Source organism: Mesocricetus auratus, unplaced genomic scaffold, assembly GCF_017639785.1.
Source record: "Mesocricetus auratus isolate SY011 unplaced genomic scaffold, BCM_Maur_2.0 Super-Scaffold_100006, whole genome shotgun sequence".
Taxonomy (NCBI): Eukaryota; Metazoa; Chordata; class Mammalia; order Rodentia; family Cricetidae; genus Mesocricetus; species Mesocricetus auratus.
Genome location: NW_024429190.1, coordinates 4,728,237 through 4,872,415, shown reverse-complemented (window position 1 = coordinate 4,872,415; position 144,179 = coordinate 4,728,237). Strand labels below are relative to the sequence as shown.

Sequence of the window (144,179 nt, the reverse complement as noted above, 5' to 3'; positions counted from 1 at the left end):
TGTTATGGTGACTTGCTCAAGACCTGCACAAGACCGATCCAGGCATCATTCTAACACAGATGGGGAAAGAACTCATAAGTTGACAGAGGGGGATCATTTTTCTTTGAAGATGTGGCCACTGGCAGGTTGCCAAGCTCTGGTAGAGAGCACTGTACCCATGTGCATACAGGAAGCACTAATTGGACCCAGTGACTTATTTAAGAGAAGGCAAGGAATACAACGACATGAAATTGGGAAGGGAGGCATTGCAGGGTGAAGACCCAGGAGAAAGGGATGAGGGTATTCGGGTGGAAATAGCCAAGATACAATGCATCTGCCTATGAAATTGTTGATGAATAAATATTCTAAAAAAGAAGACATGCTAAATATAAACATAAATGTTAGAAGACATAAGAGATGATTATGGTTGTCTGTAAGTGAAGAAGTAGGAGATTATCTTAAATAGAAGTGGCTGACAATACTCTAGAATTCATAATACAACACACCTTTTAAGATCCATGTAGCCCAGAAAATTTCAAAACCACAAACAAAATAATCTAACTACAAACAAAAAGGTGGATTTCACAAACAAAAGCGAACTTAACAATCTAAACGTTTATGTAAATTCCACTGCCATCTGATTTTAAAACTCTAGAAACCCAAAGAGAGAGGAACAAACTAATTAAGGTGTTAGCAAAAAGATTATCAATTTAAATACAATCAATGTCTAATGAAACTCTAAAAAATAAGAACAAACATGAAATATTTCCTAAATAAAATGCTTCCACAACACTAATAAATTTATTTTTTTGCAAAATAAGAAAAATAAAGGGAGCTGGACAATAGTTAGATAGTATGTCAATAAATATGACAAGGTTCAGCAGTCCATTATCCTCATGCCGACAGCATGGCAGCGTGCAGGCAGATGTGGGGCTGGAGATGAGAGTGCTACATTTTGTAGGCAACACTGAGGTGTAACATGAAGTAATAAATGACCCAGAGATAGATATCGGGGTTCAAGCTAGGGAAGAGAAGAATGGAGAGTTTTTGTTCAAGAGATGCGAAGTTTCTGTCTTAGAAGATGACAATACTTCTGAATGTGGGTCATGATAGCTGCACAACTTTAATGTACTTAATGTCACTGAACTGTAACCCTAAAATGGTAGCAATAGTAGATTTTATGTTATGTGTATTTTCCCACATCTTTTAAACTGGAAAATGCCACGCGGCATCATCCATAGGATATTTGTGAAAGTAAAAGCTAAATAAGTCAGGTGGTGGTGGTGCACGCCTTTAATCCCAGCACTCAGGAGGCAGAGGCAGGCAGATCTCTGTGAGTTTGAGGCCAGGCTGGACCGACAGCCTCCAAAACAATACAGAGAAACCCTGTCTTGTAAACCCCCCCCAAAAAGCTAAATAAGTAAAAATAATTACTAGATATGTAAAACTAAACAAGAAGATAGAACCAAATAATAAATAAAAACATAAGTTCACGAAATAGCTTATTAACACAATGGATATGGACAAGAAAGCAACAAATTTATTTGAAATCCCATGAAATTAGAAACTTTAAATGAAAATTTTCATGCCAGAAATTGAAAATATACAGAGGAATCTTTTGAAAATGAAAATAAATTTAAACTAAATTTGCTTCAAAGACAATAAAAAGAGTAAGTACAACTTAATGATAGTACTCTACATGTAGTGGACCAATCTCTATAAAAATATAACAATGAAATGTTCAAGAGATGTTACCCCAAAAATTCAAACATTCATTCCATTAGCTGTACTACTATGTTAAAATTTTGCTTTCAAAAGAAAGTATCATGTGTGATAACTGTTCTTTAATAATCACTTCTTTAAAAGATATTTCTGAACTTACCAAATTTTTGGAGCAGAGAAAATAATGAAAACTACTCAACTCAGTTTATGAAGCCAACTTTCCCCAAACACATGACAAGACAAAAATGATGTACGGGTTGTGTACGCTAACCTCCAGGATGAAAACGTGGGAGATGGTAATTTCTTCAAGAGATAGATCCTAGAGGGAGGTCTCTAGATGCACCGAGAGTACACAGGACTGTGGTCTTTCTGTTGTGTCCTGATTTCAAGATGTGATCTCTTCCTCCCATACACACTCCTACCTCGTGGTCCCCGCACATGAATTCATTACCGAAGTCAAGCCATTGCTGGTGTCTCTCCTTTGAACTTCTAGAACTCTGAGCTAAATAAGCCAATTCCCTATGTCAATACTCAGTCTCGGGTACTTAATTCAATCAAGGCACACTTGGCTGAAACAGCCATGCTACTTGCTTTTATGATAATCACTTTTGGAAACCATAGTAAATTTAGAGAAATATTTCCAGTGCATTCTCGTCCTTCTTGTCACTGAATTGTTTATATTGTCATCATGACTATAATACGGTGAGAGACGGCCTTGGTGGAAGCCCCACAGAGGGTGAGGGACAAACCGTGGCATGCAGACAGAGTTTACATGGAAACTTTTGTTGGAGGAAAAGAAAGTGTGGGGGAAGGGAAGGGAAAGAGGGAGAGGGAGGGAGGGAGGGAGGGAGGGAGGGAGGGAGGGAGGGAGGGAGGGAGGGAGGGAGGGAGGGAGGGAGATAGGAAAAGGCACAGCTGGGAAGAGAGAGCCAGAGTGGTATTGCTTGCCATGTGCCCCAAAGGGCAGGGCCAAGGTGTGCCTGGATGTTAACAAGCATGATGCCCCACCAATCATAAGTTAGAATATGCTAAGCACAGGCCCATACATAAGACTATCAAACTGAAAATTAGTATGAGTGGATTATAATCAAGCAATCCTATTTAAATAGGATGGGATGTGCAGACACAAAAATACCCCTTTTAGCCAAGGGATCAGGTATTACTATGTGGTAGAATTTCTGTTCCATCTTTCTCTACATAAAAATTACTCAATATTTTCTTTATAAAGAAGATCAGCAATTTGAGAAATTTCTCACAATTTGGACTTCCTTTACACTTTAGCTAGCTTTCTGATGTTGCTACAACCACATATGTGACAAGAAACAACTTAAAGGCATGGCAGCAAAATTAAGAAGCATCTGGACAGCTTTTGCCCAGTCAGGAGGACTAGGCTAGCAAGCTTCAAGACCTATGCCCAGTGATTCCCAGCCTTCTGAAACAGTGACATTAGCTAGAGACAAGTTCTCAGACACATGAGTCTATGCGGGTGGGAGGGGCATTTCACACTCAAACCACATTTTGCTCCTGTCCCCAATAGTCTCATGAAAAATACCTTATAAGGAACCACTCAAGGAAGGGTGGTCTTGCTGTTTGAGGACATGCTGCCCATCATGGTAAAGATGACGCAGCATCAGGAGTGTGAGGTAGCTGCTCACCCTGCATCCACATCCAGGGAGCAGAGAATGAGCAGGAAGAGGAGACAGGCTATCAGAGCTCAACCCCCTTCCACAATGACTTACTTCCTCCACAACCTTCCAAATTAGCATCTCTTGCTGAAGACAGAGAATTCCACGTACAAATGCAGGAGCCTATGAGGACATTTCAAACAAAACCTCAGCACCTGGCAGCTTCTCCCGTCAATTTCTCTCCCTGTGGTTCTCCCATTACTGGCGATATTGACATCAGTTGGGTTTGTACTAGGCTTCTCTGCTGTCATATTATTAGTAGCATCAGTATTAAACAAGTCTTTTATGAGTAGCTACTTTGAAGTTATGTAAACATTCCAAGAGTGAGTAAAGTTATAATCTATTCATGAACTTTGAGATTCTTATTGTAAATATATAAATGCCTGGTTTTCTATGTCATTCAATTGATTATGGCTTATTATTGTCACCCATTTTGATGCTCAAGATCTTTTGTGTCACTAAATGTATCCGAACTTAGCAACTTCATTGCTTTCTAATTCAACAAATATTCCAAGCTCATGTCATGTTTTCTCTGACCAAGCCCCATAATTAACAATTGCTTCAAGGACCATCACTTCCTTTCCATGGAGAAGGATGCTCCAAATCTAAGAAGTGAAGTTTAGTGTGATCTTGGACACTGAGACTTGATGTGTCTGCTCCTTCTTGGGGACAGAACTGGGATATATCTGTATATATAGTCATTTGCATGGCTAATATACATATGCACAGATAGCTCCAATTATAACCAGGTTTATTTACTTTGTTCTCTAGAAAGATTGCTAGCATTCTTCCTCAATAAGAAAAACTTGATTCCCATCATTTTTTCTATTTTCTTGATTAGTGTAAGCAATTTCTCATCATTCTGCCTACCTCCCCTTCTTCGGTACCTCCCTGGTTCCAACTAAGCTACCACACATCAAGCTGCAGGGCACAAAAGAAGATTTTATTATAAGATGAAAAGTGAGTCAAATAAAGGAACCCTACCTACCTAAGATTTCCTTCTTTCCCTAACCACAAACTCAACAAAGAGATCTGTCTACATTCGTTCTTCATGCAGGATCTCAGGGCATATGAAGCTTTGTGCAGAGGTTTTAGTTACTCTCCATGTCGACTCAACTAGCATGGAGACTGACAAAGGCTGGGTTTTTTCCTTTTATTTTATTCTGTATTTTTTGGATGCTTCTTATAAAGATAAAAAGGATTCTGAAGATTTGTTGCTACCTCAAACAGATACTCAACTTTATCACATAATTCTCCTTCACCTAGAGAAATGTTTCTCTTTAATCTGAAAATGTGGTAAATCAAAATCATAGTGGTTAATGTTCAGATGTTAAGCAAGACTTGCCTTCCCAGAGTGAATCAATTAAGCACGATGTCTTGTTCTTTGTGTTGGTGATGTATTTAGGTGATTAATAATTAAGAGTTTTACACCCTGATCATTTGGCTTTAAAATTTGTCGTTGACTTTGGCTGAGGATGCAGTTCCACTGTCTTTCCAGCCCTGATATTCTGCAATCCACATGATCTATTGATAAGGCTTTCCTCCCAGCTTTTCATTTGACTGATTAGACGCTTTTATTTCCAGCATCATTTCAGCTTGCTTTTTCTTCGGTATTTCTATCTCTTTTTTGAATTCTACTTTCAGATCCTGAGTTGACTCTGTATTTCATTCAGATGTTTGTGTTTTCTTGGACACATCCACGTGTTCTTTGAATGTGCTGGAATCATTTGTTTGAATTGTTAGCTCTTACGGTGTAGCTGGTGTGTACTGGAGGAGAGACACGCTGTCTCGTTTTCTCCTTTTACTTTTGCATTGGGACTTGTACATATGAAGTTCGTTTGTTTGTTGGTTAATTGTTTGTGTTTTTGTTTGTTTGTTTATAAAAGTCACCTTTTGTTTTTCAGTGCAAGTTGGTCCAGCTTTTTTCCCTCAGCGGGATGCCAGGATTTCTCCTACTCAATTGTCCTTTATATTAATTAGTTTGCACAAGAATAGGAGAAAACTGGTGTGTTTTTAGTAAGTCAGTCAAATTAAGCCTGTATTTGTGTGCAAATAGATTTCTGAGGTCCAGAACCCTAACCTCTCTTATAATTTGTCCTAATTTATTGGTTTTTGTTGGTCGAGTATTTTTCCACTTGACAAAAAACTGGAGTTTCCTACGAAGAATGAAACACAATTGAGGAAAGCACCTCATAAGATGGGCCTGTAAGGAAATTATGAGGAGCAAGTCATTAATCAGGGTTCTCCCGCTGCTTCAGTAACTGCTGGTGTTTTATCACAGCGATAGAAACACTAAGACACACTTGACCCTGCTATTGTATGTACTTTACCACTGGATTTGAGAGGTCTCGATTGCTCATCACTGAGAAAGTTCGAGGCCCCAAAGCCACATGGTACCTGGAGCTCCCCAGGCCTGTGTGCACCCAAACCGAGTCTCAACTCTGGTATGTAGGACTGCTCACCCTCTGGTGTTTGGTGCCTGAGGATCTGCAGGCCTGTGATCACCGGAACCTAAGCCACTGGTTACACCACATGGCCCCCAGAGCTGAGCAGGTCTGTGGATGTCTAAGCGCACAACTACCACTCCTATCCAGTATTCCCCCAAAGCCTGTCTCACCTGAGGCTATTATGATGAACATCATGTGACTGGTTTCTGAAAGAAATAGTTTCAAGATACAGTTTTTATTTTCATCCCAACCACTTTTATTTCTCCTTTTTATTTTGGATGTTTTTAGTTTGCTTTTATGTTTAGATTTAAATCTATCATTTTGTCATCTATTTCCCTTGGTTGCTCCATCTCTGTTCTTAACTCCCCTCCATTCTTCTTATTTTGTCCTAAATCAACTTTTAAAATATTCCATTTCTCTCATTACTTGATAATTAATAGCCTCCTAGTTTTCTCTTGTCTGTTACCTTACACATTACAACACTCTCCTTTGATTTTTTTTCACTGTTGTAGACTGAAGTCAGGGCTTCAGGAATATGAGGTAAGTATCTATCACAGAAGTCCTGTTACATTTTATTTTTGGAAAAGAGTCTCATGAAGCTGCCGAAGTTTACTTTAGCCTAAGTCAGTAGCCCAAGTTAGCCATGAACTTGTCATTCTCCTGCCTCACCTCTTGGATCTCTGGGATCACAGACCTTCCCTACCACATCTAGCTCTTTTCCTTATTATTATTTTGTCACTTAATAAGCATGTTGAACTTTGTGGCCTATTTTTGGTCCATTTAGGAAAGAAAGTGTTTTTAATTTTTAGATAATTGTATATTCATTTGGAATCATAAAAGCTAATAGAGATCATATATTGCACCTTCTTGTTTTTGCTTGTGGGATATCTTGCAAATTCATAGCAACAGAGTCATAACTGCGGTATGGACATTGATGTGATCCATTGGGCTGCCTAGTTTTATGTTAACCTGACACCACCTATAGTCATCAGTGAGGAGGGAGCCTCAATTGAGAAGATGGTTCCAAAAGATTGGACTGTAGGCAAGCCTGTAGGGCATTTTTGTAATTAATGATTGATGGGGCCCATTGTAGATGGCATCACCCCTGGTCAGACAGTCCTGGGTTCTATATAAAAAAAAAAGCAAACTGAGCAAGCCAGGGGAAGCAATCGTGTAAGCAGCACTCCTCTATGGCCTCTTCATCAGCTCCTACCTGCAGGTTCCTGCCCTGCTTGAGTTCCTGTCCTGACTTCCTTCAATGATGAACAGTGATGTGGAAGTGTGAGCCAAACAAACCCTTTCCTAAGTTGCTCTGGTCATGGTGTCTCATCATAGCAATAATAGTCTAAGACATCTATCAAGTTTATGTATATCCCCAGTTTTTGCTTCTATGTGTATATATGTGTCTTCTACTAATTTTAAGTTGTGTGAGTGTCTTCTTACACAACATAAGCAAGCTCTGTTGCAACCACAATGCACCATGTGAGCTTTGATATCTCTTTTTGCCCTGTACTGTTGAACAGCACAACCCCTTCCTAACGCCACATTGCCAGTCTCCTGTTGTTTAGCTTTTCATTCTATTTTCATGACATTTAGCTATGCTCCTTTGTATTATTTTCCTTGTTGTGACTCTAGGCATTACAACACACACAAGTGACTTATTGTACTGTCTGTAGCAAACCTATCATTTGAACATATTGGTATTTTAGTATTTACTGTCAGTATCCATGCTGTTAGCTCAACATAGCCCTTCCAAAGCCTAGTTAGTTTGGAAAACTTTTAACATATACTCACAGAACTTGTATTATTCAGACACCATTCCACAAATATTTCAACAGACCTGTTCATTTGAAAACTGAATAGTACTATTTTTAACCATTAAAAAATAAAATCTCCATCTTGAAACTCTATAATATAGTAAAGTTTAAAATTTTTCTGGGGCTATGTATATGTATGGTATATTATTTATTTTGTTGCCCATTCCTTCCATTGCTTCATATAACTGCAAAACTGAAATTAGTTTTCAACTAGTTTATGAATTATTTTTACTGTTCTAGACTATGGAAATGTATAGGTGCCATGAAGGTGACACATGAACCGTCACACCTACTTGTGCACCCAGAGAAGCCACAGTAGATGAATCCCAGGCCTTAGCACTCTCAATCACAACACTTTTTCTCTCTGAGACACAGTCTTTCATCATGCTTCTTTCTAGGCAGATCAAAATTCACATAAGAATTCAGGATAAAAATTGATTTCTCTCTCTCTACTATAATGATAATTACTTAGATGAGTTATTAAGTTATTTTACTTTTCTGTTTCAGAAGTAAAATTACCGTCTACATTCAATTCGAAGCCAATTTTAAATAAATTAAATTGAGTTTTCACCTCTAGTCTTGTAACACCTATTTGTTTTGGAGCCAGTGTGTCGCTATGTATCTCACACAATCCTCTAATGTGTACCCTCCTGCCTAGCATCCCAAGCGAGACTAGCATCACGCCCACTTTTGATTCTTATGGTTTTGGTTGTGAGCCTAGCCTTTAACGGCTGAGGTATCCCTCCAGGCCCCACTTTTGATTCTTGACTGGTTGCTTTTTAGTCATTTCTTGGTTAGCTGAAACAAACTTGCACCATCATTAACGGTTTGGGGGAATGACATCATCTTCTATGACTCTCCAGGAACTGTCCCTTCATCATCTGCTGATCCCCAGCAGATCACATTCTCAGTATGTTTTGCACTGAATGTTCATTTCTACTGTTTTTTCACATGCTCTGTTACAAGACATAGATGTGAAGTGCTGATAGCTATGTATTTGTGGGTAACCAGTTTATTCATATTTTCCCTTCAATGTTTGTTGTTACTATTGTCATAGTAATTTTAAAAAATGCTTCAAAGCAATATTGGTGTATTTCTTTAATTTTTAATTTTTCCTACATCTCAATGAACTCTTATATTTGATGTATTAATTCATTTCCTGTTATGACTATCAAATATTAGAGTCTGGACAGTCTTTGCAGAAAAGTTTGATTCACAGTTAAAAATGCTCAAAAGAGCTTCCGCTTGGCTCTAGACATCATATATCAGGAAGCATTCTCTCCAAAGGATCAGTTAATAAAGCATGAAGGGTTTTTAGCCACAGGATCTAAGAGCAATCAGCAAACTGCAGGGGAGAACAGGATGTATGCTAAAAAATAATTAATTTACTCACTCACTCTCTCTGTCTCTCTCTCTTTTTCTCTCTCTCTCTCCCCTCTCTCTCTCTCTCTCTCTCTGTGTGTGTGTGTGTATGTGTGTGTGTGTGTGTGTGTGTGTACACAGGCCACAACACATGTGGTTAGAGGACAGTTTGAAGAAATTGTTTTTTTTCTTCTACTATATGATTTCTGCATTGGAACTCAGGTCATCAGGTTCAGTGGCAGATGCCCTTACCTACGTTGCCAGCTCCCTGGCCTCAAAGTTTTCCTTTATGCACACTGAACTTTACATCACCTACACCTTCACTGTACCACAAAATGTTATTGGTAGGGTGACAAATTGGTCCATGAACCATAATCTGATCAGAGTTATATACATGATAGAGACAAAGATAGGAATAAACTACAAGCATTAAGCCCCGGTGACGACGGCATGGCATGGTTTCCGTTCTTTACACCCCCCCCCCAACCAGTTAAGGTGACATGAGTGTGGGCATCCCACAGAAGCTTAGAATGGAATGGGGAAAGCAGCCCCTTTATCAGGACTGAAAATGTACAAACCTGCAAATAAATCCCAGGTAGAAAGAATTCAAGATGGAATCTGACGTGCTAGAATTCCGTCAATAGAGGTACCTAGTCCACTTCTTTGTTTATGCCTCATAGAGCCCTCCAATTTAGCAGTACCAAAGCTAAGACTGGGGGAAATTAAATAACATACCAAGATACAAGAAGTACAAAATGACAAAAGCAGAGATATAGGAAATTCGTGTCTCTGTGCTCAATGTTTTCTCATGAAGTAAAACACTCTCTTAAACTCTTGGGGGAGGGTTTAGGCCCTGCCCTGGATGAAATGACAGACTATGGACAACCCCATGGAGGGCCTCACCCTCCCTGGGGAAATGAGGGGATATTGGGGGTGGTAGTGGGAGGGCACGGGAGGAGGGGAGGGAAACGGAGAGGGATCTGGAATTGACATGTGAAGCAACCTTGTTTCTAATTTAAATTTAAATTTAAAAATACATATATATAAAACACTCTCTTAATGGGCATGATGGCATTCTCTACTCCATAGCTGCTGACTTTGGAACTCTGTGTTAGCCATAGAAAGCACAATCACCTCTCAGGGAGGTCTGAGTCTTGAGTCTGGCACTTTCTACCAGGACATAAATATATAATACATGCTCAGATGCATGCAGAGAAGTGGCTGTTGTATTCATGGAGCTGAAGGTATGGGTGATTGTGAGCCCCCTGACATGGGTGCTAAAACCTGAGTTCCAGTCCTCAGTAAGAATAGCAAGTGCTCTTAACTATTAAGTCATCTCTCCAGTCCCTACAAGACCTTGTATCCATCATTAATTTTCCCTGAAAGGGAAGAGCAATCATGACACCATTATTTATTTTGCAAGTAAGGAAATGAAATTGAGGAAATTTGGGTAAGTACAAAACATTTTACCACTTGATGGTGGGGAGCTGGGAAGATGGCTTGGTAATTAAGATGCATGCTCTTCAGCCACGAGGACCAGAGTTCAGATTCTAGTATTTATGTCAGGTAGCTCATAGACACCTGTAACTTTAGCTCCAAGGCATCCAACTCTTTCTTCTGACCTCACACACTCTTGCATAGACACACACACATGCATATGCACACAGAGCTAAATAAAAGAAAATAAATCTTTTTAAAAATTGAATACAGGGCCTAGATGCTTTATCATTGAGCTACATCCCAGGCCCAATGTTTGGAATTTATGTTTTCTTAATTGGCCCTGGTCTTAACTTTTCCATTCTGAGAAATGGACATACAGCTGTGAATTAGTCACAGTGCTTTCTAACCCTGTGGAAGTTTGTTGACATGTGGTGCATGCTTGGATGCAGGTCTCTTACATACCACCTCGGTGTGGGAGAGATCTGTATCTGTGGGTGTTCAGATGACTAGAACACATTGTTCTGAGTGAAGACAACCTTCCACTGATTGGATTTTGATCCCTCCACACCCACACATACACAGTGACTCCTGTAGATAGTATTTATTCCTGGAACTAAATGGGAAGTTAGAGCCCTGTCTTCTAAACTGTCTGTCTTCTAAATCATAACAATATAGGGGGCAATTGCTTTTGATCCTTTAAGAAAAGAGTTGTCACATCACTTTCTTTGGTTTGGAATCTAATGAGCCTCAGAATGTTTGATCTTTTAGGTTAATATTAAGATAAACATCAGGGAAGCCATATGCTTCCTGGAATCTTCAAGTTTTCTGTACCCATTTATGTAGGAAATAATGTAATTGGATTTCATTGCTTGATTTCCAAACCTTCCTGACGTTAGTGGGGACAACAACTTTGGAGAAGGTGGTAACACAGAAGAAAAGTGACCCGAGTGGGTTTCTTGTGGTGGCAAGCAGAGAGAACCAGACGGAGGTGTTGATGAACAATGTCATCCTTCCTTCCTTCACAAGGCCTGCCCCTCAGCCACCCTCACCACCTGGATCCCAGCAGTAGTGGGCTGAAGGTACCTCGGGGGCTCAGCACCTCACTGGACCTGCTTTGGAGGTGGATAGCTGCATGAAGGCCCGCGCAGATCCTCCGCTCTGCCCTCGGATGCCATGTCAGAGCATGTGCACAGAAGCTCCGTGTCACAGGGGGACCCACAAGCCAGCATAAACTTCCTGGCACATCTTAAGCATTGGAATACCAATTCCTACCTCCTTTCTACCTGGGAAGCTTGTTCTGATGATGAAAGATAATATTGGTTATCTGTATTAGCAGAACACATGTTAAAGGACTGAGGAACTATCTATCAACAAGTTTCTGTCTGAGCAATGATGTGGAGCCTGTACCTCATGTTGGGACTGATGACTGGGAGAGGGGCAGGCAGATAAGGGAGGCTGTGGTTCTCTGTGGAAGAGATGTTCTGCTTGAAAACAGGTCCCTAGAACTTGTTGGGTGAAATTTGCTTTTCTGTCAGTTGACTGACATGTTCTTTGGATATTTCCAATAACGAGGATTATTCCTAGATGAAACTCAGTGAATCTAAAGCAAATTAGGGAGCCAGAGATAGGGTCCCTCACCTTGTCCTGGAGTCGGGGAGCCAGTGTGTCGATGCTGAATTACACTTTCATTTAGCAGCATCAAACTCACTCCGCACTGGACAAATTGAAACTGTGCTTAGCACATGGAGCAATCCCCAGCCAGGGTAGCTTTGAGTTAAACCACAAAGGGTCACTAAGTAGTTGCCACTCCCAGATGTCTCAGCATAGTAAGCCTGGTGGCTTTCAATCTGAAAATTGAGTAAGAAACGTAATTTTTTAAATATAAGTTAGAAACAAGCTTGTTTCCCATGTCAATCCCAGATCTCCCTCCCTTCCTCCCCTGCTCTCTCCACCAGTTCCCCCAGTCCCCCACCCAATCTACACTCCCATCCCCAGGGAGGTTGAGGCCCTCCATGGTGGATCTCCAGTGACTGTCATTTCATCCAGAGCAGGGCCTAGGCCTCCCCCAAGAGTCCCGGCTGAGAGAGCCTCCCATATTGTGGCATGAGGACTCAAAGTCTATTTGTACACCAGGGATAAATACTACCCAAGGACCCATAGATTACTTAGGCCTCCTCACTGACACCCGCATTTAGGGGGTCTGGGTCAGTCCCATGCTTTCCACACAGCCACTAATCTAGAGTCCAAGAGCTCCCTCTTGTTCAAGTCAACTGTTTCTGGGGGTTAAACCAGCCCAGTCTTAACTCCTTTGCTCATCATTTCTCCCTTTCTGACACTGGATTCCAGGAGTTCAGTTCAGTGTTTGTTTGTGGGTATTTGCCTCTGCTTTCATCAGTTGCTGGATGAAGGTTCTGTTTCCCAGACTCTCTGGCAGTGGGATTGTAGGCTGGCATTCTCCTGATTCATGTCTAAAAGCCATAAATGAGTGAGTACATACCATGTTTCTCTTTTTGTGACTAGGTTACCTCACGCAGGATGGTTTCTTCTAGAGCATTCCATTTGTCTGCAAATTTCAAGATTCCAATGTGTTTTTTTCCTGCTGAATAGTACCCCATTATGTAAATATATCACATTTTCTCTATCCATTCTTCAGTTGAGGGGCATCTAGGTTGCTTCCAGGTTCTGGCTATTACAAATAGTGTGGCTATGAACGTAATAGAACAGACTCTTGCTGTATGAATGTGCATCTTTTGGGTATATGCCTAAGAGTGGAATTGCTGGGTTTTGTGGTAGGCTGTTTCCAATTTTCCTGAGGAATCTCCATACTAATTTCCAAAGTGGCTGTATGAGTTGGCTTGAAGTGGAGGAGTGTTCCCCTTTCTCCACATCCTCTCCAGGGTAAAGTATAATTGGAGTTTTTGATTGTAGCCATTCTGACAGGATTGTAGCCATTCCCAGAGTCATTTTTTGTTTGCATTTCCCAGATGGCTAGGGATGTTGAGCACTTTCTTAAGTGTCTCTCAGCCATTTTAGACTCCTCTACTGAGAATTCTCTATTTAATTCTGTAACCCACTTTTTGATTGGATCCTTTGGTGTTTTGGAAACTTGCTTCTTGAGTTCTTTGTAAATTTTGGAGATCAGTCCTCTGTCAGAGGTGGGGTTAGTGAATATCTTTTCCCAATCTGTGGGTTGCATTTTTGTCATGCTGACTTTTTCCTTTGCCTTACAGAAGCTTCTCAGTTTCAGGAGGTCCCATTTATTAATGGTTAATTTTAGTGTCTGTGCTACTGGAGTTACATTCAGGAATCAGTGTCCTGTACCAATTTGTTCAAGGGTGCCTCCCACTTTCTCTTCTAAGTGTGGCTGGATTTATGTTGAGCTCTTTGATCCATTTGAATTTAAGTTTTGTGCATGGCAATAGACATGGATCTATCTGTAGCCTTCTACATGTCAGCCTCCAGTTATGCCAGCACCATTGTTGAAGAGACCTTCTTTTTCCATTGTATAATTTTAGCTTCTTTGTCAAAGATCAGATGTTCATACGTGTATGGGTTAATATCGGAATGTTCAATTAGATTCCATTGGTCTATCTGTCTATTTTTGTGCCAATACCGAGCTGTTTTCAGGACTATAGCTCTGTAATAGAGCTTGAAGTCAGGGATGGAGATGCCTCTGGGTGTTGCCTTGTTGAACAGTATTGTTTTGGATATCCTGGGTCTTTTGTTTTTCCATATGAAGTTGATTATTGCTCTTTCAAGGTCTGTGAAGAATTGTGCTGGTATTTTAATGGGGGTTGTGTTAAATCTATATATTGCTTTCGGTAAGATTGTCATTTTTACTATATTGATCCTACCTACCCAAGAGCATGGGATATCTCTCCATCTTCTGATGTCTTCTTTAATTTATTTCTTTAAAGACTCAAAGTTCTTGTGATACAGATCTTTCACTTGTTTGGTTAGTGTTACCCCAAGGTATTTAATGTTGTTTGTGGCTATTGTAAAGGGCAATGTTTCTCTGATTTCTTTTTCAGCCCTTTTTTCATCTGTATATAGTAGGACTACTAATTTTCCTGAGTTGATATTGTATGCTAACACTTTGCTGAAAGTATTTATCAGCTACAGGAGTTCCCTGTTAGAGTTTTTTTGGGTCACTTATGTAAGCAATCATATCATCTGCAAATAGTTAAAGTTTGACCTCTTCCTTCCCAATTTGTATCCCCTTGATCTCCTTTTGTTGTCTTATTGCTCTAGCTAGAACTTCCAGGACAATATTGAAGAGGTATAGACAGAGTGGACAGCCTTGTCTTGTTCCTCATTTTAGAGGAATCGTGTTGAGTTTCTGTCCATTTAGTTTGATGTTGGCTGTTGGTTTGCTGTACATAGCTTTTATGATGTTTAGGTATGTTCCTGTTATCCCAGATCTCTCCAAGGTGTTGGATTTTGTCAAAGGCTTTTTTCAGCATCCAGTGAGATGATCATGTGTTTTTTGTTTCTCAGCTTGTTTATATGGTGAATTACATTGATGGATTTTCATATGTTGAACCAACCCTGCATGCCTGGGATGAAGCCTACTTGATCAGGGAGGATGAGTTTTCTGATGTGTTATTGGATCTGATTTGCCAGTATTTTTTTGAGTATTTTTGCCTCAATGTTCATGAGGGATATTGGTCTGAAGGTCTCTTTCTTAGTTGTGTCTTTGTGTGGCTTGGATATCAAGGTTATTGAAGCCTTGTAGAGAAAGTTTGGCAAAGACCCTTCTGCTTCTATTGTGTGGTATACTTTGAGGAGAATTGGTATAAGCTGTTCTTTGAATTCCTGGTAGAATTCTGCACTGAGAACATCTGGCCCTGGGCTTTTTTTGGTTGGGAGACTTTTGATTACTGCTTCTATTTCCTTAGGGTTTACAGGTCTATTTAAATTGCTTATCTGTTCTTGATTTAATTTTGGCAAGTGATAGCTATCCTGAAAATTGTTCATTTCCTTTAAAATTTCAACTTTTGTGGAGTACAGGTTTTGAAAGTATGGCCTGATGATTCTCTGGATTTCCTCAGTGTCTGTTGTTATGTCCCTCTTTTCATTTCTGATTTTGTTAATTTGCGTGTTCACACTCTGTCGTTTGGTAAGTTTGGATAAAGGTTTATCTATCATGTTGTTTTTCTCAAAGAACCAACTCTTCGTTACAGTGACTTTTTGTATTGTTTTCCTAGTTTCTGCTTTATTGATTTCAGCCCTAAATTTGATTATTTCCTGGCATCTAATCCTCCTGGGTGAATTTGCTTCTTTGTATTTTAGAGCTTTCAATTGTGCTGTTAATTTTTTATTGTAACTATTCTCCAGTTTCTTCATGTGGGCACTCCAGCTTCCTCTAAGCACTGCTTTCAAAGTGTCCCATAAGTTTGGGTATGTTGTGTCCTCATTCTCATTGAATTCTAGGAAGTCTTTAATTTCTTTTTTTATTTCTTCTTTTACCATGGAATGGTGCAATTGTGCATTATTCATCTTCCATGACTTTGTAGAGTTTCTGCAATATGTGTTGTTGTTGAATTATAATTTTAACGCATGGTGGTCTAATAAGGTGCATGGAGTTATTCCAATTTTTTGTACCTGTTGAGATTTGATATGTTGCCAAGTATATGGTTGATTTTTGAGAAGGTTCCATTTGGCACTGAGAAGAAGGTATATTCTTTTTTATTTGGGTGGAATGTTCTATAGATGTCTGTTAATCCCAACTGGGTCATAACTTCTAGTTCCTTTTCTTCTGTGTTAAGTTTCTGTCTGGTAGTCCTGTGTAGTGGTGAGAGTCGGGTGTTGAAGTCTCCTACTATATGTTTGTGGGGTTTATATGTGATTTGAGTTTTAGTAATGTTTCTTTTATGAACGTAGGTGCCTTTGTATTTGGGGCATAGATGTTCAAAACTGAAACTTCATCTTGGCCGATTTCTCTTGTGATGAGTATGAAGTGCCCTCCTTCATCTCTTTTGATTATTTTATTTTAAAATCTAATTTGTTAGATACTAGGATTGCTACCCCTGCTTGTTTCTTGGGTCCATTTGATTGGAAAATCTTTTCCCAACCCTTAACTCTGAGGTAATATATGTCTTTGAGGCTGAGGTCTTGTATGCAGCAGAAAGATGGATTCTGTCTTGGAATCCATTCTGTTTGCCTGCGTCTCTTTATGGGCGAGTTAAGACTATTAATATTGAGGGACATTAATGACCATTGTTTACTCATTCTTGTTTGTTTTGGAATAGTTGATGGTGGTGGAATTATATGTGCATTCCCACCTCTTTTCTTTTGGCTGTTGGTAAGATGGATTATTTATTGCCTATGTTTTCTGGTTGTAGTTAACTCCCATGGGTTGGGGTTTTCCTTCCAGAACTTTCTGTAGGGCTGTGTTAGTAGATATGTGTTGTTTAAATCTGGTTTTGTCATGGAATATCTTGTTTTCTCCATCTACAGTGATTGAAAGCTTTACTGGGCATAGCAGTCTGGGCTGGCATCCGTGGTCTCTTAGTGTTGGTAGAATATCTATCCAGGTCCTTCTGACTTTCAGAGTTTCCATGGAGAAGTCAGGTGTATTTCTGATAGATTTGCCTTTGTATGTTACTTGTCCTTTTTCCTTTGCTGCTCTTAATATTCTTTCTTTATTCTGTATGTTTGGGGTTTTTACTATTATGTGGTGAGGGCATTTCCTTTTGTGGTCTACTCTATTTGGTGTTCTGTAGGCTTCTTGTACTTTCATTGGCATGTCTTTCTTTGAGTTGGGAAAGTTTTCTTCTATGATTTTTTGAGTATATTTTCTGCCCCTTTGAGGTGGATTTCTTCATCTTCTTCTATACCTATTATTCTTAGGTTTGGTCTTTTCATTGTGTCCCATATTTCCTGGATATTTTGTGCTAGGGATTTGTTGGACTTAAGATTTTCTTTGGTCGATGAATCTACTTCCCCTAGTGTATCTTCAACACCTGAGATTCTGTCTTCCATGCCTTGCATTCTGTTGGTTATGCTTGCATCTGTTTGCCCAGCTTTTCTATTCCCAGCCTTCCTTCAGACTGTGTTTTATTTATTGTCTCTATGTTGGGTAAAGCCTTCCAGCCAGCCTTGTTCCAACACCTCATCAGTCCCAAATAAACACACAGGAGGCCATATTAATTATGAAGTTGTTGGCCATTTCCTTGCTTTTTTACTGGCTATCTCTGACTTAAGTATTTACTCCATAATTGTTAATCTAAATATTTCTCTTATCGGAGAAAATGGTTTGGACTTCTTACCCCTATTGTGGCTACATAGTGGCTCCCTGTGTTTCTCCTCCCCAGAATCCTCCTCTACTCCTAGTCCTACCTATATTGCTTCCCTATTGGCCAACAGTGCTTTATTGACATATACACAGGACTTCCCCATCATCTCCTCTTTTCTGTCTAAACATAAAGGTCTTAACTTTAACATAGTCAAATTATATATAACAGAACAGCTATCAAGCAAGAAAACAGTTACAATATTTTGTATATCAACATTCAGCAAGATTTAAAGAAAATATCATCCATCCCATCCTTGTGAGTCCAAAGTTCTATATGTCGCTTATCTTTTATCATAACTAAGGAAATCTATAATTATAACTATCTGTCTTCAACGCCATCAAAGACCACAGAAGGATAATACATAAACACTAGAATTGACAGAGACATCTTGCTACCTGGACAGTCACCCGAAGTTCCTCTGTAATGTTGGGGCATCCATCTTCAGCCCATAGGCCACAGTGTGTCTGGAAGACTTCTCAGCAAAGCAGGAAATTTCAAGCTGTCCATCTGCATTGGCAGTATGTCATTCATTTTTCTGTGTCCTACAGAAAGTCTCGTAGACTCTTCCATGAATCAGGAACCCTGAAGGACTGTTTGAGTTCATCAGTCACTTTCCTGTGGGTCCTGCATGTCAGATTTATACAGCAACAGTCAAGCAGTCTAGGCAAGAGCAGTTTCTTGCCCAAATGGCTAATCTTGCCATGTTGAAAGCAAACTGCATAACGAGTTTCTTCGATGCCCATCTTCCTCTCAGACATAATTGGTGATGCCAGGAGCAGACATTTTTCATTCTCAAGAAAAACCCTAAACCATTTTAAATGCCATTTTCTGAATGTCTTTGAAAGGTTTGAAGACTATCTATCTTAAATATATCTCTGTATATCTTGAAAATCTAACTTACCTATCTATAAGTTCTGACTATTATAGGTAACTATCTATAGTCTGTATTTAATTATGCATTACATTTTAAAAGATCAGTATGAACACAATACTTAAACAAGAGGAGAAATATACATATCACAAAATTGACCTTGAATTTATATCAATAAATGAAAAACCATACCAAGTATTCATTTTCATACTGTTTGAACTGTTTCTTGTAATTTTTGCCTTGCCTTTTCCTCTATTTCGTGCATTTGTTGATTTTTTTGGCTTGTCTTTTCTTCCATTTCTTGCATTGTTTTGCATTTTTTGGATTGTTTTTTTCCTCCATTTCTTGCAATTCTTGAATTTTTTTGGATTGTTTTTTTCTCCATTTCTTGTATTTTTCGGTTTGTTTTTTCTTCCATGTCTTTAAGGGATTTTCTCATATCCTCTCTGAGGGCCTCTATCATTTTCATGAAGTTGTTTTTAAGATCTTTCTCATCTGCTTCCTCTGCAATAGGCTGTTCAGGTCTTGTGGGTGTAGATTCTCTAGTCTCTGGTGGTGTTATATTGGTTTTTCTGTTGGTGGGTGTGTTTGCATATTGTCTCCTTCCCATGATTTCTTCCTGTGGGTGCAGAAGGAGTCTCTTCCTCCCCTGATGGGTATGTGACCACGGTTCCTTTCCAGTAGGTGGGAGCAGGTCCCAAACCCTGATGGCTTTCCTCTTGCATGGATGGAGGCCGTCCTAGTATTAGGACCTTGGCAAACTCTGGGTAGGCTGGACCCTCACCTCGCCTGTCCGGTGGGTGGAGAATGGGACTTGGAAGCTGGCAGTCTCTAGGCAGGCTGAATCCCGTTGGGCTGAAGAAACATAATTTTATCATTGAATTCTGCATCATAATCTTCATCTTTATCATCTGTCCTTATTTTAAATACCTATGGTATCAGAAATCATCTCTAGTTTATCAACCTGATCTGTAGGACATGGAACATTACACAAATGGTATGGGACTTAGCTTCCAGCAAAGAGAAGGAGCAAAACCATGATACAATGTGGGGTCTGCTGAGGGTTAAATCCCTGTGGATCAGGAATGTTCCCAAGATGAACCCTTATCTCTCTTTCATATATACCCCTTTCTACATACCGACTTCAGTAAATACTTATCAAATGAGAGAAATCTCAAAATGTCAAATATGTATCAAATACATACCAGATATCAAACTGAAAAGGAAATACATGTAAGTCAAATTCTCGTGAGGTTCTTTGAGGATAAAATGCAATTGAGAAGAAATTATATACATAAAGCTAAGCAGTGCTGAGTAGCTGAAGTTTACTATGCAATGCAGAGCTATTTAATGCAGGAGAATGTGTAAAGAAATGACCACAGAGGAGTGGGCAAGCCTTTGGGGACCCAGAGACTGCAACCAGCCTCACAGGGAGGGCTGTAAAGAATGGAAGGTGTGGGGGAGGAACCTGACGCATCGCCCTGTGCTCGCTGCACACCTCACCTCACCTTTTCCAGTGGTGCTCTACTAGATAGGAGGGTGGTGCTGCCACTGTAAATAGCACAGTCAGAATCCGAATCAAAAATTGACTCCCCAAAGAATACGGTTCCATTCTCTGTGGGAATCCCGCCTACATGAAAACATGAAGATGGCATAAAATGAAGAGTGACTGACTGTTGTGAAGAATGGCCAACGTTCCAGATAAATTGCTTGGTGAAACGGAAGTTAACATGTCAGTTAGTATGGAGTGGTTTGCCCAGGAAAGTTTTCTGGAAGCACGGCCGGCCCAAGGGCCACTTCCAGGATCAGCTCTGCACTAGGAACTGCGCTCTGCACTTAGGAAGGAGAACTTTTAGGGGACATCACAGAGGAGTCGGCATTCTAGGAGAGTTGAATAGGCTCTCATGTAAGAGTTGGGTAAGGGAATGAGAGTCATTAGAGGACTCAGAGGAACAACGCTGAGGCCCCAGCTACCAGAGCTAGTCAAACAATATTCTATTATTCATTGATTCTTTTGTTCTCAGGTAGCTCTGAAGAAATATATCAAAGGAACTAGACCATAGTGGCATTTTGCCTTATTGGTGAACTTGTAGGGCAAGGTGCCACTACACTAGATAGCTAGGATCACATTTCTCCTACTATCTAAATCTAGGGGGAATGATGGACAACTAAGAATGAAATAACCTTAAAGTTGTAGTTGATCAACATAGTCCACAGGAAAGAAACCTGGATAATGGGGCCAGGAAGGTCAGGTGGGGTGGCTGGTGACAAACATGGGCTTAGTGGACAGGAATGAGGTATCCTCAGGGACGTTTGTTAGTGAATGAATGGCAAGTACTGGCCATTTTGGATGCAGGCCTGTGGGTGCAGGCAAAGCAAAATCCCAGGCCTGGAAGCACTGGTGTGCCGCAGAAGGAGGAGCTCCACAAGGGAGATGCTACAAAGAGGGGCCTATGAGACTACGGGAAGTAGAGCAATAACAAGAGAGCTTGTACAAATGACTTCTGCCAATGGACCTGGTCGGCCTTGAACCCGTGGAGTAAGGGAGATGTCCTGGTGAATCCAGATGTGACAGTCTCTAGGAATAACAGGAAGTGAGTAAGTGTGCACACGTGCACACACACAGGTGTGTAGATGGGTGTATGTGTGAGTGTGTATGTGTGTGTAGGTGGGGGGAGGTTTGAAGGCAAAGGGACACCAATGAGGCCCATGACTCATTCATGGCTTGAAACCTGCTTAAGAGCAAAACTTATTTCCTTTCTCTCAAACCTTGTGGAATTTCCACAGCTGGGATTGCTGACTGTGTCACAGAACTGATGTATGAAGCTGAGAAGGCTACTGCCAGTCTTGGGAAAGGCAGTTACACCCACTCTTGCAGTATTGAGTGGAAAGCTAGCAGAGGAGATCAAGGAGCCCAACTGCTGACATCTTTTATACCTAATGCCCGTAATTCTCCTAACTCCACAATCACTTACATCTGGCTCACAATTTAAAAACAAGGCACATTAATAATAAATTCAGTAACCATGAAATATAGAGGATGGGGAGGATGTGAGGGAAAAAAACACTTTGAGGATTTTTAGGTGCAGAGAAACATGGAGCTGTCTTAAGTCCTTTGGCTCTGAGCATGCTGGTCTAAGTCACTGCAGAGAAGGATCATCTCCAGATCACACTAGTCACATGACCTAGGAATAGTACTTCTGTGCCTTCTGAAGAGAAGTTTGCTTCCCTGTCAATGTGCTTCAGAATGATGCAAAGAAAACGTTATCTTTAACAACCCTGTTTTTTTTAAGTTGGTCAAAAATATAATAATTGTTTGACTTCGTGATGCTGAGGGTTGAACGTGGGGCCTTGCACGTGCTGAACAAGAGTCCTACCACTGAACTGCATCTCCAGCCTTATCTTTACCTATTATGTTAATGCAAACTCTCACTAAATTGTTCCAAGTGGCCGACCTCACTCTGTAGCCCTAGAAGATCCTGAGATTTCCCCTCCTCCCAACTCATCCTGCAGAGTCCCGGGCACTGTGATCCTTCTCTGCAGCCCTGACCATGTGGTTCTTTCTTCAACACTCCTGATGAGAAAAAAGAAAGAAAAACAGCCAGCCAAATCTGACTCTAACGTCTTGCTGGCAAGGCAAAGAAATGTGGACGTTTACTGTGACCTATTTGATCACTACAAATGTATTCATGTATCAAACATCACACAACACCCAAAAAGCATGAACAATTTTTCTATGTCATCAAAAAACTGAATAAAATAAACATTACAGGGTCTTTTAGGAGCAAAGAAGTGGGCTTGAACGTATACATTTAGTTCCTTGGATCATCTAAAAAAGATAGTCAGTCATTCCAGTCTCTGGTCTCGTAGGCAACCTGTACCTCAAGAGCAGGCAAATTTCATCCCGCTAAGCAGGATCTTGCCCCCAGAGAGAAAGATAGAGGACCTGAGGATAAAGAGGGCAGCACACCCGTTTGCACAGCCACCATGCAGCTAGACCTATGGCTAGCCACAGGCTTCCTGTGGGAAGACAAAGTGGGCAGCGGGGCCTACACGGCCTTGCAGGCTCCTTCAGCTTCTCCTAGCATGGGTGTCACTGGCCCTTCTTCCTGAAGTCTGCTGCCACCCACACATGCAGCTCCCTGGCAAGTTTTCATGACATTGCGCTCATCTTCCTAGACACAAATTTCACACTGGTTTCCTGGAGTTCCCATTTAGATAAGTGATTCTGACTAGGTGGGTATCACTTTGTGACTTGAAACCCGGAGCGTCCATTGCCCCCAAAGCCTCCACCTGCTTCCCCCTTCTCCCAGTAAGGTCTCACGGTGGCTTCTTCCTCAGACAATATCTGTTCTGCCCCCTCGGTTCTCATCATCCTGTCTTGCCCTATTTAAATCTTGTATCACAAGCTTTCCTTTAAAACACACACACACACACACACACACACACACACACACCATAGCCTGTTTCCATCATCTGGATCATCCACGACCTGAGCTGCAGCAGCCCTGACACATACATTTCCAGACCATTAGGAGTCAGAGGCTGCATTTACATAACACTAAAGTCACTGTCTGCGAAGTAAAGTGGACGAGTTCAGATCCCTCCCTCAGGAACTGGTCCGCCACACATTTCTATGGACTTCTGTACTTCTGGCCACGCGGACTGACGTCTACTACTAGTTTTGCTGTCGCTCATCTGCATAGGAGCAGCAGACTAGGCCAGACTGCAGAAGCCAAACTGCCAGAACCTGGGTGGAGAAGGTGGGGAGGTGAAGCCTGTCCTATCTCATCCCCCAGCATGCCTTGCAGCTACAGGAAGCCACCCACCAGTATTTCAGAAACCACAGACTCCTGCGGTTCTCAGAGCCCCTGTCCTGTGTCCCTAAAACATGCACACCATTTAATGTCTCATTAGTCACCTTCTTTTACATGACTCAACTGGAACCAGCAAAGAACACTGCTTACCCTGACCCAAGCTCGCTTGGCCTCATGTCTTCCCATTCAATCGTAAGCAACTGTTTCGATAGAAATGGCCAGGGGGTGTGTGCTAGAATTTTATGACCTATGATGTGCAGGAAATGACCTCCTCTTGTCATGGACAGAGGCCCTGGAAGACAAAGCCATACCAGCGTCTGTCCTCCGTTCCTAGTACCAAACAGGGTCTGGTCATTAGAGGGATTTGGGCCCTGCTTGTCAGTTTGAGGCCATAAAGGCCCTGGTTTCCCTCAGCCACCTAGCTGTACAACAATTGTAAGAAGAAGATTCCAGATCAGAGGCCGTCAGCTGGGCCCAAGGGCAGACCCCACAGCTGCCACCTTCAGAGCTGCCTGTGTCCCCCTGACTGACCACACCCAGGCTTTCAACTTGCAGACCTCGGAGGCTGGAGTCAGGTCGTGGCAGCTGCAATTCCAGAACCCTCCGCTTTCTCTGACTGTTAATCACCTTTCCCAAGGAGTCCCTACATACTTCCCAAGGTCTCTATGCTCACAGATTCTCTGTCGTGCTCCGCAGGTGGTGTAGATGAGAAAGTGAGGATCCAAACACTGTAGCTCATGGAGACCAGCTGTGTGGGGCTGGGTTGACAGACCCAAGCCACGGCACCTTTCCTCTAAGCATCTGCTAAGCCTGCCAGCATGCCAGGCTTCCTGGACCCACCCATGTGCCCAGCCTCTACCATGCCCTATGGTCACAGTCCTGCAATCGCTCTGTCCTAAATCTGGGCTTTGTCAGCAAAGCCATGTGGAGCAATGAAGCTTGCATTGAGCTCATACATGACTACCATTCCTGGCTGAGTCTTTCTCCCAGCACCCCACCCAGCAGCAAGGAGACCAGGACATGGAACAGGTGTGTGTGTGTGTGTGTGTGTGCACGCGCGCGCGTGTGTGTGTGTGTGTGTGTGTGTGTGTGTGTGTGTGTGTGTGTGTGTGTGTGTTATCTCCTATGAGCATTCCCCTAGCCAAGGATACAGCATTAAGTGACCGGTAAACATGCTGTGACAAGGGAAGAAGGAATCAAGAGACAGAGAGAGAGAGAGAGAGAAAGAGAGAGAGAGAGAGAGAGAGAGAGAGAGAGAGAGAGAGAGAGAGAGAGAGAGAGAGAGAGAGAGAGAAATGTGGTGCTTTGTGAAGGGCCCTGAAAGTTATGGAGACAACTTTGCTAGGCAGATGTGGCCAAGTAACCCATGAACCCCAGGATGTGACATTGTTGATGGAGCAATGGTTCCTATGCCTTGGTGCTCTGGTATGTTTGAAAATAGCTCTTCATATATGCAGAATACAGGGAGCAGATGTAAAACACATCTGCATGCAGCACCGAAACCTTACCTCCCACCTGTCACCTCCTTGGCATGTGTGGGCTTGCTAAATCTAGAGCCTTGACCAGCAAGTTGTTCAGGCTATCACATACTCAAAAGACAGGATTAAAAATATTGTTGAATATTTGAGTCACATTCTCAACGCCTGTAACTAAAATAAGTCCCGATTTTGCATCTGCGATTATTTATGCCTGGAAATAAGGAAGTGAAATTCCCACCTACTGGAAGGACAGTTAGCAGGGCCACTCAGCCAGGCAAGTGTGGCTTAGAGCGGTACAAACTGCATTGCACGTGCAGCAGAGACCCGGGAGCCCGAGCAGGCAGCTGCACAGCCCTACCACCCAGAGCAAGATAGGCTGTGACCGTCACTAGAAATGCGGGCACGGGCAGAGAGGCCGGTTTCAGGGGCGTGGTGATGTCGGAGGGGGTGATTCCTCAAGTAGGGCTGGCCTGTGTGACACGACGGCCCATGGTGGGCAGAGTTCCCTCGGCCTGTTAGGGTGCTGCCTTCTCCCCCATCAGAACCCGCCTGTACATCTCTGCGCTTAAGTGGGTCCCAAGTAACTGGATGTGTGTCTGCTCCTGGCATGCTTAGTTTCCGCTACAGGACATTGCTAGGGAGCATCCTTCTCTCTGAGAGTGTCTTCCACAAACCTCCTCTGAGCTGAGCTGAGCTGAGCTGAGCGTGCTGGTGTTAACTCTGCTGTTAACTAGAGTCGTGCCCCACAGGCTGATACCATTGTGGGCCCATGCTACCCTAACCATAGCAATGGGTGAGAGTGCAAGTTTCAAGGGAAATATTCTCCCTTCTCTGGAGGCAGAACACTAGCGCCTAAAGTACAGACAGAGGGGCTAAGCCTGTCTAAAGACCTGAGCCTTTATGGCCCCATCTTCTTCTGAATCTAGACCAGGTTGTGGACTGATCTACAAAGCCGAACAGCTTTTTGGGGACCCTGCCTTCTCTCTGAAATGACTGGGTCACCAGCTGCAAATGGGCCACTAGGATTCCCTGAACTGCTGACCACTGTAAATAAGGTTTGAAAAATAACTGCCATTTTACAAGGACTCGAAGACCTACTAGTTATTTTAAGAAGGAAGTTTAGGTCATTTTTTTAAAAACCAAATCCAAACTCTTTTAATTCAGTCTTTTCCCTGATATTTTTAAAAGAGTAAAGAGGCCAGAAATCAGCATTTTCACAAATCATTGCACTAATATCACTGTCTGCTTTGGGAACTACACAGCCAGTTGATGAATCTTGTAGGCTCCTTTCTCTCCTCTGTCAGTTTCTGCAGTAATTTACTCCTCACGTGACGGCCCTTGTAATATCTTATGGTAACTGTCAAGGCGCGTTCTTCTGTGGGAGCAAATGTTTCTCTGCTGTTTTAAATGCTTCTGTTTTTCCAGCGTTGGTTAATTTTGTTTGTGTCATTTAGAGCTTTGATTTTAGTCAGCATTATTAATAATTTACTCTTTAACTTAATGGGACTGCAGAGGGGCCGAGACAGGTCTGGTTCAAGCAGTGTGAGTCCCCTGTTATGGACAGCTATGGGGATCGTGTGTGTGTTGCCAAGTGCATTACAGAGTAATAAATGTATAACGAGATGGGCTGTCTGTGTGTGCTAAAAATGAACATAGAATTAAGTAAAGGAAGTATCACCACCGTTCAACCCCTGCTATTAAGAAGGCCAATCTGAAAACCATTGCAGGCTGCAGAATTGACTCCTAGGAGTATGTTAACGGCCCACATCCACACCTCTAAGCCTTGAATTATCTTAAATATGCTTGCTTCTAGAATAAATTCATCAGTAGAGGCCCTGAGCTGTTTTCTAACACCTATACCACCTTTACGTTTTGTTCACTTGGTAAGATATGGTCTAAACAGCACCATCTCTCGGTGTGAAGGGGTTAAACAGCAAAACCTCAGAGGTCTGCAGTTGCTGAGGGTGGGGGTGGACCAGGTCAGTGTGGGAGGAGAACCCTATTCACAATGCTGATCTGGTGAGAGCCCTGTTTGCCCTCACACTAAATCCAGTGGCACTAACACCTCCAGGAAGAAGGGAGAAAGTCATAGCCAAGTCTCAAGACAGCTGCCAGAATTTTCTAGAAAGGGTACACTGTGGGAAAAACAGTTCTCTTGAATTCAGCAGCCACCACAGTTATATGGGCAGAGGAGTGGTGTAAAATACAACTGCACATAGCAACAGGCACTGGAATTCCTTTTAGTTTGGTTGAAAAGTTTCACAAAAGGAGAATGCTCCTTGTGATGCAGGACAAGAGCCAGAGCATTTCAACAACACAGGAAACCATAGCAATCAAGACACTAGGGAAAATCCCACTCCCATGTCATCTCTTCAGCAGCATACTCTGTCGGCCATTACCGGGGCTCCAATAGATGGAGCAAAAGCCAGTGTCAGATACACCCTGCAGATTCACTAGCTGTTTTCATACGTGTCATCAAAAGAGTCCCTTTAGTTCTTGTCATCAGCACTAATGCAAATCGGGTAGACCACAGTAAGAGATGCAGCCTACGTGGACCACACATTCTGATTCTTGATGACAACTGTTCCAACTCATGTTTGCATCAAGCTTTTCTCTCCTCTTATAACAAGAATCAGGAGACCAGGAAAGCAGCATTCTCTACATAATTTCACCTAAGCATCACCATCTACACTGTACGGTATCTATGTAGATACACTGCAGGATTTCTTTTTTTTTTAATGTGGAAGGAAATAATGAGTGTTGGGTTAAGCATTTGCTATGTGGGTATACTTCTGTGATTTTCTTGTGTCCAATCCAACCCTTCCCCTTAATTGGGAACCAAACAGCTGTTACACCGAGTCTTCTCTTTTGTGTTCCTGACTGCTGTGGAATAGTTCCTGTGTGATGCCAGGTTATGTGGCATGCTTTGCGGTGCAGTGAATGGGACAATTCAGCGCTCTCTGGCAATCCTCTTGGCTGCAGAGCAGGGGTATTCGTGCAGTCACAAACTGTTGCACACTGAAAGAAGAGCAACCCGCCCAAAGCGCAGGGCCAGGGAGAGATGCTCCTGTAGGCTCCTCCCACCCACAGGCATCCCAGTGGCAGCCTCATAGTCTTCAGCTATGAGTCGGCGACCATTATGGAATGGGGACCAAGGCTTTGCTTATTCACCCAGCAAACATTTATTAAAGGTGTGCTGTGGAATAAACACGTGTGCACATGTGTGCACAGTTTTAGTAACCTGTCCTTGAAAACTTGAAAATGCACCACACAGGAAGTCCTAAAAGTCACATAAGGGAGTCCTAAAGCGGGTGTGGGAGGATCCAAATAGTTCCACCCTAAAGAACTGTGGCCTCCCCAAGAGACTTTCAAAAACTTACCTTTATTGTTAGACCAAGAAGGTCAAAGACACTGAAGTCAGAGAAAACACAAGAGTAGCTGTGCAGGATGAACATGTTAAGTTCCTAGAGAAGAGCTCGATGCTCACTTAAGAGTTTGACATAAGTCAGGTGTCATTCCAGTACCTTTACATGCCCGTTATACCATCACAATTCCATGCATGCTCTTAAAATGCCTTTCTAATTCTAGTTCATTTAGTGCTCTCAGCAATCATATGGAGAGATACTACCATTACTCCATTTTTCATACGAGAAAACTGAAAATCAGAAAAGCTTAAAAAATCTGTCTAGGATAGTACAGTGAGAGGAACATCCAGAATTCCAATCCAAACATGAGTCCACGTTCTTTAACCCCTGACCCTCTTCTCCTGGGAGCAGAAGCAGCAAGAGTCGGCCACTGGAACAAGCATTGGGAGGGCCTGCTTGGTAAGTACCTTTCCTATTGACAGTCAACTAGTGAGGCAGTGGTATTCCCTTCTTCTGGGCTGAGAAGGCAAAGGGGGACAGGCCTTGGAAGAAGAGAAAGTAAGTTTGCCATAGTTTAAAGTTCTGACTTCACAAATTACCAGCATTAGAGGCTTCGGTTTTACCCATCTACACAGAGGAAGTGTTTTGCAGAAGGTGTTTTAAAAAAAATAAGAGATGCTTAGTGGAGCCCATTCTATACGGAGAGAGACCATGGTCAGCCTAGACACAGGGATGTGGGGGTGGAGAGGTGCTTTGTCCTGCCTCAAGTAGATGATGGAACAGACTTAGTAGACTTACTATGGGAGGCCTTACCAACTCCATGGAGCAGATGGGAGGAGGGGAGAGTGGAGGGGATGGGAGGAAAGGAGGGAGGGGAACTGAAATTGGAATGTAAAAAATAAATTAATAAAAAATCAGAGATGCATAAATAGCTATCCATACTGTGTCTTCTTATAGTTGGAAAACAGAAAATAGTAACAGTTTGGATAGCCTGCGTCATGCCTTCATGGAGGCAGCAACATTCATCCTATGAGGACTCCAGGCACAGCCACAGCCACAAAGAAGATGTTGCCAGGTTCTGATGAAAAACAGGCACAGAGGCTGTCCTTGTGATGGGACGAGTGAGCTCCCAGAGTTCCTCCTGGCTTAAGTCTATGTTCCATCAGTTCAATTATCCTAATGACAGTCATCAAAAAACCAGCTAATCTGTACTTCATATACAGGAACTAATGTTCCCAAGACAAACTTTTTGCTTTGTTTATAGCATATGAAGCAAGAGATTGATAGATTAGATGCATCAAACTTGTATAAGTCACAAGTGCAAGTGTTCCCTCTATCCCTGCAACTTGCAGAAATAATGACTTTCCAGAAAGTAGCCCTGATGTTAGAGGCAAGTGTACATCTATCCGTTGATTGTCAGAGTGACATTTTCAGGAAGTGACTCTGAGGCCTTTGTGCATCTCCAGAATGTCTAAGCGGGACACAACTGTTTTAAACGGAAGGAAACCAATATCCACATATTGCTGTTGTCCAGATAGTGACAAGCTGTGGGGAATGTTAACAGATGACAGCTGTTGGTCATTGTGCATTTAAAAAATAGATTTAATAGTCCATACAGAGGAATATATAAGTGAAATGGCTGGGAGATGGGGGAAGAAAGGTAAGGCAAGAGGTGATGGTTTCTCTAATCTGATCTCACGACGGCTCAACTACTCTCTTCACACTTCATTTACTCACTCACTAAATTCATACAGCCCATGAATGGGCCCACAGGCTCTGGAACCCTGCCTATCAGGCTCCATATCTGCAAAGCCATACCGCTGGCAGACCTCCCTGGCTCTCTTTAGTGGTTGACCTGATTGATCTCATTAATTGGTAAGATCTATTTATTTCTTCTTTAATAAATACTTCTTAATTCAATTAATCTCCTTGTTTAAGTACGGACTAAATTTAGACACGGTGCTTCAGCTGCACAGGCATCATGAGGCAGGAGGATTCTTACAACAGCAAATTCGTTCTTTCCAGAACATTAGCCCAGGATTTTTTAATAACCCAGCAATCAGGTTTGCACGCCGCTACTACAATGGCCACATCACTGGCCCGATTTATTCTCTTACACAGATACCCACTTGAACTAATTCATGTGCCTAAATATATCAGCTTTAAATTGGGAATTTAGAAGTCATCTTGTCGGAAAGCAGTAAAGCAGGATACTCTAATTCCCGGCATGTCTAATAGAGATCTTATTCCTAAACTGTCATTAAAGCACTTGAATACTGTGCTCCTGGCTTCTGTGATCCATTGCATATTATATCTGTATTTAAATGGCGGCTTTAGCCATCTTTGCAATGACGTATTTTTTTAAATAGAGTGATCTCTAGTAAAAGAATTCATTTATGAGCTGTTTAAAGTTGAACAAATTATTTCCTTATTAGATGGTCAGCAAATTTAATAATCAACAAACATGCATTAAACATCACAAGAGTAATTGTAGTCATAGCCTGAGAGTCACTGGTGCCTTACCCTGACTGGATGGCAGAGAAAGATGGAGAAAGAATGTCAATCCACCCCTTCCTTTTCTTTGTCATCCCTCTGTATATTCAACTCCTCAGTCTTGTGTTTTGTAGTTGTCCTCATCATTAACTTGTGGACTTTATAAAGAAAAAGCAATATCATATCAAATTTGCATATAAGAGAATTTCATGTAAGGGGGAAAATGCATTAGGGTAAGGGATGACAAGTAAATTTAGCCAAGCTTCAGCATTTCAGAATATGAGTCAGCCTCACCATGCCCCTCTCCTCTCCCTTCTCGTCCTCAATCGTCCCTCTTGTGTTGTCTGCACAGGAAAGGGGGCTCCTCCCTTTTTCTTACACACATGGGGTTAGCTCCCTGCTTTCTGAGCCAGTTTTTGACAACACTGTTGAACTCAGATCTAATCCTTTCACAGAGCAAGCGAAAAACTGGGTGGAGCTTGCTTTTCATAAATAAGGACCCTTCCTTCCTTTAAAAGAAGCACTCATTAAGATGAACTTTAAAATTACTGAACATGAGGCTGCTCTGTATTGAGAAGCAATATTCTTTATCAATAAGGAAAAGATTTATTAAACATATTAGGAAGTTTTTAAAATATGCTTCAAGTTACAAATGTTTGAAATTGGAGACCTCACCTTGAAATTATATTTTCTTAAATATTGAGTAAACACAATAATATAAAACATTCACAAAACATAACTTCCAATCTTTCAAGAGCCATGAACTCACTTACTACCTTAGGAAAACTGCCAGTGTCCCTAACCTCATCCTTCCCATCCCCGCAAAGATTAGTCACTATCCTGGGCATGGGACCACTGGAGAAGTTATTGTTTCCCATTTTCCAGTAAGTAGCTGACAGTATATTTTGAAGGTGTTGTGTGTTTTGAAACCACAAGAAAGAAAAACATTTTCTGTTCTTTTGTAGTTTCATCCATTCAAGAATTGATTGGTGCATCCTTCTACACTGATAGGTAGCATATAGCTAAACCCCTTTACCGGCTATGTGGTGTCTTTGTAAGCACACATCACACTTCATAAAGATACTCACTTCCCCATGGACCTTCTGGTTTCTTAAAGCTTTTGTTATTACCAAGAGTGCTCCTGTGAATAGTCTTGAATATTCTAATTTTTACCAATCTGGTGATAGGATAATGTGGTTTTAATTTTGCATTTCCCTAGTCACTAAGATTGGGGATCTTTTCATATGTTTATAAGTCATTTTCCTCTTTTATAAGTCATATTCCTCTTTTATAGGTGGCTATTCAAGCTTTTTTGTTATTTTGCTATTTGCTTTATTATTACTTTAAACAATCTCACTTGCAGGCTTTATTTTCTTCTAAAACAAAAGTTTAGTAGTTCACAATTTTACCTTTAATGATTTGATTGTTGAAGAAATGATAAAGAGAGGGTTAATTTTCATTTCTTTCCTTATGTGCATAATAGATTAGTCTCCAATTATGACAAAGCGAATTTCTTTCCTGTCTCCTCAGTTACAATTCTAGCTCATTTATTAAGTAAATTTTCACATATTTGTGAGTTGTCTTGGGGCACCTTCTTTTCTATTCCAGTGACCAGTATTTTTGCTTAGCTATTCTTAACCCTTGGAGTTATTTCACAAATATAAAAATCATTTTGTCAATCTTTGTGAAGAGGTGAAGCTTTGTTAGGGATTAAGTTGCATTCCCAAAATCAGTTTTTTAACTTGGCGTCTTTAAACCAGCCCAGCCATCTATCCATGAACATAGTGCATCTTCCCATTGTGGTGGATGCTGGTAGGTTGGTTTATCTTTCTTTATTGGCCTCTGTGTATTTTTATGTTTCTCCACTGTGAAGTTTAAGGGTTTGGAAACATTGTATTTGTCTGACTGTTTTGGGCACGTTGTTCTCTCATAATCTCTTTTTACCTTAGTCTCCTTTATCAGTAAGGATGTGACTGCCCTTGCCTGTCTGTCTGCTCTTTTGGTCTCTGCTTAGTTGACATATATTTTCAGCTCTGTTCTTAATTTCTTGGAAATTGTTCATGCTTGAAATCCAGTTCATTCTTAATCGAGAAATGAATCTGTTGAAACTGATTTCAGGTCCTGATAAACTCTGATGGATTTCTAGCATCTGATCTGTGTTTTCTGTTTGTCCTTTGATTTTCTTTTCTTTCTTTTTTGTTATCCTTTTCTTGCCTCTTTTCGGATTCAGTTTTTCTTTGCTACTAAATTCAAAGCTATACATACATGTATACATACATGTATACACACATACCTTATTCCTATTATTTTACTGGCTTACATGTGTGCCATTAAGACACAAATCTAATAAATAGCCTGAGCTTTTATCTAGAGGACATTTCCTCTAATGTTGAGTGTATCCCAGAGCCCTACTCCTCAGCTTTGGATGGAGACAGCCACTCACCCCCAGAAGTCTATGAGACACAAGACGGCACACAGAGAAGCCTGCACGCTTGCCAGAAGAAAATGAAGAAGGTATATTCTGCTTGGACGTTACTGACCCTTACTAATCAATTCAATGGAGTCTCCGCACATGGCAACCAAGATCTGTGTCTGTCCTATATGCTAGGTTCTTAGACTAGAGTTCTGGTTAGAAGGATATTTTAAAGTTCTCTTCGGAGAGAGGAACTCTGAACACTCTAAGAGAGGAAGTGACTGAGGTCACCCAGGAGTCAGTTGGCAGAACCAGAAATAGACCCCAGGTCTCACTCTCAGTTCAGACAAAGCAGCATGTTCTGAGAGAGAGGAGGAGGGGAGGGCATACAGGAGAAATATTCCCCCAAAACATTGCTTTTCTCTTCCACTTAGATTCCTACTAAGTACACAATGACTTACAATGGTTTAGAAACTCAGACTGGCATAACCTGAAGCTGCCATTCTGGATACTGTGGCGGGGTCTTGTGATTCCCGATGCCCGGGCTGTACCACCCTGGGTTCTCCTTGCCCTGCACGCTGACTGTGGGACATGCTGTCTGGGAGATGTTTTCTTCCTCACTTTGGAAGTCTGCAATGGTCCTCCCCAGATGACATCAGAAGGTAGGGACCGTGTGAAGGTGTGATGCAGTCTCAAGACCACTTCTGGCGCTGCAGTGACAGGGCACAACGCACAACCCACTTTCCACTCAGCTTTGAAGTCCCCAAAGTTAAGGCCTCAAAATGCAGCAACAACAAAAGAAAAAACACAAACAAAAAACTAGAGAAAGTGTATATGCTGCCCTCCCCCCCCCCCCAACCCTAGGAAGAAATAATGTAACTTTCCTTGATTTTTCAACACTCACAGGTTTCTCCCCTGGTGAGGCTGCTGGAGGCCCCACATGCAGTCCCCCTAGAAGAGGTGAGCCCCCCCCATGTGAAGGAGACAAATGAGAACGGGCTAAATGCAGTTCTTTGTGATGGGCTTCTTTTCCCAGAAATAAGAGGTTATAGAGAAAACACAAATGGAGTCTAAATCTGGTAAGATTTGCAGAACCTCAAGGTTTCGCTGGGTCAGGGACAGGGTAAAAATAGTCTCTCAGGATGAATCCTGGCCAGGGAGACGGAGACAAACGAAGGACGGGGAAATGCGAGGCACATTTCACTTTTCCCTCCTTCAGGCATGATTGCTGCTTCTCTCTGAGTCGCTCACCTCCAGTAGCAGCACTGAGGAGCTCCCCGAAGTGGAGGGACCCCTGAGACTATGGAAGTGGTGCTTTTCAAAGGTGCAGTAGAAATAGATCCCACAAGTAGGCAATATGCCCATAGGGCTGGCCAGCCTGTGGGGTCCAGGGACCGACCCCTTCCAACTCCATACACACTTCATGAAGTACACGGCAGGGGCACCGAAGAACAAGGTCCCCTCACCTTCAGCGTGTTCCCACCAGTCCGTGAAAAGCAAATTCTACCTTCTTTCTGAAAATCTCCATCCCTGGCCCACAGGAAGTCAAGAACACGGATCAGTCGTAGAAAGACCGACTCGCTGAAAAGTTCTACATTATAGTTTCCTGAAAACCCACTTAAACTGCCTCGCGGAACTTTTGTTTTCTAGTAGGGAATGAGAGGCACCCCATGGTACCCAAGCTCAGGAAATGCCCAATGCCTTTTCAGACTTTCGAACCAAGGTCAAGAAAGTACATGTTCACTGGGCCAGGCACCCGGCTTCTCTTCCATGCCCATCCCCATATTTCCCCTCCCCCCACCCCACCCCCCACCCCCTACCCCCCACCCCCGCCCGCCCTCTGAGGAGGAGAAGGAGAAGGAAGAGAGATTGGGTACCACGATCTTCTCTTGTGCTCTTTTGTTAGGATTATGCCTCACTGGGTAGGAAAACTCTGAGTAAATCCTGACCTTCCATTGGTGTGCTCAACAAAGCCTACATCCTGTCAGGAAGCGAATGACTGCATTCATAGGTCACAAGTGGATCCCACTAGTTCCACACAGCAGCAACTGCGTGTTAGATCACTAGGGGGTCTGCAGCCCCCTTCACAGGTTTGCTACCAATAAACAGATGCACAGTGTGTGTTTTTGATCACAAGTTAAGGACAAGTCATCCAGGACCATCAGCCTCCCTCTCTCACCTGTAGGAAGGAAATCTGAAAGCCATGAAAGCTATCAGCTTTGTAAATATGAGATGCACAAGTACATTAATGCTGGGGGACAGGTGACAGGCAGAAAGCCAGGCTAAATGATGCCTAGATTTCAATATCTTAACCTTAATGAGTTTCAAAGAAGTCGCTGACTTCCTTTGCGCTTTCAATGCAATCCTTACATGATATCATCACCTGAGTGACAGAAATTCATGTCTGGTCTGTCTTCATCACTAAACTTTGGTGTTCTCGAGAGAAGGTGTCATAGCTCAGCATTTCATATGCACGCAACCTGGTCCCAGGCCTGGCATGTAATGATGGGCAATTGGCATTACGAAGATGGATAAATGATAGGAAGTAGGAAATATTTAGGAATGAACACTGAAAAGAATGAAGGAGGGAATGAACAGGAGAGAAGGAAGAAGGGAAGGAAACAGGGTCCACAGCAGAAGATATGTGCTCCCAGTCAGCAGTCCTGGTGTGGGACTGGGCTGCCACACTGGCCACTGATACAGGCAGCCTCCTAGACCAAACACAGCATCAACAGGAAGTTGTTGTCTGGCTTCATTCTAAGTCAAATGTACTAAGTATCCATGGTAGTTTCTGGCACCTTTGCTCCCTCCTGGGGGCCCCTTTATCAAGTAGCGGCCACCTCTGACATTGTTCACTGGCTCCTGTGGATGTATCGCACTGAGACGTGACTGTTTCGTCAGCATTAACACAGCAGTTCCTAATTTTTACAGGGACAAGAGAGGGGAGTTGACTGGCTTTGTCACAGATCGGTCCTGACAGTCCTCTGAAAGTAGTACATGGCTCTCCTTAGGAAAATGCACCTTCACTCTGCTGCTATGCAAAAACGCAGGCATTGATGAAAGTGGTTTCAGGCACTCACAGGCCTACATTGCTTATCAGAGACTACGAGTGCCTGCTCAATATCTTCATTGCATTTCTTAAGTTTCCATCCCTAACTGGAAAAGTGTCCAGCTTAGGGGATTTCCAGACACGAATAACCAGAGGAAGACAGTTGTGTGTCAGAATCAGACCTCCAAGTGTGGAAACCCTGCTGGTAAATTCAGTAGTTTGATAACGTGGGGGTCCCTCTCCTATCCTTAGACTGGCAGTGACCCTTTGCATGAAACTGGACACGGACACACACACTATGGGAGAGGAATGCAATAATCTTAACACCCCTAGGAAACACAGAAAAGTGTAGACACAAGTGAGTATCTTTCTCAGTCACCAGCGGAGGGAAGGCCACAGCACCGTAACAATGTATGCTGGGTAGTCTCTCAACCATCCTTGCATTCCCACAGCTGATTACCGGTTTCTTTCCCTTCCCCATCGCCCTCCCAACTCCACAGCAGTACTATGGGATACCCTTCAGAGAACCAACAGCTCTCAAACCCCTTCAGGTTTGGGATCAGTGGAAATCTCAGTACTTGGGGAGGCAGAGGCAAGAGGACCTCTGAGTTTGAGGCCAGCCTGGTCTATGGAGTGAGTTCCAGGACAGCCAAGGCTACATGGAGAAACCCTCTCTTGAAAAAACAAAACAACAACAAACAAACAAACACCACCTAGAGTAAAGTCGGTAAAGCAGACCTCTGCTCACATCTTTATGTTGGGGGTTAACTACATAAGAAGGCCTGCCCTGAATAGCCAGTAACATCCAAAAACTTGGGGCTGACTTGGAATAGAAAAGACTGCTCACACAGTCTGTCTTTGCTCCCTGGTTACATGAGGTCAGCTACTTTGCTCCTCAAGGCCCTCTCCACTATGATGATCTGAAAACAGGGGACAAAATGAATCACCCCTTCTTCTAAGCAGATCACCAGGTGTTTTGTCGCTGTGGTGAAAGGCTCACTGGCATGCAGCATGTTGAACAACAGGTAAAATACCGAAAGGGCTCATGAACTACTTAACCGAGATGGATCCTCAATCCACACGCAGCATCTGGCTCCTGAGAAAAGTGGGCAACAGGAGCTCGCCGTGAGGAGGGAATGTCCAGAGTTCACCTCATGTTAGGAGAGGAGGTGAACTGCTGGGTTTTTTCCCAACTTTTTAATAGCATTCAGTTTTTTAAAATGGTATTTGTGGCCCGGTTTGCTGCTGTTGTGGTTATTTTTTCTGAAGTAGCTGTAGTTCTCAGATCTCTATCCAAGGAGCTTTCTGAATTTATCAGTTACACTACTTACGCGTGATCAAGAAAGGCAGAGTCTACACCCCTGGAGCATCTTAGGTTAGGAGGAAGAGTCCACAGCAACCTCACCAAACTCCTACACACAGCCACTTTGGTTAGGGCTGCCCACCAGTTCTTTCAGAATAGATCCCCCAAAGACTGGATCCCTCAAAACGGTCATCACGTGAATGGAGAACTGATTCATCACACAGTTTTGGGATCACTCATCTGGGAGAGCACACAGTGTTAAGCCACATCCCAGACCACCTGTCACAGAAACGTGACGGGGGTCAGCCATTTGTTCCAATGAGCCTTGCATGTGTGCAAGAGACATGCTCAGATTACAAGAGTGCTTCCTAAGGTAGCACTTAAAGTACATGGCGGTACTTCACAGTCATCCAAGGAGGTATAATTTTCCAGCCAAGGTTTTCAGAGTTGTTAGGACACAGGGGTCATATGCCTAAGCGTTGATCCTCTGTGTATCAGCAGGTTCTCAACAACTTCCAACATCTGGTCTCTACTCTGCTAACACCCAATATATGCAGAGGCCAACTATCTGATCCTGACTGGGAATATATAAAGAAAATCTTCATCCTTTCTTCAACAGGAAGCCAGAAGAAGCCCTTCTTCCCTTAAAGAGCTTCTTGTCAGGTAATTTATTACAATAATAAAACGAGAAACTAATACCTTAGTGCAGGGGTCTGGTGTCCCCTAATGATAGGCAATGTTGAGTGTGTGAGCATCAGCCCTAGGCCTCATATCATGCATAGAGAGCATTTAATTTGACATATTGATTGAAAGTGCACCGTCACCTTTCCCTCTGTCCTTCCCACTTTATCCACCCTTTATGGGTGTTTGCTAAAGCTGGTGGGTAGGTGACCCATCTACATCCATGGGGTAGGCTTATCACAGACGCTTTCGGAAGTACAGTGATGTGTCTTTCCAAACATTGTCTGTGTTGTTTACAGCACTTTCCAAGAAAGACAGTCTTTCCATTTCTTTGTAAATTTAACCACTTACCAACATATGTGCATCTTCTTTTTTTTCTTTTGGTTTTTCGAGACAGGGTTTCTCTGTGGCTTTGGAGGCTGTCCTGGAACTATCTCTTGTAGACCAGGCTGGTCTCTAACTCACAAAGATGTGCCTGCCTCTGCCTCCTTCAGCAAATCCTACCATCTTGTGCTACCACAACCGGCAATACCCTTGAATTCATTTATCTCTTCTGTTCTAATAAAATTTTCTACAATCATTGTGTGGAATGAATCAATTGTAGTATAAGAGTTTCCAACATAACCTTGATCCAATTTGAACTGCTAAATTTTTATTTTTGAAGAAAATGAATTAAGTTATCTCAAGGCTATTTTGAATGTACATAACTTTATTGAGAGCATTTTTACTAGGTTGACTCCCAGTGTCCACATGACTGAGTAGAGGAACCCCTGGTAAGCCGCCTTTTCTAGGTATGTATGTGGGGCATTTGGAAGAGATTAGCACTTGAGTTCAAGATTCAAACTCTCTCACCAATGTGATGGGAGGGTCTGAAGAAAAAAAAAACAGAAGGAAGAACAAATTTGCTTGCTCTCTCTCTGCTTGAGTTGGGACATCCATCTTTCCTGCCATTAAGTTTTGGTACTCCAAATTGGGGGGGGGGCTTTGTGTTTGGACTGGAAACACTCTACCCACTTTCCTGGGCCTCCAAGTTGCTGAATGTAGACACAAGACTTCTTAGCCTCTATAATGTCCGGAGCCAATTATCCCATAGAAGATCTCTTGCCCTGTATACACACATTTCTTCTTGTTCTGTTTCTCCAAAAGCTTGAAGGGAATTGCGGAAAAATGATAACATAGTACAGTCACGAAACATAAGAAACATTATCAGGAGAATATAAATCACTCAGGAGCTTTTTTCCCCAATAGTAACATTTGTGTGTTAATGAACATACTTCAGATATAGTTATGAAGTATTGCTTTTATCTTCAAAATCTCTTGCATCTTCTATTTTCACTCAACTAATGGACATAATATATGATTATTTTTTAATCCTTATAATATTCAGTGTGTCACTGATGTGCTGATATACCATTATCCTATCTATGGTAAGCATTTAGGGTTTTTTTTCTGGAACTTTATTCTAATGAAAAATATTAAATATACATATAAAGGAATTTTCTTACACAATAACTTATCTCCTTGAGTATATTCCATCAAACAACAAGTACAATTTCTTGGACTTTCTACCCTGACATATACTGATGGCTAGTGCTTGACTGCCCACTAAAGTCTCCTGTAATTGCTGTCAGTAGAATCCAATCTCTACTTTAGTATGTGACAATCATAGCTCATGGTCTTTTTCATCTTTTAACCCTTACAAAAGTTAGATGTTTTCTTTGTATTCAGTTTTGTATTGTATTTCTTTTTAAACTATGTTGTTTCTTCATTTTTTGTTTATCTCTTTTTCATTAATTTCAAGAGGTTTTATACATTAGAGAATGTAGTATTCTTTCATATTTATTGCAATCTCAAAATAATATTTGTGTTAAATAATATTTTTCTTCACTTTATCTCAGAAAGCTTCTAATTGATACACAAAAGTAGAGATAATTATATAATAAGACCACATATAGAAATATCCTATCATCGAAAATTGCAAAGATTTTAACCACTGTTGCTGTAAACAAAGCTCACTTTACCAATAAATCCATCAGTATTCACTCAGAACTATATGACAACTACATACACACCCTTTCCCAACTTATCCACCAAGAAATGACCACCTATGCCTGTAAAGCCCTTTGCATAACATCTGCCCCTTCCAAATCTCTTACCACAGTCTTTCCTAGGGACTATCATCTGAGACTTCATTTGCATGTCATAGGCTCTTAGACACATTTCCACAAAATTCATTATCAAAACCCATTTTACAAAGTATTTTATTCCTTCATTTATCTGTTTTCCACAAACCATAGCACCAGATGATGGAAGGTTTTTGAACCTGAGGTGAGTCATGATTCTTACCTCCACTGCCTTTCCCCAGAGCTCTGCATTTCCAATTTAAATGATAGTGCACACTGAAATCACGAGCTCTTCCTGATAATTTTCCATGTTATGGGCATTTACATAGGCATTTGGGGAAGTTATGGGTTTTCCCCAAAGCATTTCCCACTTACCACAACAACCCGACTCACAGCCAACTTCAGGATTTCCCCCAGATCAATACACTTATTTTAGTGTCGTATTAGCTCATCTTCATTAAATCTCCCTTTGCCTATGCAGCGAGCAGCTTTCCCAGAACGCTGCATTCACCAGCTGTCTGTCTTCTTTTACTCAGGAGGACTTTCCCAGGAAAATCGTGCCTCTAACAAGACATGTCTAACTTCTCGGTGATGGCACTGCACAGACAAAGGTCAGATAGCTCTTTGTGTGTTTTATAAACTGTTCATGATAGGAGAATTTGTGACTTCTGGTTCACTCACACAGTACTGAGTTGCAACCCAATGGCCACATCGTCTGACAGAAACCTAGAGGGTAAAGATGTCGAAGGCATAGTGGAGCAGCTCAGCCCATATGGCCAGAGCATGAGCAGAGGCTAGTCACATCACAGCAGCCCAGGAAATAGGTGGAGGCTGGAACCAAGGCCCAGCTATAACCTTTAAAGGTCCATCCCAAATGAACTACTTTCATCATCCCATCCATATCCTACTTCATAAGGTGTTCATACCAAACCCTGGATAGCACCATCATCTGGGGAAGTAAGCATCCAAAACATGAACCTGGAGGGGGAGGACATTTCAGATTTTAAAACAACAGTGTTTATTTGTGATCAGTTCATAAATGATAGACTTAGTGATTGGGACTACGTGTTTTTGAGAGTACGATAGATTTTGGCCAATTGAACACAGCTTCCTCTTGGAGTTTGGAGCCTTCTGGGTGGAATGACTTAAAAAAACAAATAAAAACAGGAAGACAGGATGCATGAAGAGACGACATGGCAAATACTAGCAAGCTTTGCTCAGAGGCTGTTCTCAGTTCCATGCCATCTTCATTGAAATGCATTGCCTAGGTCAAAACTAACCCATGGAAATTCAGTTGAGAGAATTCATAGACAATATCTCTCATGGAGACACTACTGCTTAGTAAGGTGAACTGAATGACTTGCTCAAGGTTGAAGAAAAACTCACTACCAAAAACAGGTCTCCTGACTCTTCTGTCTACCAAGCCAGAACATCTATGGTTGGTAGCGTGCTGTAGCACCAAAGCTATCACCCAAGCATGGAAGGCCAATGTTGCCTCCTCAAGGCATCTTGTGTCATAGTAGACCCTAAAATCAACTCATCAGTGTTGACTACAATTGTTATGCTAATTCCCAAAGACTTCAACTATAAATGACTCAACACGAGGTCACATAAGCTGCAGCTCTGGACTCCTGCACCAGGGACATCAATCAAACATGGCCCTGTTGAAAGCTAACATCTGCTGAAATGAAAGGCACATATGAGCATAAGGATCAGGTGAGAATAGATTTTAAAGGAGAATAGACCCCTAACCCTGATGTCCTCACAAGGCCCTCAAACAAAGTGTCCGTCCCATCCTTTTATTGACCTGCCTCAGCCTGTAAGAACTTGATCTTTTGTCTCTGAAAAGACAACAGGATTGGGTCTTTAAGTGAAGAAATAAATAGTAAGTAGTTTTCCAGGGTTTCCACAGCTATGTCTCATATTTGACAATCTTACGCTCCCCGACTTGACAGTCTGCTTTCACTAATCCATATGCATATAAGGTGTATATTACCCCCATGTCTACGAGATTCTCACTTAGCCAACGACATCTGTCTTTGAACTGTCATGAAATGCTAGAATGATTCTTTTTCTTTTGTGGTGTCAATTCCTCTTTCTGTCATTATTAACCTTGTTAAATACCCTCTTCCCTCCCCTTCTGAAAGGCATGAACTGAGTGCTAAGTTTCAAACATACCCCCTTAACACATCCAGATGGTGGGGGGAAAGCATATCCAGCTATCTACTTAATCAAACATCTACTTTCCCTCCATCAACGGGGAGTAGGCCCCTTTGTACATTTAACAAATTCAAGCAATTTAGCAACTGGGTTAAAGTCTATGTAAAGTACTTCAACAACATGGGAAATGAAGACACTGGTCTTCTGTCTGAGAATTGGTTAATGGAAGGCATGAAGTCTCAAAACGCGCACAACAGTGGGTTCTTACAGTGCTGCCTAATGCACTGCTGGGAAAACCTTGAGAAGTTTCCCATCACGGGGGGAGGCGGGTTGACAGTTTTTGCCTTTGCTGTCAGTTCCACTGTGGGAGGCTCCTAAATTTATTATGCCTAGGAAAGGATTCTAGCACACTCGTATCTCACAAGAAGCAAAGAAGCAAGGCATACAATGCGTCCTTCAATGAAAACCGTTACCCCCTACTATGAGTATACAGAGGCCAATTTAGGCAAGCACATGGGCAGTGACCAAAAAGTTCTTGTCTGTCTACCTTGGTCAAAGGGAAGCTGAGCAAGAATTCAGTCCAATTTGCCTTTGTACCTTAGTCAGTTTAACTTGAAATACGTATATTCAAATTAAAGCACAGAATCATAACAGTGGAGTGGTAGCATTTCCAATTGACCTGAATCTCTCTACCCAATGTGATTTTTAATGAGTAAGCAAAACGTTCACTGTTACCTATTAAACAGCCATCTGTAAAGCAGTAGTTTGGAGTCAGTAAGAGGGAACTGTGTTTCTTATATTTAAACAAATCTGTCATCACTTGGGAGGCTCCTGAACCTCAGTTTCCTCATCCACAAAATAAGAATGGTAATGTGGTCCAACTTCCTGGGGAGGAGACTCCTGAGTGCTTTTTGCTGATTAGCTCAGAAGCCCTGCAAATATCAATCTCTGAGTGCTATGTAGGCTGCTGCACTCTACCTTAGGCGCCGGGAGCTTTCACTGACATCAACGGGAGCTCCAGGAATGGAGAAGAAATATGAAGCAGGAGAGATGGTCCAGAGCGTTTCCATGGCGATTATGAAGTACACTGCAGTGCTAGAGGGCGGCAGCTAAGTGTGTGATTATCGACCGCTGCATTTGGATTTGCTGTGAGAACTGCTGCATCAAATAGTCCACTCAAATGACATCAATCATTAGGTGCAACGTTGTCTTATGGGCTTAATGGCATTGGAATCTAAGGGGCCAAAAAAGCTGCCCTCTGAGGCGAGCAATGGGCTCTCCAAAGGCTGAAGCACTTGCAAAGTTGGAACTGCCTTTTGCTTTAGCTAACAGCAAATCGTCTAATAAAAAGGTAGTTTAAGCACCATGCAGGTTTTTGAGCATTATGGGACCAATAACCACGTCTGTCCTCCTCAGCTTAACCAATGGAGCCAAATCCCAGTTCTACCCCAAAGTTAGCCATTCAGTTTGCCACCTTTTCAGGGTCACAGAAGGTGCCCCCAACTGTAGTCAACTGTCTTGTGAATATTTGCATGCTCCTTATTTCAAATTGTGGCGAAATATGGCATATTCATTCTGTAAATCTATTTTCAATGCTGTCACCTACAAATTAAAACTATTCCTTCTCTTGGACTTCAGGGTCATTTGTTATAACTTACTGGAAACGCTGTGCCTGGCAGAAAGTGTTTATAAGATATAATCATAGAAAATAAGGGATATTCAAATGAGAAGTCAACCCTTTGGCTTAATTGCAAAACAGTGTGTAAGCACAAGGAAATTGTGAATTTGAGCTCTGAAGTGGAAATAAAGTCTCTACATCTGAGAAGCACATCATAGAAAATGAGCTCTTTTCTTCATTAGAACAGAGCATCTGCAAGGAATATGCTATTGTGAGTATTAATGGAGCACATTACACTGGGCCACAGAATACATGATATCTGTAAATAATTTTTAAATAATCAAGCTTAAACAAAGAAAACTTTACTCTTGGTCTTACTAAAGTATAACGTATTTTTATTCCTACAGAAATAAAAACGTATCAGTCTTTTTATGATACTTTGCTTATACAACCAAAACATTCATAGAGAAACTCATTATGATACCAAAGGTTGTACTTGAAAAATCATCTTTGTTTCCTCTTTTAAAAACAAATAGAAAATGAACAGAATAATGTAAGAACAGCATGAATAAAATTATCAATCTTTCTGTGGACCCAAAAAGGAAGGAAACTTGGAATGTTCTGTGCTGAATCCTTTCCCTCGAGGAGACTTAAACAAATCAAGAAGAAATATCACAATGTACCTCAACTTGACGACCAGAGAGGATGTGAGGAGCAAAGAGAAGGGAGCCCCTTCTTGCTGCAATATTAGGAAAACACAGAAACCATGCACAAACATGCACACTGCAAAACTAACATGGCCAGTCTGTCATGCTGTCATGGCATGCAAGCAAAATGTGTTTCCTAAGTTAGTAAAGTCTTATAAACTCTTCAAAATATGGCACTATTAAATGCAAACTTTTTCAGTGTCTGTTCAATGGTTAAGGCATTGAGGAAACCACACGCACAAGTGCTCAAGTGTGCACTCACACTCACACACACACACACAGTCTCTGCATTAAAGAAAACAAAGTAAATGTCAATTAAGACATAAGGAAATACCAAGTGTTGTGGAAAAGAACAGAGAGAATAGGGAAGGGTCGCCTGGGCTGTGCTGTCAGAGAGAGCTAGTGACATTCTCAGTGTGACAGTGGCAGCCAGGGAAGATGAGGCGGGAAAGGGACAAGCAGGCAGATATCTGTGCTAATGCTCTACAAGATAGGACAGCAAGTGCACATGCAGAGACCAGTCTGGAATACTGGAGCAGAGCTAACCCAGGCAAAGCGGCAGGGGGTGGAGACAAAGTAGGGAGCGGCTAGACATGAGAGGTCAGGGGACAGAAGCAAAGAGTGGGAAGTGTCTAGGGTCTCCTAGGCCTGGGCTGTGGTCAGGAGAGCTGGCTTTAACTTCTGTAAAGAAGCTATCCAACCTATTCTTACCAGACATCTCCGACCTCTGTGTGGAGCAAGACAGAGGTGAGCAGGCTGACTGCAGGGAGGATGGAAGACAAGGCTTCCGCCCACCCGGCAGAGCCAACAGGAGCTCCTGAGAGATTGGACTGCAATGAAAAGAGAATAACCGTCAACGACTAAGTAGTGCCTGGTTGCTATTCCCTGAAATGAAGAAGGCAAGGCTTGCAAAGGTTAGGGAGGATCCACCTGGGATACAGAGAACAAGGGACGCCAGTTAAAATGCCAGGGGAAGGCATTAAAGGAGACAGTGACGTATATTCCAGGCTAGATTTTAGAAGGAGGTCTGCAGCACAAGTGTAGCTATTTAGTACCTACAGTGCAAAGAAGACACTAAACTCTGAAGCGGAAGGGGCTTTCAAGTCCCTGATGACTAGAGACCACCGGTGCAAGGCTTCACCTGAGTAGTGCCATTATTTTGGGAAGGAGGCTAAGTTGCCAATGACATATGAGAAAAAAAACAGATGAACACAGAGTCCTGAAATATTTCACCTGCTGAAATAATCTGAAAACCTTGTATAAAATCGAGGTGGGGGACTTTAAAATACAGCAAGAAATAAGTAGCCTCTTGCTGCCTTCCAGGAAATCCACACTTGGCCTTGCCAGCAGATTTTTTTTTCAGTTTTCATCAGGAAAAGAGGGAGGGAGGGAGAGAGGAAAGGAGGAAAGGAAGGAAGGAAGGAAGGAAGGAAGGAAGGAAGGAAGGAAGGAAGGAAGAAAGTGTGTTTGCAACTTAGTCTAGGTTAGTCCCAATGGAGAGCCTGGGGACATCTTCCAGACAGTCTGTCTGCTAGAGTGACATCTTAAGAACCTTCAGAGGCTCCTGCAAGCAGGGGAAGTGTGAGGGCAGCGGAAGAGGCAACTGGAGAAAGCAGTGAGAGTAATCAGGAAGAACGCAGAGGAAGGGGCCTCCTGGATTGAAAGGTGACTGGAAAGAGAAGATGACCTTACGGTTGAGAAAACTGACAAGATTTGTATCCCAACCCAACCACTTAAAAACCGAATTCTGCAAAATACTAAAACCCATAGGCATGCTTAGAAGCCACTGCAGGATTACCACACGTCAACTCATCTAGATCCCAAAACATTTCTGAGCAAGGCATTATTGCTGTTGTTATGATGATTACGTTCCCCATTTTACAAAAATGATACGGAGGCATAGAGAAGCCTGCTGCCTGTAGGTCATGCGAATAGCTTTACTCAGGCTCATGTCCCTCAGCTGCTAGTCTCAACCACAGAGGAGTGACTGTCTTTTTCAATGTTAGGTAAAACTGGGACAGCAGAGCTGCACCTACTGTGGCTGTCAGGCCTGGGAACGCCCATCAGAGAGCAGAGTCAGGTTCAGGGAGGGTGTTACAGACCAGCGCTCATCTTTGTGCAGGTGTTGTTTTGTTTGTGTGTTTGGCGAGGGGACTGTGGAGAAGAAAGCACCCCCTTTTGCTCTGGACCCTCTTCTCTGCTCTCCTCCCTTCACCCGCCCATGAAGTTCGCCTGGCTCTAGCAACCACCGAGTTCCACTCTTCATGGTCTAAGAGGGTTTTTCAGGACATATTTTGGGATGAAATGAAATTATCTGACTGTCCTTCTCCTGAGCTAGATTCTGAACCCTGTGGAGAACAAGACCACACCTCATGCCTTATTGTGATGCCTAGTGTGTCAAACAGCACCTGAAATCATAGCTAAGCACTTTCTGAACAAGTAAGTCGTTACATGCTACCTGCATGTTTATATTTTCAAAAAAGGCATTCCAAACCTTTCTTGTCTAGCAAAGCTAACAGAGTTTGCCACACACTGGCTTCATTCTGGCTTTCTCTGGTAAGAGGACTATCTGTTTGTCTGCACTTACTCAAAACGTTTTCAGAATTTTTTTCAATGGTTTCTGACTTTAATTGTCAATCTAAGAAAATAATATTAATTTTAAAAATCAATTATTTTTGAACATCTGAGGACCAGATCTTACAAATCCAGAAATAAAAAAGTGATTTCTGAGGAAATGGAAAACGATTGTGAGCTGTGGCACGCCTTCATGAGATGTGGGTGGGAACGAGTCTGGGGTGTGAATATATTCAGAAGCAGAGCCAGGGAAGGGACAGAGGGGACCTTTTCCTGGTTGCCAAGGGAGCAGCTCACAGAGGGGTTTCTCCTGGGGCTCCTGGGGAGGCTTCCCAGTCAGCCATGGCCAGAGGGACCCTCACCTGTCACTCAGTCTGTTGTTCCCTCACATCAGCAGGAGGTGGGAGCCTGTGGTCTGTGAGTAAAGGGAAGGAAACCAGTACGGGAACCTGAAGCCAGGATCAAGGATGTCACCACCCTAGCAGTCACCACTGGTGTCCAAAGACACAGAAGCAGAAGCCAGAAGCTATGAAAACTGGGAAAGAGAGACTGAAGGATTGGTAGCTCTTACAATAGTTTGATACAACTCCAGGGCCCCGGCCCCCGGCTCTTGTGCCTTGTCGGGCAGACTTAGCAAAGTTCTCCTGAGCTAACTTTATAGGAAAATGATCAGCACGGAATTCTTCTCCCATTATTTGAAACATATGTGTGTTGTTTCCCCATGACTGGAGGAAAAGGAACATCCATTAGACAGCTGTTTAGCAGATTCTTTAACACTGAAGAAAACTATACTTGTATTAACAATGGCATGGGGGACATGGCAACACGTGCCTGTGGTCCTAACGCTTGGGAGGGAGGTGGAGGCAGGAGGATGAGGAGTTCAGTATCATCTTCTGTCACACAGTGAGTTTGAGGCCAGCCTGGGATACATATGGCCCTGTGTGGAAGGGAGGGAGGGAGGGAGGGAGGGGGAAGAAAAACAATTTTTAAAAGAAAAAAGAAGAGCTTGCCCTGTTTCATCCAGTCTCACCTAAGTACCAGCATTCCTGCAGATGGAGGTGGTGCACCGCAGAACCTGGAGTTGGGAGAGCTCAGGCTGGAAACTGACAACTTATTAGCTGAGCCACAGAATCCAGACAGCCCCCACTCTGCAGAATTCACTTTCCCTTAAAGTGTCTCCCAGCCCCTGTGAGAACAAAGGCCCCAGTGGAGTCCTCACAGTACTAAACTGGGAACACGGAGCCTCAGGTTAATTCCATGGGTGGTGTTGACTCTTTCAGCAAAACCCTCTCAAACCGTAGAACTGGCAATTCGGTGAATCTCCCCGAACCCATGAAGTGCTAACTCTCTAGCATTTTGAAAATGGCAAAACATGTTATTCATAAATAACATGACATACATAAAAGTATCTTTAGTTTTTTGTTATCTCTAAAGGTATCAGTGTTTTAAGTGACCTTTGATCTCCTGGTATGTGTCTAGAGACCCCAAGTTACAACCAGCTACTTCAGCTCCATCTGCTGATGGGGGAGGGGTGAACAGGAAGTAGATGCTAGCCTTACTGACAATGTGCCCCCACTACAGAGGGATATTGGTGGTTAACGGGTTGAATGCCAAATAGCAAAAGACACTTGCTGATACTTCTGCTCCTCAGGCATTATGGCAACATCTTCCATATAGATCCTTCTTAACTCTCAAATGATCCCTTGGAGAAGATTTTATCATTACCCCCAAGTTATAACAGGAAACGGACTTAGAGGATGTAAGACCCTAAGATAATGCAGGAAAGCCCACGGTATCTGGACTTGAAGGTTAGTGGCAGACACCTAGCCAGGATGATCACGTCTGAGTCCATTAAAGAGACATATCTGAAGCCTGAGCGTCCAAGAACTAGAGATGTCCAAGACCCCTTCCTTATCAACGATCTAACCTTCCCTTGCACCTTGCACTTTAGTTACAGTCTCAGTGAATCCTGACGGGACTCCTCGAGAGTTAACATGCTCCTAGACGTAAGGAAGACAGCCAGAGTTTGGAACACTTATAAAAGATCACACAGGAGAAGCAGGAGCTAGCAAAGGGACCCCAAGGCAGTTTCTGGCTTCCCAGGGTTTTTACCCGTCAGTTGACTGTACAATGGAACACTGGAACATCTGTAGAACAAACTGGATAGATGTTGCCTAAGGGGCCCAAGAAAACTTGGCCGTCTGTTGATGGGGCTTACAGAGAGTGGAAAGGACAGCAGGGGCAAAGCCTGACACTGAGGTGTATGGGTCTTGCGATGGCAGCCTCCTCAGCCAGATCACAGTCATCCTGGACAGCTGTGTCCCCAGCCACACTCAACTGTCCTGATGACACATCTTCTGCCTGTCGCTGTGGCTCACTCCTCTTGACACCCTGGAAGCCTGTGTCTTACCCCCTTTGAGGCCCACAATCTCTCTCCCAGCCATTGTAGCTCCCAAGGATGCTCCAGAGTTTTATTTTGGGCTTTACTGTGTGGCTTTGAAACGTGGTGAGGTAAGAGTTCCCGTCAGGGACACCGTTAAGTCTGCCGAATTCAAGCTTCTTTTCCCTCTGTGCTCAGGGTTAAGGATTGCCTGGCCCCCTTCGGGTGTGGCCCAGCTAATCAGAACGACGGCGGCGACGGGCTCCTTTGTAGAGTGTAAAGGGTGCGGTGTCAGAGGCTGCGGTCCTGTTTCTTCTACGCAGGCACTCCGTGGTGCCTGACACGCCAGGGAGAGGTGTGAGGCGCCCGAGGTGCAGGATTGCTTGGCTCCAACCTCCTCAGCCCGCGGACCCCTTCCCCGCTGGCTGGCGCGCGCACACAGGCCAGGATGGAAGGCGCCATCCTAACTTCTGCCGTGAGCAGGTGGGAGGGAAGAGACGCGAGAGGTATTCCATTGGTTGCCCGGGAAAACGAACTGCACCTTCCTCCCCTCGCTCCGCACAGGATCAACTTTTCCCACCCCCTAGGGTGGGCATTAGTGCCTTGGGGGTCTGACCCCGAACATGGGAGCCCAGGGGTCCAGGTCCCAGGGACTTGGCTCCGCACACGCAGCGGGTGCTCCTAGACACCGGAAAAAAAAAAGTGCCATACACTGTCCCCCTTCTACCCCTCGAGTCCCTCGACTGGGCGAGCGCGCGGCTGTCCCGCGCGTGCGGGGCGCTACGGCCGGGAGGCCCCTCCCCCTTCCCCGCGGGGTCCGCACTCGCCGCAACCCCCGCGGGTTGGGCGCGGGTGGGTCCCGCAGTGGCGCGGCCGAGCGGGGCTGACCCGCGGGCGAAGCGCCGGCCGGTGGCCGCATCCCGCGCGCGCGGGGCAGCGGCGCGATGCTGCGCTGGAATGAGGAAGCTTGGCCGCGAGGGGAGGGCCCGGGCGCGCTGCGCGCGGGGGTGGCGGCGGCGCGCCGAGCGGGCCCGGCGCGGGCGAGCGGGCTGCAGCCGCGGGCGGCGCCAGCAGGTACGGCCGGTGGCCGCCGCCGCCGCCGCCCGGCGACCCTCGGGCGGCCGCGCCGGAGCCCCGCGCGCGGGCTGCAAAGTTTGCGCGCGCGCGCGCGGCCCAGCAGACAGGTCGCGGAGTCGCGGTCTGCGGCGGGACCCGGGCGGGGGTCGCGGGGCCGGGGCGGCTGTCCTCCACCCGGCTCCTCGACCTCGCCGGCGTCACGAAACCGCGAGGTGTGACGCGCGGACGGGGTGGGCTCGGGGACGGTCGACAAGCGGAGCGGGAGGGAGAGTCGCGAGGGACACCCCCCAAAGTTTCCACCGTGCGTGCGGGGCGAGGGGCGCGCGCTCCGGGCGGCCGCAGGTGGCGGGCGCGGTGAGCCCCGGGCCAGGTGCGCTGCCCGCGGGCGGCGCTGTAGCGCGGGACGGCCGGGCGGCCCCGGGGCTCCGAGCCCCGGTCGGAGCCGCAGGGGGGTTGGGGGGCGGGGAGTGTGGCGAGAAATGGGGAACAATGCGAGTGAGCAACTTGAGGAAGTCATTGTGAAAGAAAGCTGGGAATTGCTCCGCGGCCAACTTAGCAGGGCACTCTAACAAGTGCCTGCCCTGCGCGGCCGCGCCCCGGCCGGCGACAGCCGCAGCCCGGCGCAGTGCAGCCCATCCCGGGACACTCGGCCGAGGCAGGCGGAGACCCAGCAGGTCCCGCGGGGGTGCAGGAGCCCCAGGCTCCCCGGCTGCTCTTCGCACGTGCCCCAGGATCAGTCTTGACCCCCAAAGCGCGGCGCACAAATCCACGTGAGTGTTTTCGAATTGAATTTCAGTAGGAAAACTTGGGGTACCTGGTGGATTTTCTTTTTTCTTTTTTTAATTAGAAGTAGGAAAGAAAGAGAAGTCACTCGAAATCCGTAGTGTCCGTGTCTATCTTTTCCTTTCTGAAGACTGTGAGAGCTTTAACCAAAGCCTCCCGCCTTTCTAGGCTGGGGCAGCAGGTGCGAGAGCAGGCCAGCCTGAGGCACTTCTGAGTAGCCTGCAGACCCCACGAAAAGCATGCCCAGCCCATGTGTAGGCTTATATGGACGGATCTAGCGAGATCACAGAAACAAGCTTTTCCGAAGTCGTGGATAAGAACTTTCCTTATTTTGGGTGCGAGACTATTTGCTTTACTGGTAAGAACCAGTCTGAGTTTGCTTTGTGCAAAACGGAAATGATCTGGTTATTGAAAACGTACTTTGCTCATCGTAGTGTATGAAACTAGGTCATGCAACTATAGCAGGGAGATCCTGTTATCAAACAGGCATCGGGACGCTTGCAGTTTATTTGAAATGTTTTTTTTTAATTGCCAAGCATCACTAGTAATTCCCAAGAAGTCTTATGAGTCTTTGATTTCCTTCAAATTTGGAAGCTCAGAATATGACATCTTGTGACCCAAAGAGCTACCAACACAGACGGTCTGAGGCCATAGCAGTTTCCATTTTCTCTTGGGCTAGAGCCCACCCAGAGTGAATTTTAGCGTGCGGTTTGCTCAAGTTACCCACGCATAATTTCTCTGCCTGCTGCAGACAACGTATTTTCATCTTTGAGCTGCCTTGTTTTAAACTTTCAGAACCAAAGTGGTGTTAGGGAAATAGGTCTTTACTGGTCCTACTTACCTGTAAAAGAAAATTTAAAACGTCAAAAATGCATAAAATGTATAATATTCATAGACACTGAAATGCCTTTAACGATTAGTTAGTTCCTTTGGATTATGAATGGAGAGGAGGTGACATCTGTAAGAGGATCCCAGAGCCTGCAGTAGTTTCTTTGTTTGACGATATTTGTTCCATGAGATTAATTGAACTCACTCAATTTTTTTCTATGAGATTTTTAAAGTAAGAATTTCAACATTATTCATATTATGTTAGCATGTGTCCAAATGGTTCCAGTGACAAATCAAATTATTTGGAATGTGACTCAAAATTTGAATGGGGACAAATATCTATAACAAAAGATTCATCTGCTTCCCCTGGATGGGCACCCTGTAATACACAGAACATGTTGAAGACACAAATGTGGGCACATCCATGTAAATGGCAGTGGAGTATTTTACAGACTATACAACATGTTTTTGTAAAAACATGTATAATTTCATATTTCCCTACAAACATACATCGTTGTTCCTTTTCATTGTAGAAAAAGAAAATGGGCTTCCCAGACTTACAACCCACTAGAGATGATGGCCAAAACATTTTAAGTCTAATGGCTTGGCTTTGCTGTTGAAAGTACTTGTTTGTTTAATTCATTGGTGTTTTAACTGGAAGGCCAAACCCCAAGTCCCCATCCCCCCCCCAAATTTAGGAGCATCGTTGCACTAATAGCACACCATGGTGGCCTCACAGGCAGACACGGGCTGCAGATGAAAGTGTGGGAGTGGGGTGTTTGGCTCTTTTGAGAAGTTTGTGTCCTAAAGAGAAAGCAAATTGTAGTTGTTCTTGAGGCGCTTCCATTGTTAAGGAAATGAAGACCACGGTGAATTTATCAGCCAAAAGGTATAATGCCCAGCAGGGCCGGTAGGCCCCTTGCATTTTCTGCTTCACTGGATACAGAGTATAAAAATGTTTCTTTGCTTTGAGGAAGTTTTTTTTCCTTTATTTGAATTTTTGTGTTTCATATGTAGTTAATATATATAACAGTACACTGTTCATGGGAATGTCAGAACTTCTGAAATTCAAGGGGGTTGTGAGCTTGCGCAGGTGTGTGTGTGTGTGTGTGTGTGTGTGTGTGTGTGTGTGATCAGGATTACTTACACTAATATATACAGGAAACAAATTACATGTGTACACCTGCTCACACAGGCACACATCACACACAGTCATATGGAGTGAGAGAGGCTGGAAAGTGTCAATAAAAGAAGTTTTAACACTAACGCACACCTAACATGAGGGATAAATTTCCTTCATCTTATTTATTTTTTGCTTTTTAATATAAAATAAAAATGGTTTCTTTATAATGGCAAATTTGGGCATAGATAATGTTAGTTTTATAATATTAGGGGATTTTAACTGGTTGCCAGAGTTTGCACATTCGTGGATTGCTACTGCACTTAGTGAAGATTCGTCAAGACTATCTCGAATAGCGGTTATGTCCTCTCTAGTATTTGACACTTCAAAACAATCTCTCTGTAAAATAAGTGGCACTTGCTGTGTTCTAAGTGAGTTCAACCTCAGAAGGCAAACCAGCCGTCTCGGAGTTCCTTGGGAACTCTTAGCTTCCTATGCCTGTTTTTACGACTGACAAATGTTTTGGGACATTGTGGTTCCTCCTTTTAGCCGAAGCGCATGCTCTGACTAGAAACCTATGAACAGGACTGTTCTCTTTTGTAGTTTTCTCACGGTGCTTCATTCCCTAGTTAACTGTGTGAGCATTGCATTTTACAGGGAAACACATGAAAATGTAAATGCAACAAGTGATCCCTCCTGGGGACATAGGGAGAGAAAGAGGGTTCCATTTCATATCTTGAAAGAGATCTTAGTTTCTGCTCAGAAAAGACACATTTGGCTTTCTGCTTTTGCTTTGTTTTTTTTAATCTAGGTTTTAGGATCCTTGACTGTCAGAGAATTAGCACTAAACATACACACACAAAATAGAGATGATGCGCTCTGGGGAAGTGGGGTTCTGTCAGAGTCTTGGGTCACCACCCCAAGTAAACAGCGATAAAGCTGTTTCCCTGTGGTGCTGATGTGAGGCTCACACTGGCATCCTTCTCTTAGCCTTTTCACATTCCCTCTAATTCAGTACGTGCCTGCGTATCTCAGGTCACTCCGTCCCATTGCTAGAATATATGCTCCTGGTCTTCGAATTTCAGTGCCATCCCTTTGGCTGCTGGATGATAATGTAGCAATTATTTCTAAGACATGTGTAAGCATTTCCGCATGTCGTACCACGTGTTACAAATGAACTACACGAGCCAACGGAATAGGATTTGCAAAAACTTTCTAAAGGGAGAAATGGATGTCTGCCCTGGTTTGGGGGTATCCTACTGGTTCCTCATGAAAAAGTCCCAAAGGGACACAGCTGGCAAAATCTAAAGGCAGCTGGCAAATTATTTGCGTTGGCGTTTTCCCATTTTCATGTTTGACTGTGATAAATAAGTGGATGCCAGTGTGACCTCAGCCAATGGGGATATAAACTGGTAATTTTTTTGTTGTTGTTTGTTTGTTTTTTTAATGTCAAAAAGCCCAAGTCTCAGCATGTAGGCCATTGGTCCTTCACAGGCCTGGGCCAACTGCTTTTCTCCTGTGGCCATGTCTTGGCAGGGGGAAGTCACAATTCCCGTTGACTAAAAGAACACCCCTTTCCATCCTGTCTGACAAATCAGACATCCGAATGATTTCTGAACTCACTTTGGTTAGGACAGGAAGCACAGGCTCCCTTCCTGTGTGAGCTTCCCTGAGAGAAAAAGAGCTCCCCTCCTCCTTTGCATACTTGGAGGCTGGTTCCACCTTTCTCTGAGCCCCAGTGGTGTGGAGGCAGCCTTGAGACCTTGGAGGAAGAGGAAGAGGGATCTGAGGCCCAGCCAGGGACCAGGGTCCTTCCCAGGTGGCTACTCAGAGAGCACTCAGACCAAGTCTGGATTAGTGGGAGAGAAAGGCAGCTCTTACTTGGCCTTGAGGAGGCCCAAGCTTGTTGGTGAGTGTCACATGGTCTGGGCTTCTCAGTGTGCTTGCTTGACTTGAACTAGCCAGTGTTCTTTCCATCTCCTGCTGGGGTTTTTGGTGAGCGGCCTTCATCCAGAGCTGCTCCCTGGCACCCCTGCCCTGTCTCGGCTGATGGAAAGCATCATTAGGCTCTGTCTGTGTGCTCTGCTCTGAAGGTGGCCCCATGCTCCACCTCCTGACGGCTTGTGGCATGGGGCCACGGCTTAATGAATTGCTTATAGTGGGCCCTAATTAGAGCAAAAGAGCTTTCTTCATATTTTCTCAATCAAGTGTGCAGTGATAGGTTCTTCTCCAGAAAGCAGCTCACCTCTGCAGCAAATCTGACACTTGCCGCCATCTTCAAAACAGAAGTTTAAGATGACTGGTGGAGAGTTAGGTGCAATGGACAGTAGAGTCCCTAGAGAAACCTGGCACTGTCTCAAGCTGTGATGCGTTTTCCTTTCTTTCCCAATTCTCTTCCCTTCTCAGTCTTCCTTTCTTTTCTGTTGTATGTGATATTTTGACTAAACGATTGAAACAGTTACCAAAGAGTGTTCTTCAAAGTAGATTGTGTGTGTGTGTGTGTGTGTGTTGAATTTTTGATATTACACACAGATTCTACACTTCATGTCATTTTCTGTTATGTGCAAACTGTGGCAAGATGAACAGTGTTGTTTGGAATAAACTTTTGTCAAAGCTAGGCCTTCAGTGGGTTTTGATCATTTTCTGCTGTATCACAGTTTTCACTGGTAAATTTGGACCAAATCGAATTCCATAAGATAGTTCCTTCAGTCTAATGGGAAAAATGTTTAATTTAGCAACTTAAAAAGACATGAAAATGAGGAGCTGACCTTTTAGAAGCTTACCTGAGGCGCTCTGAAATGTGCCCCAGGGCTTTTAATGCAAACTAGAGAAAGCCATCGACCCCCTGGCGTGAGCCCCACTTTCAGTGAGAAAAAGCTACCTTTCCCCCCTTGTTTGTGCTGAGTTTTGTGTAGAGTAGAAAATTAAAGTGAGATTCAGAGAGAACTATTGTAAAAACAGGTAAATTGTCTATCCTACATCATCAAATGAATTATTTCAGGTCCTTAAAGCAAAGGTTGTCTGTTACTTTTTAGAATAGGGGTTGGAAAGTTCTAGCTCTTTTCCACCATGAGGTTGTATATATGTGTAACTGAATTTGAAGGATTTTCACTTTAATTAAAAGCATATGGGATTTTTGTCAAAGTACTGAACTTTTCGGAAAAAGACTTAGAATGTTGAAAACTCATTGTTCCTGTCTGTCGGGAGACGGCAGAAGAGTCAGAGCAGGCATCAAAACCAAGCTTCCTAAGTTTGGCTTTTTCTACCGATTATAAATAGACACACCAATTTTTGTAACTGTACAAATGAGGAAGCTGTAAGGTTCCATAAGGTTCAGCTGATGACCCTCGTCTCCTGGGTTTGCTTGAGGACCCTGTAGGCTGAAGGTGAAGGGCTATAAAATCCATTCAGATAGCCTGGCTTGGGTGAACACATGTCACACACAAGTCTCCATCTTGCTCATGATAGGTGGTGTTCACGCGAATGTCCAGAGACTGCCCCGTGGTCTGGGTCGGGGTACACTGCTATTGAGGCATGTCATAGAGTGGAACAAATGTAGACATTCCTTAGGGTCTTACTAAAAAGCCAGTGCAGATAGTCAAGTGGTATTTTTTTTTCTGTCATTGTTCAGTTCATTGCCTGCAGTCGTTCCCAGATAACTGGTTTTCCCTCTGCTGACGTTGTCTTATTTATCCCACCAGAAGTTGGGTGAGCAAGGTAACCAAGCAACAAAAGTGACAAAGTTCTAAAGGCCTTAAAAGACTATGGTGTGACCTAGGAAACTCAGTTTTTGATCTAAATTACAATACTGTGAACAAAGCTTTGAGATAAGAACATGTATATTAATATTTTAATAGTTTTTATGAAAAAGCTATTTCACTTTAGGTGATGACAGTTGGTGGCTTTTGCAGGTGCTGTCAGTATAACTAACATGCACGCTAGTACTGTAGGGAAAATGGTCACAGAATCCATGTGACCTGCCTGAACCGGGGACAGCAAGCAGGGCATGACTGATTCGTCCTCCTCTTTGGAGCAAAGACTAGATGTTCCTTATGTCCGGGGTGTGCCAAAATGGCCCTTGTGTTCCAGAGACTGGGAGACCAGTATGTGTCACAGTGCCGTCAGGGGTGATTCTGACCTGGAGCATGAACCATGTCCCATCTTATTGAGATGGTAAGAAAAGGAAAGGCAGTGTATGCTGGTCCCTAGGAGGTATGTTTCAACACCATCAGTGAGTGAATCGAGTCAGGTACCTTCTCAGTTACATTTGCTAAGTCTACGTGTGAGGATTCCTGGACAATGGGATACTCCGGTGAAGATCTGAAGGGTTTGACATTTTGGGTCTAAATAAAATAAAACCTCATAAGCTGACCCAAGCCCTGTATAACGAAAATAGCGTAGCGTTGTATTAACACCAGCATCAGAGATGCATCTTTCTTAATGTTATGGATAGACAAGTGTTTTTCAACACCAGATACAGTTTTAAGGTTGGATAGTCAAGTGTCCACTTGATAGCATTTACTTGTGTATCTACACAATTTCACTGCCAAAAGTCACCATGAGATACTGTTGTAAGTTTGGACTTAATCTCTTTTAAAATAAACAAGCAGGAGCTTGGGAGAGCAGGGCCCTGCTGTCTATAACAATTACAAACTATCAGCACTTTGGGATTTATCTGTGTGAATCAGTCTTGTGGAAGCCGTTGCTGTATTTAAAAGATAGAAATCTCATTCGTGCTGCATTTCCCTTGTCTCTCTCTACTCCTGGCCACGAACAATGGTCTTCCACAGTAAGAGAGCCGAAGAAAATGCTTCTCAACTTATTCTCATTTCCCTTAAGTGATGAAGTGTGAAATGCCATTTATATTTGAGGAAGCTACTTACAAAGTGGCCAGTATTGATGATCCAAATCAAAAAGCATGTTAACTGTAGCTGCATGTCTCTCCTCAGTTGCTGGGAGTAAGTGGCCAACATGTAGGGCAGACAGGAAACCCAGCTTTGTCTTGTGAACATGAGCAGGGAGAGAGCAAAGGGAACACTTGACTGTCACGTCAGGACACTGTGGGCCTCCTGTCCAGTTCCATGGTCTGCATTTTGAAAGTAGTCTTTCTTGTGTAAGATCTACCATCTTTTCTCTTTCTTGCTCTGGCCTGGAGTTTCACCCTGTGGCCCAGGCAAGCCTGAAGCTAATAAACTCATATGTAGCCTGGGCGGTTCTCAAACTCATGTGCCTCTAAGTCCTGGGATTACATTTGTGAGCCACCATGCCTGGCTTCACCATTTTCTGTCTCATGCCACAGAACAGGTGCTCCACATGGGTTTATACTAGGAAGCACTCTTTCTTTATTTTCTGCTCCTCCCTCCCCAGTCCCTCCCTCCTTCACCCTTGTGTGAGTGTGTAGTGTGTGTGTGAATCTGTGTGTGTGAGTGTGTGTATGTGTGTGCGGTGTGTGTGAGTCTGTGTGTGTGAGTCTGTGTGAGTGTGAGTGTTGAGTGTGTGTGAGTGTTGAGTGTGTGGTGTGTGTGAGAGTATGGTGTGTGTGTGGTGTGAGTGTGTGAGTATATATGAATGTGTGTGAGTGTGTGTGAGTATATGTGAATGTGTGGTGTGTGTGCGTGTGTGGTGTATGTGTGGTGTCACCCATGTTCACATGTTCATATGTGTATGTGCACCTGACTCTCCAGGGCAGTCTGTCCCTGACTGGCTCTGTTGACCATCCATGTGGCCTCACAGACCCTTTCTCCCCACTTCCCAGCACTGGAATTACAGTTGCCATGCTAGGCTTTCTCTGTGGATTTCTGGGATTAAACTCGGGTCTCCTGGCTGGCAAGCACTTGAGGGACCGAGTAGTCTCCTTAGCCCCTTGCTGTATTTGTGAAGACTTCCTCGTTTCCCTTTGGCCCTCCATATCAGTTTCTGCCCACAGAGGGAAAAACGTGAGGCCCGGGCTGCACATCCGAGTGATTTGCCCTGAAGAAGAAGGTTCACAGAGCAAACTGCAGGAAACCTCTGCAGCTTTAGCAGAGTGTGGGAGGAGGGGCGTGGTGGACGCTAAATTGGATTCCTGTGCTCCTGTTTAAATCTTGTTTTTCATTGTGATTTGCACCAGCAAAAGCTCTGGGAAATAATCATGAAAATGTGTAGATTGGCAGCTAATTTTGGATAAAATGAAAAGAATCAGAGATGAAATAGGAGTATTCAGAAGTTTTTATGTTCTCCCAACCTGCTTTGTCAAATTGTTCCACAAACCTAGGTCTGTGACTAGATAGAAAGATTTGCATATTGCTGGCCTTTCTTTGGAAAAATACAGCATAATTCACGTTGATATGATAAATTTACAAAAAAAGTAAAAATCTTCAGTGTACAGACAAAAAGACATGTCTCTCACAAAATAAGGCGCTTTATTAGAGGTCTATGACCCAGGCATTTTTTTACACCCCATTTCTCCCTACACACACACACACACACACACACACACACACACACACACACACACTTAACTGCCTTCAGAGCAAGCACTGTTGAGTATTTAAGTAGCTAGTCACAAGTATCCCTGGGGCAGCTTCACCAGCAAGGAAAAAAATAACTACTGGGCACATGTGTGTAACTGCACAACCGGAATTTAATTGTGCTGCAGAAGCCCTGTGATGATGAATATGCCATCTTGGTTTCAGTCTATTGCAAAGAGCAAGTTGATATTCTGGGATCTTGGATCTTGTGTGTGTGTGTGTGTGTGTGTGTGTGTGTGTGTGTGTGTGTGTGTTTGTTTGTTACAGAGTTCTTATAGCAGGAATAGCAGAGGGTAAATGTTGTCAGTCACATGACTGTGACTTCAGAGCTCAGTCTGCTGTTGGGCAGGCTACTCTTGCTTTGTGACTCTGCTCTCAGCCTCAGTCTCCCCTTCTGTAAAATGGAGAGGATAACCAGGTCTCCCTAACAAGTAGGCATTGGATGTTAACTCTGTGCTGGACTCTGAGCCAGGCTGTGCAGTAAAATGCTGGGCAAAGCAGGGTCTCACAGTTTTCTTCTCAAGCATGTAATGAGCTGCATGGAAGGTACCTGTGCTTTCCCGTTTACTATCAACCAGATCCTCAAAGGTCCCTGTGGAATACCACTGCACAGAGAGAGTTTCAAGAAGAAAAAGACCACTTGCCTTGAAAACAAATACAAAAGTTGGTATATGGTGCTTTTAAATCTCAGGGACCTTTTTCAGAGTCTGAGGAAGTCCTACACAGGCCAGGTAACAGGCTTCCCTTTGCACACCACGTGGTTAGCAGTTCTCCGGTAGCCATACTGTTGGGCTAACTTAAAAAGACAGACATTTGTGGTTTCTGACTGGCATCTGGTTTTCCATTTTGATTTAATAAATCTAGGCTCACTCAGCTTGACAAAATTCTGTAAATGACACTAGGCTATGACGTCAGGCACCTGGGACAGAGATGGTTGCTAAAGGAAGATTGGGAACTTGTGTGCTCCTAGGCTCTAGTAAGCCCTCCTCTGGGCCTTGCAAGTTTAGAAATGGGCCAGCATTAACTAACACCTGGCCAGCCTGCTTACCTGGAGGCAGCAACTGCCCAGGGCTGTTGGATGATTCTCCCGGGAGCCAGCCAGGTTCCAGCCTGGTGGCAGTGGCCTCTGTGTGGCAAGAGGAAAGGCTCCTGGTTTCCCAGGGAGACTCCCATGGGCTGCAGAGACTCTGAGTCTGTGCTTCCTGGTCCCAGTGTACTCTGAAACCTGGCCCCTGCTCAACTGTCCTCCATGCCTCTTCTCCAGCACCAGTGACATGCTGACTCCTTCTGTCTGAACCAAGGAAATGAAACCTGTTTGTCCCTGTTTAATCAGAAGAGAAAAGAGACAGACAGGAAGGGAGCGGGACAGAGGGAAGGGAGAGGGAGACACAGAAATAGAGATGGGAAGAGAGCTAACTGCAGAAGACAGGAAATGCAAAGTGATCTGGAGGGATGGTAGCTTATACGGGAGGCCTCGCTGTCCTGAAGGGCCAGCCTTGGGCAGCCTCTGCCACACTGGCCTGCACTTATCTCTGCATCTGTTTCCCCTTGTGCAAGAGTCAGAACTGCTTGCCCCAAAGAAACAATGAGAGCATTCATGTTTAGAAGAACTGTGCAGGTGAGAGCTAGCTTACTGATACTGTGGCGTCTTCTCCATTGGGTTGGCTCTCACCAGATATTGCTTGCCTTTCCCATGCAAAGTGGACCATCACAACGTGCTTCTGTTACGTGCTTATTTCTTGACACCCCTGCCCACACAGGCCAAAGTTTAGGAAAATGTGCCATTAGTTTGCTTGATTAACTCCCTTTGGTGAATGAAAGGTTTTTTTCATTTTTTTGTTTTGTTTTATTTTTGTTTTTAGCTGAGACTATAGCACAACTGAGCTTAAGGTCTTTATTTTTAAGTTTTTAAGATGGATTCATTTTTGTGTGGGGGTGCATAGGAGGTCAGAGGACAGCCTGTAGGAGAGAGCTCTCTTCTTCCACCATGTGGCTCGGGTGGACAGGCTGGCAGCAGCATCCTTGTCTGTTGAGGTATCTCTGGCCCTTTAAATCCCTCTCAGATACTTGGCATTGCTTCCACATGAGAGAAGAGGTTCTAAGTTGTGTTTTGTAAGCAGTCCCTGGGTGACCAGCATAGTCCTCAGGGATGGGTTAGAGTCCTCCAGGACACTTGGAGATGTCCTTTGTAAACTGCCTTGAAAGGGGCCAAGTGTATTTTCCTCTCACTTGGCTATTGGTAGTTCACTTAATTGATCTTTCCCCAAACAGGTGCAGATTTTTAGTTTTGAGACGTCTGAGGGGCTTGTGAAGTCACTCCAGTGATGACAGACAAGTCAAGCTGCAGAGTTCATAGGGTATAGTATAGGCAGACTCCAGCCCTTAGCTGAAAAATGATTAAGTATCTGAAAACACTACTGATGGCTGAACTTTACACCAAGCAAGGGACCCTGCTGGCCACTGTACTAATCACAAGTCCACAGAGGATGGGGTTGAAAATGTGCATGAACATGGAAGTGTGTCACATGGGTCCATGTGCCCTGGCTGGCAGTGGGTCTGCCACTGGCCGGCCCAGCCGAGCAGCCATGTGCAGAGGCGACCTTTGGGGGCCTGGCAAGCACCGCTCTTGCGACAGTGCCCATGGGGACTTGTTCCAAGTGCTAACCATGACCTCAATTCCCTGCCCCCCACCTCCATGAGAGCTGCTTGCTCTATACTGTTCAGAGGAGGGCAGGCATTTGTTGTCCTTTGAGTTGGAAGTAGCTTGGGTGTATTATACTGGGCTATCATCTAGTGAATCAAACCTTTAATGCATACCCATTAAAGTATAATGATGGTATACTATGTAGCGGTTAAATAAAAATATGTCTGCAGTAAGTTTAGTGTTCTATCTTATGAAAAGCATAGAAAAACACATACAGAAAAGGCTGAAAGTTAAAAATATGAGTCCTTAGTGGTGGAACTTAAATGAGTTTCTTAACAAAAAGCAACAACAACAAAAAACTCAATGAAAATTCATTCATGTTACAAAAAGTTCAGAGTTCACATTACAAAAATTTTGTGTTGAAGTCATTGAGTTCTGCTTTATCTACCAACACTGGGGCATTGCAGAGCTTTTGGTGAGCTTTGTAAATCAGTGCATTTGTGTCCAGAAAGCCACAGGAATAAGGTCTCAGCTCTGATGAGTGCAGCCCAGCCCACCAGACAGGCCTCTTCTCCGATTCCTTTATCGTTGTTTTGACAGCTTCGGAAGATCTCATCCTTTTACCCTGAAGGGTGTGGGACTCTTGGTACTGGTTGGTGATCGCCTCTGGGGCTGGTTTTTCATCTCAGTGACTGCTGAACCTTCACTGGGGGCCTGAGTACATGTGTAGTATGGGGCCTTTGTCTCCCTGTGGTCCTGGCTGTTCTCTGAAGCCCTGTATCAGCCTTGAAAAATCTCACAATGGAGACCAGTGAAGTGCCTTTCAGAAACAGATGAAACCCTTCTCCATCCAGAAAATGGAGCTGCTACTTATATACTTATATCTTCCTTATGATTAGTGATATTCATATATATATATATATATTCAACCATGTATACTGTAAAAGTTGAAGATAAAAAGATACATCAAGCTTTAAATACATAGATAACATTACATAGATTACATATATAGTAATATATGACATGTATATACATATATAATATATGCTACATATAAATATATGCATAGGTTGCATGTCATCTATACCATGTCTTACATACATATGATTTTGTGTTATGTAGAATTATTTACATATGTGCCACTGCCCACATAATTTCCCAAATGATTGGAATCCCCCATCTGCTTTCACATCTCTGTCAAAAGTGGGCCTCAGCTCATACCCACATAGCTGAAGCAAAGACATGGTGGTACGCAGGTAAAAACAAAGGACTTGACATGAACTCAGCAGACAGCCTGAATCTGCCCGCAGTGGGAGCTGTCTAGCAGAGCATGGTGAGCAGATCGAATGAAGTCACCACAAAGCTCTGCTGGGCAAAGATTTCTTATTGAGCTTCTAGGTGCTATGTACTAATTAGCATAGCATCTCAGGGTGCCTGAGTGCTCTGAGGTGTGGTCTTTGAGCCAAGTGCCACTGCCTTCATTTCTCTCCCTCTGTCTCTGGGCCCTCCATGGGATTTGTGGTAGTTTGCAGAATGGGCCATGGAGCATTTGCCATGGCCACTAAAGGACGGCCTCTCCCTATGAGTGCTTGCTTTAAGTTCACACCAAGATGAGGAGCCAGCCACAGGCCTGCAAAACAGGAGGTTTGGGCCCTCTCCTGGCTTGTCCTGCCACTCCTCTCTGAGACAGTGCTGGTGGGATCTGAAGCCAGAGCTGAGGAGTGGGAGACAAGGACGGAGCGTGTATTGCCCATCTGCCAGGCTGGAGGTGTATTCATTATTGATGGAGGTAGTGCGTTGCTGTTCAGATATGCAGCCTGCCTGGGTAAATGAGACATTCTTCAGCAAATTGCTTCGTTTTCTGATTGCTGATTGTACGCGTGTCACCAAGCTGACTCAAGGTTCATCGATGCATGCTCAGTAAATTAGAAAGAACATAACTATGGATCAGCCAAGAGAATGAATTCTGTGCCTACAATGACCCAGGGCCATTTAATTTTCTGCTTAATTTTGTTGCAGTCAGTTTGCATTTTGGGTTATTATGCAGTAGGAAATTAACAATAAATAACAAATTTGGTCCTCCTGTGCTTGTAATGATATTTTTATAAATCTTTGTAATGCTGTTTTTTAAAGGATCAAGGTCTGTGCTAGTCTGATACCCCAGAAGTGTGTGAAGAGGAAAATGCATTATTCTTGCTAGATAGCCTTGTTGTTAAATAGCATCTCTCTCTCTCTCTCTCTCTCTCTCTCTCTCTCTCTCTCTCTCTCTCTCTCTCTCTCTCTCTCTCTCTCTCTCTCTGCAGTTTTGCTTTAAACTAAATGCATTCCTCTCTTCTCTTTCTCAGATAATCTGAAGACAATGGACACTGATGAGGGTCAAGACATGTCCCAAGTTTCAGGTGAGACCTTGGTGATAGATGTGTGTTCAGGGGTTGTGTTGGCTGTGCTCAGGGGCGCTAGCAAGGCTGCCCTAAAGGAAAAAACCCAGATGGCATGTGTGTCTTTGTTAACTTCAACTTTCAAAGCATCACAATCTGAGAGCCTAAATATAAAACCTCCCCAGTGAAATTAGTTATAGTGTTAACTCTCGAAGAGGATTAAATAAATACTGTACTTCTGGAGAAAATTATGATGGATTCGTCTACCAAACAGCTAAAACACATGCCAAAGGTGGCATTTACAAGATAAAAGGTGGGAGAGGAAGAGGAGGAGGGGCAGTAGCATGGAAAGGAAGCATAGCTAACAGTAGGGCCCAGTTCAGAGTCTTAGCACTTGCCAAGTGAGGAAGGCAGGAACTTGGCTGCCTAGGTCTTCTCATCTTCTGAGACCTAGGAAATGGGATATTATGACGAGGAGAAAGTTAGGTCCATTCCCAGGCTATCCAGTGGGGTAGCACTGAGGATGGCCATCCAGCAGATCCTCCCTGTTCCTGTATGGTGAGTGTATGAGGTCCATTCCTGCCTGGCCCTGTATCGGGACAGTACCTGGAAGCAGGCTTCCTGGACTTGGAGGTTTATTCCGTAGTTCTGTCTCAGAGCCTCCAGGCAATTCCCCAGTCTCAGAAGCCTGGCCTCTGTGTGTCATGGTCAGTCTGCCATCTGAATCTTGGCTGAGCTGCCCCCTCAGGTAGAGAACCTGCAGGTCCTGAGTCCCACCCTTTACAAAGTGGCATCACATTTAAGCACATGCTCACTGTTACATTGTCATTAATACTTAAAGTCTGTGGCACATGCACAAACCTGTACCCTTAGCTCTTAAAATCGAGGAGAATATGAATATGCAGTTATGGAAAGAAATCTGAAATGTACATGAAAATGGAGAAGATGCAAAGTATGGTTCCATATGGGAAAAGAAAATAAATCACACACACACACACACATATTCTACATGCTTGCATGGTTCTGAAGTGTATATATTAACCTGGACTTTTCCCCCAGAGGCTATGTGTTAAAAGGAAGATTGGCGTGGGGGTGGGGGAGGAAGAAGACATTGCTGGTGTCTTGTAGTTTTCAGAGTTATTTAACTTTATTTTCATTTATGCTTCTTAAGCAAAACAGTTAAGTGAGAAAAATGTTGTTTAGCTTGTTGCAGCCTTGTACTTAGCTTCCCTACCCATTCCCGAAGCCCAGGAAAACAGTGTGTGTTACACATAATTAAAGGAGGAGGATGGGCTCTGCTGGTGGAAGACCTCACCCCCTGGACTGACCCCTTACAGCTGGGTTGCTTTGAATGTCACAAAAACAGGGATGCTGAGAAACTCCAAGGGCAAGAAGAGCCCCTTTTGTTGGTTCTGCTCTGCTTTTCTTTGCTGCTTTGACCTCAGATGACTTCTGAGTTTGTATTTTATAAAAAGCACTCAGGGAGAGTGATCCACATGGCACCTACATTCTGACGTCCTACTGTCAAAACGGTGGGCTAGAGGTTAAATCAAGCCAAATATCCATCAGTGGATAAATAGATAAAGTGTGATAATGTGTATATAATGGAACCCTGTTTAGTTATAAAGGTTGGAATCCTGTCACTTAGGACAACACGGATAGACCAGGAGAGCATCAAGTTAAGTGAAACTGTCTGGGCACTAAACCTCAGTGGCATGCACACACATGTGCACGCGTGTCTGTGTGTACTCACAAGAGAAGTGTAATAAAAAGAATAAGTGGGTAAGGTAAGAGCTTGAGCTGATTCCTAAAAGGTGAACAAAAACAAAGTGAAGAGGAGCAATAATTTCAGACAGTGTTTCACAGAAAATACAGTGATTGACATGACCGCAGCACGTTTGTAATAACAAAAACTAACACACCACAAAGGAAACCAATTCCCTGGGCTAAGGCGCTATGCCTTTCTTTGTATAGGGGTTCAGCCCGGGTTATAGTTACATTGTCTATACTTACTTATGTGGTCGTGCCCACATTTTACCCCATAAAAGACATGGTGTCGCTCGCTTCTGCCAGAGTCAGGGAGGTAGAGGGGTGTAGGAAGAGAGGCTGCTCGGTGGATGTAAAGCCATGGCTAGATGGAGGAATAAACCCCAGTGTGCTTTTGCAGTGTTGTGACTGTATCTACGACGACGTGGGTGCCTCCAAGACAGGATTCTGAATTTGCTGCCTCTGACGGAGAGTCTGGCATGGCGCCTGTGACGCCCTCGTGTAGATACTTAAGTGCTATGTACTGCGTTCATGACTGAAATCTCAAACACCACTCTGTGCCACCTAAACATGAGCAATTATTGGGTATCGATAGGAAATTAAAGCAATAAGGACAGAAATATACCTTAGCCTTGAAAACCACCCCTAAAATGTTTACCAGGAGGAGTAGTCAGGATTCTCATTTTTCCATTTTGATCCTGAGGCTCCCAATGCCTTATTTTCTTGAACTGCCTTTTCTTGTCCTTAATGCTATGCCTAATACTTAGTGTATTGTTTGCTGCCCTAAAGGAGAGGGCACCTGGGGCAGGGATAACAAATGGCTTGAAAAAAAGAAAAGAAAACTCCTTCGTCTCCTTTTTGTTTGAAATTTTCTGTTTGCCCACAGCGAAGGAATGACTCTCTCTCCACCTTGATGGAGCTGCTGAGTTCCCCGTTCAGCCTGGAGCATCCCAAAGGATGACTGGAGCATCCGCATGGCAGACTGCCTCACATTCAGGAAGGGATTAGCACTCCTTTTATTCTTCTTTAAATCTGACACATTCCAAATTCAAACCAATATTTCTTTCTTTGTCTGCTAAGACTGGGAAGCTGGGTGATGAGATGCACATTTAGCTAACCAGGAGTTAACTTCTTTTCTTTTGTTTTTCTTGCAATCCTGGATGGAAGCCAGGATGTTGCTCCTGCTGGGCAGGCACGCTACCACCAAGCTGTATTCCCAGCCTGGGGGTTAACGTTCTTCATTAGAAACTGAGAAATGTGTTCCTGAGTCATCCCTTTTTTCATAAGATGTTCAAAGCTGTTTCATAGGATTCCCCCAAACGTGTGCAATACTTAAAAAGCAGGCCCAGCTAAACCTGTTTCCAAGCCCTTTGGATTTTCTTCCCTGGTATTTATCCTAGATGTGGACTCTGCCCCAGCTGATGCCACCTCTGGGCTGGGAATAATCCTAGAGGTTGACAGGCATTACAGACCAAGCTCACAGACTTGAGTCCTCTAATTGGGAAAAGTCCACTGACAGGAATAAACTCTAGGTTGCAGGTGTGTCCAGCCTTATTACACTGCCATCTACAGAGATCTCACATAGGGATCATGCAATAAAGTTACAAAATAATCACCAAGAACCAACCTCTCATGTTTTATTGTTTTGTTTTGGGGGGGTTGTTTTTGTTTTTTTTCGAGACAGAGTTTCTCTGTATTGTTTTGGAGGCTGTCCTGGAACTCGCGCTGTAGACCAGGCTGGCCTTGAACTCACAGAGATCCTCCTGCCTCTGCCTTCTGAGTGCTGGGATTAAAGGCTTGCGCCACCAACGTCTGGCTCCCCTCAATGTTTTAAGCATGTTTACAAACTGGGGCATGAAAGCTCTCCTGGCCTACAGTCCTCAGACTTTGAGTTGAACACCTGTGGACCTAAAGAGAGCTGTCTTTTCCTTTGGTGCGCTTCTCACTAACTTTTTGAGTGAAGCCGTTTTCCCATCTCTTCTCCTTTGGTCTTTTCAAATTACTCACGAGTATGGCTTTCTGTAGAGAGAGACAGCATAGGGGAAGAAGCTTGAAAGAGCTGAGAGGCCCCTCCATGCCTATTTGTTACTGCAGCTGTGGGAGCCAAGCCTGTGCTCTTGCCTCCTAAGCCATGGTGTGTCTCCTACAGCAGCAGGATCTCTGAGGGACCTCTGGCTCCCATCGCCTGAACTATGTATTTGTATTTTCTTAATGCTGTTTGTAATGTGTTTGCTGGAACATGCACACAAGGAGCACACCTTGTAGACATGCATAATCTGTGTAGGAAAAGGAGCCTCATGTATATTAAATATCAATGGAAGTATCCTACCCAGTTAATCCTAGTAAATCACACCGATTGAGCGCTGTGAATTACCCAATACTATCCTAAGCATTTTCTCCTTTCCACCTTGTAAGAGCCCACTGACAGAGGATGTAGTTGTCTCCAAATTGTAGGAACCTGAAACTCATTCCCTAAGAAATTGACAAGATGTTCCACAGGGAGCCAGAGAGTGTGAGCCAGCTTCAGCCGTTGGCTCCAAACGTCTTCCTCTTCTCTAGAGTGCTGGTTCTGTAGTGGGAGCCTCTACTTACCCCGGGTATTGTGTCCCCTTGGGTCCCTCAGTATGTTAAAGATACATGCCTTTGGGAGAGATTCCCGGAGCATTGCTGGGTAGTGGGGTAAGCTACAATCTGCTTGAGAAGTTATTTACCGTTAGTTTCAGATTAAGGGTACAGTTTCTTTAGTTTGGCCACAGAAATTTCTCAAGGACACACTTGACACACATAGGCAACAGGCAAATTTAAGTGTAAGTTGATATATTTATAGTTTAGCCAGAAATTTTGTTTTCTGAGTAAACGAAATTGTACCTGCCCCTTCGGAGTCATCCCATATGTCTTGTTAAATGCCTGCTGCCTTACCTTCTCCACCCCATTGCTTGTGCTGCAGGGTCATTATTAGTTTTATTTTCTCCATGACCCCCTAACTATACCCAAACCCTGAATTTTGGCCTCCTGCCGTACCCGAGGAAAGAGTTCTGAAGTGGTGGCCATCTCTCCTTCCCATCAGCTCTCCAGTTGCTTTATTTGGACCTGTAACCCAGATCCGCCAGTGCGGATACATCAGTGTTTTCATAATGGGGCTGTGTTGGCTTTCCCTAGCACTTCCTTTTTTAAAGAAATGTTTCAGATGATTAGTGGGACAAAAGCTAACATGCACCATGATGTTGCCTATCAGAAAGATTTTCATGAAATGATAAATTTCCCTCAGGAAGACCTTCCTGGAGTAAAAGAATGCAAAGACCCTAGAGCACAGAGCCCCCAGAGTGATGAATGTCTCTAGCATAACTCACACTGGGGGCTTTTAGGCAAATCAGCGCACCTCTTAAAAACCATCAGTGAGCCGAGGAGAGGCAGGGTTGACTTAATGCCATGCTCACGGCAGCCATGTGAGAACATCTGGCTGTGCTCCTCCCTGTTTGGCTTTGTACTCCGCGCCCCTATAAACACGGGGACTGGATGTTACTCTTCACCTCCCCGAGCGGTTTCTTCTGCTCTGAGAGTTCCTATCGATCAGTCCGACCCATGGTGCTTTAGAACCAGGATCCTGCTGCTTTCATTATACCTTGTCCTCCAACAAGCACTGAGACATGCGATGGGGAGTACTGTGGAGTTGGCCTCGGTGTAATAATTCGAGCCAGCTGTGATTCTGAAGAAACACAGCTGTTACTATGAATATCATCCTTAAGATGTAGTTGATATTGTTCTTTCAAAGACAGCTCAACCACGCTTGTAAAAATGGGTAACTAAGAGATGTTTTTTCTGCATGCAATTCAACATGAATCGGGCTGAAAGTGTGGCATGCTTTTATTGGCTAACCCCTGATCTCTCTCTCTCTCTCTCTCTCTCTCTCTCTCTCTCTCTCTCTCTCTCTCTCGCTCTCTCTCTCTGTCTCGCTCTCTCTCTCTGTCTCGCTCTCTCTCTCTGTCTCGCTCTCTCTCTCTCTCTCTCTCTCGCTCTCTCTCTCTCTCGCTCTCTCTCTCTCTCTCTCTCTCTCTCTCACACACACACACACACACACCAGCTCTAGTGTGATATGGCATCACCATGGCCCAGAAGTATCATGAGTGACACCAAAGTTATTACAGGAAAGATCATCAGGACAAAATAAGTCCGAACAATTCCATTGCTCATCTTAATAACTAACAGCCGGCTAATCGCAGGAGCCCAACGCTCATGCACTTTGTGTGCGCCGACTTAAGCAGCAGCTTCTTCAGCTGTGTGTGGCTTTGCTGCCAGGGCCCCAGGCAATCTGAGGAAGGTTCTTTTCATAATTGTTTCTTTTAGTTTTTTGAGGTTATAGTGTAGTTACATCATTTCCCTCTTCCCTTTCCTCTTTGAAGGTTCTTTATTGGCCTTTCAGAAGACACGTGGTATAGGACTCTGTTCATCCAGTATCGGCTCCCCACTGCAAGCTCTCTACATTTTACAGATGTGTTTAATGAGAATTTTGTGTGGTTATTATCTTAAAGTCCTCAGACTTTGAAAACCTTTATGCTGGGCTATGATTCTATGTGAAAGTAAGAGTTGTCAAGCAGTTCATATGCCTTCTGCATCCTCCTGGTTAGAGCTTTTCCTCCTTTATTGCAAAGATGAGAATCAATGCCAACGTCCAGCTACTGTTACTTTAAAGGTCTTCTATTTAGGGTGATGGAGACAGTGCTGACTAATGCACCCAGACTCTAGCATGACATGAACACTTTCAATCAGTCTCTTGGGCCTTTTGCTTTTCTTTGGGAAATTATTATACTCTTACCCCATCTTTAACTATTTATCTTGTATCAGCTATCCAAATATACCCAATAATGCTCTTTCTGAAAATATGCCAGTTGCTCTAATCACAGCGAACCCTGGAATATTACATTGTGATGTCTCTTTCTTAGAGAATGGACCACTATCCCCCAAAGCATGTCCTTGGTGCCTGCACAGTTTCTATTTTAAAGATTCCAGTAACGCTTGTCTCGTGTTCTGAGACCTTTCCACTGCTCTTGCCCATCTCCTAAAATGTTGGTGCGATTCTTGCGTGTCGATCCAGTCTTCATGCCATGTCTGGTCATGTTCTCAGAAATTTTTACTGAATGACGTGTTGTTTGCATGTGCTCCCAAAAGTCCGGGTTAATGTTTGTAGAGAGGTCATTTTGCCTGTTGGGCCAAGTTGCCAGCTCGGCAGGCACACATCTGTCATATTGGTAGCCTACCTTCAGGTTCTTAATCAAGACTGTGTTTTGTAAGTAGCCACAGTGAGTCAGCTAGCCTATGCTTAGGGCCTCAGCAGCTATGCCTCCTATGTGACTTGTGGCTTCTAACCACTTTAAATAAGCTTCAGAAAAGTGAAGCTTTTGGAATTCCAGCCTTGGTGAGAAAAGAGTGTCTTATATGAATGACAGCTTCACAATGCTGATCTTAGTTTCCCCAAACTGAAAGGAACTAGACAAACTTCATTTTAATCCAGCAAAGGGTTGCTGGGGAGAAGGGAGTCCGTGGGGTTAAGAGAAGGATGAGAGGGCATGAAAATGACCAGTTTGCTGTGTATACATGTATGGGACTGTCAAATAATAGCAAAGAAGAAAAGAATGGAAGGAAAGGAAGGGAAGGGGAGGGAGGAAAGAGGAAAGCCCTACTTCATGAAGTGTAACGAAGTTTGTCTTCCTGTGGATTGTGAGTTTGTCAAAGCATGTGAAGAGCCTCAGAAATACCGGCGCCATTGGTCCAGCAGTGACACTTCCAAAAAGTGTATGACAGTGTCTTTAAGAACATGTCTGGCTGGGCACTGGTGGCACACACCTTTAATCCCAGCACTCAGGAGGCAGAGGCAGGAGGATCTCTGTGAGTTCGAGGCCAGCCTGGTCTACAGAGTGAGTTCCAGGACAGCCTCCAAAGCCACAGAGAAACCCTGTCTCAAAAACCAAACAATAGGATATGTCCAAAAATTGACTGGTAGGATGTTCAGCTCAGTATTGTTTAAAAGTATAAAAAAAACCAAAAAAACAATACAGAGTCAAAAGGAGCAAAAGAATGAAATCCCTCATGTGTCCCTTATAAATAAAATTGTAGAAATAGGTCTGTGGCAGCAAAATATACTGAAAATATCTAAACGCTAATTTTCTTTATAAAAACAACATCACCACATATTCCCTATAATAGAACAATATTTATGTAGTAATTTAGTGCCAGGAGTAGCTAAAATTACTGGTGTTGTTTTCCTGTTGTAAATCCTTGCTCTCTGCTGTTTGTTTATTGCATGGCAGTGATATTCGTTCCTAGAAAGAGAAACACATATCGGTCCTAACAGGGAAATAGAAATTCAGAACATATACTCTTCAGGCTACCCTCTCACGCCCTCAAGGTGAAGCCCGGGCCCTAAGGTTTCCCCAGCAGCTGAAAATGACCGCCCGAAACTCAAGCTCTGATTTGTGTCTGCAGGGAAGGAGAGCCCCCCAGTCAGTGACACCCCAGATGAAGGGGATGAGCCCATGCCTGTCCCTGAAGACCTCTCTACCACCTCTGGAGCACAGCAGAACTCCAAGAGTGAGCGAGGCATGGGTAAGTGTGCTGCCATGGTGTCCTTCAGGCCACAACACACACGCAGTTAGGAAGTGGCTGCCATGTAGGGTGAGGTGGGTGTGATCAGCCCCTCTTGTCCTCTGAGGTCAGTCACTTGCATGTCTCAGGGTTTCCTGACACTGGGACTTCTGCAGTTTGTTTTAACCTGTGTGTTTATTTTTAAGGTAGTGTTCTGCTTATTGCAAGTGGTCTTGGTGTGACTGTGTCTGAACTCCTAGCATGGGTATCTTTTGAAACACATTGACGTGTCTGAACTCCTAGCATGGGTATCTTTTGAAACACATTGACATAAATTTAAAGATCAGTTTAAGTCAAGGGATTCAGCCACTGTTGGAGCATAGAGATCCCCTTTGTTTAGTCCCAGAAGCACCCTGGTGACAGGGGTTTGTCTTACAAGGTAACCTGGGCATAAACAGATGATCACAGCCTGCCTGTGGTTCCCAGAACAAAACAAAAGGCTCCTTCTGGGAAACACGAGATACTGTCCTTTGACCAAGCTACACAGGGAGAGCCCGACTAGAGAGTCAGGCTTGGTTCTCATGGAAAAAGAGGTGGGTCTCGCAGAATCATCAGGCTGTAGGCATGCTTTAGGCTGGTTCCTGGAGATCCAGGAAGACAGGAACACTTGCTTGCCATAGGTGAATAGTCACCAGTGCCAGCAAAATGCTGTAGGTACCTTGTCCCCTTGGCCGTGTGTGAGCAGGGGTCAGCCTTGGCTGGCACTACTGCCTGGCTCCTTGCACCCCTAGTGATGTTCACAGTCCCAGGTGCTCTCGGTGTGGGGATTCCTTTGGACTTGTCATTTCCAGGGCTCCCTCTCCCTAGCTGTCACTGTGTACAGTTTCCGATTCAATTTCCTTTCAGGGTGAAGTTTAGAAAAATAGTTATTTCAAATTTGAGAAATCCCGCAAAGGTAAGCCTTTCTGCCTGGCTTGGCAATAGCAGTTGGCTAGGCCCTGAAGACAGGGGCTATTTGAAGTGGGTCCCACGAGGAGAGCGAAGGCGTTTGTGGGCAGCTAGAGGCCAAAGAGTCACTTAGCAGGAGAGCTGAAAGAGAAAAGCCCAGGGGACAGATAGGATGTGGGAAAGGGGTCAGAGGATCCACCCTGGAAACACCCCCAGCCACATTACATGCTGGTCACCTTGCTCTGCGTGACCCTGGGAGGAACCACCTGTCCCACATGTAAGCTACAGGCTGTGAGTTTCATAACTTGTGGAATACAACGCTAAAGAGAGGACTGTGGAGGTAACATATAGGGAAATCCACAGACTAAGGGAAGTAGAGTTGAAGCCATACCTCGCCACACTGTCTCATGGCGTGGCTCATGAGAACCAAGGAGTGAAAAGGGACAGGGGCCAGGAGCCAGAAGAGTCCAGGGCAGGAGCGAAGGGTAGCGAGGGGCAGCGAGGAAGAGCCCCTGAGGAGACGGAGTCAGTGAGAGGGATGTGGCCGGCAGGAAGGCGAGTCTCAGGAGGGATACGTCCAAGGTTCCTGGTCCCTTGGTCATGACCCTCGGGGCCAGAGCTTCTCATCTTTCCCAAGCGAGCAAGGGCAGCTACCACATGCTCCGGGATGGCTTTGTGGACCAGGCAGCAGAAGCAGAAGACAGAATGGCAGACAAAAAGTAGGACAGCCCATGTTGGGCAGTCCAAGATTTACAGTCCTGGATGAAGGGGCCCGGTGGAGCTTCAGAAGGGGCGGGGGGAGCAGGGCATCAGGAAGAGACAACCAATTTATTAATTTTAAAAAGCCGTATTTCAGACAGCGGTGGTGCATGCCTTTAATCCAAGCTCTCAGGAGGCAGAAGCAGTTGAATCTCTGAGTTTGAGGCCAGCCTGGTCTACAAAGTGAGTTCCAGGACAGCCAGGAATACACAGAGAAACCCTGTCTGGGGAAGGGGGACAAGGAACCCATAAAATAAGCAAAGTGAAAACAGCCAGAAAAAGAGAAATGTGTTAGAGTAGGGCAGTGCCAAGGCAGGAGGCTGACTTCAAGTCCGGGTGTGGGCCGTCAGAGTGGACAGTCCAGGGAGGCGTGGTCAGAGCTGGCCAGCAGTGAGGGTGCTGGAGGCAGGGTCACTCAGTAGGAGAGAGTCAGGCCTGCTGTTGACAGCTGTGAGCCATTCCAGAAGAGCGTTAGCACCAGACAGCAGACCAAGCAAGAAAATCAGCAGTAGGAGATGGTGGAAACCAACCCCCATCTGGTTAGCGGGGCATTCCCAGGACTTGAAAGTTAGGGTTTCACACACTGCTGCTTTTTCTAACAATGCTGAAAGGGCACCCTAGATCTATGTCTAAATACTGGGACAATGACAGCCAGGCTCGAAGCAAGACACGCTCCAGTATTGCTCCATTTTCTTCAAAGTCTGAGTAAGAAGGAGCAAAAGATTTGAAGTACAGCTTGAAGAATTTAAGTCAGACCCAAAGGAGAACTTTCTGGCAAGCGGGGATTTAGTCCTCAGAATGGTCTACTTAATGACTCTGTGGCTTGTTCTTTCTGAAGTGGCCTCTCTAAAACTGAGAGAACTCTCGGCTCTCTGAAGTGGTTGTGTCTGAAGCCAGATGAAACTGAGGAGGCACTCGCTGACCTCTTCAGGCAACCGAGTTTACCAAGGGCAGGGCCGATTGCATTGACACAGAGCTCTGGGACCCCATGAAGGCCTTCCTGTGGGACGGTGTCCAAGCTGATGTCTAGAGAGAGATGGATGACTTGTAAAAGAAAACTAACTAACCACTTGGTACTCCCTTCCTTTGCTCAGTAGTAATACTTCTCCCTTCTTTCTGGGGAGTTCTCTCCTGGCTTGGGTGTGCTCTTGCCCCTTGTGACCTAGAAGGGCCCAGAGCTGTGTCACCCTTCCTGCCTGGTAAGCTGAGGACTGTGGCCAGACACTGAGGATCCCGAGTGCCACTCAGGGTTGAATGCAGCCACAGGGCAGCCTGAGCAGAGGGAGAAGTCAACCTGAGTGGGGGCTTCAGGGGATGTTTGGCCCTGGCATTGAGACGACCTTGTGTGGAACTCAGACAGGAGGAAAGGGGAGAAGCTCTGAGAGGGTGCATGCTGGGCTGCGCGCCTCCCTTGGGTGCGTCTCAGCCTGATAGTCCTCTGCCGGCGCTGAGAGGGGCTGACCCTGCCTGCACAGCGTCGTTGTCACTGAGCACTTGTGCCAGAGTCTGGCTCTCCCTTAGCTTAGATGGGAGAGGAACAAGTAAAGTCTGCCTTTGCCATTCCGCTAGGAATCCTGGGAGAAGGAATGAAGTGTATGAGAATCTTGATCTTGGTTTTTCTTTTTGGCTTGCTTTGTTTGTTGGTTTTTTCTTCTCGGTTCATTGCATTGACTCAGCCATGAGGGCAAGGCTGAAGGAGAAACCGTACGCAATCATTGCAAGTTTTCGTTGCTTATCGTAGTCGAGGTGGTAGTGTGTTACACAGGGGCATTTATAATATACTGTCATGTATTCTGTAACTGATAGTCCTGATGCCAGGGTTCTCTCCTGCGGAGGGGCAGCATTTAACTTGGGCTTTATTCCGCATGCAAACTCTGGGTTTCACTGTGGCATTTCCAAGCATACTGCAGCTCCAGGCTTGTTCACCCTGTCGCTGCCGTCCTTGCCTTTCTCCTGTCTCCGTGGTCAGCTTTAGGCAGGGCAGAGTGGTCCTCGGGGTGGGCGGCAGCTGTGAGGATTCTCTTAGGCCTAGGATGGGGAAGTGGGGCTGGAGGGAGTTTTCAGGTCTAGAAGAGAGACAGCAGGCCTAGCTGGAGATTGGGCAGCTGGCTTCAAGTACGGATGTTAGCCCGTTATCTAATCAGCAGCTAGAGGAAGTTGTCTTTATCAGTGAAATGCATCTCTTCTGCAGCGACAGCTCTCCTCTCTGAGGATGGCTGGAGTCGGGGCTGCCTTTGGTGCACTTGGCTTTCTCTTTCTCCCTTCCTTACCCCCCTTCAGAAATGAATGATCTGTGCTGTGGTTTCCATGGGGCAGATCTGTCAAATCCTGTTCATAATATCATTTCCCATCGCTGCCTTGGAATGCTTGCAGAAGTCGCTGGCATGCCCCCGCCACCTCCCCCCCAACCCGCGTAGGCCTTGCCCAACCAGCCGAGAAGTAGCCCTTTCTCGTGAATCTCTCAAAACATGAGCTACTAAGCAGTACTCTAAAAGTTATTTCGCCACCTTCTTTCTTATTCCATGTTGGCCCAAGAGGCTGATGGGTGGCTGCAGCCACCTCCAGCAGTGGAACGAGAATTGCAGACTGTCAACCAAGACTTTTGCCTTCTGCATCTCCCTTAATCTGCCAGCCAGTGGGAGTCACCGTGACCATCACTGACAGCTGCTTATGCCTGAACTTTGGAGTGGCCCTGTGTGACACCCGCCATCTTGGGTTGGACTAGGTTATACAAGGCAAACCAAGCAGCAGGAATTTAAGGCCATCCCTTGGAGGAAATGCAAATTGATATGTGTTTGCCAACACCTGTGTGTGCATGCTTGCTTCTGTGTACGTGGAGATTGGGTGTTGCGTGTGTGATGGATGGATGGATGCATGCTTGTTTACATGTGTAGTAGATATGTGTGTGCTTGTTTATGTGTTCCTGCGTGTGGCATGTGCATATATATGTACGTATGCACATGTATGGTATATGTGAATATAGATATGTGACATTTTATACATGTGTATTTGTGGGTGATACATAAACATGTATGGTGTGTGTGTAGTATGTATGTGTGAGATGTGTGAGGAATATGTATGTGTATGTGTGTGTGCTGTGTGTATATATATATGGTATGTTTACATGTATGCATATGTTATAGTGCATGTATATATGTGATGTGTGGTATATATGTATATCTGTGTGATATGTGTGTGGCATACGAGTGTGTACATGGTATGTATATGATATTGTATTTATACACAGTATGTGTGTGATGTGTATACAGTACATATTTGAGGTTTGTATAGGCTCATGTGTATTTGTATCATGTGTTGCAATGTGTGAGTAGTGTGTCTGGTATATGTGTGGTATGTGTAATTTGTATGGAATATATGTTTATGGCATGTGTATGTTATGTATATATGTGGTATGTATGCATTGTGGCTTGTGTGTGGCACGTGTGACTTGTGTAGTGTATGTGTGATATGTATGTTTGTGTCTTGTGTGTAGTAATTGTGTAGGGTATGTGTATGGATGTGTGTGGCATGTATATGTGTGGTATGTGTTACTTGTGGTATACAGGGGGCTTGTGTGTGGCTTATATGTGTGTGCTATTTCTGTGTGTGACTTAGCGATTTGTGTAGTATATATGTTGTACACAGCATGGGTGTAGCATATATGATGATGTGTATATTGCTGTGTGTTGTGAGACGAGTGTGTGATTGTTGCCTTTTTTAATACTTATTGTACTTACTTTGGGGTGTGTGGAGCTGCAGTGTGCATGTTCCACGAAGCATGTGCGGACGCCAGAAGACAACCACGTGGATCCCAGAGATTGAAGTCAGGCTTGGCAGCAAGCACCTTTACCTACTGAGCCATCTCACTGGCCCAAATGCATGGAACTTGATAGTAGACCACTGATATTTTATAGGCATTCTGGCTCTTGGCTCTCAGCTAGCTGCTTTACAAGCAGTCGGAGCCCCTGATTCTGGTATGTCCTAGCTCATCAGCTCTGCAGTGACTACCCTCTGTGCACTTGGAGGATGAGGAGTTCACCTAACCCAGGCAATACATGCAAGTTACACCCTGGCATGGAGTTTATCCCAGCCAACACTCATAATGTCGTTGATATCTTCATGTTGGGCTAATGACAAAAATTACATATCATCTCAATTAGGTGACCACATGCCTGAGACCTCTATGAGTTAGTGACTTGGTCAGAAGCCTTAAGCCTAAGTCTGTCATGAAATCATACCCTGTGCCCCAACAGAGGGCAACCCCAGATCCCTGAAAGAACTTCACCAATTTCCTGTCTGAGCTATCAACTCAGAACTCCTGGACACAAGAAACCCAAGCCAGCTCTGCCAGGCCCTGGAGAAGAGAGTGTAAGCAAAGGTACTGTCAGGGAGAACATGGCCTCACACTTTGGGCTAGTTTCTTTCTGTACACAAAGGCCACTCACTTCCTTGTATTTGTAAACTGGTGACCATAGTGCCCTGAAATTTCTTTAATATCTGATCCAAGGCAGAGCCACTTAAGTGCAAAACATAGCCCTGCCCCAGCCTCTGCTTAGTTCATTTTAGTATGGATGTTTGGGTTGTCTGGCCCTTCAGGGATGAGGGAATCCCATCAGATCCCAGAACTTTTCCTAGAGCCCTCTAGTGTGCAAGATGTGCTCGGCCACTGCCTTAGAAACCTTGACAGCTAAAGAAAGACTTGAGAGTGACACCCGCATTGCAATGGTGCAATGATAAACTCACGAGAATATGATTTTCTTAGAGAATATACACAAGGAAGAGACTGTCCTAACTGGTTTGAGGTTCAGATTCGTGGAGCAGCTGACTTGAGTAGGGGTGTGAGAGGGAGACGGCCCTGTTTTGCCTGTAGAGGGAGAATGCACTGGAGGACTTCAGCAGCTTGGTGTGTGAGCAGTAGCACTGGCAAGGGTCCCCTCCCAACATGTTGGCCCATGTGGTCGCCCTAGCTGATCTGCACGCCAGAGTTTGTTCTCACAATAGTCTTTGGAAGTCTTTTAGTCTTCTGGAAGGGTGTTTGGACCTGTGCCAGGAGGCAGTGAGGGTGAGAAGGTGTTTGTCTACGCACTTGGTATGGGCCCTTGTGTGGGGTGACCAACTCAGTGGCTGCTGAGCCAAGCGGGGAATCCGAAGTTGGTTAAGATGGAACTCAACGATGGTCCGAGCCAAGGAATTAGCTGGAATGTAGACATGGAAGAGGCAGAAGTTCCGTCTGTGGGTGAAGTCTGCTAGGTAGGACAGTGGAGGCACACACTGGAAACCTTGTCGGAGCAGTAGCCTTTAATTCTATAGAAAAGAAGGAAAAAAAGGGAAACGGAGAACACAGCCTACGGCGCGTGTGAAGTTTCTCAGAAGAATAAGACATGGAAGCCACAGAGAAGGCGTGCAGCAAAGGCGGGAAATGTCCAAGTGTGCACAGGAAGTGCCCTCCGAGGAGGGTTTGTGCACCTGCATTTCCCAGCAGCAACTCAACAAGGTGCAGGCAGTGCCCGGAGGATCAGGCGGATGAGCAGCAGGATGGGGGCGGTGGGGGTCACGGGAGGGTGGAAAGGGAGCCGAGAGGGCTGCTGGCTGCAGGGGAGGACCTCCAGGCTGGTGCTTTCGGGTGAGGGTATCTAAATTCATTCTAGGAAGTGGGAAGGACCGGGAAAAGGAGAGAGAACTCAGAGTCCTGGAAGGCAAGCAGGCGATTCCCATGGTGCCCTTCAGAGGCTGACCCAGAAGAGGGTTTCCTGGACCCTTTTTCTTTCTAGCCTTGCACCTCATCCCTGCCGGTGGAGCTGCCACTGGTTTTCCTCCCTGAGGTGCCTTCAGCACCTGTTATCCCCTAGAGTAGGACAGTGTCCCAGCAATGCAGACGGAGTGATCGCGTTTCCTTGTTGAGGATGGAGAAAAAGGGAGAAGAGGGCAGGCAAGAGGATTTAAAGTCAAGAAGGGAAACATGGCAAGCTCTGGTGCTCAGCATCTTCGTTATTTACTCACAGTGACATAGCTCCTATTTGGAGCAGAGGGGCAGAGCCTTTGTGGGAGGCTGTCCCTGCCACATCTCCAGGGGCGCTACTCCACCCAGGTCACCGTGGCAACCACATTTCTCCATGTAGCTTCCAGGTGAGAAACTGACTTAAATGCCATCCACACTTACCTCAGTGTCTCCCCACATGACAGTTTTCAAGTTCTCACAGGCCATCTTCGGCTGGTTAAGACCTTTCATTGTGGTCAGTAATGTTACAGAAACCAGTATAGAAATTAAAAGTATACTGTAGAACGTTTGAACCAAAAGGAGGTAACAGAATCCCATCCCTGGATGAATAAATAGCCCTTCTTCCTGTCTCCCCCCCCCGTGTGTCCCCAAAGGTCCAGGCTAACCGTGGAAAGTGGTGTGTTTCTGTAACTCAAACCCAGTATTAATCCCATCTTCACTTTACTCTGACCACTTAAGTTCAAGAATCACACTGTGCTCCGCTAATTTACTGAGAGAGACGAAGAAGAGTCCAAGATTAAAGGGCCCTGGAGAAGATAAGACAAGTGCTACTTTCTGTTTCTGGGTTTTGGCCTCAGTGTTTTCTGCTTTGTTCTCTCGGTGGCGCTGTATGTGGAGCAGTCAACTGACATTCCGTTAACTTTCCTTCTGCACGGGGTTTCAGAAAGAAATGGAAAAAAAAACAGGTTTTGTGCTGTGGTTGCCAGTTGCCACCTGTCCTCCTGTCTGGTTAGGACATTTTTTTCTGATTTGGGAAGTGTAAATATAACCCAGAAAAAAAAAGCTTCCCTTCCTTTTATGCAAAAGTAGAAAGGTTTAAGTAGAGACAGCAAGCCCTACCCACCACCCTTCAAGTTTGCAGAGAAGCAGCTAAGCACAGTGCAGATGCCTGCTGGGGGGTGAAGGGTGTGGGAAGCCTTCCTCCTCTGACCCTGAATGGCCCAGCTTCTGGCCTCCATCAGAGACGCTCAACAGATCCCAAATCTGCTCAGAATTTTAACCTTTTCTTGGGAATTCTTTTAGGATAAGAGAAACTTGAAAAGAATTCAGAAAGTGTGCTCCAGTTAGCCTGGAGCCAAATAGAATCACCGGACTTCAGATAGACCCATTCATGAACAGCTTTGAAGTCCATCCTAGTAAGAAGTATTTACACCACAGACATTTAGCTACAAATTAGGGCTTTTTGTTTTGTTCTGTTTTAATTTGCTTTGGGATTTGAGAGCTGGCTTGATATGATTTTCATATCCTTGGGAGCTACAATGAAGTACCTGGGTTGTTTTATTTTTGGTTTTGGTTTTCTTGTTTTTGTTTTTGGATAGCTATGTGTCCAGTAAAGGGTAAATTTGATTCGCAAGAATTGGCTCCCAGTGGCCCTCTGCTGTGGGTGTCACAAATGGGGCCCTTAAGCAGAGCACTTCCGTTGACTCCATCGGTTATGTTCAACCCAGAAGCCAGTACGCAGATCAAGAGGAGACTCCCCTCACTGGTCCCTGCACCTGTGGTGGTTGTGAAGATGCTTTCTCAATAAGGCTTAGCAGTATGCAAATTTGGAGGAGAATGTTCAAAACCTCACCCTCCCATGGAGGGACCCAGGACTCTTAGGGCTCTGAAGCACATGACACTTGCTGGAACTCACTTCTCTGGTAGAAGCGCCATCTGTGCCACCCCTGTCAGGAGTCAGGTCAAGGCAGGCATTGCTGGCCACAGGTCTGAGGTGTGTCTTTGCAAGGCTGGCTGCCAGGAGAGTACTTCCCCTACAGGGGATGTGGCTGCAGGCTGTCAATTTCCACTGAAGTCACCAGGCCAGGATTCCAGTGAAACCCTGGACATCCAGCATCTTCCCCATCCAGCAGGGCATGATCTGTGATCTTGTGATCAATGGATGGCTTCCAGGATGACTCCTGCTGCCCGGCAGAGCCCAGGCAATTGTGGACATTCGCTTTTTCCAAATGAAAGACTGTTACCCTTGAAGTGAAACTGCTGAAATGAGAAAAAGACTTTTATTACAGCCCTGCAGGCAGCTATATGATTATTGTTATTATTATTCTTAGAACCTAGCAAAATGTGGACTGCTCTCACGAGGTCTATACACTCTGTTTGAACTCGGTTGCAATAAAAATAAGAGTCTGCAGTAACCCCAGAGCACTTCTCTCAGCTTCTTCTTACACCTCAGTGTTTAATAATGACTATTAACTGTTGCCTAGTGTGGGGACCACTTGTTTGATCTTGGTATAACAGTTGAAACAGCATTTAGTGAAACTGGCGTGGGGGGAGGGGTGCAGCAGCTTTAACCCTGAGAAGATAACAGCCTGTCCCTGTAAAGCCATGCGCATTCCTTGCAGTTCCAGAGGACTGTTACTGCCCCGTGGTCCTCACACTGATTTTTGCATTTGCCTTTGTGCTTACGGGTATGAAAATGCCTATGGAGGGGTTGTGTTTATCAGTGTATTTTTCGTTTTCCAGCTTTTCTTATTGGTGGAAACCCTCTTGACTATCCGCCCTTCTCAGCCTGCTTTGTGCCTACATACCATACACACGCCCAAACTCGCTGTCATAGCACACTGACAGGCTCACCCCACAACTAGGAGCAGCCCTCATCGGGGGCAGGAGTCTCCTAGGTGTATGGTAGCTGATGTTTCTGGAATATGTCTATGGCATGCATGAGTCACCTGTCCTAGTACAGCATTGTCTGTTGGAAATGCACTAATCTACAAAGGCCCTTCTAAATTCCCTAGAGAAAGGAATTTTTCTTTTTCAAAATTGGAAAAAAAAGCACAGATAAATTAAAGTTAACATATTTTATTTAGTCAGTATATCCAAATATTATTACAAATATTTGTGTAATATGTGTAATATTACACAATAGTGCTTTTACTTTCCCCTGGGACTAAGTGTTTGAACCCAGTGTATATTTGGTGCTTATATCACTACTCCTAGGCTCGGGAGCCTCTAAGCCGCCTGTTTGAGTCTTTGTTTTCAGTACTGTGCTCTAGCACTGAGCTGTAGCCTCAGCCCTCGGGCAGGTGGAACTTGAGAGTTCCTGAAAAAGCCTATAATTACATTATAGAAGAATAGTATGGGATTAATGCTGAGATTAATGAGATTGATTATTTCTATGTCTTCCACAATTTTACTCAATCTAAACCCTGCCCCGTTTGCACTCATGAATAACTCTGGGTACCCCCATTAGCTGTAGGCCCTGTCAGCGTTTGCACTCATGAATAACTCTGGGTACCCCCATTAGCAGTAGGCCCTGTCAGCATTTGCTTCCACACACAGATCAGCAGGACAGCATCAGTAACTTGGAAGACGCGTCACTTTCCCCGAACCCAGATCACTTGCAGGTGAAGAGAGGGGATAATTCTAACTTTTGTTTCCATCCCTTTGGGGTTTTTGTTTGTTGTTTGGTTTGGTTTGGGTTTTCTGGTTTTTTGAGACTGAGTTTCTCTGTATAGCCCTGGCTGTCCTGGAACTCAGTCTGTAGACCAGGCTAGCTGGAACTCATAGAGATCCTCTGCCTCTGCCTCCTGAGCTCTGGGATCATAGGCGTGTGCCTCCGCCGCCGCCCAGCTTCTATCCCTTCATTTTATTCCTGTGTTTTCCTGTGGTCTCCATGCACAGCTATTTATTTAATTAAATATCTTCAAAACACGGTGGTTGCTTCACTTCATAGGCAAAGTGCATTGCTGAGGAGTACCACAGGAGGCAGCTCCCAGCAAACTGAGCCTCCAAGACACACCCTGACTGCTGTGAAACTGGTCCTGAAAAATGGTGGCCACCAAACCTTCTTGCTAAAGAATTCCACTGCTGCAACCTGAGGAAGCCACGGGGGGCACGGGGAGAGGTATTGGAAAAGGAAGAACAGAGGCCAGCTTCCTTTCTGTAGCCTTGAAATGCAAGCCTCATGTCTGCCTCAGCACCCACAGCTCTTCTGAGGGCCCAGGCGTAAATGGCTCTGACGGTCCCGCCCACTAGGCTTCACTGCCACACCTGGCCCAGCATAGGCCCAGCCTTGCAGATGTCTGCACTGCCCACTGCTGCTTTCCAGTTCAGGAGACAGGGCGTGTCCCCGTGCGTGTGGCTTCTGGGCTTCCTGAGCACACCATGATCCCGAGCACAGAGATAGGATCTGTTGCTGTGGCTTTCTGTTGTTATTGTCTTATGACTCTCCCTGTCCTCCCCCTCCCACCCTCCCCCTTTCCCTTTTCTCTCTCCTCCTTCCTCCCGTCCTCCCCTCTCCCCTCCCCACTTTACCCTCCCCCTCCCCTCATGCCCACCCTTCTTCCTTCCCCTCACTCTCTCTCCCTCTCCCCCTTCTTTCTGTTTCTGATTTCTCTCTCTCCCTCATCCCTTCCTTCTTCCTTCCTTCTTCTTCCCTGCATTCCTTCATTTGACCATAGATACATTGTCATCAAAATTTGGTTGCTTAAGTGCACCTAAGAACCAGCAGATGCCTTGGCCCACCGTCAGCACTCTGCTCAAGAGGCATGGGCAGGACCATCAGATACAGCCCCATCGTCATGAGCAACCTGACGCATCTTTAGGTGCTGGTGGTAACTAGCAGAGTCAAGGCCACGCGTCTCAAGGTCACTAGCTCCTGGTTTCTGTTTGTTTGTTTGTTGTCTTGCTTTCCTTCCTGTTAAATGACTTAGGCATTCCCTGGCTCAGGGTCTGCAGTGGTGAAGTAACTACAGAAAGCTGACTGTGCAGTATCCATAGGTATAAAACCAGGGCTCCTGAGCATGTGAGATTCTTGGCTTTGTTGACCATTCCAGACTGGAACCAGCATTATAGTAGCAAATTTTGAAGTAGAAGTGGATTTGTTTAATCCTATTTAGTTGTGAAGACTAGTAAGAAAGCTGAATAATTACTGGCATATTCTTCACAACTGTGTAGTCTCCAGAATGCTGCCACTGCACCTGCTTCCCACCACTGGAATGAGCGTCGTGGGAGTCACGGGACACAGAAACCTGTTCCTCTAGTGAGTTAAATGTACCTTCACTCTGATTGGCTGCTCTTCAGACCCGCAGTGAAAGGAGGGTGTGTTCTGTGTGGATTCAACAGAGCTCGAGACAACTGGAGGCACTATTGAGACAGAGTGAAGAGTGTGGTCATTCCTAGGTACCTTGTTAGGCAGAGGTCACCAAGTAAGAAGAGGTCACAGGGTTAACCCTTTGATAGAAAAGGGGAAAGGTGCTGGGACAGAGAGAGAAGAATATAGCTTGTGCCATAAACTATTCTGTTGGTTTGGCACACTTAAATTCACTTAAATATTTATGGAAACGGTTAGCTAGGTGCACTGAATTTCATAGCTGCTTTTGTTGAATTCACTGATGGCAGTGTGACCATTTTCCTAGCAAAGGCTGCCATGTGTTAGAAAATGACGTTTGAGTCACTAGTGAACCACATTTCTAACAGTCCCATTGATGGTATCTGCTCATGGTGTCACAGCTGTCTGTGTCTGTCCTTAATTCACTGTGATGATCACATAGGGTGAAACCCCCTCAGGATACATTCCTTCTTCAAGAATATCCATGTTGCCAAGTGATACATTCCTGTAACAGCTTCTGTCTGAACATGGATGAAACACACATACATGGCTGGCGTTTAATGCTAGCTAATTCCTTTCTCCCACACCCAGTAGCCACAGAGAAGGCAAACACAAGCACACCTTGCAAGCAATAGCATGTTGTTCTTGTGCCGAGAGGTCCCAGTTTTCATGAAACACACTGAGTAACAGGCCACCCAGATACCATGTGGACTCAGCAGTCCATTTAAACCAATCAACAGGCAGGTCACCCACTGTAGGTGCTGTTGGCATTGCAGGAGGGGGTGAGACAAACATTGAGCTAAGTCTGTCCATCTGGTTCTGTCTGTAGCATCACTGTTTTCTCATCGGTGAGAGCCCTTCCTGTTACAGACGAGACATACATTCGTCCCACTAAATACCCCTTCTTCTATCTAATCATTCCTTTCCTTGGAACATAATAAACACAAGGAGTGAAAACTACAGTACATTGCCTTGCTTCTTGTTCTCACTCTTTAGAGGGCGCTTGCCTGCTTACATCGGGGTGCTGGCAGTCAGCTTGCATAGCAAGCCATGAATCTCCAGGGGGCTCCCTAGCAATGGTCTGCGAGCCTGTGGCCTCTGAAGCACATGTACATTGCTTATAAACTCTTACAGTTCTTTGGACACAAGGCTGAGTAGAAAGGCCGCCTCTCTCGCTCTTGGTGTGTTGCATGAGTACACACACAAGAATGTGTGAGAGTTTTGCAGAGTTTCGCAGCCTCGTCCCTTGTCCCCTGTTGACCAGCAGCTCATAAGCAGTTTCCCCGGAAGAGGTAGCCCTTGCACATCCTGGAGCCTTTGACATTTGGCTGAATAATGTGATCTGCTCATCTCCATTATGCTGCTCGATTTTTGTGTGTCCAGGCTCAATTCATGCAGGGCACGTGGACATTGTTGACTAAGACAAGATCCATGCCTTTAGGAGATTCATCGTCTCTATTCCATAATATGTCTGGCTGAAAACATCAGTGTTGCTTTTTTGATAGTGTGATACTCTGTGGACAAAGTATGGAAATGATGAAATCAGGATCGCTGAGCTTCTTGGGGTTCTGTGTTGATCCCTGCTCCCCTAGACAAACACCTGTAAGAGGAAACAACTGACAGACCAAGCTTAAAGTCAAAGTTATGCTTTCAGCCCACTCAAAATACAGTTCTTTAAAGGGACCCCAGATGCCCCCAAGCCCTCAGCTAAAGGAGTAAAAACATCCTGCTGCCCCCCTCTTTTCAGTTCTTATTCCAATGGAGTTTATTTCACAAGGAGATTTAACCATCAGGCCTTGTGTTGAGTTTCATTTTTACTTTGGCAAATTCATTTTTCTCCTAATGTGCAGGGTTTCTGAGAGTCAGTTGAAACGTCTGGTGCCATGCCACATAATGTGTCAAATCACTCAAGAGCAGGTTATAAATGCAGAAAGGTTTCTTAGGAGGTTTAAATGAAGGGGGATGGGGGAGAATGCTAGGTAATAAAGGTGTGCAGAGATGTGTGTGTGAGTGAGTGTGTGTATGTGAGTGAGTGTGTATGTGAGTGAGTGTGTGTATGTGAGTGAGTGAGTGTGTATGTGAGTGAGTGTGTGTGAGTGTGTGAGTGTAAGTGTGTGTGTATGTGAGTAAGGGAGTGTGAGTGTGTATGTGAATAAGTGAGCGTGAGTGAGTGAATGTGTGTGTGAGTGTGAGTGAGTGTGTATGTGTGTGAATGTGTGAGTGTGTGTATGTGAGTGAGTGTGGTGTGTGGTGTGTGTGTATGTGTGTGAATGTGTGAGTGTGTGTATGTGAGTGAGTGTGGTGTGAGTGTGTGTGAGTGTGTATGTGTGTGAATGTGTGTGTATGTGAGTGAGTGTGAGTGTGTATATGTGTGTGTGAGTGAGTGAATGTGATGTGTGTGAGTGTGTATGTGTGTGAATGTGTGAGTGTGTATGTGAGTGAGTGTGTATGTGAGTGAGTGTGAGTGTGTGGTGTGTGTGAGTGTGTGGCTGTTGGTACAACACTCGTGGTTTGTATTAAATGTATTGACTTGCTGCTGGTGGAATCCCTTGCTCAATCTTCAGCTCAGGAAGGCTCGCCTTCCATTCCACAAAAAACGGGAGCTGACTTGGAAGGCAGAATGTTTTGCTATAATCAATATGTAAATATTTAGCTTTTGGTTTAGAAAGCATAATGCAAACCCAAGATTCTCCTGCTGCATCTGGAGCATTTCCAAGAGAATGCCCTTGCTCAGTTTCCCATCTGTCATTCACACTGGTAAACACTGACAGACATCGTTTGAGATGGTAAGAAAAGTTAGAAGTCTCGCATTGTGGCATCCAGAGATGCCACACAATCTTTCCAGATCCACTTGTGTCCCTGCAAGGAAGACAGGAGAAGTTTGCTGGTCAGAGATGCCCCATAAATGAGCTGTTAATGAAATTCTCGCCTCAAAAAGGAAAGCGGGAATGGGGTATGCATGCTCAGAAACTTGTTTGTGGCACTTTCTTTGAGGTGAATCACCTCTCTCAAATGCCCTTCTCTTTAAAGGGCATCTGTTGCAAAGGGTCTGCACCACAGACCCTCAGGCAGAGTGAGTGCTGCTGGTCATTGCCCAGAGATGCTAACCTTGCCCGCAGGGAGCTCTGCCTCACTCCTGACTGTTAGAAATGTGTCACCCAAGTGTGAAAATATTTATGCAGTTAGATTTCCCATCATTTCTAGTCTTTCCATCCCTCTCATTTGCATGGGTTACTCATAAATGTAGATCTTGGGTATGATTTGTACAACTGCTCTGTTGTCACTGTAGAAAGGCCTTGATGGATGTGAGTCACAGGTGGTGCCATAGGCGCTGGCCTGGAGCCAAGGGCTGGGGAAGCAAAGTATGCATTTGACACAATTACCGGCTTAAACCCGGCTTTGTAGATGTTAGCCCTGCGTCTGAACTAAGGAGTCCTCTCCCAGATCCCCAGTTGTTTCATTCATTTGTGCACTGCCATCTCGGGACAAAATCATGCATGCTGGCCAGAAAATACTAAACTTTGTGAGTTCAGGCTGAGGAACCCGGAAACACTCACCACTTTGCAGTTGTTCGTGAGTTGCACCCTTTCTTGGGTAGTTTTGTGATGTGGCGAATGGTTTGTGGACTTGATCGTTGTATTCTTCTGCTACTGGAGAGGTTAGTTGAACCATAGTATTAATAAGGCTTTTCTATGTTTAGAAGGGTGTCGTAGCATACAGGTTAAGAACCTTGATTAAACTCAGCCTTTCATGGTTACACCTGAAAGCTGAAACACATTTCATTTCATCGTTTCCCAGAAGGGGCACTCGATTCACCCATTTCCTGTTTTTAATCTCAGGTTGTTCTGTGTTGGCTCCACATCTACTCTCCCAGTAGCACGGACCCTGGAAGTCAACATCCAACTCTTGCCCTACCTGAGAGCCACGCATTTTGCACGTGGCTTCCGTCCTTTCTAAACTGTCTTTACATAGATCCGTGGGGCATTGCTGGCTGTTGCGCTAGAGTCTGAAATGTCACAGCCCGTCACTGAGCCCCTCACCACAGCAGCGATGTGCAGTCTGACGCACAAGCCCTCCTGCTTCCAATCTACCACAGGCGGTGTTTTCAGTCTGTCAGTGAGGTGGGGATGGCGTTCAAGACCAAAGCTTCTGAACACCTTGGTCTTGCCCCGTTCTGTTCCTGGCGCACTGGAACCACTGTGTGTGAAGAATCTTCATTGCCTCTGCTTGATACCTCTCTAGAGACGTAGGTGTGTTGATGATGATGATGATAGTGATGATGGTGATGATGGTGATGATGATGGTGACTGGTCACGGCAGCTGTGCATGCTTGGCCCATGGTACACAACCGAGCCACAACTCCCACACCTTGTTCATTCATTAATTCATTCCTTCGGCAAGCATGTCTCTTGCTTCCGCACGCTGCAGGGGTACCGACCTGAGGTTTTCACTTCTGTTCAAATTTCAGATGGTTAGAACCCCTGGGGCAGAAAAGCATGCTTGTGTTTATCAACCCCCAGGTCCCTCACTCCACTGAAGAGAAGTTGCTTTGCCTCTGGAGCTGCTGGCTCTGAGATGTCTTCTCTGTTCCCTTGTTGAGCTCTGTCTCTTCCTCTGTTAAACCGCTGAAGATTGAGATAAGAACCTGTCTCCCCCCCCAGTGTGTAAAATAGGGATCCTCATCCTCAGAGCGGCTATCTCAGGGGTTTGCCAGGAAGTGCACGAGCTGCAGTAATTCAAGGGTTTGCTTGTCCTGGAGTTTGGCTCTTCTCTCTTTCCCATCCTGGACCCTTTGTCATTGCTTGGCTCAGGTGAATGGGAATGGCTAAGGAGTGAGCAGGTTGATGGTGGCGTTTTAAAATTGGGCTGCAACCCCTGCCATCTCCTCGCATTCTTCCTAGCTAAGCTCCCAATGTGTTTCTGTCACTTAAACCAGAGGCCTCCAAGTTGACATGAAACACAGCCATCTCCTTAGCTGATGTCCAAATGTGTCTTTATATTTGTTAAGGATGTTTTACTTGGACCTCTTCCCTGACATAGCTTGGCAGCATCAATCAGTAGTGTAGACATGAATGTTTTGTCACTGCAGAGTGTAAAACTTTGTGAATTTCGTGCATTGCACATTGCCCCTCAGATATGTTTCAGGTTGTTAAAACTTCATTGCTGGAGAATGAATTGGCGCTCATGGGGGGTGTATGGCTCCCTGTGTCTCTCTGTCTGGTCTTGCTTTCAGGATCAGATCTCTTCATAAAATCACAAGACATAAAAAGGATGGGAGTCCCGGGCGATGGGAGGAGGGGCAGGCTACATCGAGAATGTCCCTTTCTGCACTAGAAGGTATTTGCAGCTTGTACATCCAAGATTTCCAAGGCACTTGGACCGGTAGGCCTGATTTTCCGACCTCAGCTCTTCCCCTCACCACTGCAATGACAAGCTGTTTCAGCCTTTGCCACCTCTCCTGGCCACTGCAGGTGTCACAGCGTGGTATGGCTGACCACCTAGTGCAATCCCTGGTGACACGGGTTCAGTGGCCGTGGGACACAGGTGAGGATATTGGGGCGATACGGGCTGAGCACAGGTAGGACTTCCACATGGCACATGATTACAAGTCAGACTGTCTCCATTACATTTGGGACATTCTGGTGACAAAAGGCACAAGTAAGGAAATCCAATTAATATCCGAGACTACCAAGGCAGCACACGAGAAGACCCAGGCCACCAGAAGCAGCACAACTACCTAAGTGTGTGTCTGTGGTGTCCCAGAGACTGTGGTGACAGACTGACGCTCAAGGGCCATCAGTGGAGATGGCTTTTGCCCCGATACTAACATACAACTGTATTGCTTTTATTACTTGTAATAAAAATACTCGCATTTCGTTTATCACAGAGAATCAACAACCCTCTTCGTATTCCTGCACCCAAGACCTTCTATACTGCACAGCTTTGGCCTGATTTCTCCAGGGAAGGCCCTGTTGTCCCAAACAGTCCCAAACCTTTGTCCTGGGACCCAGCCTGACACCGAGCTAGGGTGTGGGAAGGGTACAGAGGAGACAGAAGCCCCAGCTTCTGCTTGGAGGACACTGGTCCCTTGGCTCTGCTGAGTCCTTCTGCCTTGTGAGCATGAAAGGGCTGTCTCCCTTTTGTGTGTCTGAGCTACATATCTTCCCGCTCTCCTGGGCCGTGAGCAGCTGGTGGCCCCAGGGGCTTAAAGGGAGAGGTTGGAGAGAAAAACCATGTAAATGATGTGTGGCAGCTCTGCCCTGGGCTGTCTTCCCTCAGGGTGGCATGGGGGAGCTGGGCAACCTCCTTTCCCTACCTACACATGCGTGAGCACAGCCCTTTCCCGGGCCTGGTGCCCCCCAGCACAGGAGGTACACGCCAGGCTTGAGGTGATGGCATTGGGCTGTTTGTGCTGAATGAGGCTTGGGAGGCACCAGGAAGGCAAGAGACGCAGCACCCCAGGCAGCCACCTTACATCATGAGCGTCTTCTACGTAGTAGCAAAAAAAAAAAAAAAACGTGTTTAAAAATGAAAATATTTGTCAGGACTTAAGAGGAAAACAGAATGCCAGAAATCTCCAGGCACAGATGTTTCCACAGTGTCTAGCATTTCTGCTCTTTTACCTGACATTGCAGGCATCAGTGTATACTTTAAGATAAAAAATGTGATGGGTGAGATGTGTGGCATAGAGAAAATACTGCCCAGAGCATCTGGCCAGGAGAACGCCCATCAGAAGCCTTGACAACAGCCTGGCAGGTGGGGGGTGGGCCTGGGTCTCTCTGGAAGGTGGACTCTCTTCTGAGTAGCCCTGCCCAGCAGCCTCTTTTAGGCAAATCTTCCCTAGCCTCCGTTTTCCAGGAAGGCCTGAGACATCTAAACGTTCCTTCCCACTCACAAAGAAACACACCTGTCCCATACAGGTGGATAGGCGCCTGGTACTCTGCATCTTCTGGGGCCTGGCAAAGGGCTGAGCATGGTAGTCTGAGTAGGAATGTCTTGTACGACGAATGCTCAGAGCACAGGAGAGCCCTCCCCCACTCGGTGCGTGGCTTCCCCCGGGGACACAAAACACACAGACTTGCATGCATTGCTCACTGCATTACTGCTGAGGCTGAGTCTGGAGCTCATTTCTCATCTGACCTAAGGCTTCCTGGTGGAGAGTCCCTACAAAGTCTCAGACAATAAGCCGATGGAAACAATGCTCAGAGCCGCTGGCTTGGAGCGTCTGTGTGAGCATCCGTTCCTTGTTAGCCTAACAGGCTCGGGTAGCTGTGCTCCTCTAGGGCAGCGAGTTCAGGACCGTGTGGGACAGCAGCATGTGAAGGTTAGCCCTGATTGGTAAGGGAACTTGCCATTTGCATCAGGCGGTTTTCTCGCCTCCTCGGTGGGCCCTGCCGGCGCTGCTGCAAGCCTGTGGACATGCTAGATAAGGACTTTTTTCTAAGTGGTGTCCACACTCCACCTTTGACCTGACTCTGCTCGCTGACTATCTCTGCAGACAGAGTGCCTCAGACAAGCGTGTGGATTTGTAATTCTGTTCTCATTTTTCTGGGATAGCCTCTTTTCGTCTGTTCTGGTCATTCAAAAACTGTCTTGCAGAGATCTCCAAATGTGCCCTTCCTAAATACACTTATGTTTTCTGTTTCTTTAGTCTGTTTTGTTGTTGTTCTGTGTTTGCTCCTTTTGTATCAGCCGTAACGTTGGATTTTTATTACAATGTAAGAAAGTTTTATTGTGGTTTTTTTACTCTGTTTTTTTTTAATATAAGAGAAAAATACTTGAGTGGTCTACTAGGAGTATCTCAGAACCTAGGACTGAGTAGCAGACAGAGACATATGCACAGTGCAGTTGAGCACTTCCTCTCAGCCAGCAAAGCTGGGTGGCCATCAAGCTCTTCTGTGGAGACTGGGAATGGAGAGCTCAAACTCTCGCTTTATGTTCAAGAAAGGCTGTGTGTGGGTGTGAGCGCACATGTATGTGTACGTGAGTCTTGTAACTTTGTGTCTGTGTACAGCATGTTTGTTGTACAAACTTGTGCATGCATGCCTATTCATTGCGTGTGTGTTGGATATATTATTTTCCTGTGCCTGAGTCTGTATGTATGACTGAACCTCCTCGTGTGTATGTAGGGTGTGTGTGCCAGGATCTGTTTGAGTATAAACCTGTAACTGTGTCTGCATGCATGTCTGTGTGCTGTGTGTGTGTCCCCAGGCTCTGTGCTAAGCCCCCGGTGTGATTCCCTAGTCTTACTTCCCTTTCTGTCAGTTCTCCATAATTCTTTGATTTCAGTTGGGCTGGTGTCTTGGGCAGCTTCCTCTTTTCCTGTATTCCTATATTTCAATATTCACCCTCGTTCCTCTTCTCAAGCTCTTACCATGCAGTCAGGAGGATGTGGAAACCCAGTTACAATATGACACACGACACAGTGTCACAATCACTGAGCCCAGCCCTGCCTCCTGGAGATAGTGATGTTGGTGGGGTAGGAGGCAGGAAGGGACAAGGACAGAGTAGAGAAGTTTGGCTCTGGAAGCCCCGGGCTTCCTGCTGCATAGCTGCCATCCCAGAAGTGGGGTGGTCAAAGCACATTCCATACCGCTCTGCTATGGCAGTTGGGGTTCGTGCATCTGCCCTGGGGGCAGGGCTTCTCAGTCATTGCCTCATAATCCTGTTTTTCCTCCAAAATGCCTGTTGGCTCCCAACTTCCCTATTTCTGCCTATGGAGTGCAATGGTTCCTCCTTCCTCGGAGGCTTCCCCATCCCTAAGCCAGTCCCTACTCTGTGACCCACTGAACAAGCAGCTCAGAGAGTTCTTGTTGCCTGAGAACTCCAGTTTCCAGAGGGCCCTAGGATGGCTCCCAGACTCCCATCCCTGCACCCCCGGATCCCAGAACATGCCTTGCTAACGCCTGAGAGCTTTGCGGTGATGGCCAAACAAGACAGAACGTGACTTGCATTCGCCGTGCTCGCTCACTTCTTGTAAGGGGAGACCAGAAGAGAAATAAAGAGAGGAGAGGAAGGCAAAATAAGAAAATGGAGAGCAAGCCTTGAGGACCTCCCTAGAAAAAGAACCACACTGTGCAAAGGCTTTGCAGTGGAGTAACCTGGGAGGAACGGGCTGCGGGGTCCCATGAACTTGGGCTGCAGTCATAGCTTGCTGAATCTCGCTGGTGACCTTGGGTGGGTGGCTCTGTTGTCTGCTGAGTCTGTCTTTTCTCTCTGGTAAAATGCACGGGGGGGGGGGGGTTGCTTCAAGGATTAAAGAAGAAATCCATGGTAGATGCTCAACACAACTCCCTCACCTAGAGAAAGCTCACAAGCTTCTATGAGAACTGTGGGGAAGCCAGTGGCCTTGTCCCAGATGTTACGTGCTTAACACATCTGGCTTTTAACTGGGAAGAACACATGACTTGGACTACTCATTTCTATACATTTCCCAACAAATGCTACTGAATCATAAAAGGAGAAAAACAGGAAAGGAAGAAAGAAATTCTCTCATTTCAAAGAAATGCTAATGATAAGAAGGGCAGGACTTTTTGAGTTGTCCTGATCAGAAGAAACTGCTGGGCCCTACTAGGAAAAACGTGTGGTATTTGAAGGTTCTTCCCAGGAGCTGTGACATTTTGATGAAAGTGCCAGTAACCTAGGGTTTCTGAGTAATGAGCTGAGCTCAGAGAAAGGTAATGGCACCTGAACAAAAGGGCAGCCAGCATTTACTGAGGGCCAGGTGTCTTCTCCACACTCTCAGATGGGCGTTTTCCTGGGTTTCTTTTTGAGGAAGCTGCAGCCTGGTGATGAGGAAACCATGACACAGGGATGGGGCCTGAATAGGCTTGCCTCTGTGGTCCGTGTCCACAGCAGCTTCCAAAGCCTGGAGGCCAGGCGCTAAGGCCACATGCCTTGCTAACGCCTGAGAGCTTTGCGGTGATGGCCAAACAAGACAGAACGTGACTTGCATTCGCCGTGCTCACTCACTTCTTGTAAGGGGAGACCAGAAGAGAAATAAAGAGAGGAGAGGAAGGCAAAATAAGAAAATGGAGAGCAAGCCTTGAGGACCTCCCTAGAAAAAGAACCACACTGCGCAAAGGCTTCGCAGTGCTGAAGTTCGCGGTAAGCTGTCCCTAGATGGTAAAGGGCTTGAACTCCGTGTGTGCCCTGCCTTCTCACCGTGTGAACTGACACCACGTGAGCTGCAGCTGGTGGCAGAAGTCCACAGGGGCGTTGCTAATTCCCGTGCCACTGATCCCAAGCTCAGCGACCCACAGGCGCTCATGGCTGATTCTCACAGGTAGCCTCTCTGCTCCTCACTGTCTGAGCTAGTATGTGAGAAATGGGCTTCCTGGGGGGGGGGCACATGGAGAAATAACCAAAGCAGAACTAGGTGCTCCATTGCTTCCCTCGGTATGTGGAGTTTCTCAGCCCGGGTGTGCGTAAGTACCTTTCCGCAGGCTGGACTTGTGGCCCAGTGGGCTGCCGAGTGACACTCGCCCTTCCCATCCCTCCCCCTTCATCGCTGAGTCACGCTTTGCTTGGAATTCTGACGGGGACCTGTTGGGCTTCTGGAAGGGAGGGACAGCAGAGGGCCCACCCTCTGTGTGTCCCTGGAGAGATTACATTATCTCTGGGCTCCCTGAAGCTGGGCCTGGGCTTCTGGAATCTTTGGGGCTGACACAAGGCCAGTTCTGGGGATGAGACGGGATGGCCGTGAAGGTTAGCAGAGCCCACACGTTTGGTGTCCTCTTCTCCTGAGCACCTGGGGATTCAGAGTCCCCAGCTTTACCTAGCATGTGTCCCCTCATTTTAAGGACCGGCGTGTCCTGCACCTCACCAGCGGTACACTTCTGAGCTGTATTTAGGAAGCCAGGTCAAGTGGAGCAGTCCACGTTTTCAGCCCTACATTTTGCCAAATGGTAGCTGGCATGGCAGACAGTTCAGCTTGTTGCTCTTGGAAGTGTGTCCCTGGGAAGACCAGGCTACTGTCCATGCCCTTGCTCAGCTCACCCAGTGAAGGGAAACCCTCTTTAGTTGGCCCGTGCCTCAGTACTCCCCATAATGCCTCGGCCTGTCATGCGTGACAGGCCGCCCTCCTCCCATGCCTCCCCACTTCTCTGGTGAGCACAGCCGCTCCTGCACCTTGTGGCGGCTGCCTCTGGTTATGTCTGCCCAGCCCTTTCAGGACCTGGGTGCTGGAAGATAACCACAGGGACCTCCTGCTGTCCCCCTGCCATCTGCAGTTAGTGCCCTGGGGTATGATCTGGTTATGCAGCAAGGTTCCCCGCACACTCTCCACCCTAGCATACTGGCTTGTGCCATCTAGTAAAGATGTCTCTCACCACACAGAATTTCAAATGAAATGGGGGGGAAATATCTCAACTTTTAGCTCAGATCCAAGGCCTCCAATGATGTCGCCCTACCGTGGGGACACATGACAAGCACCTTTCTAGTAATTGTCCTCCTTCTGTCTTCACGTGTTCCTTTTCTCCGACTTTAAAGTTTTCGTTATTGGAGCTGGAGAGATGGCTGAACGGTTAAGAGCACTGACTGCTCTTCCAAAGGACCTAGGTTCAGTTCCCAGCAACCACATAGCAGCTCACAACTGTCTGTCACTCCAGGTCCAGGGAATCCGGCACTCTCACACAGATGTATATTATATGCAGGGAAAACACCAATGTATATAAAATAAACAAATCTTTTTGAAAAACTTTCATTATTATTTTAATTTTCTCTTGCTCACGTGATTCTTCTTGGATCACAGAAATGTCCTCATGGCATTTCTGCATACTTAGTGCCACAAGTAATGTTTTTGCTTAAAATGTAACACTTGTTTAAAAATACAGAAAAAGCATAACACTTAAAACGTTCATAATATATCTCTAAGCTTTCTTTTTTCAGCCCACCAAATTTAATCTTCCAAATTGTGGGCCTGTGAGACTCAGGGCCCTGAGCTGGACTTGTGTGTAAGAGGAGGAGGAGAGAACATGGGGCGTGTTACAAGTGGTACCATGATGATGACTTATAGAAACTCCTGTAAATAGTAATAGAGCCATCGTTTTTACTCTGCTCTTTCTTTGTACTCTCTAGAGGAGGGTCTGAATCCATCTCTCTCTTTATAAGTCATTGTTGTATCATCTAGAGCTTTATCTAGTCTAATTTGTTCACTGTGATAGTTTAATGCTGCATTAATAAAACAAAAATAGAAACAGGACACGGATGGGGGTGGTGACTTACTGGGAGAGCACGTGCCTCTCATCTTCAAGGCTCTGGGTTCTGCCCTCTGCACTGGAAGAAAACCCAGGTGTGTCACATCAGGAAGGAGGGTGACTCCGCCCTCTCCCATTGTGTTCTCCACATTGTCTGCTCTGGAAGCAAATTGGGCAAGTGGGACTGGGAGCCAGACAAAGTGACTAGGAACAGCCCCAGTGTCAATCTATCCAGTAGCCTAAAACACAGAGACGATCACCTCAAACTTATCCTAGATTGGACTAGTCCCCATCAGAGTGTCGGCACAGAAGGCCACCGCTAGGGTCCTTGGGGTTGGAATACACAAGTGGTGTTTGCCCTGATGTCCTCCACTCCATTGTCGTGAGTGGGCTGCAAGTTGTCTTCCTGCTGCTGTTCCCATCTGAGGAAGGTGGCAAACGGTAGTTGGGTGTAGCCAATGCCATAGGCCCATGGGATCCTTTGTGGACACGTAGATAAGGCATTATCTTCCCAGCCTGTGGCTCTGTGCTGAGCACAAAGCTAACTACTTGTCTTGCAGTGTGACAGGCAGGCCCCTGGAGTATTATCATGAATCAGCACACAAACCTGACCGAACAGATGGGATTATTCCCGCTTGGTGGATAAGGAAAGTGAGCTCAGACAGTCAGCCCATGATGCATTTCCTGGCCAGGAGGAAAAGCCCAGCATTGATGCCTCCACTGACCAGGGTGTGGTCAGGTGTCTCTTTCTTCCATGAGATCACGGCCACCTTTGCTTCCTGCAGACTCATGAATGTGTGCGTTCAACGGCATCCAGAACCAAAGGAATCCAGGGGTTCCGTTTGATTGGAGAACCAGTAGACAGAGTAATGTCTGACACTGTGTGAAAATGATGTCAGAAAGTATTTTCCCCATTGTTGACTTGGCCCTAAATGTACATGTGCCCAGGGACTGCATGTGAAACCCAGTGCTTTTGGCCCATGTGTTAGGACACTTCTCAATTAGTTCAAGTGCACTTCTAAAATAGACAACTATTGTGGTTATTAAGTAGGGAACTTTTTAATCCAACCCTGTCATAGGAACCCTACGCCTCCTGTACCTGCTGCCAAGGGGACACCATTCCTGTGCTAGTCTGATAGTCCTTCATGGCCTCTTTTTGAGCATGCCTAAGCTCAGACCACATGAGGTTTTTTAATTTAAATTAGAAACAAGCTTCTTTTACATGTCAATCCTAGTTCCCTTTCTGTCCCCTCCTCCCCTGCCCCTACCGATCCCCTATCCCATCCCCTTTCTGCTCCCCAAGAATGGTGAGGCCTTCCATGGGGATCTTCAAAGTCTGTCATATCATTTGGAGCAGGGCCTATAACCTCCCCTGTGTGTCTAGGCTGAGAGAGTATCCCTCTATGTGGAGTGGGCTCCCAAAGTCCATTCGTATACTAGGAATAAATACTGATCCATTACCAGAGGCCCCATAGATTGCCCAGACCTCCAAACTGACATCCACGTTCAGGGAGTCTGGATCAGTCCCATCCTGGCCTCTCAGCCATCAGTCTGAAGTCCATGAGCTCCCCCTTGTTCAGGTCAGCTGTGGTGTGGGTTTCTCTAGCCTGGTCCTGATCCCTTTGCTCATCACTCCTCCCTCCCTGCAACTGGATTCCAGGAGTTCGGCTCAGTGTTTAGCTCGACCACATGAGTTTTAAGAGCTGGGCATTGGCCTGGTACAGGCCCATGTGAAGACAAAGGCCATAGGTAGTGTGTGAGCCTTGTTGTTTGATTTAGCATTTTCTTATGGTTCATCCTTTATTGAATAGTGTGATCTGCCAAGGGAGTCTCTGACAGCAGTTGCCAGAGGCAGAGAGTTTGACACAGATTTCCAGTTCTCCCCTCACATAGTACTGTAGACTGCTTGGGTGTTTGGAAGTTGGATGTGATCTGTAAGGAGCAGTAAGGAAGATGAGTCTAGTGGACAGATGTGTTGGGACAGAAGCCTGAAGGCCACGGCCCACAATGCACACACAAACCAGGCAAGTGAGTGCCAGTGAGCAGGACGCACAGGCGTGCCGTAGACCACAGCCTTGGCAAAGGACTGGCGGGGCTGGTGGTAGCAGCTTCATGGGTGGGCTGGGGGTGTGGTATGGCTGGAGAACAGTGGGGGGTGGGGATGAGGCTCCTTGGGAAAGCTGACATGATCATTGGACTTGGCAAGTAGTGGTGAAGGAAGTCTGGTGGGTTGGATTAGCTAGAACCTTCTTCGATGATGCAATGTGGAGACGTAGGAAGAGAGCTAGGCCTGAGGAGGAGGGTGAATGTGGAGACAGACAACCGTCTGGAGCCTGGAAGGCAGAGGCGTGGCAGGGAGGATGAAGCCCGGTGTGTTCTGTTCTCTGGGCCCTGGCATAGGGCCCCTGCCTGCTCTTCCCACACTTGTGTGCATGGAGCTATTCAGGACATCATAACCTACCCTGCAGGACTCTTAAAGTCTGGACAGGAAAAGCTAAACCAGGGGAAGAGGTGTGACAGCCTCATAGCTGTTCTGACCCAGCGTCTGGGTGAGCTGTGGAAGTCTCTTGAGTAGGTGTAAGACCGCACACCCACACTCCTCTGCTCTGTGTCCGTAGGCAGGACATGGAGCTCCTTTGTACTGTAGATGTCTCTTCGCAAGGCTGGAACCACAGCATCTTCTGTAAGCCATGTCAGATAGCTAGTGTCCTCTTCCTGTGAGAAAACCCTGAGACACCTCGCAACAGGGAGGCTTAAGAACAAATGTACCCATCGGTACAATATATAGGTTCTCAGAGAGGACCCTCAGCTGGCTTCACCCTACACTCCTGTGGAAGGGTGCCTACAGCGTCTGTGGAGACGTAGTGCCCTTTGCAGCCCCAGCCCCAGTCACATCCATGGGCAGCCCCGTCTTTAGGTCTATTAGGAATGCCAGGTCACCGTGAACTGTGGACTGGTTTCTGCAGTGTCAACCTGTTTTCCATAATGTTCACAGATTTGGCAAATTCAAACAGGACACAGAATCTGAGGTGATTACAGCATGTTATATGGTAGTGATCGCTCAAGATTAGGGGATCAGAAATCCCTAGCAGAGAAGTATGATAGAAATGTATTTTGTGCTTCTTAAAATACTTGTAAAACTTCTCAATGCAACCAAGAGTGATGACAGACACCACTGATCCCAGCACTCAGGAGGCAGAGGCAGATGGATCTCTGTGTGTTAAGCACTCAGGAGGCAGAGGCAGATGGATCTCTGTGTGTTAAGCACTCAGGAGGCAGAGGCAGATGGATCTCTGTGTGTTAAGCACTTAGGAGGCAGAGGCAGATGGATCTCTGTGTGTTAAGCACTCAGGAGGCAGAGGCAGATGGATCTCTGTGTGTTAAGGTCTGCTCTACATAGCACGTGCCAAGACAGCTAAGGCTTCAAAGTGTGACCCTGTCTCAAAAATTCATTTTATTATGGCTGCCATTTCATAAAACTGTGTCTTAAAACTGGAGATAGACTGTCTAAGAAATGAGGAAAAAGCCAAAAGTGAATCACTGGGTGGTTCCTAGGTCCCACCCTTAATGGGGTATGCTGCTCTGATGGGACCTCACAGACTGTCACAGGGTAGAGTAACCCTGCACCTGCAGACCTCTGCAAAAGAACAAGCAGCCAGTAGCCCTGTCCTGTTTCGTATGCCTGCTTCTGGGAGCAATGTTGTCGGTAGCGTTATGGCCAGCCAGCTCCAGGAAGACAAGGCACTCTCAATGACCGGAGAGCTCACCTCTGGGGGTGAGCATTAGGAATGCTTAGCGGCGAGGGCCGTGCAGCAGGTATAGGTATAACTAGGACTGTTGTGCTTCGTAACCCTGCGAGTTCTTGGCTGGCCGCATGTTGCCATTTGGGGAACTCTGTTGTAAATGCTCTGTCACCCAATGTGACCACGCACAGGCAAGTGTGTGCATATGCTTGTGTGTGCATACGTGTGAATGTGTGTGCAGCTGCCATGACTTACACATTCTCCAGTGCCTTACAAGCACCCAAGGAGGTTGCTTGCAAAACAATAATGTCTTTAGAATTCTGAGTGCCAGATAACTAGCACTCAGATAACTGGCCTTATTTTCATATTTACATATTAAACACCGAAATGGCAAACTGTAGAACTTACTTTGAGCCTGAGATCCCTTACTACCAAAACAGTGATGGTATCTACCTCAAAGGCCCATAGTGGGTCTTCAAGGCAATCCGTGGGAAGTATGTACCTGACATTTTTAAAACCCCACTGAGCTCCTACTATAGGAGACTGGATTTCAGCATAAACCAGGGTTTTGCCTTATTTCCTGCCCACTTAGAAGATGGTAGAATGTCTTCTTTTTTTCTACATTCAGGCTATAGTGTGAACAGTTGTGTCTGTACTGATTCACCTTTGCTATATACCAAATAGAACTTAACAACTAGAGCTAAGTTTTTGGTATTTTCATAGTTTTTGCTTAAGGATGAACATTAGCAGGTTGACTTGAGTTGCCACGGGCGAAAAGTTGGTTCTTTTGCAAGGGGTTCACATTTCATAGCAAGTAACGCATCATCCCGATCTTTACATTAAATAGCAATTAATGTGTGCAGTGGGAAGCGGATGACAAGGGGACCGCCCAACATGGCGTAAGTGTCCACTTTCTAATGGTGCAGTCTGGAGACCTTCAGTCCACCGAGTGCCAGCGGGTGCCGTGCCCCAGTGGCCGCCAGCGCACACGTAGCATGTGACTAAGCCGTGGGACTATGTTAGGACGGCGACTTCCCACCAGGTCATGTCAGCATTGTCTTCGGCAGCCCCACCGTCTCGGCGTCAGGTCACCCGCTGTCGTATTGTCCCACCTGCTGTAGTAGGCCCACCTTTAAAAGGCGCTGTGAACCCTCACCCATAAAACAGTCTGCGTTTCCTCCTGGTGGATATGAAGTTGGAAAGTTCATATAGAGGGCTCTGGTAAGGGTGACAAGTGGCGCTCCGTTCATCATGTGTACTGGTCTGAAGACCACCATTCATATCCCTATCTGTGCACATCGGTTTGTGAAAAATTATACTAATTTAGCTGTTATGTTATGGTGAGGGTGTGGGGTAGGACAGAGAACAGCTTGCAGGGGGCTGAATTCAGGACTCAGGTATCGAACACAAGTCCTCGGGCTTGGCAGCGGGTGTCTCCCCCCTCTGAGCCATTTTAACAGCCAACAAACAAATTTATGACCACTTTGATAACTGACTTTAACTCTGGAGATTTAGACCAAGAGAGAAAAAAATAGGTGAAAAACATGTGTCGCTTCCCAAAAGGGGATGTGGCAATATCTCCTTACCTACGCTTATACGTTAGTTATCTTCCTGACGGAGACTGGGCAGTGGTAGCTCAGTGGTAAAGTACTTGCTGTGAAGGCATGAGAATCTGGGTTGGGATCCGTAGCACCCGTGTAAAATCCAGGCAGGGCAACCAACACCTGTAGTCCCAGCAGCGATGGGATTCTCTGAGCTCTCTGGCTAGTCAGTGCAGTTGAATTGGCAAGCTAAAGATTCAGTGAAAAGCCTTATCTGTAATAATAATAATGCTAATAATAGAGCAGTTGAGGGAGATGTCAGACATTGATGTCTCCATATCCACACATGTAGTACCCACATATATAAAGTTTTTCACGGGGGAAAAGGGGAGGGTCTGTGGCCAAACAAATTTGAGAAACAATGGTTCAAGCGAAGTTCGATAAATATGTCTAGTTCCTGGAACTCTTCAGCCTATTTCCTGCCAAGTCTGTAGTTGATCCAACAAGTTTAATTTAGCCAGCTACATTGTGTACACAATTTTGACTGCCACTCTTAGAAAGAAACCGTGTGTGTGTGTGTGTGTGTGTGTGTGTGTGTGTGTGCGCGTGCGTGCGCGCGCGCACATACAAACATACAGACTCATGTACACAGCATACCAAGTCTCAGAAATAGGAACTCACCAGGAATTCCCTGAAAAGGAGAGTACAAGCAAGGAGAGTTGGTGCCGTTTATGAAGGCAACTGCTAAGAAATGCCTACAGAAATCCAGGAGCTCCTTTTGGAACAACAGTTTTTTCCCATCCAACGTGTTGATTGGAAACTTTTATTTTCTCTGGATACTTACAAAAAAAAACCAGTGAGGAGCATTTGGGGTGCAGTCTACGTGTGAGGAAACATCCTGCTCTTGTGGAGATACTGCCATGTGGCTGAAATTGTGAACTGCATGGCTGAGTGCTTCTGAGGTTCTACAATGTCTCAAGGTGCACATACGTCTATGCTGTTGAGGGCGGTGAACCTGAGTTGTGACCCTTGGGTTCAGACGTCCTGTTCTGAAGAGGGTCTCCTGTTGCCTGTATGAAGACCACCAGTAACCAGTTAGCAGCCAACTAGCGGTTTACGTAATAAAATACTAGCACTGTCTTCTAAACTCTTACTACGTGATGATGTTACAACCTGGCTTTCTTTTACCTTCTTTATTGCAGTTGCATATGGGGCTGACGGCTTTAGGGATTTTCATGCAATAATTCCCAAATCTTTTTCCCGTAAGTATACGCTTTGCTTCTAGAAAACAGTAGCATGTGTTCATTTCACGGTCAATTCCATCACACGAACACCACAACTTGCATGTTCTCTCATAAACACCTTCCTTTACGCTTGAGAAGATGAGATGAACCCAGTGGTTGCCACCCTGCTCATTGAACACCCACCATTGGGCACGCCATTGATACAGTAAAAAAATGAAGGGTGAGCGGCTGTTTGATTGGTTTGGGGTTTGTCCGTGAGACAGGGTCTCCCTATGAGCCCTGGCTGGCCTAGAATGCTCTGTGGCACCCAGGCTCACCTTAAGTTTGCAACGTCTTCCTGCCTCTGCTCCCTGGAGCTGGGCACACCCATGCGCGCCGTGGGCCCGCCACTGAGAGTCTGCTCAGCCAGGGTCGGGATTCAAGCTGCGATCAACAACGTTGTGGTCCATGCTTCCTGCCAGCATCAAACAAACCAGCATCTTTTCAGATAACTTATGCAATTTTGTGTCATGGGGGGGGAGGGCATTCTCCTTCTCTCGATCTGGAGTGCTAACCTCAGAACAGAGAAGAAAAGGCTCTCCAGGGCTCTCTTCCTGGTGGCTCGCTGCATGAGCATGCGCCCTGTTAGCAGGCAGGCTAGCCTGCTCTCCTCTGGGCTGTGAGACCACACACGCTAGACAGCCATTTCATGTTTTAGTGTATTGAGAGTTGAAAATGATAATTATATTTGGGCAACTGTAAAGAGTATTTTCAAGAATAGAGAAGACTTTTTTTTCTTAATTTGAGTGAAACTAATGGAAAATTGTTACAAACTGTTAATGCCCCTAGGTTTTCAGTCTTAAGATCTTGTATCATTAATTTTTTAGTGTTATCAAGCGGCACTGGAGACAGAGTGTGTGGACATCACTCTGAGGAGAGATTTGTGTGTGCACAGCGCTTCAGGCCAAACCCAAGCAAGTGCTCGACCACAGATCTCACCCTGAGACCAGCTTGTTGACGTTGTAATTACAACTATATTTTCAATATCAAAGTGTCAGTAACAGTAAGACCAGGTTCTTGACATCCTGCTAGCAGATATACTTTGGAAGTACAGGATTTGGCAGTATCCAGCTAAGTATGCTTAAGTTCAAGGACTGGATTGACATACCCTCCCAGAACATAAGAAGTTTATTGAGAAGCTTCTCCTACTCATTTTCCTTCAGTTCAGCTTGAAGACGAGAACTTCGGGTTGATTTCTCCGGTGTGGGCATGTGCGCACACATGAACATTTCTCATGTGGGGGCAGATGAGGATGAGCCAGGGCAGGAACTCACGACAGATGCTCATAATAGTAAGACAGCAAGCACATTCTAAGACATGTTGTCATTAGATCCAAGGACAGGGCACAGCCCAGTGTACCCGAATGTCCAAGCAGATGCCAGAGTTTGCCAGATGGGGAAAGTGCTGTGTGTACTGATGTCTGTGGGCGATGTTCTGAGACATAATGGATGTTTTTGTGTATTTCCTGTCTACATGCTTATAAAACTGAGTTCCTAGCAGTACATCTCTTTTTCTTTCCCTCGTCCCTCAGTATCCCTGACTTGTATGTGGGACATACTTGAGTCTTGAGGCTCATAGTCAAGTCTCCACCCAACCGCAACCAAACTGTTCTGGGCCAATATCGCCACCTTGTGGCCATACTGCAGAATTGACCCACAGGCTCCCAGGCACCTCCCTTCTTGAAGTTAAAATAACCTTTGGGTGCCTAGATATCTAACTTTTTATGTAACTTTCAGCTTTTCTCTGTATATCTTATCTCTGATTTCATCATACTTGAAGGCCTAAAACATAAAATAAGATTATTCCTAAAAAATATACTTGATCAGATAGAAACCCTATTAACTATATCTTAAGTTACAGAAATTATTCTAGCTAATGGTTAAAATTGTCTTCCGAGACAGGGTGTCATGTAGTTCCAGCTAGCCTCAAGCTCCTCATGTAGTGGAGGATGACCTGAGACTAACCCTTGCCTCTACACACCATGGGTATGCAGCACGGACATAAAAACACAGACCTGCAAATGCACAGGTGCCCCAAATCTTCACTTCATCACCACAGACAGACTGAAATATACATTGAGCTTTTTATCCCGTTATATTTTGCTGACTGTCTTTATCCCATTTTCCTTTTAAAATGTTGACCATTTCATTTACATGGTGAAGGGACAACTTCACAATTTTTTCCCAATAGAAAAATCACATTCTAAGTTCCAAAACACTGCATTAAAGTACCTATGAAGATGCATTCTGAGAAAGGAATGGCAGTGAAAACAACATAGCATCTAAAGCCAGAGCCTGCCAGAGCGCACTATACCTCTGCATTAAAAGTGTTCCGTCATTCACACGGGCACAGCACACTTGGATCTTCAGGACTGTTTGATTCTAAACTTTTTCTAGACTCGAGGGGCCTTGGCACACGTGGGGAGCACTCTCTTAGGACAGCAGGGTCACTGGGCTAGTGGTATACCTCTAAAATACATAATGATGAGGTTTTCATTTTTCCCCATTTTGAGTAGCAAAGCGCCTTTTCTCTGGGATGTGAAAATATCCATGTTACTATGAGCCACACTTGGGAAACACTCAAATCAGGCCTCGTCCCCTATCTACCAGTTGCTGGAAGAGCATGGGGCAGGCTGAACCAGAACCTCCCAAGGAAAACACTCACAGGACTCCAATCACGTTCTGTGTTTAATCAGCTCAATGCAGCACTTTAGCAAGGTCCTCGCTGTCCTATGTAGTGGAGTATGGATAGCTTACAGAATATTTACGAGTCTATTCCTTCTGTTGGGGGAGAGTGCAGCACTTCACTGGAGGAACACCACAGCTATGGTTCTTAACAGAGTCTCCCGTTTCTATGGACAACCTTTTTTGTCTGGACAGAAATCTTCCATATTCCTCTACTTAGCTAGCACCCACTTTCCATTTATCCCCAGAGATATGAGGGCCTTCCCCGTCTTCCCGTAGAAAACCCCTGCCCGGCGGGAGTCTTAGGCTTACAGTGTAACTGGTGCATCGCCAAAGCCTCTTCTCTCTGGCCACTCGGTTTTTCTTAGACATCGCAGAGCTTCCAACTCAAAATGTGGCTGAGATGCCCTCCTCACCACCACCAGGCTCCCAGAGCGAGAGCACTCAGCGGTTGCCATGGAGCTCCTGCACTTGTTGCGAGCCTCTGCCTGGTTTCCAGGCCTCGTGGTCCTTGGCCGTGCCCACAGGCATTGCAGACACTGTGTCTTCTTTCAGAGAAACACTAACTTTGTGATGCTAAAAAATTCTGATTACTGCTCATCCTTCCCATACTATGCAATGGATCCTCTCTCTCTTCCTCTCTCACACCCACACATACACTACACACAATTATATATATATGTTTTATATATAATTATATATATGTATTATATATAATTGAAAATACTACCACTCCGGTATAAATCAGATCAAGTAAGTTTGATATTCTTGCCATATGTCCTTAGCCATCCATCCATTTCTTCCCCATACATTTCTTCCCCAGATTGGATCTGGTGCCCACGCTGATCACATATGAACAACTCTCATGCTTTCTGAGCTGTCTGTCTCTCTCTTGGTTCTGTCACAGCTGGTGGCAGCGCCACCTTGTAAGATATGAATGCCAAAGCCCTGGTCACACCACTGGTGGGCCCTTGGTGGCTTTGAGGAAGAAGGCAGTGGCCTGTGAAGCCGTGTCTGTCTGTCACATGACTCTTCCCCTGCTTCCTCCCTGACCCTCCACTCGCCCCCCTTAGCAGCCTGCTGGAGTGGATCTCTTCCTGGAAGCCGGAAGGTCACTGCCCGTGCACCCTGCCACCCTGCCCTCCTCTGGGGAGCACCCACACAGGCTCTGGTGACATGCACCATGGAGTTCCCCAGAGGACTGAACAGGAGCTCTGCAGTTTTCATTCGGGCAGAAAACTGCTGATGACTGCCGTGTGCCCGTTACCTTAGGTGGAGCCCAGCTGAGTCAGGACTGTGCTAAGGGAATCATGCCAGCATGCGTTCTTCTGCAGGGTGGCTTTTGTCCAGCTGTGGGAACCTCTGGTTTATATGCTCCCCTGTCTCAGCCGTTGTGGCAGAAGACAACAGATCCATCCCAGTTGGCTTACCACAACCTGTGATTCGCTCCAGGGAGTCTTTAACTACCCTGTCTTGCTTTTTAAAAGAAAAAAGAAAAGGACGAGTAATTATAAAATAACCAGAGATTGAGACTTTTGTAGCTTTATCATGTTTCCAAGAGAGCAAGTTGGATGTAATCTGGGGTCTGTCGCTCTAACGTAAATTCCAGAGGCTAGCATATGAAGACTAGAAGTTCATTTAGCGTGTACTTGTGGAGGGTGGGAAGTCGCCTGTGGTGTCTGTAGCTGCTATGGGTCTTCTTGCTCCATCATAACTAGCCAGAGGCATTGTGTGGCTAGACGGGGCACTCATGCTGGCCCAGGCCTGTCTCCCTCGTCTTAGGGAACACTTCGTAGTCAGCTTTGCATTACTAAGTGAAATACCCAAGGCAAGGAGTTTATAGAGAAGTGTATATGAGTTCTCACTCTAACAAGGAGAGGGGGACTTTGGTGAGAGCAGCCAAGGACAAGGATGGAGAGTGTGTGTCAGAGCCCATCATACAAGCGCTGGGAAGCAGAGAATGGCTGGGAGGGTGGAGCCTCACAGTCCTTTCCGAGGGGCTGCTACCAGCCGCCTAAGGACCACCCAGTGGGTCCTGCCTCGGATCAGGTCCTCGCCCCCGGAACGAAGCCTTTAATGGGTGAGCCTTTGGGAAGTTTTACCGGAACCATAGCAAAGTGGGTACAGGCACTGGTGAGTTTGAATGTACCCCCAAAAGATACATGGGAATTCGATTCTTCATAGCTCAGCATCAGCTGCCGTGTGAGCAGCAACCTCTCCCTCCTGCCACACAGACAGGATCTGGTCTCTGAGGGAATGGAAGGACTGCCGATCTGCAAAGTCTCAGGTCAGAGTCTTGTGGGGAAAAGTGTCCTGAGCCCCCCACTGCAGAATTCCTCAGGGTTACGCACGGGCTGAGGTCAGCCTCAGATCAGAGTGCAGTCTCCCTCCCAGGACCGCGCACCCCATTATTGGCCAGTCAGTCCCTTCTGCAAAGAGCTCGTGGGATAATGGTGGCAGCAAGTGGGCGGGGGGGGGCTTTGCTGCATTTGCCTCCCAGCTCTGCCAGTTGCTAGCTGTGTGAGTGAACTGTACCTCGGCCACAGAAAAACACAGGGCATGCCCTTGTTGAGTTCTTCTGAGGTTACGTGGCAAGTGACATTAAACCACCAGAGGTCTGCACAAGGTAAGTGTCAAAGCACTGCTGGGGTCAGGCCGAGCCTTATGCTTGGAACTATGGTGTGTGGAGTAGGATGTCACTTTGCTGTGCCCAGTCACGGTCCCAGTTGTCTGTTACTGGCTGGCCAGGGCTGTGATCGCTCCTGCACTTACGAATGAGTAATCACGGCATAGAGAAGGTGTGTGACCTGTCCAAGCTCTATGCTCCACTAAAAAGGAGCCAGGCCTCCAGACAGCCAGTGTTCTCTTGGTGTCTGGACCTCCTGTCCCAGTCAGGAAGAAGGGGATCATCTAGCTGACTGTGAAGCAGATGGGCTGCTTCAACTGGATATTCTCCATTGTAAAGTGACTTTGGATCTCCCAAGAGGTCACTCAGACACATGGCTAAATTCACCCCAGGATCTGGGAACCAGCAGGGCTAGGGAATCCAAGAATACACGCTTGCGCTTGAGATGTGTTCTTGGATCATGTCCTGGCTGTTTCTCTGGGGATCAAACTTTGAGAATTCTTGACTGAAAATGCAGGGGCTGTAGGGATGGATCAGTGGTTACTGGTACTTGATGCTCTTGCAGAGAACTCAGATTTAGTTCCAAGCTTCCATATTTGATGGTTCACAATAGGCTGTTAGCTCTCGCTCCCGACCGCCCAACCCACAAGCCTGCACACGGTGCGCATACATATATGCAGGTGCTCCTGTATACACGCCAAATAAAAATAAAGAATTGTTTCTTAACTATGTCACATAATCACCACAAGGCTTATTTTATTCAAAAAAAGAAAACATACCTCCCTAAATCTTATGAGCCGATAAAAATATTGAGAGAAATTTTAACTTTTGATATCACTACAGTTTCTACTGGCCATTGCCCGTGGGATTCATCACTGTACTGTTAGTGTTTCAGGAGAATGTATATGCATTATGTTATATTTTCTTTTAAAAATGGGTGAATAATAAAACTATGTAACATATAAACAGAGTAGAGTCAAAAGTGGGTTTTATCTTTGTTAACCTACAATCTTTCTGTTTGAAAAACTCTTACCTGTTACATTCAGAGATTGTTCCAGCTGCTCCTTTAGCAGATGAGGGAGATGTAAAGAGGGGTGCCTTTACCCTAGGGCACAGGTGAGGCATGCTGCCATAAGATACAAAGGAAGGCAAACGCAAAGAAAATGGAACCTGGAAAAAGGAGTTGGGATCACAGCTCCAAGCAGCAAAGATCTGTTCCAAATGCATTGTGCATACTTGTACAAGGGGTGTTTTCAGGCCTGAAAACCACTTCTTATGAATTGTGCTGATAATCTCCAGTCCTAGGGAGACTGACTTTGTAACCAGGTGTTCTTGTGAGCACTTAAGAATCTGCCCCAGGTTCCCCGCCACCCCTGTGGTCCCACAAGCCCCCACTGCAGTATGATCTCTACAAATAGTCTCTTCCAGGCTTTACCTGTGTCCCTGTCCAGACGTGCTGCAGGTGCCATCCATGCTTCCTGGAGGCCTAGGGCCTGCAAAGCCAGGCTGCCTGCCCTGAGGTGCAGGCCCAGAACTGCTCGGAATGTCTATTTGATGATCTGTTGCTGCTGTGTCTTATTTTGCTATCTTGTGACTTATTTTTTTTTTTTTTTTTGCCCTGACACTGAGTGGCCTCCTGTGTTGTCTCTTTCAGCCAGTAATGTTAAAGTAGAGACTCAGAGTGATGAAGAGAATGGGCGTGCCTGTGAAATGAATGGGGAAGAATGTGCAGAGGATTTACGAATGCTTGATGCCTCGGGAGAGAAAATGAATGGCTCCCACAGGGACCAAGGCAGCTCGGCTCTGTCAGGAGTTGGAGGCATTCGACTTCCTAACGGAAAACTAAAGTGTGATATCTGTGGGATCATTTGCATCGGGCCCAATGTGCTCATGGTCCACAAGAGAAGCCATACTGGTAAGGCCCGGCGTAGTTTTCCCACAGTGGGTGTTGGAGGGGCAAACTGTACTGTTAAGTCTGGGATGCTGCTTAGTAGGAGGGCATCTGCCTCGCACATGCAGTCCCTAAGTTCAAAGTGCAACAGGAGGGTAGGAGGGGAATGTCATCTTGAAGCATGTTTCCTATTGGCTGGCAAGGCAACCGCGGTGCATAACTGACTCCCAGGGTGTACTGAGGCACATTCTCTTATTCTAGTATCTGAAAGGTCCTCTCAGCACATACCTAACCAACCCTATAAACAAAAGAGCAGCTTACCAGCATAATGTGTACCAGCTTCCTCACTGAAACATCTCAGCCACAATGTTGACTTTCGTGTATAACGCAAGTGTCCATCCTTCACCAGATGAGCTCAAAAGCTAGAGCTGCAGCACAACTGACTTCACCAACTTGCCACTGGGGAACTTAGACAAAATACTCATCTTGATCTTCTTGACACTCAGGGCTCTCTGTTCAGAGGCGTTAGTGAGTGGTGGCCTAGCCGCAAAACGTTTTTCAGAAAGGGTGCTGGTTGGCTTGAGATGGCTCACCCTGCAATCTGAGTCCCTGGTCAGCTCCTTTATTGCCACCAGTTTTCATCCCAGAGCCGCCAGGAACTGTCTGCCAAACTTCTCTTGTAGTGGAAGGCTTGCAGGAGGCCTGGGGAGAAGACAATAGTCTGTTCGAAGGTGAGCAAACGCGGACTATCCAGGGCTCAAGAGCTGTGCCCACCCCTGCCGCTGGCAGTGTAAGAAACCTGCCCAGCTTCAGTTGCCTGCGCTAACCCGTCCCACCTCTCTCTGTTTAGGAACAGCCAGCTACTTGTCCTCCGTCACTGTCATACCACCATAACTAAGGGCACTAAACAGGCTTCGTGTAAAACATTAATGGCCTTTGTTTTTGCATGGCATAAGGTTTCTTTAGAACTAAAGAGAAACATTGCTCTTCCTCTAGCTATAACCTCGTGGGGTCACCAACTCGCATAGCCACAGAAAGCCTATGTGTGAAACTTAGATGTCCTGGCTTCTTTGGGGCGTGGGAGGCTGACATCTGCTATTGCAGTATGCAGGAGGGAGGAGAAAGCCAAACGTAAACGAATGAGAGCGGGTTTTACACGACGTTTCAGAAACGCGAGGGAGATGGCTTGGAAATGGCAGCCTTGGCCTTTTCTTACGTGAGGCCCAACAAGTGTGTGTTATCCAAAAGCGAGCAAGCACTAGAACGTGCATGGGGCAGAGACACTGTCATCAGGAATGTAGGCATTCCCAAGACTGTGATTTTATATATGACTAGGAACAATTTCCAAAATGATATAGTCCATGTATATGTGGAAATGATATATGGGATGACTTTTTAGGTAGTTGTTCATCTTCAACAAAAGTTTGGCTTTAAAATTAGGCAAACTTGGCTTTTCTGAAGGGATCCCTTAGTCCAGATTACCCATTGAAACAGACCTGGAACATCCAGCCCTAAGAAAAGCAAAGGTGAGGGGAATCTTGCTCTCGCCTTCTGTGTTAAGGTAGACATTAACATGGCAGTAAACTGCTGTGACGGGCCCTCAGCCAGTCTAAGGCCTGTAGTAACGCATTCCTGAAGAGGAGGGACCTCAGGTGAATCACTTTCCCGCTAATTCATCGAAGGCCTGACTACGCAGTGAAAATTCCCTCAGGTAGATATTTGATAAGAGACCCGAGTTCTGGTATACTAAACTGCTAAAATATGACTCCCAAAATAATTATGTGTAATGAATAAACCTACCAGGCACAGCCCAGGAGGGTACCTGGTACTTGCTACATACTTTCCCCCAGCAAATAGGGACTAGGGACTTTGCCAAGCTCTTCAGTTATGGAACAGTAACTTCCAGAAAGAGGTGGGCACCACCCACTCTATCAGTCCTGCCTAGTCTTTCGCTTTAAAAACAGGAAGAGACTCTCTGTCAGAGTTTGCTCCTGGCTGACTCCACAGTATGTCTTCATGTATTGAGAATACACAAAGCCACGGGTAGAGGTAAAAGCCCTGGTTAGCCAAGTAGGTTTCAGTAACTAGACATAATGGATAGGTCTTATGACGGCCAGGTGGAAGGTGTCAGCAAACACCTGTGTTCTCCACGCCTACACTGACAGCAGGTAGTTAGAATACTTCCTCAGCGTGAGAGAAGCTGTGGGTCACTTGGAGTCTTGAGAAAATGCAGGTTCTAATTCAGACCCCAGGTGAGTCTGGAGAGCAGGCATTCCTAAGAAGTCCCCAGCAACACTGGTTGTGGACCCTGGAGCACAAGTCTCTGGGGACATGCTGTGGAGGGACAGACAATGGGCAAAGTCAGTGTGGCCTCTGGGTTACGTAGGATGTGATGCCCCAGTGAATAAGCTAGGATGTGCAGGAGAGCCTCTCCCCACCGCCCGTGATCCAGTCATCAAGGCTTCCCCGGCCCTTCCCCGGTAGGCAGATATCCCAGGGGCGTATCTGCTCCTCTCACAAAGTGAAGTCCCACTGCCGCCATTTCCTAAATGTTTTGTGGGCACCAGTGTGTCACTTCCCCTCGGGTGTTCAGTTAGCTTCCTAGTTGGTTAAGTGTCACAACCTCGATGTCCCCACCAGCATCTCAGCGTGAGTGTGAGACTTCCTGAGGTGGCAGGACAGACTGCAGGCGGTGGCCATCACCCATGACTTTGTCATTCTGAATAGTATAGACCGAACACTGGAAGGAACGAAAGTGTGGACTTGCTGTGGCCCCCGGCCTAACAGGTGCTGCCGTGGCATGGTGGCTGCAGACTGGCCCTCACAGACCTGCCCTCACAAGTTCTACCAGCTCAAAAACAAAAGAAGAGGAAGACACTTTTACCCAAGTGCATTATCCAAAAGGTCTCAGACATTGTGCAGAACACCTCTTCATGGAAAGTGTGGAGTGCCTGGGATGAAACTTAAATTTAGAGTTTTCAATATCTAATTCCTCATCCCAGTTAAATGTAAGCGGATACAGGCTTAGAGGAACTTGAAGTTAGGTACAGTATCAAGCTGTTATCCTTCAGGAAACAGTCCGTGGTCACTGGCAACAGAGAGGGACATGGGCTGTGTCTTACGATCCAGCTCTTTGGACACATCCCCTTATGTGTAACCCTCCATTGAGTGGAACACTGTGTGGCCCATTTGGGGAATGTGGTCTTCAAGACTCCCCACCATGGGCTGGACATTCCTACCCACACAAGTGATTGGTCAGCAGTGGATTTGAGTAAGCCTGCCTTACCTTGCTTTGGGGCAGGGATTAAGACACCAGGCAAGCAGTCCCCTCAGAATGCCCACCTTCCCTTCCTGTAGAAGGACAATGTGTCTCCTGAACACTTTTGGAACACGGGCGTTCCCTCTCCGACTGAGGGCCTGCCCTCTGAGTAACAGCTCCAGCATCAGGCGTGTTCCAGCTCCTCAGCAGGGTCTTCTCCATACATTGCCACTTTTCTTTTTTCCATTCATCCAATTGGAGTTGAACACTTTGTGGACAGAGTGTCAGCTGAGTGTGCACCTGGGACTCACAGACTTGGCCATAGTTAATGAGCTACTTGTTACCACTCTCCAGTCTCCTTGACTGTAAACGGCATCTTTACGATAAGCTGAGTCTAATCCAGACAGGAATCTTGGGAAAGGCAGATCAGTATCAAGACCATTGATTGGCCTACAGTTCATTAAATGTCTTTGTAAATTAGTTTTAACTTTTGTGTCTGCACTGTCCACTGAAAAAGACTTGAGCGGTAATTAGGAGACTCAAGAGTCAGTAGAGGCTTTAACGTCTAACCTGGCCTGGGTTTTAACAGCACCACCTGAGTTCCCCAGTTGGGGAAATATTAAGTATTTTTAACAAGTTGTTTATTCTTAAGGGAAATGTGCCTCGGGACATATACTTTCATACATGGTGGTCTTTTAAAGAAGCTTTTATGAGACTCATGACAGAACATCATCTTGAGAGTTAAACAGGCTGGGTTAGGGCTAAGACCTGTGACAGCCCAGCAGGACAGTCACACTCTGTAGTCACAAGTAGTCATTCCTGATGTCTCCAGACCCAGGGCGCAAGCTGCAGCTCTTGGCACTGCAGGGTCGCTAGGCCATCTCAGTCACAAACCAAGGAGCCGTCTTGGAAGACTCCTTCAATGATAGTGAAATCTGTACCTGAGGTACAACTTGTCCAGTGTGGACATGAAAACGAACATGAAGGACCTCCAAGTTGGAAGAAAGGCTAGGCAGGAGGTCTCAAGGCCACTCACTGTGCCCAAGCCAGGGATTCCCTCCGGAGGACAGGCCGTAACTTCTCCTTTTATTCAATCTTTTTCCAATCTCTCCCTCTCGCCCTCACACTTTCTCTGGCTGTCTCTCTCCTGATTTGCCTGCTTAGGGACAGACAGGTAATGGAGAAGAAATTGAAAGGGAAAATACAGGGAAAATGTAAATGAAAAGAAGTTATTATAACTGTTATAATGAAGTGCCTTTCATTTAAATATAAGAATGTAACGCTGAAATGAACTTGTGATCCTGAAATGCATTTTTAATGAGTTTCCTTTTTATTTTGCTGCTTCAGTGGCATATTTTAAAGACCCTTTGAAAAAAGCCACATTAAAAACCCCACCAAATGCCACAACACGCAAAATTGGATATTGGTTTATTCCAAAACTGCTGATCAGGAAGAGTGACTCTTCATCACAAAATGTTGCAGTCACTTTATTTAAATGAGTTTGAATTTGCATTGTGATGTGCCATTCTGATTTAGGGGGAAAAAATTAGATTTTCAGATCAAATTGACCCAGCCAGTGAAGCGTTAAGTAGCTGGCAGGTCTAGTCTAAAAGCCTCGCGTTCTATCAAACCTGCAGCGGTGGAAATCACCAAGCCCATGGGAAGCAACTTTCCTGCGGCCCGGCGGTCCCCGAGCGGCCCTGGCTCTGTTCTCACCAGGCCACCCTCTTCCCTTCTCGCCCAGGTGAGCGGCCTTTCCAGTGCAACCAGTGCGGGGCCTCCTTCACCCAGAAGGGCAACCTGCTGCGCCACATCAAGCTGCACTCGGGCGAGAAGCCGTTCAAGTGCCACCTCTGCAACTATGCCTGCCGCCGCAGGGACGCCCTCACCGGCCACCTGAGGACGCACTCCGGTAGGTCTCCCGGGCGTGGCAGGGATGCCCGGCCTTGGCCATCCCAGTAAAGGGGCCCTAGATCGTGTGCTCCATGTTCCCAGTACTGCCCTCCCAGTCTACCCAGTCCTCCGCCCTCTCGGGGTGTGGGCCTCCTACATGGTGGCCTGCTTTCCCTGCTGAACCAGGGGAAATGGGTGGGGGGGATGAACACAAAAGGAAGCCCCCCCCCCTCGGTGTGTTTCAGAAGAGCCTTCTCCCTCTCCCCATCTCGGGTAAGTGGGATTTTTCTAAGTGCACTGCTCTTACCTTTCCAAACACATCTCTTCAGGCTCATTGTTACGCCACACGTATCGCTGGCTTGTGTAGAATATATTGAATAGCAGTAATAGACGTAATTTTCCTTGCAGAGAGGACACAGGTTGGGTCAGAGTACACCAGCCCAGGGCACACTGTCCCAGCCAGAGAGTAGCAACCATGCCAGAAACCAGCGGAGGCTTTGACGGGGCTGGCAGTCTGGAGCTGTCAGAAAACTACAGACAGCAACATTTCCCTGTCAAAATGTCCCAGATACCCGGAAATCTCAGCACACAATCTACATGAATGCTGGACAGTTGTCCAAAAGTTCTCAACCTGTCACACAGACTCATCTTTAATTAGATCTCATCTTCTGCTACCCAGCAGCCTCACAGGCCTCCAGGTCTGAGAGAAAGGGATTTTGTTTGCCTGAAATATGGTCAACATGATGTAAGGTACACAGGTTGCCCCCACTCTGCCCTGTTGTATGGTGTCATGGGCTACACTGGTGTTAGGAGCAGTAGGCTGATGGGCCTTGGGCCTGCCCTCAAAGAGTGACCTGTCTTAGCAAGCCATCGCTCTGTCATTGCTCGGTGGCTTCTCTGAGCAGCAGCTGCACCCTTGACACGGTGGCTGTCAGGATGGAGGGCCTCAGGCCACCTTCTTCCCACTGCTAACCTCTTCCCAAACAGGAAAGATGCTTTCATGGCGCAAGGTACCCATCTCTTTGCCCGAATTGCCTAAGGCCATCCACAGCATCCTGTGCGTGTATGGCATGGTAGAGCTCTGAGGGTCCCTTTGGAGCAGAAAGAAAAGACAGTCTGTCCCGGTAGGAGGATCAGGAGGGAGAGATTCCCACAGCAGAAGGGCTAGATGATGTGTTCGGCCCAAACTGAGTTTGCTTTCAGGGAGCTCTAAACAGGTCAGGGTGGAATATTACTCTGGGGCACATTTTAGCAGGTATTGCCCAGAGCTGGTTTTTCTAGTCAGTGGTCCCCTCCAGATGGGCATTCACAAGACAGCTGACAAGAAGAGAAGGAGCTAAGGCCAAGCATCACCTCCCCTCTGGTCTGCTCTCCTCCCTGACTGACATGGAACATTCAGGAGACTCCCAAAAGCTTAGAGCAGAAAGATGTGATTATGGTGAGTCTCTTGACACTGTTGAGAAAGGTGCTGCCCTCCATTGAGGAACTGCTCTCTCAGAAGGCAAGGCAGGGGACAAACACTTTGCTATCCTAGGTTGGACACCAGCTCAGATCTGGGCCGGGTTTTCTGCAAGGAATAAGAAGAACTGGAGGCTCTCTGAGGTGGGGGTAGCACTGTCCACATGCATTAGTGGTGAGTGTGTGCCCTTCACCGAGTGAGGGTGGTGCCAGGGAGGGAGTGGCGTGCGGACCTGTGTGTAGAATCATACAGTTCATGCATGCTAGCAGGTGACAAAGAGAAAGCAGCTGCTCATATGCCATTTGTGCCAAGTCACCTAAGCACCATTGACAGGCACCATGCACTAGGGTTGGCAGCTAGCACAGCTTCCCAAGCCAGCAGAAAATTCAAAGACCTGCTTTTAGGCTGACACCAACCACAGCATTTTCACCCTTTAATTCCTGGTTTGCACTATAAATCTTTCCTGCATATCCATCCCTTAACTGTAAGATTGCAAGATGAGATCTTGTGAAATGGATGCTTGCTCATTGCATTTGAGGCAATGATGGAACCCTCCTCTCAGTGTGGCTAATGACTTGAGTAGTTACATAAAACAGGTGGTGGACTCCTGACAGGTTATTTCTGTCGCAAGATCACCAATGAGCTAATAAAGACATCCATCATAGACCTGGGATGTTGATGACTCTGTCGTCTGAAAAATGCCCTTGATGCACACAGCTCTGGGAAAAAACAAACACTGTGTTTGCTTCTTCAAAGTGATTTTACTGGAATTACAAGACTTCAGCCTTTGTCTGCAAAGGCTAGCAAAAGGTAGCACGTTTTCTTCCTGTGAGAATAGCCAGGCCCATATTCCAGTAAAGGTGGGATCATCCATAGAGCTTTCCCTAGCATCTGGTGGTAGTCTGAGGTTCTGGACTTTAGTATAGTAAAGGAATGTATGCTGATATTGGGGTTAGTACTTCTTTGGAAACTCCAAGCTTCATTAGAGACAGTTTGGTTCTTGTGTTCTAGCTTTAAAGTCAACCATACACTGAGGAAAACCCAGACACCATACCATTTACACAGGGGGCAATTTGATTCACTAAATCATTGAAGTTATAAAGTCTTCAGGAAGGGACATAGTATAGGTGTTTGTATTAATTTCCATGGCAATAGAATATAAATGTGTAATTTCAGGCAAAATTCACTCCACCCTTCATCTCTGTTTCCTAGTGTTTGGGGTGCATCACTACCTCTAGACACAAACTCTGTCAGGGTGGAAGAGATGGCTCCGCAGTTAGGAGCACTGGATGCTCTTCCTGAGGAACCAGGTTTGAGTTCCAACACCAACCTGGCAATTCATAGTCATCTGTGACCCCAGTTCCAGGGGACCTAACCCCCTTTTATGGCCGTCGAAGGCAGGCACCAGCCATGCAAGTGGTGCACAGACTTACATGCAGGCAAAACACCTGTACACCTAAAATAAAGCAAAAGTCTATTTTGAATTCATAGATGAAGCTTTAGTTTCCGTGAGAATGTCTTCAGAGCATCTGGTCACTAGGGAAGAGAGCTAAGTAATATCCCTCATGAAGTGATTGGAGAATATTTTCTCTAAGCACTGCTTTTACTGAAGTCTTTAAACATGGGTCTAATGTGGGCCCCTTGCTCATCTTCTCCTAAAACACCACTCAAAAGCACCAGGGAAGGCTGAACTAATATAGAACAATATTGCACCAAATAGAAGCCACTAGCCATGTGTGGCATGTAAGTTGAAATGTGAGTCCTCTGTGGCACTGGCTAAACTTGGGATGTCCAATAGTTCCATGAAGCTGGCGGCTGCCATATTGAACAACACGGTGAGTGCTCGCTGAGGAGCCATGCAAAGAACACGTGGAGCATTTCAGTGAGTGCCAGTGGACAGGGCTGATCTGGAAGTCCCATCGTCCTAGTGTCCATGGGGATAAACAGAGGCTCTCCTATGCAAGACACATCGTATGTTCCCCATGTTTATGAAAATGCAGTCCAGGTATCCATATCACTTTTCATTTTGTATTCATATTGTATATTCTTAAGCAAGATGGAATGTTACTACAAGTGTAAAGTACATTTGTATTATATTGAAAATATTCATTTCATTAAAGCCTTTTACTGCCGTGGTTTCTTAGAGATGCCGAGTGATGTCACTTGGCCTCCTCAACTTTATGACCGCGTTAGATGTTCTCCAGTGAGGGGTCAGAGCAGGCAGGAGGCCCCCCTGAAGGTGCTGTCTAGTCTCCCCATGTTTGTATCCACACTGTGGCACTGTGATGGTTTTACTTTTTTCCCATTAAAGGACACACCCCAGTGGTTTAGAAAGGAGTTTTGTAGACAGTGTGATAGGTTAAGATAAAACAAGAGTCATGAATTCTTGGTGCAATCAATGAGTCACCTAGGCATTAACATTTTTAAAATCCATTCATTTTGACCCAGTCCATAATAGTCATAGCTCTCAGAGAGTACATTTTTGTTTTTTACTTTTTTTGTTATAACTGTATTGCATGCATTCCAGTTACCCAGAAGGCCAATATTTAATTGGAGTCTTAAACTCAATTGTGTTTTCTGCAGTTGGTAAGCCTCACAAATGTGGATATTGTGGCCGAAGCTATAAACAGCGAAGCTCTTTAGAGGAACATAAAGAGCGATGCCACAACTACTTGGAAAGCATGGGCCTTCCAGGCACGATGTACCCAGGTAAGCGCTGAGGCTCCATGCTGAGTACCTGGGTCAGGAGGGGGCTCCGTGGCATGTTTCTGGCCATGCTGTCCGAGGGGAACTTTTTGTCCAGTAGTACCGCAGCTACACCAGGGACGGCCCACGTGCTCCTCTACTTTCCAGGTTCTCAAGTGACCAGGTGTAGCCTGTCTTAAGACCTCCCTGACCAGTAGTGACCCTAGTAAGGTTCTGTGTTGTGGAGTATTTTTGGTTTTGTTTTTTTTTTGGGGGGGAGGCGATTTTTAAACCAAGAGGAATTGGCTGGAACATTAGATAAGCAATAAAAAGCTTGCGTGGTATGCAGGAAACCCTGGATTTTATCTCCAGCACCACACACACATACACACACAAATAAAAACAAGCTAGAGTAATGTAGTGATTGCTTCTTTGTATTTAAAAGTCCAAATAAGATGGGAGTCTTGGGATGGAGAGTGGAGAGATGGCTCAGTGATTAAGAGCACTGGCTGCTCTTCCAAAGGTCCTGAGTTCAATTCCTGACAACCCCATGGTGGCTCACATCAATCTACAGTGGGATCTGATGCCCTCTTCTGGCATAAAGGTATACATGCAGATAGAGTGCTCATATAAATAAAATAAATATGTCTTTTTTTTTTTTAAGATGTGAGTCTTTTTATAAGACTTCATTAAGGTCATCAAAGGAGAAGTGTTGGGCGGGGCTTAGTCTGGGCTTTGAGTATCCTCACCTGGGAAGACGAGGGCATAGCTTGTTGGAAGATTCGGCAGTCGTCGGTACTGAGGCTGTGGGAAGAATGCTCAGATGTATACTACACTCCACCTTGTTGTGAGAATCAGTTTCACCCTGAACTTCTCGTGTGTCCTGGCTGCTGGCCAGGTGGTTCGGAACACTGCAGTGGTGGCTTCATGCTCCAGTTCTTTCTCAAGAAGTGAGATGTGGCTCTGGCAGGAAGCAGCAGTCAGACAGCACAGCCACAGAGGCAGGCACACTGGGTTCTTCCTGCCTCTGCCTCATCCACACTGAGATCCACACGACTGTCGTAGACCCCCACGCCAGGGGCGCCCAGCTTCCCATCACTGTAGTGGGTGGGTGGCTGAGACAACCAGTTACAAAAGGAAGACAGTTCTCCCTGGAATTTTGAAGATTTCAGCCCATGGTTGGTAGTCTACATTGCTTTGGGCATGCTATGCTGGAAGCAAGCATGGGAAATCCCCTGCTGGAGGCAGAGGAACTCCTCACAAGCCAGGGAGAAGGGGGGGGGCTAGGCAGTCATATCCCACTGACATAAGGACCGCCCCCAAGACTGCACCCTCAAGGGTTCCAGCACCTCCTACTTGGATCACCCTAGAGCTCTGGGACACCAAGATGTGGGCCTTTGAGGGCCACTCAGTTGCAAACTAGAGCTGCCAAGGCCATGTTTATTTCACCCCTCCAACACCTAGCTTGTAGACACACAGTGAGTGCTGGGCTAAGAAACTTGGCATTGGTAGGCTCTAGAAATGAACTTTGGTGTAAGTCTTGCCAGTAAGCCTGTACATCATGTTCATCTCCCTCTCCTTTCCCTCCATGCCCCTTGGGTCACCACATCAACTCCCCAAACCTAGTGATGTTGACATTGAGCCCATTACGTAAAAACTGCCTGGCTCAAGAGATGCAAGGAAAAAGTTTCTTTCTCTGGCTGGGGTCACTTGTTACACTTTGCTAATGTCTTCATGGGGAAAAAAGAACTTTCTCCTGGGCCCCACATGTACAGAAGACAGAGAAAAAGGGTTGGGCTCAGAGGTGTGTTGTGGTCTCACCTGGGCCGGTGGCTGAGCCTAGTTCACAGAGAAGGAAAGCCATGTGAATGAGCATATTAGCTTGATAGAGTATACGTAGGGATGACTTCCAGAATTAGGCTTTATGACTTCCTTATTTCCTCCAGATAATCAGAGTGTGGGCTGGATGTTGAGCTATTTAACAAGACACACTTATAACCGACTGTTAAAAGAACATGCAGCAGTAGTAGTCAACTGGAAACACAGGGTTTAAAGTAACATTCAGCAGTGAAGATAAATAATACATAGGGGTCCTGTTGGCATGCAGAGTAGAGTAAGGGGCAGAAAGCTATCATGTCATCCTGGGCAAGGAAGAAATGTAGAAGATCAAAGAGGGAAACAAGGTTGGTCCATCTATGAACACCCACCCTCTCATGTTTTTCACACAAAATTTCTGTGCAGATTTTTGACATTTCATAGTCATTTATTACAAAACTCTATCTGAAAAAAATAAATGAGAATATTGGCAAGACAAGAGTTGCATGAAGAAGTAGCCAGGGCTCAAGGAACATGGAGATAAGCCAGCATAGAACTGGATAAACCTCTGGTAAATCAACATAATCTGCCTGAGAAGGAAAACACACAAGACAGAAACAGTGTTGGAGGAGCTGATTAAAAAGCAGAAGCTAAGCCGGGAGTTGGTGGCGCACGCCTTTGCCAGCACTTGGGAGGCAGAGGCAGTCGGATCTCTGTGATGTTGAGGCTAGCCTGGTCTTCAAAGCTACACAGAGAAAAACCCTGTCTCAAAACAAACAAAAAAAGTGGAAGCTGATCACTGTACGTTTTCAGGCCCTTAAACAGTAGGGTGTGCTTCAGGGGAATGAAGGAATTATATTTCAGAAATCCCTGCCATGCAAACTAGAAGTCAGCTAGATGAGATCATGCAGGAGACAGGCTTGGGTCTTTACTTATGGATAGGGAGAGCTGGTAAAAGAAAAGGAGATGGGGGCTGGAGAGATGGCTCAGAGGTTAAGAACCCTGGCTGATGGGTGCAGAGGTGCAGAGTTCAATTCCCAGCCACGACATGGTGGCTCACAACCATCTATAATGAGATCTGGTGCCTTCTCCTGGCATACATGTAGGCAGAACACTGTATAAATAATAAATAAATAAATAAATCTTTAAAAAGAAAAAGGGAAAGAAAAGGAGATGGACTGGAGTAGCCCGTATTTCAGCATTTCCCTTCGTGACTGCTAGGCTTCCCAGCCTGTGCTGCTGCATGGTGGTTAGGAATTTGCTGTGTGGTTGAGGACTGTCACCTATAAAGCTGTGGCTTCAGACCCTTTGGTCATTTCTGGACCTGATGTTGTTTGGTTCGCATGGTTGTCGCTAGAGTTGGTTAAGGTAACCTTGAGACAGGACTCTCCAAAGTGACAGTTAATTCTCTGTGGTCCAGCCTTGGATGGTGGATGCGCAGCTTGTCGTGAGGCTGGGCAGATGGAGTAAGAGCGTTAGGAAGGGGTGTTAGCAGGTGGCTAGTCGCTGGTTCTGCTGGGGGCTGGCAGATGAGAACGAGGCTCTTGGTGACACTTGATGAATGTGAGGTTGACACTGGATGCAGCAGCCTCTTGAAATGCAAGCATGTCTAAACTAGCCTCTCTAACTGTCTTTGGCTTTAGTCATTAAGGAAGAAACTAACCACAGTGAGATGGCAGAAGACCTGTGCAAGATAGGAGCAGAGAGGTCCCTTGTTCTGGACAGACTGGCAAGCAACGTCGCCAAACGTAAGAGCTCTATGCCTCAGAAATTTCTTGGTAAGAGTTAAATATTTGCTGTCTCTTAACATACAACTATGTGGGTGTTCTAGACTCAAATGAAAATTATTTGAAAGTAAAGGAAAAGAAAAATCTCACTTTTTGAAAAGAAAGTGATAAGATTAATAGTTCTTAAATATTGAAGTTTTTTCTAATTTTTTTTTTCAAATTGACAACCCTTTCACCAGGAGTTAGATAGGATTTCATAGCATCTGGAGCCCTGGGTGTGAGGTTTCTGTGACCACTCTGATGACAATTAGGTCAATCCTCTCAGAGCTTCAATTCACATTTTCCCAGGAAGCCTGTGTAACACTTCCATCAGGCCGGGCATCGGTGGCGCACGCCTTTAATTCCAGCACTCAGGAGGCAGAGGCAGGTGGATCTCTGTGAGTTTGAGGCATTCCTGGTCTACAGAGTGAGTTCCAGGACAGCCTCCAAAACAATAGAGAAATCCTGTCTCAAAAAAAAAAAAACAAAAAAACAAAAAAACACTCCCATCAGAGGACAGAGGGGGCTGATAGGAACTGACAGAAAATGGCCCCTCAGAAGTTCCAGTGATGGCTTGTTGCAGCTAGAATTACTATCATGGCCACTGACCCGTCCTTGGTACTGTAAGGGATAATACAGAGTGAGCCCTTGCTTGTTGAGCCGCTGCTGCCTGCTGTCAGTTATAGACAAGGGCTTCATGCCTGCCAGCAAGGGCAGACACTGCAGAGACAGGGAAGGAGTTGAAGCAGGTACCTTAATGGAAATCACTAGCCTCAGAGACAGGCCTGACGTCAGAACAAAGACACTTATTAACTTTGTGACCTTGGGGTGATAAATCGACCTTCCCAAGCCTGGGTTCCATTCTTTATTCTCATAGGCTAATTGTGAGCATAAAATGCCCCTACAGACATGAAAACTTCTAGAAGCCCCCAGTGTGGAGGTCAGCTATTATCTTGGTCAAAACAGGAAATCTATGTCCAGGAAAGAAAAAAAAAGTGTTCATGAAGCTGAAGCTGAGACGGACTTAAGAAAGGGGCAAGACGTCAGCACTGAAGGAGTAATGGGGTCTAGGCAGGTGAGGAGACATGGCTGTGCTGCTGTAAGCGCGTTCGGAACAGGACCAGTGGGATATGATGGAGGGGCAGCTATGTTCCCAATGGGAGAAGTTGCCCCAGGAAGCTCTGACTGTAACACTGATGGCCTTTAGGTGTCAACGTGAGCAACGTAGTCTCATTCAGAATAATGGAAGCAGGGGTATGTTCTCAGTGGGAGCAGCAACTCTGATTGTAGATACAGCATGGGCCCAGATTAACTTAAGAAGGGGCAATGGAGGAGGATGCTTCGGCCAAGAAGGGATGGAGGTCAGGGTGGGGTTGGTGAAGGAAATCGTGGGTTTCCTTGCTTAGTGTGCCATTTGAAGAAAAGATGAAATCAAGTCTGGAAAATGAGAGTTCAAGGTTTGATGTAATTATTTTCAAGAATGCTACCCTGATAAGGATATCCCATGGAAACTATGCTAGGCAGAGGATGGACCTTAAAAAATGGTCTCTCACACACACACTCACACACACAGAGACACACATACACAGACACACACACACTCACACACACAAACACACACTCACACACAGACACACATACACAGACACTCACACACACAGACACAGACACACACTCACACACACACACACACACACACACCCCTTCCCACCAGGGCACCTACATCGAACCAGAAAGACATAGGTCGGGCTATTCCTCTTACAAATACAAATAGGGCTCCAGTTTTATCTATCGTTTCTCATGGGAAGAAAGGGAAGAAAGACCATTAGAAGACAAAACAGAAACTACTTGTTGGAAATATTATTCATGGGCTTGTCTGTGTAAATGTGAGCTTCTGAACTGAGAGGAGGAAGGGAACTTCATTTCCCGATCAGAGAAGGAGGGAATCTTGGGCAAGGAGTTATCTGCAGGATGGCTGAGACTTTAGACGGTACCAGGTGCAGGTCCCTGTTTCCCCCTGCGAGTGCACTGAGAACCCGAATCGTGGAGAGAGTTTGATGGGCTGCCCAGGGAGGCTGGCAGAGATGAAGCAGCCAGTGTGGTCAAGGGTTGTGAAGAGCTACTGACCTCAGGAGGCAGGGTGTGACTTCCTCTTTTTGATTAGGAACCTGAAGAATGTCCCCTGCTTTAGCAATGGCCATGCGCAGTGCCCTGAGGCTGTGGGAGACCTCAAGGCAAATGGAGCATCTGAAATTTTACCATGCTGTCCTGTGTGAATGAGCATCGTCTTGACTCACACGCTGCAGGGTGAGAGGGGTCAACAAAACTAGCGAGGCAGGGCTGAGATGAGAAAGCCCTCCCTCTGCAGGGGAAAGGCTGAGCACAGGAGGAAGTGGCCTTGTGGGAACACAAGGACCAGGGTAGCAGAAGTGCAGTGTACTAGGAGAGCCCCAGCAGCTGTGTCTGCTGGTGCTCCCCAGGGGGGATTGGCAGTTCATGCCCTAACCAGTGCCCCTTCCTGCCCTCACGTGCCGGCCTCCCTCTGGCTGCTATGCGATGGCTTCCTACTGCCTCACAGTTCTCCATCTATAACGTACAAAGAGGCAGCCCTCAAAGGGTGCTCTCCACATCAGTTTGCAGTTCTCCATCTCTAAAGTACAAAGAGGCAGCCATCAAAGGGTGCTCTCCACATCAGGGTAGTATATTATTGTTACTAAAATGACAGATAGCTAATAAGAATTTTGATAGAAATATTTGATGTTTTTCAGTGCATCAAATTCAACATCCAGACATTACCACTACCAAACATCACTGTAAATATCTCCCTGCCATATATGTTTCAGCAGATAGGGTTACTCGTAGGTGGATTACAGTATACAGAAGTGAAGTAAATGACTTTTAAAGTTTCCAAAGATGTCTGGCTCCATAGCTCAGGGGTTAGAGCACTGGTCTTGTAAAGTTTCCAAAGATGCCGCCTCAGAAAGATTCCAACTGCTTTTCCTAGGGGTGGATGTGCTTAACCTCTCCCTGTGCACTGCTAGAAAACACATTGAAGTGACCATGGCATATTAAATATGTCTTAAACTTTAAGGGGTTCCCAACCCTCAAATAAGTATGCACTCCCAGAGGGGATTCTACTTTTTAAAAGGAATTGCTCCCAGAAGAAAAGTATTTATTTTAAAAGACGTTAAGACCTATGAACCATTTTTATTTCTTTTGCTTTGGCATTGCACATCTCTAGAATATTCACATTCTATTCAGCAATCATTACTCTTATATCATTTAGATATTCACCACTATGTATTTAACAGGTCAGGTTGAAGAGTCAGACCCAGTCTTAGTATCATTTCTGTTTATTTTGATTAATTCCTTCACTGAGTAGACTTTACGTTCAAGCACCCTTTTGTAGACATCCCATCGACACTGCTTTGGGTCTGAAGATATCCGCCTGTCACCTTGGTACCTGGGGGGCATTCTCAGGAGGATGTGGCCATGGGCCAGTCTTCCTTCTCAAAGACTGGTAGATCATACCCCATTGCCTACAGCACTGCTTGTTGGATGGTGCTGGGATTCTAAGTCCAGCCTGACTTTCTTTTCTTTTAATATGATTTTACTTTTCTCCATATAAAGTGTTTTCTTCCTTGAACCCAAAAGTCAAATGCCCTCAGTAAGAAACGCCCTAGTGTTTTACAGGCTGGAGGTTCTTTTCTTTTTCTCCCTTGTCTTTTGGAAACATTCCTTTGCATAAATACCTGCTGTTCTGTCTAGTGTGCTCACTACTCAAAAGTGCTGGCTTTCCATAGTTGAATGAGTTGTCTCCCATGTCCATTACTAATTTGTTATTTTAAGTTTATTTGCTGTTATTTCATATTTTCACTGCATTGTCAGAAATTCAGCTCCTAGCCATTTTTACTCTAGTGTTTGCTATTTCTGATGCATGTGTTTATTGGATTGGATTTCATTTTGTTTCCTGAGATCTGAACTCTTCCTCTATTCTGTTTGGTTTTATTTTTGTATTGCCTTTGAATATTTTCTAAGTTTGACTGCTTGCATATTCCAAAAATTAAAACAGCTAAAACTTAAAAATTATTTTTTACTCCATGTCATGAAGCAATTATGCTGAATTTCCCCCTCTTCCTGGAATTAGGTTTCTTTTTCCCCTAGGATGGACTCACTGGTTTGTCTTACTTCCTTTCTTGCCAAAAAAATATTTTCCCTGTAACCATGACATTTCTTTTCATCCTGCTCTTTCTACTTGGTCTAATAGGGCTTGATTGACATTTCAATGTTCTTCCCATTGTATCTGAGACATTTTCCTATGAGAACTATGACTTTTTTAAATCCTGAAAGAATGCCAAGGATGGTGTTGGGGGAGTTCAGGTGAGGCAAAGTGCGGCTTTTGTTTTAAAATGTTCCCCTTTGAGAGCTCGCTCAGGCATTTTTCAGATTTGGTTAAAGCCCTAGCCCAGCAGATGGTGCCTCCTTCTCAACACCTCAGGCTTCACTTGCCCTGCATGCAGCTCAGGGCGTTTGCTTCGGTGCGGGGAGCCAGCCCAAGGGTACGCTCTCTGATGCCCGTGCTTCCTGCCAGCGAGCTCACAGCTGTGTGATCCGAAAGGGAAAAACCCAACTGTTTCTCTGTCAGTGTGAGGACTAGGGGGAATGCTGAAAATGTTGTTGACCCCACCTGTTTCTAGAAGTGACATTACCCAGAGCTTGCCTTGCATCTCATTCAAGAACTTCCTGTTCTTTCCTTGGTCATAGATAGACCAATGTAAAGTAGAAATAAGTAAAGGATGGATGGATGGGTGGATGGAGGATAGATTTCACTGAGGCACCGGGGACTTTTGTAGCTTTCATTTTTCACATATGGGTAGAGGAATTCTAAGGGTAAGTTTGTCACTCCATGCTCATCTAGAATGTATGTTGCCTTCTTTGTAACACCCACTTGTTGTTGAAACTAAGTTCTTGAAACAGCAGGCTTCAATGGTTGCTTAGAAAACCACAGAGCCACAACTCTGGGGAGAAACAGGAAAGCACCACCTTTGGTGAGAGAACACAGGCTCTGAGGGGCTAGCAGAACAAGGCGCCAGGCCCACACCCTTCTCCATCGCTAGGCTTTGGCAGCAAGCCAGGAGCTAGTGCAGCAAGAACGAGTTCCTTCTATAACAGATAGGTTAGCACCTCAATTCTAAAATAATTTACAGGGAAAAAAAACTTTGGTTTTAGGAACGCTATGTAACTTAGAGATGCTGCATAATTACTTCCCCCTGGAATGGAGAGAAAAATTCCTCCATTGTGTCTACCATCCACTACATAGGGATTTTGTTCTGCCCAGTCTCTGAGAAGATGTAACCGGACATATACAAGCTTGTTTTCTACACTCTGAGGATCACTCTGTGCCGTTATCAGTCTGTATGTTGCTTCTGACACAAGTAGATGAAAGCAATGCATGTGTACACACAGAGTAAGAAACACAATGCAACCAGGTAGTCATGTGTACACACAGTAAGAAACACAATGCAAAGAAAGATACTGAATCATGGGAATATATTCCCAGGCTACTTTTTTATTAATTAAATTTATTTGTTTATTCTACATCCTGACTGCAGTTTTCATCTCCCTCTTCTCCTATTCCCTCCCCCTACTTCTGCTCTGCCCTGGCCCCTACTCTCTCCTCCTCTGTTTCTGTTCAGAAAAGGCACATCAAGTTGAGTTAGGACTAAACTCCTCCTTCGTATTAAAGCTTGGTAAGACAACCCAGTATGAAGGATAGGTTCCCAAATGCCTGCCAAAAGATCGGGGATAGGCCCCACTCCTACTGCTAGGAGTCCCACAAGTAGACCAAGTTGTCTACAATCCTGGGCTACTATTAATGGTCACTGATTTTTTTTCAAGGACTATGGGTAGATTTATGAATTGTGGAATAGTTTGTCCTGCTGTAAGAGTTTGGGGAGGTGACGACTCAATGTCAGTGTGAAAGACACTGGGGTCATCTTCTGTCACCACCCTCGTCAGCTGCCTTCAGGTACAACCTGTCTGTGAGCCACCACTCACCTTTGTAGGTCTTTCTGTCTGTCCTCTGACTGTAGGTCCCTTTCTTCAGACCCTTCACCAGTTTCCTTTTTTAACTAAACAAACTCAGTTTAGTCTAAGGTTCCAGGGTATGAGCCCGGCTTCCACTTGGACATTGCCTCTGCTCCTAGACCTCTGGCCCCTGAACCTTCGCCTTGTCCTACCACGGCTCCAGGCTCCCTCTCCCCCACCCAGGACCTTCACAGATGCTGTCCCTGGGTAGTCACCAAGCTTCTTCGGCATTGTGATAAGACATTGTCATCTATAAATAGATTCATGCACATTCATAGTTACCTTGGGATGCATCTGGTTTATGAGCCACAGGTTGGACAATACCTAAAAACATGGGCTTTGGGAACATCGGAGGTCCACATTGTAGCAGAATTCATGTAGTCCAAAAGCTTATGTGAGAGCTACAAGCTTATGCTCAGATAAGAGCATAAGTTCCTTCCTTTATTCCTTCCTCCTTTCCTTCCTTCCTTCCTTCCTTTCTTTTTTTTTTCTTTCTTTCCTTCTGGTTTTTTTGGTGTGTGCATGTGTGTGTGTGTTTCAAGACAGCATTTCTCTGTGTAAAGCTCTGGCTGTCCTGGAACTCACTCTGTAGACCATGCTGTCCTCAAACTCACAGAGATCTGCCTGCCTCTGCCTCCAGAGTGCTGGGATTAAAGGTGTGTGTCACCACCACCAGGACAGCATAAAAGTCCTTTAGTCCCAGGTCCACTCACTGCTGTTTTATCATCACAGTAGCTATATTTTAAACTACAAACAGCCCAACTGCTCAGGCCATAGCCTGGGGGCAATTCTGTTGCCCCCAGGCAATGGCTTTGCTGCTGCCATTAAAGGTAGCTTTAACTAAATCTCTATCATTCTAATAAAACTGGAGATTCAAAGGTTATGGTGAAAACCTGCGAGCTCGGAGAGTTAGAATAGCAACTGGCTAGCTTTCTCTCTTTGCTGGAGACCCTGGAAGCCTCTCTCCTTCCATACCACCCCAATGAAAAAACCCATGCTATACTCCTCCCTGCTGTTTCCTGTTAACTAGTTGCTAACCCCAGACCTGTGAGCCCAGGTTAATTTTATTTAATTAACACAAACGCAACACATCTTTGCATAGCTAAACAAATGCAGCACAAACAAATGTAACACATCTTTGCCTAGTTAAACAAATACTCTACAACATGTCCTCCTTTTGTCTAAATAAAAGGAAAGGTTTTAACTTTAACATAGTAAAACTATATACAACAGGAACAGTTATTAAGTAAGAATTAAATTTACAATATCCTGCCAGGCGGTGGTAGCGCACATCTTTAATCCCAGCACTCTGGAGACAGAGGCAGGCGGATGTCTGTCAGTTCGAGACCAGCCTTGTCTACAAGAGCTAGTTCCAGGACAGCCTCCAAAGTCACAAGAAACCCTGTCTTGAAAAACCAAAAAGAAAATTACAATATCCAGTTCCTTTGCATTTGGCAGATTTGGAGAAATCACTCTACTATCTATCCTATCTTGATGAGTACAAAGCTCTGTACCTAATTTACTTTCTATCATAACTAAGGAAAACTGTAACTATAACTACCTAGTCTTCAGCTCCATCCAAGACCCCAGAAGGATATGGTATTATCTGAGTAAACAGGAAGTGCAGAGCAAGAAAATTCCAAAAATATAAAAACAACAGAGACATTTGGCTGCCTGGACAGTCACCCAAGATTTCTCTGCAACATTGGGGCATCTATCTTTAGTCTACAGGCCTAGAATATCTGGCAGACTTTTTTATGAAACAAGAATTTTGAAGGACTGCCCTATATTGTTCTGGCAAAGTTCTGAAGTCAAGTTTCCTTTGTGTCCTGCATGTCTAGTTTGGACAGGAAACAGCTTCTTCCCCAAATGGCTAGCTTTGCCACAATGAGAGCTAGCTCCATATGGAGGTTCTTGGATGCCCATCATCCTTTTATGTAGTAGATTGATGCTACCAGGAGCCGGCATGTCTCGCTTTCATGAAGAGCCCTATGTTATTAAGCATCTTAAATGCCATATTCTGTAGGTGTTTGAAGCATTTGAAGATCACCTACCTAAAATATATCTGTTTAACTTTGAAAACATATCTAATGTAACTACAAGTTTGATTATTATAGATAGCTAACTACTAACTTGCATTTATTAATTATACATTACATTTTTAAAAGCATACACTCCAAACAAGAGTAGAAGCATACATCGGTATAACAAAAATAACTTTAAATTTGTATCAACATACCAAAATCTATACCATTATAAAATATTGAGGTTATAAGTTGTCTTTTTATCCTATATTCCTCTATCTCTCCTAAACAATGACAAACATCTAAGCCCCACCAAATGACCAAAAACCATGCACCCCACCTCTTGGGCATGTGGATGTCATGTCCTCTAGACTGCTTCCTGTTGTATGGAGGCAACAGCATCCCCAGGGTACCCTGAGAAAATTGAGACAGTGGTCAAGTTCTGGGAAAACTAGTTGTAACATTTGTTGTCCAGTCTCAGAACTGTTCCCATGCAGAGGGATCACTGGCTTGTATTTTTTCTTAGTTTATTACTTTATGTCTATAGCCAAATTTTTCAGGAGGTTTCCCCTGGTCAAACCTGATCTCTATTAACTTTCAAGGATCCATAAAAGGATAACCTCTCCCCCAATGCAACACATTTTCTGAATTCCATTCTAATGTTAAGAAACTCATAAAGTATTCAGCAGTCCCTTTTACAAGCCAGTGTCTCTCATCAGCTGTCGTTGCTCATCAGGGTTCAAAGTCAGCACAACACCATACAAGATCCAGACTCCCTGTGTATTTCCCATCTTTGCATGGCTTTTTTTCCTTTATATTACTTTACTCTCTCCTTAAAGACTTTATTATTTTTAAATGATTTATTTTTTCCTATGACTGTCTATACCCATTTATTTTCTTTTCACTCTTAAGCACCTATGAACATTTTTAAACACACTGTAACCTGTTTAGAGGGTTTTTTTGTTTTCACTCTGAGCCTGCTTTACTGTACACCTGTAGTGTTCTTTGACCGTGTGACTCACTGCACAGCTTTGCCCTAGTGTAGGCTCCACCCCACTGGGATCTGTGAGAGCTCAAGCTTTATGCCCCGCAGGCTTGGCAGAGAGCTGAGTTTAACTGGGAGCTGCATTTAACCGCCCCAGCTCTAGGCAGCTGGTGATTGCACTATGGCCAGCATTTTTACTTAGCTTGTTGTTTCTGCTTAATGTGCCAGTCGCCCAAATGCTTGCTGTATACTGCTCTGTATGCTATGAGCACTGTGCTACTAGGAAGCCACGTTTGGGAATTTTTTTCCGCCTTCCCTACATGAAAATGCATGACCCACATTGGGTACCATTTGTAGTTGGGGTTTTCTTTGGGCCACCATTCCCAGATAAAGATATGGAAATTTATTATTGTGAATGCTCAGCCTTAGCTTAGGCTTGTTTCTAGCTAGTTTTTCTAGCTTAAATTAGCCCACTTCTATGAACCCAAGTTTGTTTACCTCATCTACACGCGGTCCATCCTGCTCTTTTGATTCCTTTGTTTCTGGTTGGCTGGCCCCCAGCGGTCTCCCCTTTTATCCCTGCCTGCCAGCCCCATCTATCCCTCCTGTGCCTAACTATTGGTCATTCAGAGTTCTATTAGACCAATCATGTGCCTTAGGCAAGAAGGTAAAACAGCAACACGTCTTTACATAAACAAGCACAGCATAAATAAGAACAACACACGTTTACATAGTTCAACAAATGCAACACATCTTTACATAGTTAAACTAATACTCTGTTCCACAACAAGTTGACACTGAATTCTCGGTTTCACTCATCTTTAGTATTAGGCATGTTTGTAGAGAGTAAGTGAATGGTGCCTACCTTCCAGCCTACTCAAATAGATTTTCTCTGTTTTCCTGCTTCTGATTTCTGCTGAGATAATTCACCACTGTTAACTATAAAGAGAGGGTGCATACAATTATGTTAATGCATTCATTCTACTTTCATCATGCATTGGAGTCCATCCACATTTGAAATATTTACAGGAAATATTTATTATAATATATAATCATGTTCTGAGCACATGTTTTTCTAGATTGAAATAAATGTAATATAGTATCTTAATTACATGAATTAATTCATGGTGTGTATTTTAACTAAATAGTTTTAGAATAAAATAAATAGTATACATTTAGAAAACTTTTAAAATATTTAAATTCAATATTTTACCTTATTTAATGAAAGATGGGGTTTAACCCTGTGAAACATGGCTCTCTAAGCTGATACGAACAATCTTTAGTTTCCCTACACATGGGTAAACAGGACTTCTTGACGTGCCTAGGTACCTAGCCGACTAAGACCCTAGGACCTAGGCAGGATGGGCCCTTTTCCCCTCCTGTGCCTGGGCAAATGTGTCCTGCCTTCTGTACCACCCTGGTTCCTGGTACAGACTTGACTAATGGTCGCCTACCTCCCACAGGAGACAAGTGCCTGTCAGACATGCCCTATGACAGTGCCAGCTATGAGAAGGATGAAATGATGACATCCCATGTGATGGACCAGGCCATCAACAATGCCATCAACTACCTGGGGGCCGAGTCCCTGCGCCCGCTGGTGCAGACGCCCCCCGGCAGTTCCGAGGTGGTGCCTGTCATCAGCTCCATGTACCAGCTGCACAAGCCTCCCGCCGACGGCCCCCCACGGGCCAACCACTCGGCGCAGGACAGTGCCAGTGCCGTGGACAACTTGCTGCTCCTGTCCAAGGCCAAGTCCGTGTCATCGGAGCGGGAGGCCTCCCCGAGCAACAGCTGCCAAGACTCCACCGACACCGAGAGCAACGCGGAGGAGCAGCGCAGTGGCCTCATCTACCTGACCAATCACATCACCCCGCATGTGCGCAACGGGCTGGCCCTCAAGGAGGAGCAGCGTGCCTATGAGGTGCTGAGGGCGGCCTCAGAGAACTCGCAGGACGCCTTCCGCGTGGTCAGCACGAGTGGCGAGCAGCTGAAGGTGTACAAGTGCGAACACTGCCGCGTGCTCTTCCTGGATCACGTCATGTACACCATCCACATGGGCTGCCATGGCTTCCGGGATCCTTTTGAGTGTAACATGTGTGGTTATCACAGCCAGGACAGGTACGAGTTCTCATCCCATATCACACGTGGGGAGCATCGCTACCACCTGAGCTAAATGCAGCCAGGCCCCACAGAAACACAAAGGTGGCTGCCTCCGCCTCCCCCCTGGCAGACGGACCCATGGCGGACAATGTTGAGTGTGTACTTGCAGGCAGTGTTTGTTCCTTTAAGTTGGTTGTTTGGGATATAATTTGCGTTAGAAGACAAGTTTTTAATGTTAGAGACAGGATTGCATTGCATCGGGAGCATTCAGAACATCCATGCGTCTACACGGTTTTGTTGTCTGCTAGCTGAGATTTCCCTGACCAGTGGCTTTCTGACCCCCACACCCACACCCAAAGCGGAGCTGCATTTTCAGAGAACTGAATGAAACAATTATCCAAGAAAGAGCAAAGTGAACCTTGTCCTAAGCAGGGTTTATGCTGCATGGATTCTCCAAATCCCCCCAAAACATAATAGTCACTGGGGTGGGGCCATCTCAGGGAGCTCCACAGGTGAGCCACAGGACCAGAAATAAGGCAGCTGAGGAGGAGCAAGGACACAGCCTATGTGGGGACCAGGGCAGAAGGTTGATCTTTGAAGGACACTGTTAAGTCATACACCGCATGGGAACATGGTGTCTGAGCAAGTCGTGCTAGGGCACTGACTCCTCCGGGCAAGAAGGGAAGGGGACTGGACAGCCTTGGAGACTCCTCATTTGCCTCACCCAGCCTCCTGGCACTTGTTGCCCAATGAGATGAGCTCAGTGCTCCTGGGGGCACTTTTGGGTAGCCCCCTTCTCTTGTCACCCCATGCCATTAATGGTCCCAAAGCTCATCACTGCATTTTAGACGCCAATCGTGAAATTGAGATCTTACTTTAAACTTCTCATACTGTAAAATTCCTCAGAAGCCAAAGCTTTCTTCCAAGTCCCACTCTCAGTTGTCTGGGTTTCTATTCTTCCCTGGATTGGTTGTACCTGGGATCGGAACATACCCCACCAAAGCGCAACCCCATCCTTCATTTCAACTGAGTCCCTATTTTGATTATAGCTATGGCCTGGCTATCTTAGTCTGATAATTATCCTCCAGAATGACCATTTTTAGCAAATATATGGGCCCAGCATCTCAGTGGCTAAAACACAGAATATCCTTGTTTTTAAATGTTCTGAAGCTCTTCGGTATAAACACCAAGTAGCATGTGTTTTCACATAGACAGGACAGGGACCATGCATCCTTTATCAGGTAGAGGTATTAGCGTGTTGGAATGTTTGGGGTCACAGAGTGACCAGTGCAGGTTCCCAGAGAGGAATGTCCACCAGATGTCACAGGAAAGAGGTAGGTGAGTGGTAGAGGTGCGATCTGGTCCAGCCAGACCAAGACAAGGATGCTCTTCTGAAGGCAAGTCAGTTAGCTGGAGATCCCATCAGGATGCTCCTCTCTTAAGATTCAGTATTAGGGTCATTACCCTCCACCACCTCAATAAAACAAAAGGCATATACTTGTCAATGTTTACAGCATGATCTTCACAGAAACTCTCTGGGGTGATTCCAAAGAGCTGGAGGGGAAATTATCTATAGCATCTCTTAGACTAAATCAGGGGTTCTTAGTTGCAGGCCTCCTGACTCATGGAGGGCATCATCACTGGTGGGGACTGTCCTATGAATTGTAGCTTACCTAGCAGTATCCCTGGTCACTGCCCAGTAAATGCCAATAGCATCCTACTTGATTTCCAAAACTGTCTCCCAGGTGTTCTTTGGGCAAACAAACCACTGATCTAAATTTTAAGCTGGTGGAAAGTGTGGAAAGCTTTCCAAAAATCAGAAGCACTTCCCCAGTCTGCAGCCTCAAGCTGCACTTACTTCTTTGGAAAGTGGATGGATTCTATTTGCGCACTTGAGACTACACTTCCTCAAGTGCCTCTGGGTTCAGTTGCAGGAATGAAGTTCACCAAGGTGTCACTCTTAAGTGTCAATTTCTTTGCTTCCAGAACAATGTGGCATTTTGAAAGTGAAAATAAAATTGCAACTATAATGATTTACACTGAGTAGAGGGAGAATCTGAGGAACTAGAGCTGTGACAGCTTTTGTTCAATATGCAGTTAAGGAGAAAGGCTGGCCTTACCCAAATCATATATTCCAGGTGACAACCTCCCAAGCTCCTGCTCACCCTTGTCCTTACCCGTGAGAGCCACAGGGTCAGCTGGTCCAAGGGAGATGACTCCAATCCCCACCCCTACCCCTGCCACTGGCATTCAGAGGTTGAGGCAGGATTGTAAATAGTGGCTTCAGGAGCTGTTTTCTAGAATGCTTTGCCCCTTCCTCTCACTGCCTTTTTTAGCTGATATGTCTATTTGCACACCTTTTGTTGTGGTTTTATATTATAACAGCATTTTTGAAACTATTGTATTTAAGATAAGGTTTCATATTATGTCCACAAGTAATTAAATTATGTTTGAAGGTGGCTATATTCTGTATCACAAGTTGATGATGTTTTTTCTTTATCTGGTAAAGTAGGGTTTTGCATGACCTCTCTTTTTGTTCTGTGGTTTGTTCTATTGTATGATGTGTGTCTTCAGTATTGCTGTGTGATGAAGTGTGCTGAGATTCCATGCCCTTGTGTTGTCTTTTAAGTTGCTATCAGAGGCAGGAGGGTTCCTAAGAGCAGGCTGGCCTGTTAGTGACAGCTAGCAATCACCATTTCTCATCCCCTCTCCTCCCTGTTACCCCAGCCTCCTGTCCCAGGTCCCTTCTGTGCTTCATACCTTAGTGTGTGTGTCCTGACAAGAATCAGGAGCACCAATCACTGTGTTACCATTGCACTATCACCCAGAGCATGTCCCAACACCAGTTGCTTCAAATACCAGCACATTCTGTTTCCAGTTTCCAATCAACTACATAATAAAGCGTGAGTCTTCACTGAAAAACAGAGGCACTCGTTATGGAGATGGGGAGGTGTTTTATGCTTGTGTTGTATTTTGTGCTCTTTTCTCCTTTTGTTTGTTTTTGACTGCATTGTGACTTCTGCCGTCATCTTGCCAAAGCTTGAGATGAACTAAACTTAGGTAGAAGTGTCATAACATATCATCTATTTCCTCTTCTTCATTTCCAGCAATAAGAACAGATAAACTCTAAAACCGAGATCTCCCACATTTGACATCCATGGGGGTTTTTTTCCTATTTTTTTTAAATTTTACTTTAAAGTGAGCCACAATTAGACTTGACATGTACAGGCATTAAAAAGCGAGAAGCACATGGGGATCTGGTGCTACAGCACTCACTGTGAATAAGTGACCAGATGGTAACATGCAATATTGCTTGAGTCCTTTCTAATACACTATTTATAATGTTGCATGTGTGATTGCTGAGGTCAGATCCCCACGGATCTCTGCAGCTGCAGCCCTCCGCGCCCTGGCTGGCGGTGTGTGCAGAGGACGGTGAGACAATGAAGTAAGTCACCTCTGCTGCGCTGGCTCTACATAGTGACGTTAAAGGTTTCTTCTGTCTAGCTGTGAACAAGTGATCTCCACTGGAGGCATAGAGTGTCCTTTTGTACACATTTCGTGTTTTTTGTGTCGTGATAGAACAAATAAATTCTACAAACACTCTGTCTGCCCCATGCAGTGAAGTCCACACAAGCATAAAAGAAGCTCTGCCCATGTAGGAGGCTGCTGTAGTCTCTCAAACAGCAGGAGGTAAGGAGCACAGGGCTTAAGACTAGAAGTATGAGCTATGGATATACAGGAGTCACAGCTAGTCAGCTCTGCTGGCCAGCTGGGGAGTCACTGGTAAGCCTCCTGGAGCCCAGCATCACAAGAAGGTGATGGCAGGGGAGGAGCATCCAAGACTCGAGACAGAATGGTGGCTTTCACATCCTTCCCATTTTAAATAAGCACAAGAACTCCTCTCAGCCTGACTTTCTGACACTGTGGGGTGAGGTTTTCCTGTTCCTTTACCTGTTTCTCTTCCGAGGAGATTCCTGGAAAACTGCTGCTGGCTTCACTTCTAAGGAGTATGTAAATGTAAACACTGGGCTCTATTTCCGGTGTGAGCCTGGAATCAGCATTGAGGGGTGGGGGAACCAAGACTCCTGGCCCCATTTCCAGTGTTTCTCGGTCATATTTTCTATCAGCATAAAGTGATGCAGATGTCCTGTGACTCTGGCTGAAACCTCCTTTCATTCTTCAAACCCATTCAGGTTCAGGAGAAACAAAACTCTGGGCACTGGGGTTATGGCTCAGCCGGTAGAGAGCGTTCACCTAGCATGCACAGTCCCCATAACCTGTTGTGGTGACACTTACCTATAAATCCCAGGATTCTGGAGGTCGAGGCAGGAGGATCACAAGTTGAAGGTGTTCTTTGGCTCCATAGGGAGTTCAAGGGCAGCCTTTGGTACCAGACACCACGTTTCATTAAAAAAAAAAAAAGTGTCTGTTGCCTTTTGCCATGGCTTCAACTAAGACACAGCTAGGAGCAAAAGAAATGGAGCATTGAGCAATTAGTGAAAGACTCGGAGGAAGTTCTCAGACCACCAAAGTGGGAACTCCATGTTCCTCCATCATTATGGAAACTTCTGGCTCTTCCTCTGCACCAGAACCTAAAGCAGCAACCAGCTGGCACAGGCCCCACGAAGAGGTGGGGTCAGATGTAGCTGTTGCCTCACAACACCCTCCTCTTCTGCCTTTTCCCAGGCCCCTCCCCTCCACCCAGCACACACACACACACACACACACACACACACATACACACCACCTCTCACGAAACCAAAAGGGATTCCCATGGCCCCTCGAACAGCACAGCCTCTAGCAACCTGGAAGCCTTTGGCTTCTCTATTCCGCAACTAACCTCTACCCCTTAGCAAACCCACTCTGGGATTAGCACACAAGAGGCCCAGCTCCAAATTCATCAACCACAGCCCTGCTGGGTATCAGACTCCCATGTGTCCCAGAACTGGTCTCAAAAGCATCTCAGAGCCCACCCTACCCCACCCATATTGTTCAATTACAGCTTCTAGAGGTCATTTATTGAGTACTCTGGAGCTGGGGGCATTCATGGGACAACTCTCCCATCCCCAGCCATGAGGTATGGGGCCACCTCCAATATGCTAAGCAGATAGCCAGTCAATCCTAGCTCACTGAGGACCAGTTATAGCCTTGACTCTTCGGAGCCTGGATCCATGGTTGTCTGGGCAGAAGAACAATGTCTTCCCATGTGGGTCTCAAATGGCTTAGACACAGACAGGTGAGAATCAGGTGAGAAATCAAAATGCCTGTCCTGCTATTCGAAAAAGCCAGGCTTCAAAGTGTGACCACCCTGTAAGAGCAGCCTACCCTCAACACCCCAGTGGTTCCCCTAGTGAGAGCTTTGCCACGCTACCCGACTTGTGTGTCTGACAGAGACAGAAGGCCACAATGCCAGCTATCATGGGCCTCCTAGTGACTCTGTGTAAAACAATGTGGTCTCCATGACTCCTCCTGCCTCCTGAGTATCCCTACTTCAGTATCCACTGGAGTTTCGAAGCAGAGTAGTTTCCTCAGCTAGGAACATGAGGTAGGTTTTCCCCTTACAAGGCAGCCCTCTGGGCATGCCCCCAAGAGTATAGTCTGGTCATTAAGAACAGGCTTCTGGCCGGGCGGTGGTGGCGCACACCTTTAATCCCAGCACTGGGGAGGCAGAGGCAGGCGGATCTCTGTGAGTTCGAGGCTGGGCTGGACCGACAGCCTCGAAAACAATACAGAGAAACCCTGTCTCGTAAAAACCAAAAAAAAAAAAAAAAAAAAAGAACAGGCTTCTGGAGGCAACCAAGCCTGTGTTTGAATGTCTGCTCTATGTGACCTAAACTTTCTGAGGTCCCTTTCCTCATCACTGAAGGCTGGAGGGTTGTGAAGCTGAAGAGTAGGCTGGGTCATTCAAATAGCCCTCCTTTGCCTGACATTTGTATGCAGAGTCCTGTCCCTCTTACTTTACTTCATCCCCATGACAGCCAGCTCAGCCGCCAGTCCATCTGTACCCCACCTTAGAGATCAGATAGCTGTAGTCTGGAGCAGCCAGCCTCTCCTCCCCTCGCTGCACCAATCACACAGATAAGTTCTCATCACCCCAGTCTTCATAATTGCCCTGGGAGGAGCATCGCTGTGCCCATTGGACAGATGAAAGATCACACATCAGGGCTCACCTGAGATCCCAAGTCTCACAGAAAGAAGGTGCTGGGCAGAGGCAAATACGGCTACAGACCCTGGCCAAGGCCCCTCCTCCACCTGGCCCCTGCTTTGTTCTGGAGTGTTTCTTGTAAGGAAGCGTGGAGGTAAACCTGATGCTCTTGAGCCACGCTGTCATTCCCAGGGAGGGAGGGAAACACCTGTGTCTAGAAACCTGCCTTCAGAGCAGCATTGGTTTGGTCCTCAGAAGTTGCACGCTGCATCCATTTCTCAGTCCTGTCTCACTGCGAGTCCCTCTCCCTGAGACCTGCCCCTGAGCAACAAGGCCAGAGGCAGGGAGCCAGGTCTTGTTAGACGATGACAGCTGTGGAACATCTCTAGACGCCAGTGCATGGGGTGTGTATTTGGGCATCACTGTCCTCCCCAGACTGTCAATGGAAGCTGTGATCAGTACTGGGGCCGCTACTATGGAGTAGAAAACAGCTCTGGGACAGGGGAGAGGAACAGAAAGAGCAGGCAAAGGAAATGAAAATGATTGCCATGAAGAAAGGAGAGAGAGCCAGCTGAGCAGGCTTCCCCAGTTTTTATCTACAAAAGAAGAGACCAAATTACAAGCCTCAAGAAGACCAAATGAGGGATGCAGCTGAGGAAGGCCTCTGAGCCAGGTGTCTAGGATGCTCCAGGTGATGCTAAAGGCCTACAAGGTAGGAAGACATCGTGTGGGAAGAGGTAGACTCCGACCTCAGGAAGGCACCTAACAGAGAGGACAGGAGCTTCAGCTACATGGTGCCAAGTCTCAGCAAGTACCAAGTTCTTGGCCAGATTTTCCAAAAAAGAAAGAGTCTCACTGGATGTCTCCTGGATTTTTCCACTTTTTGACAAGGCCAAGAGCACAAAGTGAACACCCTTTGACCTCTGCCTCCCTCTACAATGATGACAGACGGGGGAGAGGGTGCTTAGGAAAAGATGCTTCGAGCTCCGCCTCAAACAAGTCTAGCAGGTCCCCACACAGCCACGAGTTCCTGGCCCCTGCTCCCGTAGCAGCAGGCACTTGGCGGAGGACAGGGCAGATGGGCCCTTAAGACTCAGTGAATCGGCACCAAGGGAAGCAGATGTGCCTACCGTGGTCCCCAGGCACAACTGGGAACCAGCCACGAGGGGAGGAAATTTGCATAATAGGGATAATTTGGTACCAAAACTGTCCCCTGAAGTAAACTGCATGGATCTCAGTATAGTTCAGAAATTTCACTTCTTCTTTCCCATGTTTTCTCAAACTGACTAGCTATGAGGTTTAGGGGTGTTGCCTTTATCTTTACTGTTATCCCCTTCATGAGCTGGTACCAAGCCTTTTCTCTGCCACTCCCTTGTGCCCAAAGGTGAGCTTCTGACACTCCCTCAGGGGTCTCCCATGCACATGCCAAGTGGGGATACCCAAATGTTCTTACCTTGGGCACAACCATGTGACATTCCACACTCCAAACCAGCATTAGTGCTCACTTGCCTCTTTGCTGGTATACTTGACCAACACTATCCCACTCTGCTGCTTCCTCGTTGCTATTTTCCCTGGGGCTTTCTGTGGGCAGAGGGAGAAGGGTGTGTAGTTTCAGGGATACCCAATTTCATTCCCCTTTCAGGCCTCCTCCTTTCATGGCTAATACCCTCCTCCCCACCCACAGATGGGGTACAACCCTTCCCTAACCCTTCCAAGGACTCCCTACTGCCCCCATAAATTCCCACTTCTGCAAGTAGCATGAGCTATTTTTCAG

General features: G+C 45.5%; 1 protein-coding gene across 19 annotated transcripts; it reads left to right on the top strand.

Moving 5' to 3' along the window:
* The first annotated feature begins 50,078 nt into the window (after positions 1–50,078).
* Ikzf1 (IKAROS family zinc finger 1) lies at positions 50,079–138,784 on the top strand. Of its 19 annotated transcripts, none has more exons than XM_021234624.2 (9): positions 50,079–50,265; positions 65,089–65,142; positions 73,369–73,488; positions 104,906–104,965; positions 111,951–112,211; positions 117,191–117,358; positions 121,382–121,507; positions 124,942–125,076; positions 135,624–138,784. In XM_021234624.2, the coding sequence occupies exons 2-9, from the start codon at positions 65,103–65,105 to the stop codon at positions 136,331–136,333; spliced, it is 1,620 nt and encodes a 539-aa protein (XP_021090283.1). In that variant the 5' UTR covers positions 50,079–50,265; positions 65,089–65,102; the 3' UTR covers positions 136,334–138,784. The 19 variants fall into 19 exon arrangements, with proteins under 19 accessions (XP_021090283.1, XP_040602588.1, XP_021090280.1 ...); XM_040746654.1 differs by having other exon boundaries at positions 50,079–50,288; positions 124,942–125,046; XM_021234621.2 differs by having other exon boundaries at positions 50,079–50,288.
* The last annotated feature ends 5,395 nt before the right edge of the window (positions 138,785–144,179 follow it).

Excerpts from the sequence above, each read along its gene's own strand:
- Ikzf1 (XM_021234621.2), top strand. The coding sequence starts at position 50,231 with ATGGAAGGCGCCATCCTAACTTCTGCCGTGAGCAGGTGGGAGGGAAGA. Across the intron at positions 112,212-117,190 it reads CCACAAGAGAAGCCATACTG|GTGAGCGGCCTTTCCAGTGC; the intron begins GTAAGGCCCGGC and ends CTTCTCGCCCAG. Across the intron at positions 121,508-124,941 it reads TCCAGGCACGATGTACCCAG|TCATTAAGGAAGAAACTAAC; the intron begins GTAAGCGCTGAG and ends CTTTGGCTTTAG.